The sequence below is a fragment of the Tetrahymena thermophila genome, assembly GCF_000189635.1.
Source record: "Tetrahymena thermophila SB210 genomic scaffold scf_8254788, whole genome shotgun sequence".
Lineage (NCBI taxonomy): Eukaryota > Ciliophora > Oligohymenophorea > Hymenostomatida > Tetrahymenidae > Tetrahymena > Tetrahymena thermophila.
Genome location: NW_002476544.1, coordinates 419,712 through 542,272, shown reverse-complemented (window position 1 = coordinate 542,272; position 122,561 = coordinate 419,712). Strand labels below are relative to the sequence as shown.

Genomic DNA, 122,561 nt, shown 5'->3' with positions numbered 1-122,561 from the left:
AAATTTTTTTGAAAAATATTTTTTAAATTACTCTGACAAATTTTCTATTAAAATATAGTAATTTTAAATATTATTAAATTATATTTTGATGCTATCAATAATTAATTTGTTTATTTGTCTATATTTTAAATCATTAAGAGATTAATTAGTAAATACACAAATTTATAAACAAGGTAAGGTTTATTTATGAAAATAAGTTGAAATTTTTCTTAAAAAATAAATAAATTAATAATCAAGTAGAATATATCTAATCCTATTTGTTAATAAAATTTGAGCAAATGAATAATTAAAAAAAATAAAATCAAAGGTTGTATTGATAAAGATTAATTAATTGTCTTTATTCAATAGTGAGTGATTAGTTTAATTAAACCCAAATGTTTGATTTTCGAAACTAAAACAAATTGTTTGCTTAATTAAGAAATTATTAGCAATACTTTGTTTTTCCATTAAAAAAATTAACTAAGAAGCATAGATTAAAAGCAAAATGGAAGAAAGTATTTATGAATCTCTTAGTTTTAGAGAAGAATAAGATAAAATTAAATAAAGAATTAGTTTTTAAATGTAAAATATTTAACAAAAGAATAGCGTTGATGATATGATATTGTCTAAAAGTTTAGACTACTCAATTTCAAGCTAATTTACTCATCTTTATTAAGATTAAAATATTGATAGCGTACAGAACCATTAAGAAGTTATTAATAAAAGCCTCACTGAATAATAGAAACCATAAGATTTTTAATTATTGAATAATGATGATATTTTATAAATGAGCCCGTTCTAGTTTTCATCAAATAGAAAAGAAGTTAATGCAATCAGCTTAATAGATGAAAAAAATGATTAAACCTTTTAAATTATAAAATAAAGTTAATAATCAAACCAATATGGAGATATTACAAAAAGCTAATAAAGTTAACAACCAAATCAATTTGGAGATTTTAGAAAAAGCTTATTTCTCACACCAAAATATAATCAAAAAAGTATTCTTTTTTAAAATAACCCCTTCTTTACAGAGGCTTGTAAACCTAAAACTTCTCAAATTTTATTTAACAAAATAGCCATTACAAATAATTAAAATACTCAGTTTAAAAAGTAGAATTATAAAAAATAAAAATAGGTATTTAATAAATTTGCTGATGTAATAAAATTTGTTAATAAATTAAAAGTAAGCTCAAAAAGTTTACTATTTAAATCAATTTCTCCATATTAATTTAATATAATAAATGATGTTTCTACTCATTTAGATTTTTATTTGAAAAGAAAATTCGTAAACTTAACAAAAGTAATTAATCCTACTTATTTTTTCTTTAATTTATTTCTTTATAAATTTTTTATTTAATGTAAAAGAATACAAAAAGGAATAGTAGCTCAGGATATTTAAATAGTATTTTTTTTATTAATAAGTTAAAATTATTTAAAAATATATTTATTTTTTCAGATAAGGTATTTGGAAAATAATATTAGCAATTTTTAGAAGGCAAGTATCTGTTTTCTTTAGTAAATATTTTCAAAAAAGAAGCTTTATCTTTATTTGTTAAATAAAAATAGGATACCTTACCTATGCAGATGTGGGATATTTTTTCTATTTTATTTACACTAGTGTTAATAATAACGATTCCTATAATGCATTTATTGTCTTTTTAAGAAATCTAATTTTGGAATATTTTCCATGATTAAGTGATTACATGGATCCTTTTGTTTGAAATTATTCTCAGCTTAAATACTGTATGTACTTACTTTTTAATATGTTTATTCCAAAAAAGATAGTTTATATTAAAAAACAAGGAAATATATGAGCATGGAGTTACTATTAGGGACAGGAGAAAAATTTTTAGATAAAATTTAAATAAACACATGTAAATAATTCAAAATATATATTTTATTTAGGACAACATCATTAATAAGACTATTTTTAGAATTTACTTCTCTCTTTTAAAGCTTTTTAATTTTGGTATTTAAAGATTATTAAAATGTTTTTGGGAAGCTTTTATTAGCAATCAAAATAATTTTAATTTTTTTTTTAACAGAATTCATTTTATATTTTTAAAAAGCTAAAGAAATGATATAACAATTTAATATTTTATTCAATCTACAACTAAATAAAAATTAAGACTTGTTTAATTTTTTTTAAGTTTTACCTAACTTTATTTTTGTTATTAAATTAGGTAAGATTTTTTTATCTTGATTATATACTGTTTTTCAATAAACTAGTATAAATCAAAACTTGAATTTCTTCAATATTTGGATTATGTCGTATTTTTAAAATATTTAAATATCCCTCTAAAGGTCTCTCAATTTGAAAGTAAGTTATAAATAAGTGATTCCATTAAAAACTGGATGAAACTTATCAAATTAGAAATACTCATCATCATTTTAGTGCATGTCGCTTGCTGTAATTTTTTAAAAATCGGACTTGTAAATGAATAAAGAGGATTAGCCAGCTGGATTATAAAAAATGGATTCAAAGCAAATTCTATGTGGGAACTTTACTTTATATCACTTTATTTCATTATTATAACTATTTGCACTATCGGTTATGGTGATATATATCCATATCAATTAAGTAAAATGTTTTAAGTGAAATTTCTTTTGATTTAAAATTATATTAAAATAGATGAAAAGTTGTTTATTGCTTTTCTTTCAATTTTAGCTACAAATATTACTGCTTATACATTTTCTCAAATTAGTGAGATCGTTAAATTTGAGTCAACTAAAAATTAGAAGTTTAATGATTTCATGACAAACATAAACCATCAAATGAAAACACTAGGTTTGGGGATGAGTTTATCAGTAAAAGTGAGGAAGCATTTTGAGTTTGCATATTACTAAGATGAATAAAAAAAATAAATATCAGATTCTATTGTAGATAAATTACCTAACAATCTTAAGAACGAAGTCTTACTTGATGTTTATCAAGAATAAATCAACTCTATTAAAATGTTTAAAGAGTTTTCATCTGATTGCTTGAAAAATATACTTCTTTCATTCAAATAAAAGTAACTATTTCCAGATGAAATACTTGTTAATTAAAATGAAAATAGTGAAAACCTTTATTTTTTAATTTCTGGAAGTTTAGAAATTAATTTCTTAATCAGAGAAACCAAATATGGTAAAGTTTATGAGAAAAGTAACTAAAAAATTTAGGTAAATTTATTTGAAATAATTTTAATAAAATAAAATTTTATTGATAAGTATTATTCAATAAATAACTTAGAAATCAGATGTTTTTGGCTATGAAGGATTTTTGATAAGTAAATGTAGTCCATATCAACTAAAATCAATAGGTCTTTCACTAGTTTCTTACATTGATAAAAACTCATTTTTGTAAATATTAAAACAATATCCTGAAGATTAAGTAAATAAATTAAGATTATATTTTTAATAATAAATATTATGCTAGTTAATAATAAGGGAATAAATTAGGGGGGTTTTGGAATTTAAATAAATTGGCGAATTATTTTAATAATTTTTATCAAACAAACTTGAAAATTAATTATTTCTTTTGTAAAAAAATAAAACTATATTTTTTCTACCTTCTAAAGATTATCAATTCCTAATATTTTAATTTCTTTTTAATGTCAAAATGACTTACTTATCTCACCTTAAAATTTTAATTTATATTTATACATAAACTTTAAAATAAAGCTTATTTTTAATTAAATTCATTTTTTTAGGAAAAATTTTTTTGTTTAAGAGACTCAGCTATTTTTGGACAGAAAAGTTTGTCATTAAAATTTTCAGAATGTATTTCATGTGGAAAATTCTCACACTTAATTTAAAATTGCCCATATTTAAGTCTTAGTCTAGCATACAAGCCTTGTAAATAAAATAATACAAGAAATCAGCAATTTTTAAGGAAAAGAGAAAGGTATAGAAATACTTTGAAAAATATGGTTTAACTTTAAGAATAGGCAATAGCAGTGCAAGTTAATAATGATGAATCTCTTATTGTTGATGCTTACAATATTTTTTTAGACATGCTCAAGATATCAGAAGAAAAACAAACAGATGACACCTAATCTGATTATTCTTAGTCATTTGTTAACAACTCAAAAACGAATTATAAAGTTTAAAGTTTTATATTTTAAAGCAATCAAGCAATACCATAACAAACAACTGAATAATAAGAAAATTAGAATGTTTCACTTCAATCTTTAAATTAAACAAAACCCATTTCATTTAATTCACAAAGCTTAGAATAAAGTTAGATTGCTAAGACTAAATCTTAAAAATTAGGTAAAAACAATAAATTAGATAATTCGGAATTTGAATTAAACTAAAATAGATTAGAACATAAATAAGTGAATGAAAGTAACTCTGATTATTATTAAAAATCAAAAGAAACAGATCAATAAAATGAAGATAGTGAAAATAAAAATACAAATAAAAGTATTATGATAACATAAGACGTATTAAAAGATTTTAATGATTTGAATTAGAATAGTGAAAAAAGTAAGAACTTTCATAAATTAGTAAGTATTGATGAAAATTTTTCTCCTCGCCATTCAAGCAACTTATCAAAAGTATTAAATATAAATACATTTGAAATATAATAATATCAAAATCATTTCTCGGAAGCAGATATTAATTTTATAAATGAAGCATTCTAAAGAAGAAAGTTGAAAATTCATTAACATACGAATGCATTTTAAAAACCTTTAACAGAAGAAGCTACACGAAAGAAAAGTAGTAATTTTGGTAAAAAAAAGTAAAGTGTAATCTTGTTAGATATTTTAATGAATTTGGGAGATAAAAAGTTAAAATTGATACAAGATAAAATAAATAATACTTAAAATAAAGAATATTTAAATAACCTAATATAATTGGTATTAAACATATCTAAAAGTCGCTCTGATAATCAATTATTAAGTACATATTTTCATGAAGGTTAACATATTATTTATGAGAATTCTAAGCAAGCAGATGGATAAAATTAATAAATTGAAAACTGTACTGAATTTTAAATTAGATAAAAAATAGGATTGTAAGATCTCGATATGCTAGTTGTTAGAAAATAATTTATGCTTCAGTAATAATAAAATAAAATATAAAACTTTATACAAGTACCAGATAATGAAATGGATATAGATATGCTTTAGAACTTTAAATATTATAATGTAAACTATAATTATAAATTTGTTTTAAATAGATATAACAATTATTAAGATAAAAAGATGGTTCTATAATTAAATAAGCTCAAATAGCTAATAAGTCCAAAAAAATTTAAAAAATAAAAAATTAAAGAATCAAATATAAATAACGAAAAAAATAATAGTTGAATTAACTATTCATTTATCATATTAAGCTCATTTAACATTTTTTTGTTTTTATATTTTATAATTATATAAAATATCCATCCTATATGATTGTTTATAATTTATTAATATTCTTCTAATTTTTTTTTGAAATTATTTACTCAAGCTATTTTTAATCTTAATACCTTATCTATCTATCTATTATTATAAAAATGTAATATTTATTAAAATTTTTTCTCCTTTAAAAAAATATTATTCATATTATGGGTAACTACTCTTTTTTTGTCACTACATTCTTAAAAATCTGAGTAATAATCACTAAAATCCTAAAATTATTTCAATTTAGTGAGGTGCTCAATATAGAGAGTGTTTAAATTATAGAGGTTATACTGTACTAGATATTTCATTTTATCTTTAAAATAATATGTTTAAAAAATTTTTTGTAACTCTTTTTTATAAAACATTCTTCTGGCAATGGCAAGGTTGAAAAGATAAAAATATATTTTTAAAAATACATATTTTAGCTACAAGCTATTCGGTTTTATAAGCCTTCAAATTCCCATAGTAAATTTACCCTTTTAATATTACACAAAAATGTTCATAAAAGTAATTAATATGAATCAATCTGAATTTATTTACTTTTTTTAGATATAAAGTTTTATATGCTCGCAATATAATATTATAATAAGCTTTTGTATCAAAAATGTTTTTTTAGTTGGTATTTTTGCTAAAAAATAAAATGCCAAACTAAATCAGATTAAAATGTAAAAATGAGTTGAATTTAATATTTTCAGGTTTCTAAAAATATCACTTTTTCTATACTTCTTCTAAATTTATGATCATAAAATACATTTAAAAAAATTTTATGACTAAATATTTAGGAACTTTAATTATTTAAACTTATGTTATTTTTTTTAAAGAGAGACTATATTAAACAGAACTGGTTACAAATTAATTATGCTTGTATATTATTATAAAATAAGTAACACTAATTAAAGAATTCATTAGTTTTAATTGAAAAGTGATTCTACACTTAATTATTTGATAATAATTTTAAATAAAAATACATAAACAAATAAACAATTAAAAATAGAAAAAATGGAAGATAGCATTTATGAATCTATAAGCTTTAGAAAAGAATAAGAAAAAGTTAAAGAGAGACTAAGCTTTTAAATGTAAAATATGTAAAAGAACTATAGTGTAGAAGACTCGATATTGATAAAAAATTTGGATTATTCAATAATAAGTTAAACATCTCGTCTATAATAAAATTAATGCGCAAACCATTAATAAAATCAATAATAAACAAGAATCAATAGCATCAATTTGCTATATTAACATGATTAAAATCCTAAAGATATTCAATTTTTAGATAACAATGATATCCTTCTCATGAGCCCTTTCTAGTTCTCATCAGTCATCAGCAAAGACATGACTCCATCTGATTAAATAGCTGGAAAAATTGATTAAAACTCATAGTAATCCAGATAAAGCTAATACAGTTTGTAACCAATACAATTTGATGATTCTACAAAAAAATAGTTCTTTACTCCAAACAACAAAAATAACATGAAACCAGATTAAAATAATAATTTCTTATCTGAAATCTATCAACCAAACGATTTTCAAAATATTTAATAAAATCAAGAAGGTGCTTCAAAAACATAGGTTGTTTCATTTAATTACTCTAAAAAATAGTAGCTAAAGACATAATTTGTTTTAAATAAATTTGCTGACGTGAAAAAATTTGTGAATAAACTAAAAGAAAAATCAAGAAGATTACTATTTAAATCAATTTCTGATTTTTAATTTGATATTATAAATGATGTTTCCTCTGATTTAGATTTTTATCTAAAAAGAAAGTGCATAAATTAAACAAAAGTATTGATATATTTATTTATTTATTTGACTATTAATATATACTTTTATTTTTATCAATTTAAGCGCACTATAGGGATCAGCTTTTTGACATGTTTAAATAGTAAAATTATTTAATAAATTATCTTGATTAACTTAATTATTATTAATATTAAAGATTAAATTTTTGGCAAATCATTCTAAGAATTTTTAGATGGAAAATATCTATTTTCTCTGGTAAACTTTTTAAAAAAAGAAAGAAGTGAAGTAACATCATTTTATATTATTAACAAACAGGACACTTTGCTAATGTAAATGTGGGATATATTTGCAATGCTATTTACAATAGCATTAATTATAATAATTCCTATGATGCATTTATTGGTTTTCTAAGAAATGAATTTTTTAATTATTTTTCATGACCATATTATCGCATGGGTTCTTATCATTGATACCATGCTTAGCTTAAATACTGTAAGTACTTTTTTTTTAATTTAGACTTTTATCATAAATATCAACTCAAAATTAAAAAAACTAGGAAATATATGAAAACGGTGTAAACATTAGAGATAGAAGATAGATCTTTAAATAGAATTTCAATAATCTTATGTAAAATATTTTAAAATATATTAAGGAGAAAGGATAATTAATTTTTATTTATTTTATCGAAAAAATTGCAATTAATTGTATCCAAATTTTTTACAGCAATCAAGATTCTTTGTAACCTAATAATATTAATTATAGAAAATTTTAATCAATAAGAAAACAAAAAGAAAAAATTAATTTCTATTTTTCTATTTAGAATTATTTGAAATGAGAAGTAGATATTATAAAATCTTTGGATAATCCAAAAATTTGCAAATTTTTAGAAACTTATTTATTTTACAATCATGATTTTTATGAATCATTTATTATTTAATTAGGTAAGATTTTTTAATCTTGATAATATACAACTTCTCTACAAGTTCATATAAATCAAAAATGCCATTTCTTCAAAATTTGGATTATGTTGTGTTTTTAAAGTATCTAAGTATTCCTTAAAAGGTCTCAGAGTTTGAAAATAAATTATAAATCAGTGATTCAGCTAAAAACTGGATGAAGTTAATCAAGTTAGAAATACTTGTCATCGCTTTAGCCCATATTGCTTGCTGCATTTTTTTAAAAATTGGACTTGAAAATATTTAAAAAGGAGAAATGAGTTGGGTTATAAAAGCAGGATTCAGTACAGAATCTTTGTGGGATCTTTACCTTTAATCTCTTTATTATATGATTATAACTATTTGCACTATTGGATATGGTGATATATCCCCATATTAATTAAGTAGTTTATTGTAAAATATTTAAATTTTGACTAATAATAAATTTTTTAAAATAGATGAAAAATTGTATATTGCTTTTCTATCAATTTTAGCCACAAATGTGACTGCTTACGCATTTTCTTAAATAAGCGAGATTGTTAAATTTGAGTCTTCTAAAAATTAGAAATTCAATGATTTCATGACAGACGTAAATAATCAAATGAAAAAAATAGGATTAGGAATGAGTCTATAAGTGAAAGTGAGGAAGCATTTTGAGTTTGTATATTACCAAGATGAATATAAGCAACAAATTTCAGAATCTATTGTTGATAAATTACCAAATAGCTTAAAGAATGAAGTCTTAATTGATATTTATCAAGAAAAAATAAATTCCATAAAAATGTTTAAAGAATTTTCATCTGATTGCTTGAAAAATATTCTTCTTTCCTTTAAACAAAAATAACTATTCCCAGATGAGATTCTTCTAAATTAATATGAAAATAGCTAAAGCCTTTATTTTTTAATTTCTGGAAATTTAGAAATTAACTTCTAAATTAGAGAAACAAAATCAGGTAAAACATATGAAAAAAGCAAGTAAAAAATTCAGGTAATTTAGAAAAGTTATAAAAATATTTCAATTTCTATTCATATATTGTTTTTAAATTACTTAGAAATCAGAAGCTTTTGGCTATGAAGGATTTTTGCTTGGAAAATGTAGTCAATATACACTAAAATCTATTGGCCCTTCACTTGTTTCTTATATAGACAGAAATCTTTTTCTATAAATTTTAAAATAATATCCTTAAGATTATGTAATTTAAAATCATTCAATATTTAATTAATTTTTGGTTTAAAATTGTTATTTGTCAAATACATATTTTAGTTTGTAAAATATAATTAGAATTTATATTCTACAATGTAAAAGTAAGGAGGAGTGGGATTAAAAAAGCTCTTTTTTGTCATGAAACATTTTTATTTTTTATATCAATATTAAAAATTTAACAGTCAAGAGACTTTTTTGATGTCTAAAGAACTCTTAAAGTAGACTTCCAATCTATTGCATTTTATTAAAGATATTAATTAGATTCTCCTTATTCTAATCATAAATAATTAAAAAAATTGGAATCTCCCTTTTGAAGCCATTGAAAATTAAAATGAGTGATATCCAACTATAATTCCCCCCTTTTAAATATAATATTTAAGAGATAATTTTATAACTTGACACTATTTTTAATAAAAATATCAGATATTTTTTTTAGAATTGAGTTTTATTAACAACTATTAAGCTGACTCTTCTAATAAACAAACAAATTTGAAAATTGCTTAACTATTAATTTAAAAAACTAATAAAATTATTTTTTAAGAAGATTTTAGAGTAAATTAATTTTATTTTTAACATTTAGGAAAAGTTCATATTCATGAGGGACTCTGCTATTTTTGGATAGAAAAATGAATTTTTTAAATTTTAAAAGTGTACCTCTTGTGGAAAATTTTCACACCAAATTTTTGACTGTCCATATTTAAGTCTTAACCTAACTTATAAACCTTCTAAAGAAAAAAATTCAAGACTTTAATAATTCTAAAGAAAAATGGAGAGAAAAAGAAATAGTTTAAATAATTTAATATATATTTAAGAAAAAGCTATGGCAGCTTAAGCTAATAATGATGAGTCCGCGATTATAGATGCTTACAATATTTGTTTAAAGCCAATATCAGTAAATGATGAAAAAGAAATTTAATCTGAATTTTCTTCATAATCCCTCAATAATTCAAAAAATAATGATAAAGCTTAAAGTTCTCCTTAAATAGCAGAAAAATAAACTATTCCATTTCAATCTCTAAGTTAAAAACTACCTTATTTAACTAACTTATAAAATAAAGAATAAGAATAACTTGTAAATGAAGTATCTATAAAAATAGATGAAAGTGGTTAATCTGATTAAACATAATTAAAAGCAAACGAAAATACCTTAGTGAATGACTAAGATAAAGAAAAGTTATCAGAATTTTATTAAAAATCAAAAGAAACAGATATTTTCAATGAAGAAAGCTGTGGTTACAGAAATTCAAATAGGAGTATTTTACTAACAGAAGAAGTTTATAAAGATAAACTAAGTAATTAGGATAAACTGAATTAAGAAAAAAGTAATGGGATTTTTAATTTAGGAAGTAGCACTATTGATAAGTAGTACTCGTCTCAGCAATCAGGAGGCTAATTTAAAATATAAAAAATTAATACTCTTTTGATTGAATCAAGCCAAAATTATTTTGAGGAGCCAGAGATTTATCTTTTAAAATAGGCATTCTAAAAGAGAAAAATGAGAAGCCTATAATAATTTAATAACTTTTAAAGATCCTTATCAGATAAAGTTTATGATACAAAAAAAAGTTTTAATTTTAATTAAAGTAAGTAAAATATATCATTGTTAGATATTTTAATGAGTTTGAGGGATAGTAAGTTAAGATCTTAATCAACATAATTAAAAAATATTCAAAATAAAGAATACTTAAATAGCTTAATTGAATAACTGGCACTCATTCATAAAAATCGATCTGAAAATGAAATAATAGATTCCCACTAGTATTAAAATTAATAAATATTTAAAGAGAGTACTAAGTAAGCAGAAGACTTTAATTAATAAATTGAAAATTTTACAGAATTTTCAATAAGGTAAAAAATAGGATTGCAAGATCTTGACATGCTGGTCGTTAGAAAGTAATTCATGCTTTAGTAATAATAAAATAAAATCCAAAATTTTATACAAGTTCCTGATAATGAAATAGATATAGATAGAATGTAGAACTTTAAATATTACTATGCAAATTATAATCATAAATTTGTCTTAAATAGGTATAAGAATTATTAAGATAAAAAGTAGGTTCTATCCCATATCAAGCTTAAAAAATTAAAGAAGTAAAAAATTAAATAATAACATAAAAATAGTTCAAAATCAGATATTTGATATCATAAATAAATACATGCAAAAATTAATTTTATTAAAAATATTTAGCTATTTTTAATTATTTTTATGTTTAAAAAATTGAAAAAGTTTATTTTATTCTTTTATTTTAAGTTTTTTAATAATAATATTTTACAAAAATTATTTTTCTTATTATTAAGTATATTTTGATAAAAGCATAAATAATGTAAAATCGTTTCTTTAGAAAAAAACTATCAACAAAGATATATAAAAATTATTATAGATAAACTGTTAAGATATATATATATATATACCAATAATTATTATCAATAAACTTGCACCAATAAGGATCTTTCTTCACCTTTATTAACTTTTATATTTATCTTAAAGTAAATATATAAAATGACTATAAATTAAATATATATCTTTGGATTTGATCTTTATTTTAAAGATTTTAATTAAAATTTTTCATTAAGATTATTACAGAATTAAAATTAAAAAAACTTTTATTCAAATCACTTAAAATTATAATTTAGTAAATATATATATTTTGGGGGTTTTTTGATTAAATAATAATTTTAAAAAAATTAATTTTATAAAGATAAAAATATTTTGAATTAATTTTATAAATGAGCTTAATGACTGTTTTATAAAATAATTAAATATTATAAAATCAAAAAAATACAATAGAAAAAATAATAAATATATTGATTTTTAAATAAAAAATATAATAGTTTTATAAATTATAAAATATTGTGCTTACTTAAATAGATCATTATGATGAAATTTATAAATTTAATAGGATTTTCTTTGGTATTTTTATTATAAATGCTAAAGTGAAAAACTTTATTATACTTGAAATTAGCAATTCAAAATATTTGAACGTACATAAATTCATTTATTTCATTCAATTTTTATAATTAAGCATTCAACATTTAACATAAAGGCATTTAAAAAAATAATTGGATTAAATTGATAATTAAAAATTAATAATTAGATTTTTTGTTTAGTTTTTTTTTTACCTCTGATTTTTTAGCAACTATGAATTAAGATACATAATTGATTTAATTAGATGAAACGTTAGACAAAGAAAACAAATTCATTTTATCTTCTTAAGTAGCTAATAACATTATTGGCAGGGAAGAATAGGATTTTAAATTAAGTATGAGCTAATCTAAGTTTCAAGATGCTCCTATGATTAATAATAGTACTAATCCACCTTTTTAGCTTTCATAAACTAATAATAATAGTACAATAAATTAAAATTAAAACATGTCTCAAAATTAAACTGGAAATAACTTAAGCTTAATGGGATAAATTCATTCTAATCAGCATTACTCTGACTTTTTAAGTCCAAAATACTATGAAATAGATAACGATTTGAATCAAAATTTTAGCAATTAGTTAGATTACTAGATAGGTTAATAAAATAACTTAGCTCCTTTTTCAAAATAATAGAATAATGGTATAGAATAAAGACATTAATATGACCCTCAAATAGTATCTTTGAACAATTTAATCAATCCAAACAACAATCAGCAGTTCGATTAAACTTACTAGAATTTTTTAAATACCTAATCCAAAGCCCTCCTAGGAAGTAAAAATTTCGAAAGTGAAAAAATAAATAGCCTAAATTGTAGATTTTCTGAAAAATTAGATAAACATAATAGAGTTTCTGTATCATCTATAAGCGCTCGAACTAATTCAATACAAATTATTAACGAAACAGACGAGTAAAACGCAAAAAAATAAAGCCACGATTTGGAATAAGAGGCAAAATCAGATATCTCAAAAAACTTATAAGTAAACACAACAAAAGGAACATTTTCTATAGTGAAAATGGCACTGGTAAAGAATTTTGCTAACAAATTAATTAAAAGAGTTAGAAATGTAATGTTTAGAAAATTGACTAGATAGTAATTTGGAATGATTGATGATTTCGCCTCTGATTTTAATTACTATATTTATTAATAAAGATTCATTTACTCTGAAGTAAAATTTATAAAAATTGAATTCAATTTGATCTTTAAAATTTTTTTCTAAAAAAGAAAACAACCTTCATTAAAAAGTGCATTTATCTTATGGAATGTAAACAATTTTAATTAAATTTTGATGTGAAAATTATAAATACTTCCTGTGTAAATAACTAAAAAGAAATTGTTACTTAAATTTATTTATTTACATAGCATATATAAACATTGAAAAGTGTTGCCTCTATATAACTAAAAAATACATTATTTAATAATAAATCTTTCAAATAAACAACTAGAATTAAAAATCACTGAATTTATAAATTAATTCCTAAGTGGAAATCTCATGTTAATGCCAGTAATTTATTGATTAATTTTTTATTTATTGCTAATTTTATTTAATTTGTCTTAATATATTTTTTTTAATTAAATAGGAATCTATTTTTAAACTCATTTGGTATGATTTATTTAATGAATGATTTGCTTTTCTTAAAAAAATATTTAATTTAAAAGGGATATTTTCATAATAATTGCTATTATCCTAATGATATTGATTATTCCTGTCTGCCATATTTATGACACACAAAACGTCCCTCTTCTAAGATTCTTTAATTCTGCTTTCATTTCAATAATTTTAGTTTTTGAATTAATCATAAATTTGAATTCAGTAATTTATTTATCTAATACTTCTTTACCATTAATTAAAAAATTGATATAATAAATTACAAGATTTATTTTGATTCATTACTCTTTTCTTAAAATATTTATAATTTTAATTTAGTTTACATTTTATTTTCTAAAATAGGGAATTTTCTATAATGGTATCACTATAAAAGATCGAAGATTAATCATAAAAAAGAACTTTTATTTCATCGCGTAATAATAAAGTTATATAATTTAACATGCCATTTTTAATATTTTTATTTTTATGTAACAGGAAGGATATTATTGTTATAAGTCTATATTTTGTATCTTAAACTGGTGAAAATAATTCTTGGATTAGCTTGCTTGATTATTGTATATTTTGGAAGATAGTAGATTTACCTAAAAAGATATCAGAAATAGAATAAAGATTATAAATTAGCGAATCTATTTTAAATTGGTTAAAATTATTAAAATTAGAGTGCTTGATACTAATTATCGCACACATAGCTAGTTGCATATTTATAAGGATAGCATTATCCGAACAGCTAGAAGGTAAAAGTAATTGGCTTCAACATTATTAATTTGATGATTATAGCTTTTCCGATCAGTATCTTGTTTCTATATACTTCATGATCATTACTATGACTACAACAGGATATGGTGATATAGCTCCTTTTACTTAATGTAAACCATAAAAAAATCTTTATTTTATTCGTTTGATTAACATTATTGATTAGAAATTAAAATATTTTTCTAATTTTATTATAGATGAGAGAGTGTTTATACTAATTATCGCTTTGGTTTCTTAAAATGTTGTTGGCTATTCAATTTCAACGATTAGCGATATTGTTAAAACTTAGAGTGCTAAGAAAAAAGAATTCAAATAATTTATGAAAGAAATAAACAAAGATATGAATAACAGAAATATAAATATTCAGCTTTAGCACAAGATTAGAAAATACGTTGAATATCTTTACATTCAAAATACTAAAAAATCATCATTTGACACAAACATCCTTGAGATTCTGCCTTATTAGCTTAAGGAAGAGGTTTTATTGGAAATAAATAAAGAGATGATAAGTAATATTAATTATTTGGGAATATCAAAGTTTTCCTAAGTATCTCAAAAGCAGATTACGCTCCTCATTAAGTAGAAAGTTTATTTTCCAGGAGAAATTATTTTCAAATTTGGTGAATTAAATGATAAAATATATTATATAAACTAAGGATAAGTCAGTCTATCAATTCCTGTCCTGACTAAGATTGATAAAATTACATCTCAACCAGAAATGAACTTCAAATTTTTGAAAGTATTTTTAAAGCTTGTTTTTAATTATTTTTGATTGAATATTTTATGTAATTAGAAGTAAGATGTTTTCGGTCAACAAGGCTTTATCACAAACTCGCAAAATTCTTATACAGCAAAGACAAGTTCAGTAACTGTTTTGTCTTATATCAGTAGAAATGATTTTTTGTAAATCATAAGAAATAATTCAGATGACTATGTAAATAAATTAACTTTAATTAAATATATTTTCAATAATGATTAAAAACTTTTCTAATAAATATATTTTGATTAAAAGGAAATATTCTCAGAAATAAAAGATAAAATAATATTTAGTCATGACTATTCATAGATGAAGTTGAAGTGCTACTCATGCGGTGAGTTTAATCATCAATTAGAGAGCTGTCCTTATGTGAATTTTAATATTCCTTATAACTAAAAAAAGTCTTCATAAGAAGAGAGAATTAAGCATTCTAGAAGAGCTTAAAAAAAACCTTTTCACTCAAACTATGAAGATTTAAGGAAAGATGTTATTGATTATTTAAATTAATCGATCAACAGTGATCTATATTCGATAATATAGCAATCTATTATTCATCCAGAGGAGCTTAAAACAAATTATGACATTTATAGAATAAACACTATAGAAAAATAATTGAAGGATACTAGTCCTGTGTCATATGCAAACAATTTTGATAGAAAACACAATTAAACAACAACAAATCAATCAACTTAGCATTAATAAGTTGATTTCGAAAATGCTGTTAATGCTTAAGTGAAAGAAAACGATGTAATTATAAATTTATAAAATGATTAACAAGTTCTCAAACACACATAATCAGCTGATGGTCTAAAAAATAATTATCTCAATAAATTGGATATAATTAAAGAAAATGATGATGAGAATTAAATAAGAAATTCAATGATTCCAAGAAAAAAAGAAAAATAAACTACTAGAGATTTACAGAATTCATAGGAAAACGAACTTTAACTTCCTATCTTGAACCAAGGTTTTTCTGATATCAATTACGGATAAACTTAGCATTACGAAAAAATAGAAAATATTTTAAGTTTATAAAACCAAATGCATAAATTAACTAGTTTAGATGAGGGTATTTAAACAGAAAAGCAAATTAAAAAGCATACAAATGATATTTTAACTAATAGCTTAGATGTTGGATCAGCAATATAGCAATTTACCAATTAGAAATCAAAAGATTCAATATAAAATTCTATTGATTTATAGATAATGCAGCAGCAATAATAGTTTTTAAGAAACGAAGAAAAAAAATTCCTTTAGAATGATTAAGGACATAACAACAGCTCATTTATCAACAACTCAAATTCTAATTCTTTAGAGAGAAATACTGCCTAAGGTAATTCAAAATCCCCATAGAAAGTTGATATACCTCTCTTTTAGGAAAATTAATTCTATATTGAACCTCTATCAGGCTCTCTAAAGAAAAAAGCTTCCTCTCAAGGATTGCTATTTCAAAGACAAGCAAAATCAAAGAAATAAACTGTAACTTAGCAAACTAACACATAATTACCGTTGATATAATTAAGAGACGAAAGTTGTAACATTAATTCTGAGTGGGATATGAGCAATCTTACTCCTTAAAATTTTAGCATTTAAGAATAACTCTAGTAAAGAAGAACAAACAGATCGATCTAGTCCTTGACAATCGTTGAATAAGAAATTCACAAAAGAATAGAAGAAAAAAAATAGAGCTGTAAAATGGTTTCAAAGATGAATGAAACATTTAGCTCTTCATTAAGAAATATTCCAAGAAATAGTTTAAAAGGTCTTACTCAGTAATTAATTGCTCCAGAATTTGAATAATAATAGAACGGCTAAATAGTGTTGAAGTAAAAGTAATTTGTAAATGGAAATTTAACTCCTACTGTATAATCTAGTATCCACAGAAAAGATAAGAGACACGCAACAATTAATTTATAGGAATAGTAATCTACTGCTAGCTCAAATAAGCATAGAGATTCTTATTATTATGGAAGAAACAATACAAATTACACTTATAAACTGGCTTTATAACATTTGTAACCATATCAAGTATAGAATAACGAATAAAAATAATAAGAAAAACAGCTTCCTCAATAAAATACTTTGAACTCTAACTCTTAAAATGCATAAAGCTTTATGCATTTATTAACTTAAGGTACTTAAAAACATAATCCAAACAGTATTTTAGGCGAGGGCACTAGAGAGAATAAATCAAAGTTTATCCAATTTGCTATTAAAGAAAACTCTTTAAAAAAATAATTATAATCTATGAAAATGATTCCTAACGTAGAGTCTTAGCATGAAATTCAGTAGGATTAGCAAAATGAAATTGCTTAAAATAATTAACTGCCTCCAGAGAAGTTCCATCAAGGCGAATAAATAGCAGAAGATATTAGCTAAAATGTAGAATTCTAAATAAGGTGTGTAAAGGGAGTATAAGATATTGATATCTTAGTTTTAAGAAAAATATATCTACTAGCATAACTTAAAAACTAAAGAATTGAAGAAATTGGAGAGGAGTGGTAAGAATATATTTTAGTAGAAGATAATGAAATAGAAATAGATGCCTTGCAAAACTATAAATTTTACTTTCCTTAAGGAAATTTCTATCAAATAAAAAGTAACATTAGAAGAAAAGAAACCAAAAAGATGATGAAAAATAGGAAGAGCAAAAAATCTTAATACTTTGGTGGAGCCACCAATACTTAATAAACTAAATATCGCACAAAAAACACTCAATTAGTTTGATAATAATCATTGAAATTATTAATTGACCAGTCTAAAAAAATATTTGTTTGAATAGTTCTTAAAAATATCTAAAAAACTTTCATATAAAAATTTCATAACTTCAATTTTGATAATTCTTCTTTTCTTTTTTAAAAGTTATGAAATTTTTTATATTTTTATAAAAATTAATATCCAAAACTTATTTCAAGTTGAAATAAAAGTAGAAATTTATTTCATTAAAAAATAATATTTTAAGTTTATTTTTAAAAATTAACTTTTTACTAATTTTTATGATATATTCTTACTTTAAGTGGATTTTGCATCATCTATATTAATGGGCCTTCTTTATTAAAATTATATATTTAAATTGTAAAGTATACTTCTAAATAGAAGAATAGAATGCATTATTTTTCTATTTAGAATAATAAAATTACTGTAAAAATAAATCTTACACTTTTAATCTATCATTATTTGTTTGTTTGATAGTTTTTATAAATATCCAATTTATGAACAGGCAAGTTTTTAAATGTTGATTTATGTTATTAATTAATTTATAGTAAAATTTAGTATAAAACAAAATTTTTAAAGTCAATTAGATATCTTGAGCAATCAAATCTAACCTGAAAAAGTTTAAATGGAATAAAATAATATTAATCCTAATAGGGGACTAAAAGCTGTAGTGTTAGGTTCAACAGGAGCTATTGGAAGAGTATGTGAAATATCTAAAGACGTTTTATAAATTGTATTATGTATTTATGTATTAGGTACTCGTAAGGGAGCTGTGTAGCAATAAAAAATGGGTAGAAGTATCAGTAATCGTTAGAAGAAAATTGAATGAATGGAACAATATACAAGGTAAAGAGAAATCTATAAAAATTTAGCGTTTATGTTTTTTATGAATAAAATTAGGTTTTGAAAAACTGAAAATAATCGAAGTAGGCAGTTTAGATGAGCTACAAGAAACAGAAAAATGGGTCTAATTTAGAAATTATGATTCATTCTTTTGCACATTGGGATCTAGAACGAAAGAAGGAAAGGTAAATTTTTTTATTAGCAAAGAAATTATAATTATATTCTATTTCAAAAAAGGATTAATTCTTTAAAGTTGATTATACATACTGCTTTTGGGGAGCATAAATAGCTGAGCACAATAGTAAATAAATGAATATATTATTTATATTTCAAGTAATTGATCTTTAAAAATTATAGAAATTCCTCACTTTTCTCTATTAAGTTCTGTAGGAGCTAATGCTAAATCTATGTTTTTATACACAAAAACAAAAGGATAGGTAAAATTAATTAGTCTGTCTAATAATTATCGCCATTTAACATATTATATTTTTTATTATAGATTGAACAAGCAATTAAAGATTTAAACTTTAGATATTATTCTATATTCTAACCAGGTAAATAATAAATATATTGTTTAAAGCATTATTATAAAAGCAAGTAAAATAATGAATAATAAATAAAAGGATTTTTGAGAAATAGAGACAATGATTCAAGATGCATAGAAAAGTTTTTCTAGTACTGCTGCTGTTGCTGTGGACCAAGCATAGAGAGCGTAGATTGTGCAAGAGCTATGATAATGGAAGCAGAAGAACGTTTTAGCAGTAGTAGCGAATAATTTGATAGAATTATCACATATACAAATGCATAAATGAATTCTATTGCTAAAAATTGATATTATTATTTATTTTACTTTTTTATATTTTGAGTTAATTAAAAATTCTTAAAATATTATTTTAGACCTCTAATAATAATTTCTCTAAAGATATCTTATATAAATAGCTTAAATTTCATGAATTATTCTCAAAATACGCTAAATCAGTAAATTAAAAATGTAATTTTATGAGTTAAGATTTTTTCAAACATTCAAAAATAATTTTTGAATAAATTAAATAAACAACTTAAAAATTAAATAATATTAAATATAATAATGAGATAATTATTTTTTTTATTAGTTTTTAAATTAATTTTTTGTTATCAAATATAAAAAAATAGAATCTTATGTATTTGCGTTAAAACTCAATACTAACAAGTTTTTAATCAAAACATACTTACTTGTATCAATCAATAAATATCTGCAATTATATTTAAATTATCTTTATAAATTGAATTTATCAGATTTTGTAATATATAAATTTTAAAGATATTTAGATTATAAGAAACAATAAATAAAATAGCAAGGATGCATTATTATAAAGGGTTACTAATTGCAGGGCTTTTTCCGGATGTAGTTAGCCTTTGCTCGTTTTGTTTATCTATTCACTTAATTTGTCAAAGATTCCTCATATATCCGATAATAATTTTAGTTTTTGTGATTCTACATAGGTTTATTGTTACCATTAACTTATCTAAAATGCCAAATACTCTAAATTAAACAAATAATAAATTGCTTTCAGTATTTTTCTTAAACTTCTTAAATCTGAATGATAAAAATCTATCTGAATTCGTATAGCAATTAGAGCCAATATATCTTTTAGTATATTATCCATTACTAATAATATTGATTGATTTAGCTAACAATAATGAAATTATTTCTAATAACAAGTACATATTCATATTCGCTCTATTATTTATGGCCTATTTTATTATTGCAGTTACCTATCTCTATAGCTATAAGAATAAATTTAATATATTTGCTGTAAACATATTAACAACCAATTTGGTTCATTTTAGCTATACCTAAACTGTATTACTTACCTTTTTAGTTGTAGTTAGATGTTCTTACCAAACTATTTTAGAATTTGGGATAACCATATTCTCTCTAACAATAATCCAAGCTATAGTTTTCAAAATATTTACAAGCTAGTATATAAAAATTTCTAAAATGCGAACAATATATTGGATGTATGCAACTATTTTAGATGAAGGGCACTTTCAGTTAAAATCTATTTCAAATAAAAATAAATTCAAGTATTATATAAGTTCCAAAGCTACATTAATAATTAAAGGTTGTTTAATAGCAAGCTTATTTTTAATTTCTACTTATTCAATAGACAAAAAGCCTTATCTATGGTTAATTTTATTGCAAACAGAATGGATTTGCCATCATTTAAGGTATTTTTTAGTTTCAGAAAAGGTAATCTACCAAAACAATTCAATCACTTAAAAATCCCAAATAATACCCTTTATTGAAAAGTATATAAAATTTAACTGTCAAATTTATATAGATTATAAAAAAAAATTAAAAGATGGCTATTAATAGCTTGAAGAAGATAAAGACTTGAGCTTAGAGGAGTAAATAAAACTGTTTAAATTACTTTTATAAATTAAGGAGTAATCTACAATTTATATTGTAAAATATGATTTACTAGCTTATTTTAATAACCTTATTGTTCATAAATTAGTAACCAAAGAAGCCATGTAATTAACTTTGTATGATTCAAAATATATCCCAGAAAATTTTCTTCCTAAAACATCTTATATGAATTTGGATTTCAAAAAAATATTAATAAATAGATCAATGTAACAATTAAATGATGATTACTAATATGAACATTTTATTGGATTTCATAAAATTAAAAAATAAATTTAATAAACTTAATTCTAGATTTTGTTGTTCCATAAAATATAAAGCAAAATATTTGGAATGAATCCTTCACAAATACTTTATGATTTATATGGTATGGACTTAGAATATGCAAAGTGAAATAAGAGTTAATTTATTTATATTATGATTGTATGGGTATTTAAAAATGTTAAAAAATATCTAATTTACTTGAATCCTTTTATCCAAAATTACTGATAAAGAAATGCTAATCGAGTAAATAAAGATGTCCTTAGAGGACATGTTGAACTGTATTATCTGAGTTTATGTATGTCTCTTAAATTCCATAAATTAGTTAGTTGATTGTTTTTGAAAATTTTATTTTTTTTCTAATAAGCAATATTTTTATGATTGAATAGTTAAATAAATACTTAGCATTTATCAAAATTTTTATTTTACTATATCTTCCATTTTATGAGTTAATTTTATTTTTGAATATATTAGTTATATGATGAATTTAAATGAGTGAAAAACATATGATAAATCCATACTTTTTAAAAAAATTTATTGTTTTAATTAATTATCGAAAATAATAATGATAGTAATAATAAATTGGGTAGTTGTTAAATAAAAAATATATATAATATATTCATAATTAAAATAAGAGGTAATTCAAATCACCATGAAATCTCGTTATATCTTTATTTTTTAACATTATTTTTCTCAATTTATTTATTTTCCTCATTAATATTGAAGAGTAATAAACATTTTTATTTAAAAAATTTGAGTTGAAGGTCTCAATACACTAAATATAAAATTTAATAAATTCAAAACAAATAAACTTTAAGATACTTAAATAAATATTTTAATTTAATCAACTTTATAAAGTTTTTAATTTCTGCTCACCAAATTATTTGATAATAAAATTCTTAATATTTTCTGGATTAATATCTATTTTTTAGTTTTTCATTAATCTAATTGTTGCAGGTAAATAAACTTTGCTTAATTTCAATCCTTTAAATTTAGGCAAATTTTGAAGAATGTGAATAAAATCTTTAATTATACTCTACGAGATTTCATTATTAACATAATTTAATTTGCTTACAAACTACTCACCTTCCTTTAATATTTTGTATTCAATAGTCTTAAGCTTAACCATCTTTATGACCTTAATTTATTCAGGACTGAGTCTAGGTCTCCCACAAATATAGAGCACTTCTCCTTCGCCCTTCTCTAAAAATGAATAGTTATTTACTTCAATATAGATTTACTTGTAAAGCTTATAAAAATCTCTGTAGTTATCACACTCAACAGTTTTTTAAATTTATCTGTATCTTAATTTAAATTTCTTAAAAATAGCCTCGGCTTCTTCTGGGCTAATGCATATATCTCCTGGTTAATTCTTGACTATAGAAAAGCTAATCAAAACAGGGTTTGAATCATACTTCACATAGTACTTACACATACCTCCACAAAGCTCTGAAAGTAAAGTTTTATCAGAGAAATATTAGCAAACTTCTTCTCTTAATTGATTGTCTAAACTATCAAGATATTCAAACCAAAGAAGACCCATAGTTATAATATACTTGTATCTTTTATCAGCTTTCAAAGCATCAGATTTTTATTTAAAAATAAGAGACTCATTTTTTGTGCAAACTACCCAAGCTTGAGCGTTTTTACAGAATGAGATTTATGAGCAAGCACCATCATCCTTAAAAGTTCTATAAATAAATATAGTAGAGTAATATTCAAAATTTACAGGATGATTTTTCAAAATTAATTTCTTGTCATTCTCTGTAATTTCCTTTTCTACATTTTCTGCAGTTTCCTTAAATTTCTTATTTATAAAATTCTAATCTACCAACTTAGACAACCATAATTTTATTTTTTCCTTGCCAAGATCATCAAATTTTCTATGGCCTCTCCTTTAAAATATCTTCGTATTATTTTCAGCATCCTCAATAACTGATAGGCCTCTTGTCATATTATCATGAAATTCCTCCGAGCTGAAGAACTTTTCATTTTCTACATCTTCTTCAGCATCTTGCATGTAGTAATCTTTGACCTTCATGTTATTAAATGAGTATTCATTTACTTATATGTCTTTATCTTAAACTGCAATTTTCTCAATTATTTAAACTGAATTTTCAGTTTTATAAACCTCGCTTTGTTCTTTTTATGTTATCTTTTCCATTTTTCAGCATTTATTTTGATTTAATATTTTATATTAAATTTTATAGGATTAATTTAATATTTTAAATGCTTGCTATTCCCTCAATCGAAATAGACAAATTTTATTCTACATTTTTATTTGATCTTTTAATACTCTTATTTTCTGTTTTTATTTTATAATTTTTTAGTAATAGTGTCTTGTTTCAAAATATAAAATATCTTTATTTGTCTATTAATTTAAAAGTGTCTAAATCCAATAAATTGTTTTTTTTAATTATATAAAAATGAGCATATTAGAACTCACTTTATTAGCGTTACTTTAATATAAAATGAATTCTTAAATAAAATAATTTAAAATTTATTTTTTTAAATTCTTTTTTAATTTTTTACTAAATTTATTTTTTAATATTTTATTTCCTTACCTATATTTTTTTTAAGTAGTAGTTAATAAACCAATATGAGTTTCTTTATCTCAAATATCTTTTATCAGCTTGATCTTTTATTTCGAGAAATAAAAAAGTTCTTTCATTTTTTAAAAAAAATAGATTTTATTGAATAACAATGAATTTTATAAGAAAAAATATAAATTTTTGATCTAAAAGAGCCTTAAAATATCAGAATCCGCATTTCAAATAATAACCAATATAAAATTAATTATTTCAGTATAAATTAATAAGCATATCAAAATAGAAAGTCTCTTAATTAAAATAGAATTTAGCTTGATAATATTTTTATCATGATTTCTTTACTTAACTCACAACTTATTAAAGTTTATTCTATAAAAGGTTAAGAAATAGGTTTATCAATATAGTAGTTTCTTCAAAAAATTATTTGCTTATAAAAAATGTTAATTTTAAGACAAAAAATATTAAAAATAATAGTCAATCGTTTTGTTTGTTAAGAAAAAGTAAATAAAAATATTAATAAGCAATTAGGCATAGAAAAATTAAGTATTAAATCATTAATTAGTTATTAGAATTGCTTCATTTATTCATAAATATATTCACATTGAAATTGATCAATTATATATTAAATAATCAAAATGTCACTGATAAAATAAGAAAAGAAAAAAGTTTTTGACATACAATTCTAAATAAATTATTGATTGATTGATCACTTTTTCATCCATAAAATTGTCAATTAATTTTCTATAAATAATAAATTTATAAGTTATTAATTAAAAGTTTGCAAATTTTTAAATAACCTAAATATAAAAATAGTAGATTATGGAGTTAAAGAGTTAAGAAATATCAAACATTAAATCTAACAATTTAAATATATAATGTCCAAACGAAGTTGAAATTAGAAAACATAGTTATTAAACTACAATAAAAAATTTCAGATAAAAAGTAGAACCAAAAGACACTTTTATAAATATTGAAAGAAATACACTCAACAGCAATGTAGAACATTAGAATCAAAAAAATTAAATTAAGAGTATATAAAACTAAGATATGATTAAAGACAATTTAGTAATATATCCGCTCTGCACACCAGTGTTTAACATAGAAAAAGATCTATTAAATATGTCTCAGAGTTAGTAGTAAATGAATAGAGATAGCTAATTTTAGTTGTTCGATAAGAGAGATTAGTAAAAAAAAGATATAAAAAATGATAATTTGAGCAAGAATGTCTAAGATACAAAACCGAACTTGTTTGTTAGTAAATTGTAAACTGAAAGTAAATACTAAAGCGAGAAATTAGAATTCAGTGAATATGGAATTTTAGATAGCTCTAGCATACAATAAGCTAAGAGATAATCTATTAAAAAAGGAATTGAATTTTTAGTTATAAAAAACATTAAAAAGTTTATATCAAATATAAAAAAGAAATCAAGAAGACTACTTTTCAAGGCATTGTCTAAGCCATAATTTTTATTGATTAATGATGTCTCTTCAAATTATGATTATTACTTCGAAAAAGGATACTTCAATCTAAGTGTATATATTTATTTGGCATTATGATTTATTTATTATTCTTATCCATTAGATGATTAATTAGTATTTTTATTAATTAATTAATTAATTAGGATAAAACTTTTACATAAAAATTGCTTTATAGAATTGGAGGTAGAAATTAATTAAACAATTCGAAATAGAAATTATATCAAAAAATATTTTTTTAATTTATTTTTAATAAAAAATGTAAATATTTAAGCAAATTAATATAATTAAATAAAAGTTGATAAATTTATTGATAGACTTTCTCAAATCGAATTACTCTGCTACATTATTTAACCAGTAACTACTTTATTTGGTTTATTTATGTTAATCATTAAATTAATCAAACAAAATTTAATTTTTTATATTATTAATATTTTGTTTTTCTTTAAAAATAAATAAAATCAAGGAATCTTTTTTTAAATTAGCATGGGACTTTTTTATGGTTGTATTTAACATTATATTTATAGCTTATGTTCCTCTTTATCATGTATTTTTAGACCTCTTTCCTGAAAATTTTAGTTAATAGGCTTTTTGCATTTAAATGTGTTTGATCATTCTTCTACTAGATATATTTGTTAACCTCAATTCTGTAAATTATTTTTTAGAAAAATTAATCTTTGTATTAGCATATTATTAAAAAATTAATATGTTTATTTAAAAGGGAATTTTTAAAAATGGGTTAGTCATCAAGGATAGAGCTTAAATCCTCAAAAAATAGTATAAGAATTTATTGTAAAATATAACATTAAAAAATATAAATAAAAAAATCTTTATTTTTTTTTAGAAAAGACATATTAGTATTAGTTTTTTTGATGCTATCTATAAATAATGAAAATGATAACCCTCTTACATACTTTAATTATGTTGTTTTCTTAAAAATCATTGATGTTAGTAGTAAGTTAGAAGAATTAGAGTCTAAATTTAGATTAAATGATACGATGTCAAACTTGTTGAAACTATTCAAGCTTCAATTTTTTATTTTTTTCATAGCTCACATTATTTGCTGTATTTTTCTGAAAATTGGATTAGAGTAAATACACTCGGGATAAAGTTGGATCATATATTATAATCTGCAACAAGCTAATTTCAAAGAATAGTATTTAAATAGTCTATATTACTGTCTTATAACAATGACTACAATAGGATACGGAGATATTACACCTAAAACTCTAAGTATTTTGTATTAAAAATGCTAAAAATTTTAATTCTATTTTTTAAAAAAAGCTGAAAAATCTTTTATCCTTGTTGTTAGTGTAATAGCATGTGCAATATTTGGCTATACTTTTTCATAAATAAGTGAAATTGTTAAAAACTTAGAAAAAAAGAAGAAAGATTTCAACAGAAATATGCAAATAATAAATAGAGAAATGAATAATAAAGGAATCAGCATTACTCTCTAACACAAAGTGAGAAAATATTTTGAATATCAAAAAAAAGTTGAAGAGAAAAAGTCTTTTATGTAAACAGACATGATAGAAACTTTGCCTTAAATTCTTAAAGAAGAGGTTTTATTAGACATAAATAAATAAATTTTGTAAAAGCATTACATATTTTCCAAATTAAGCTCAGAATGTATGAAAGAAATATCTTTAATTTTTCATCAAAAAAAATATTTTCCTGGTGAAATTATTTTTAATGAAGGTGATAGAGAAGAAAGTTTATATTTTATATGGAGTGGAGAAGTAAATATAACAAAACACTATTAAAGTAAAAACTCAACTAGTTAAGAAACAACCTTAAGAATCTTAAAAGTAACTATATTATATATAGATAGCATTTTTTCTTACATTTAAATCCATATTAAAATAATTATTTCTATTTAATTTATTAAAAATTAAGAAAAAATATATTGAAAATAAAAATTTTTTTAATTAGAAAAAAGATTTCTTTGGATAAGTTGGGTTTTTTATTGATAATCCAAATCCTTATTCAGCAAAATCTAAGACATTTTTGAATTTATCATATATAAAAAGAAGCGAGTTCTTTAAATGCCTTCATAAATATCCAAAAGATTATGTAAAAATAAAATTTATTTGAATATTTATAAAAATTAGATTAAACATACTAATAGGAAAACATTTGCTACATAAGAGATAATATTTCTCTCTATTAATAAATATCGTTTTTGGAAACAAAGTGTTTTTCTTGTGGAGATTATAACCATTATCTCTAGTAATGTCCCTCCGTTCATTTGGTTACTTCTATTAATTAAAGAGAGTATAAATATAATGCTAATCCTGATGAAAATTTTCCTATTTTAAGAAAATAAAAAAAATATAATGTTTTATACCAATTACATAAATTTTATTTGGAGGTTATTGATTTTTGGAACTAAAAGGTTAATGATGTAGGGGGAGGAGGAGTAGAGGAATCAATATTGGAAGAATTAAATGAGCTCATAGAAAACTAAAAGAATAAAAGCTTTGAAATATATACAGTGAATTAGATATCAGAAAACAGTGATGAAAATTCAGATGAAAAATTACAGCTTGACAACTCAAACAAACAGAAGAAACATACAATAAATACCTTTAACTCGAATGAGAGGAATAAATAAGGTAGCTAGAATAATACTAATAGTAGTATTTAAGGAAGCAATAAAAATATAAATAATTAAATCAATTTTACAAATTAACTTAATGTTAAGGAAGAAAACATAGATATTACATCAGAATAGTCTATATAAAAAATAAAAGAACTCCAGTTAAAATAAAACGAAAATTTAAAATTTGAAAATTATATAGAATCTCCAACTGATATTTATAATAGTAAATTAATTAAAGGTGGTGCCTTCAAGACAATTAACACTAAAAAATTATGTCAGAGTGATTAATCAGTGTTACCTGAAGCAGAAGATAATAATATTTATACTAATTAGAATTAGCAGCATGATATATTTGATTCAAATAGTAAGAAATTAGAAAAATCAGTGGTTTTACTTTCACAAACTTATAATTAAAATAATGATAATAATATTACAAATTAAAGCAAAGGTGATGAAATAAATATTTCTAAATAAGATTAAAATAAGCAAATAGTAAAAAATAAAAATAACTCTTTACAATTAGGGTCAATAAATTATTTATAAAATAATAAATTTGCAAACTAGCATGATAATTTGTAAGAAGAAGACACTGTTTAAAGATAAATTATTAGCCTTAACAATATTTTAGAAGATTTGAAAGTCTAAAAATCTTAACAAACAGATCAAAAGTAAGATGACTTTCCATTTAAAATATCTCCTTTAAATGAAGATTGTTTTTCTAACCATTAAATAAATTCTCCTATGAGAAGACACATATTAAAAAAAAACTAAGTTAAAAAATAGACAAGTATAGAGCTAGAAATCTTCTCACCAGAACTTAAAAATAAAGGTAGTTAATAACATTTAAAGAAGCTTAAAACTAATCTTAATAAATAAAGTGTTATGGTTGATAATAATTAAATTATTCAATAAAGCATCAATTAAAGTTCTCCAATTGAAGAAATGTATAGTTTAAAGAAAATAACCATGGGTAGAGGATCTGGAGTTAAATTAAAAGATACATAGAAAGGATTAAGTTAATTCGATGTTTATAATGAATAAATAATTTATTAGAATACTCAATATTTGATAAATTATATCAAATTAATGCAAGACTGCAAGCTAATAAATCCTATTATTTAAAATAGAACAAATAGTTTGGCTGAGATAAACAAAAAGAAGAAGATTTTTATTAATTAAAATGGTACAATCCCATAACATAGCGATAATGAAATTAAATCTCTAAATATTAAAGATGAAAAAGAGTAATCTAGTAGAAGTATTTCATAAAATAAAAAAAAGTTATCTATCACTGGTAGCTTAATTAAAAAATCTGATAGATAAATATTTATTAATGGTAAAACAACAACATCTACTGAAAAAAATTATTTTTTCCCAATAAATGAGAATATATTTGTAAGAAATACTTGTAACTTAGATATTAATTTACTTATATATAGAAAGTAACTCTTATGGAACTCTAATTTATAAAAATAAATTTAAGGTATTTTCGAATTTTATGAGTATGAAGATGACATTGATGCTCTTAAAAGCTATAAAATTTATTTTCCATAAGGTAATCTTGAAAATATTCTAAGAAAATGCTAAAATAAATAAATAAAATAAACAAATAAATAAACCTAATAAAAATAAAACAAATAAAGGCATGGCTCAAATAGATTTAAAGATCATCGTTTCAGTAAGATGTTAAATTAGCAACCCTCATTTATTGCAATATAGAGTATCTAAAAAAAATTTTGAGAGGAAATTAAAAGATAATTAATTAGTTTTATTTTTTACTTTAGAGTTTGTAAGAAATACTCAATATATATATTTAGTCTCTTTTAATTTCTTCACATTAATATATTTTATATTATTTTATTTTTAATAATTCAAATAGGAGTTTATTTCATAATTTTACAATTATATTTATCTTGAATATTATTATTGGAAGTATTAATTAATTTTTATTTTAAAATGCTTTAAAAATCCAAAATTTATTTTTCATCATAAACTAAAATGCTTATTAAATAAAATATTTAATTTATGAATTTTAAGATTGATTTTTGTTTAATAAAACTTTATGTATAAAAAAATCAATTTATAAATAAAGGATAATTTCTTTATTTAATGTATTAATTATTAAGATTATTCTATAAGAGGGTTTGGAATATGATTATCAATATAAATTGGTTCCTTCTAAATGTAATTTATCTATCAATACGTAAGAAATGTTAACTTTTGACAAATCACTAAAAAAATTAGAATAATTTATTATTTTAAGCTGTTAAATCACAAAATAAAACTAATCAATAATTAGGCTAAGGAAGTACTCTTATTCAAAAATTTATTAATAATTAGCCTTTTATTTCAAATTTGTTAATAAATTTAAATTGTAGTTAAACAAATATAAAATCTATAATCAAAATTGTACTAACTAATTGAATAAGAAAATAAAAGTTGTTGATAATGTTTCAGACTGATTGATATTTTTTTAGGCAATTTGTCAATTTGATTTCTTTGAACAATAAATTGATCTACAAACAATATTTTAATAAATTATTAATTAAAATTTTATAAGTTTTTAAATAACCCTAAAGCAATTAGCAAATTATGGAGATATAGAATTAAGAAATATCCAAATAATTTAACAATTTAAGTTTCTAAAATATAAATAATGCAGAAAGTAGAAAAGAATGTTATTAAACAAGAGTAAATGACACCCTATAAGGATAAGATACAGCAAACATTTTTATGAATGTTAAAGGAGATGCAATTAACAGAAAAGTAGAACTATAGAACTAATATAATTAAAATAAAAGATTATAAAACCAAAACTTGACTAAGGATCATTTAGTATAAGCTCATTTGTGCCATTCAGCAATGCCTAATATAGAAAGAGATTTGTCAAATATATCTCATAGTTAGTAAGCAAATAGAGATAGTTTAATTTGGTTATCTGATAAGAGAGATTAGTAAAAAAAAAATAATGATAATGATGATTTAAATGATGATAATTAGATCAAGAATGTGTAAGATTCAAAACCAAATTTATTTGTTGGTAAATAGCAAACGGATAGTAAATACTAAATCGAAAAATTTGAATTTAGTGAATATGGAATTTTAGACAGCTTAAGTATACAATAGACTAAGAGATTTACTATTAAAAGAGGAATTGAGTTTTTTGTTATAAAAAACATTAAAAAGTTTATATCAAATATTAAAAAAAAATCAAGAAGACTACTTTTTAAGGCGTTGTCAAAACCTTAATTTTTATTGATTAATGATGTCTCTTCAAGCTACGACTACTATCTCGAAAATGGATACTTCAACTTAAGCGTATTTATTTTAACATAATTTATTAATATTTTTATCTATTAATAATTATTCTTAATAATTAATTAGGAAAGAACTTTTATAGAAAAACAGTTATATAGAATTGGAAGTAAAATTTAAATAACTTGTTATATAAATTATTTTATAAATAAATATTTCTTTTAAATTGTTTTAATTAAAAATTTAAGTAAATTACTTTAATTAAACTAAGTTAGCAAGATAGTTGACAGGATTTCTCAAATAGAATTATTTTGCTATATCATTTAACCAGTATCAATTTTATTTGACTCATATCAATTAATTCTTAGATTACTCTGAATTTTATTTTATAAATTATCAATAATTAATTAATTTTCTTAATATAAATAAAAATTAAGGAATCTATTTTTAAATTAGCTTGGGATGCTTTCATAGTTTTATTTAACATTACGTTTATAGCTTACATCCCTCTTTATCACATATTTTTAGATCTCTTTCCTGAAAATTTTAGTTAATAGGTCTTTTTCATTTAAATCTGTTTGGTGATCCTTATACTAGATATATTTGTTAACCTTAATTCTGTAAATTAATTTTTAAGAAAAAGGAAGTTTAATTTAAAAATAATACATTAATTTAAAAGGGAATTTTTAAAAATGGATTAGTCATTAAAGATAGAACTCAGATTCTCAAAAAATAATACAAAAACTTAATGTAAAATTTTCAATTTATAAAAAAATACAAAACTATTTTTTTTAGAAAAGACTTATTGATCTTCATTTTTATGGCGTTTTCTATAAATGACAAAAAGGATAGCCCACTTTCATACTTTAATTATATCGTTTTTTTAAAGATCAGAGATGTGAATAGCAAATTAGAAGATTTAGAATCTAAATTTAGATTAAATGACACAATGCTAAATTTACTGAAGCTGTTTAAGCTTTAATTTTTTATTTTTTTTATCGCTCATATTATTTGCTGTATTTTCCTTAAAATTGGATTGGAGTAAGTAAGTTCAGGATAAAGCTGGATTGTATATTATAATCTATAATAAGCTAATTTCCAAGAATAATATTTAAATAGCCTATACTTCTGTCTTATTACTATGACTACAATTGGATACGGAGACATAAGTCCTAAAACTTTGAGTATTTTTAATATAAAAATTAAAAAAATAATTAAAAATTTTTTAAAAATAGCCGAAAAGTCTTTTATCCTTGTTGTTAGTGCAATTGCATGTGCTATATTTGGTTACACTTTTTCATAAATAAGTGAAATTGTTAAAAACTTAGAAAAAAAGAAGAAGGATTTCAACAGAGATATGCAAATAGTAAATAGAGAAATGAATGATAAAGGAATTAGTGTTGCCCTCTAACATAAAGTGAGAAAATATTTTGAATATCAAAAAAAAGTTGAAGAGAAAAAGTCTTTTATGTAAACAGACATGATAGAAAACTTACCATAAATTCTTAAAGAGGAGGTTTCATTAGATATAAATAAATAAATTCTATAAAAGCATTATATTTTTTCCAAACTAAGCCCTGAATGTATGAAAGAAATATCTTTAATTTTTCATCAAAAAAAGTATTTTCCTGGTGAAATTATTTTTAATGAAGGTGATCGAGAAGAAAATTTATATTTTATTTGGAGTGGAGAAGTAAATATAACAAAGTAATATTCCAGTAATAACTCTACTAGCTAAGAAACAACTTTAAGAACATTAAAAGTAAAAATTATTGCTACTTCTTTATTATATTTAAATTTACAAATTTACATTCAAATAATTAATTTAAAATTTTTTTGTTTAATTTAATAAAAAATTAATTTGAAAATGAATTATTTTTTAATTTAGAAAAAAGAATTCTTTGGATAAATTGGATTTTTCATTGATAATCCAAATCCTTATTCAGCAAATGCTAAGACATTTTTGAATTTATCATATATAAAAAGAAGTGAGTTCTTCAAATGCATTCAGAAATATCCAATAGATTATGTATAAACTAAATTTATTTGGATTGTACAATAAATATTAATTAAATTATAATAATAGGAAAAGATTTGTTACATTAGGGATAATATTTCTCTCTATTAATAAATATCATTTTTGGAAACCAAGTGTTTTTCTTGTGGAGATTATAATCATTATCTTTAATAATGCCCCGCTGTTCACTTGGTTAGTTCTATTAATTAAAGAAAGTATTAGTATGATGCATATCCTAATGAAAATTTTTCAATTTCAAGAAAATAAAAAAAATATAATGTTTTATACCAATTGCAAAAAATTCATATGGAGGTTATTGATTTTTGGAATAAAAAGGTTAATGATTTAGGAGGAGGAGGAGTTGAAGAAGCAATATTGTAAGAAATCTTTGACCTCTTAGAAAACTAAAAGAATAATAGCTTTGAAATAGTTACAATTAATTAGATATAAGAGAGTAGTAAAGAAAATTCAGATGAAAAAATAGAGTTTGACAAATAAAATAAATAGAAGAAGCCCACAGTAAATACTTTTAGCTCGAAAGAGAGGTGTAAAGAAAATAGCTTAAAAAATATGAATAGTATTATATAAGAGAGTAACAAAAATATAGTTAATCAAAGCAATTTTACAAATTAGCTTAATATTAAGGAGGAAAACATAGATATTACATCAGAATAGTCTATATAAAAAATAAAAGAACTCCAGTTAAAATAGAGTGAAAATTTAAAATTAGAAAACAATATTGAAACTCCAATAGACATTTATTACAATAAAAATAAAACAATTGACACAGATAGGATTAAAGGCACTTGCAATAGTATTAAAGGCAAAAGATTATGTCAGAGTGACTTATCACTTTTATCTGAAGCAGAAGAAAATTACTCTAATTAGCAGTATGATAGATTTGATTCAAATAACAATAAAAACAAATTAGAAAAATTGATCACTTCTTTTTTACATAGTTAGAATAAAATCTATTAATACAGAGGCGATGAAATAAGCATTTCAAAATTAGATTAAAATGAGTAAATTGCAAGAAATAAAAAAAATTAATTAAAATTAGGATAAAATAATTATTTGTCAAATGACAAACTTACTAATTAGATAGATAATTTGTAAGAGGAAGAGACAATTCAAAAGTAAACTATTGGTATGGGTAGCATTTTAGGAGATTTGAAAATCTAAAAAGCTCAGGGAATAGATAAAAATTAAGAAGAAATACCATATAAAATATCTCCTTTAAAAGAATAATGTTTATCTAACCAGTAAATAAATTCTCCTATGAGAAAGCACATATTAAAAAAAAACTAAATTAAAAAATAGCCAAGTATAGAGCTAGAACTTTTTTCACCGGAACTTAAGAATAAAGATGGCTAAAGAAAGTTAAAGAAACATAAAAGTTTTATGAGTAAGCAAATAACTATTATTGATAATACTTAAATTACGAACTAAAGTAATAATTAAAGTTCTTATATGGAGGAAAAGTAAAGTGTAAGAAAAATAGCCATGGATAAAGGATCTGAACTAAAATTAAAAGATATACAGAGATAAAGCTCATTAGATGTTTAGAAGGAATTAGTAATTTAGTAAAATACTCAAAATTTAATAAACTACATAAAATTAATGCAAGAAAGCAAGCTAATAAATCCTATTATTGAAAATAGAAACAATAATATGGCTGATATTAATAAGAAGAAAAAGACTTTCATAAATCAAAATGGTACAGTCTTTAACAACAGTGATATTGAAATTAAATCTCTAAACGTAAAAGATGAAAAAGCGTATTAGGGTAATAATTTTCCTTAAGGTAGAAAGCAGAAATCTATAACTAGCTTAATTAAAAAATCTGATAGATAAATATTTATTAAAGGTAAGACTACAATTCCTAGTGAAAAAAGTTACTTTTTCCCAATTAGGGAGAATATATTTGTGAGGAATACTAATGATTTAGACATTAATTTACTCATATATAGAAAGTAACTTTTATGGAGCTCTGATATACTAAAACAAGTTTAAGGTACTTTTGAATTTGGAGAAGAAGAAGATGACATTGATGTTCTTAAAAGTTATAAAATTTATTTTCCATAGGGTAACCTTGAAAATGTCTTAATAAAATTCTATAATAAATAAATAGTATAAATAAATTAGTAAACTACCTAAAGATAAAATAAATAAAGTCGTAACTCATATAGACTTAAAGAATATCGTCTCAGTAAGATATTTATTTAGCAACCTTCTGCTATTGCAAAATAAAGCTTTTAAAAAAAGCATTGAACAAGATTTAAAAGAAATTAAATAATTGACTATTATTAATTTTATTTTGTACTTTAAATTTTATAAAAAATCCACAATTAGCATTTTATTCTGGCATTTATAATGTAAATCCTCATTAATTTTCATGATTTTTTATGATTTTCTTGAATTAATAATTCTAGCATTAAAGCGTGGTCAAAAGGATTAGCCTTAAATTTATTTAATAGTATAATTTTTACAAATAAAACCTATATATATATATATATAAACATAAGTCAAAGTTTTATTTTTTATATGCTAAAAGATAATATTTTATTTATGTATTTGAAAATACTTGTTAATTTAACTAATTTTTTCATTAAATATCAAAGTTTTTGTAAGTTTTAATTCAATTAATTATTTGATAAAATTAAATTCATTAATTTAATAATCTTTACTAGACCATTATTTATAAAAGGAAAGTAATATTAATATTAATTAATATAATTTTTTTAAATAAAAAAAATATATTTATAAAAAATGAGCTATTCTTTTTTGTTGAAATAAAATAAGTTTTTTTATTAATTTATGATATAAATATAAATTTAATTTTTATATTTATTGCTATTAAATAATTGAAGCTGATTTTGCAAATTTTAGCATTAAAAATAAAATCAACAAAATTTATTTATTAAATTAATAATTGAAATAATCCTACTAAAATGTTAAATGATAATATAGAAGAATTACTTAGTTTAAAAAGCTTTAAAAATATTCAATTTCAATTAATTTACTATAAAACTCTTAATTAGTAATATATTGAGTCTGATCTATTACTTTTAAAATTTATATTAATTATTTATTTTTTAAAAAGCTGTGAGGTTCCAGTAAAATGAGTGAATCATGTAGTGAAGAAAGATCGAGTATAAAATATAGCAATTAAGATATTTAAAAACAAAAGGACTTGCCAATCAAAAACAATAACTTGTAGGATGAAAAAAATACTTTCAGAAAAGAAGAAGCCAAAAACATTTTTATAAATAATTAACAAAATGTGATTAATAATGATTAGGCCTACAAATCTTAAATTAAAAGCTAAGAAAATTAAGACAGGACTAGAGATCAAATATTAATGTCTCCTCATAGTCCTGTTATGTTTTCTATTGATAAAGATATATTAAATCTGTCATATAGCTAGTAAATTAACAAAGATAGTTAGTTTTAGCTATTCGATAAGAGAGATTAGAAAAAAGGGGATAATGATCGCATAAAAAATGACACATTAAACAAAAACAATATTTAAAGTTTAAAGCATAATCTTTAACTAAGTAAATTATAAAGTAATAATAAAACATAAAGTGAGAAATTTGAAATAAGTTAATATGGAATGTATGATAGTTCTAACTTATAACAACAATAAGCAAAGAAATTTATCATTAAAAAAGGAATTGAGTTTTTAGTTATAAAAAATGTTAAGAAGTTTATGTCTAATATTAAAAAAAAATCAAGAAGTCTTTTATTTAAAGCCTTATCCAAGCCTTAGTTTTCGCTGATAAATGATGCATCTTCAAGCTATGACTACTATTTCGAAAGTGGATATTTCAATTTAAATGTAATTTTAGAATTTATTTGGCTATCATTTTTTAAGTTATTAAAAAGTATATTTAAAAAATAGGACAGAACTATAACCCAAAAATTGTTTTACAGAATTGGAGGTATAATTAATTTTTTTTATTATATTTGATTATTTTTTATTTTGAGAATTACAAGAAATTAATTCAAAGGTATACATACATACAAAATGCTAATTATCCTTTTAAGCTGTTAAATCTATCTATACATATTTTTCATTTATTTTCTGCATAATAGATTGTGAAGATTAAAGTTTAGTTTTTTAATATTCAACAATTTTATTTCTTTTTTTGTAGAAATGAATTTAAGATCAATAAACTTTTTAGATAAATTTCTTATTTTGAATAAATTAAATGGCATAATTTTTTACAGAGAATAATACTTTTTTGAATTAAATACTATAATTCATTTAATTTCAATCTTATTTATTCTATTTTGAAAACTTTATTTATACATATAAAATCTGAAAATTTATTAATAAATAGTTGATAAATTCATTGATAGAATATCTCATATTAAGTTGCTTTCTTACATAATATAGCCAGTAATGATTATAAAATTATTAAATTTCATTATTTTTAGTAACATTTTAATTAAATAAAATTAAAGGAATCTTTTTTTAAATTAGCATGGGACATATTCATGGTTTTTTTTAACATAGCTTTTATAGCTTATGTTCCTCTTTATCACGTTTTTTTAGAGCTCTTTCCTGAACATTTTAATTAATATGCTCTTTGCATAAAAATTTGTTTAGTGATTCTTCTACTTGAAATATTTGTTAATCTTAATTCTGTAAATTATTTTTTTTAAAGAAAGTTAATTAAACATATAAATAATATTCATAGGGAATTTTTAAAAATGGATTAGTCATTAAAGACAGGGCTTAAATACTCAAAAAGTAGTATAAAAATTTGATGTAAGTTTTATTTTTATAAATTTAATTACAAAAACTGTTATTTTATTAGCAAAGATATATTGATATTTGTATTTTTGATGCTTTCTATAAATGACGATTAAGATAATCCTCTTATTTATTTTAATTACGTGGTTTTTTTAAAAATCAGTGATATCGGTAGTAAATTAGAAGAGTTGGAGTCAAAATTTAGATTAAATGACACCATGTCTAATTTATTCAAGTTATTTAAGCTTTAATTTTTTATTTTTTTTATAGCTCACATTATTTGCTGTATTTTCTTGAAAATTGGATTAACGTAGTCAGGTCAGAGCTGGATCATATATTACAATCTGCAGTACGCTAATTTCTAAGAATAGTATTTAAATAGTCTCTATTTTTGTTTAATAACCATGACAACAATAGGGTATGGAGATATAACACCAAAGACAATAAGTAATTTAATTGACAAAAATACTTAATATTTAACAATTGATTGTAAAAAGCTGAAAAATCTTTTATTCTTGTTGTCAGTGTGATAGCATGTGCGATATTTGGCTACACTTTCTCATAAATAAGTGAAATTGTTAAAGATTTAGAGAAAAAGAAGAAAGACTTTAACAGAAATATGTAAATAATTAATAGAGAAATGAATAATAAAGGGATTAGCATTACACTCTAACACAAAGTGAGAAAATATTTTGAATATCAAAAAAAAGTGGAAGAGAGAAAATCCTTTATGCAAGCAGATATGATTGAGAATTTGCCATAAATTCTTAAAGAGGAGGTTTTACTTGATGTAAACAAATAGATTCTGGGAAAGCATTACATTTTTTCTAAATTAAGCCTAGAATGTATGCAAGAAATATCTTTAATTTTTCATCAAAAAAAGTATTTTCCTGGAGAAGTTATTTTTAATGAAGGTGATAGAGAAGATAATTTGTATTTCATATGGAGTGGAGAAGTAAATATAACAAAGCAATATTAAAGTGATAGTTCTACTAGCTAAGAAACAACTTTAAGAATCTTAAAAGTAAAAAATTTATGAGAATTATAAATGGTATTATTTATTATTAAATTTTATTATAGAAAAAAGATTTCTTTGGATAAGTTGGTTTTTTTATTGATAACCCAAATCCTTACACAGCAAAAGCTAAAACTTTTTTGAATTTGTCATATATCAAAAGAATTGATTTCTTCAACTGCCTTTAAAAGTATCCAAAGGACTATGTAAATATGAAATTATTTAAAATATATATTAAATTGTAATAAAAAATTAAAAGGAGAAGATTTGCTACATTAGAGATAGTATTTCTCTTTATAAGCAAATATCATTTTTGGAGACTAAATGCTTTTCTTGTGGTGACTATAATCATTACTTACAATAATGTCCTTCTGTTCATTTGGTGGCTTCTGTTAATTAGAGAGAGTTCAAATAGTTTGTTGGTTCTTAAGATAGTTTTCCTACTTCAAGAAAATTAAAAAAATATAATGCTTTATAATAACTTGAGAGATTTTACATGGAGATAATAGAATTTTGGAATTAGAAAGTAAACGAAGGAGGAGAAAGTGAGTCAATTTTGGATGAAATTAATGAAATCTTGGAGAATTAAAAGAATAAAGGCTTTGAAATAAATACAATAAATTAAATATCAGAATATAGTGATGAGAATTCTTCTGATAAACTGGAACAAAGTAAATCAGCAAAATAGAAATATACAATAAATACCTTTAGCTCCAAAGATAAACGAAAATAAAATAGTTAGAATAATTACAATAGCAGTAGCCATTTTGGTAGTCATAGAAACATTAATAATTAAAATAATTTTTCAAATTAGTTAAATGTAAAAGAGGAAAACATAGATATCACATCAGAGCAATCAATTTAAAATATACAAGAACTCTAGTTAAAGAAGTATGAAAAATTAGACTCAGAAAATAACAATGAATCTCAAATTGAAGTTTTTTAGAGCAATTAAAACATAGGACTTTCTAAAACAAGTAGCATTAATGTGAAAAAACCTTGTAAAAGCGATCTTTCAGTTTTACCTGAGGCTGATGATAATAATTGCTCAATATAACAAATAAATAATTAAGATTCAGTATAATAAAAGGATGATTAGTTTCTTCCCTCTGTTTCGTTTACTTAGAATATTATTTTAGAAATTCAAAACTAAAATAAATTATTAAACAAAGATGAGGATTCGAATAATTCAAAATTAGAATATTAAGATCAAAACACTTATAATAAAAAAAGCCCTTTGAAAATGTCATAAAATAACGATCAAAACTATTCTAACAGATAAATTTCTAATTAATTTGAGTATCTTAAAGAAGAAGATATAGATAATTCATAGACTTTTCCTTCTTAATCAATAATTCATAGAAAAAATATGGCTGTTAATAATTATTTAGCAGAAATAAGAGCTCATAAAGCTTAATTTATGTAAGATGATTCTCCTTATAGAATATCTCCTTTGTATGAAGAATCTTTTTCAAGCAACTAAATAAATTCGCCTTTAAGAAGGCATGGACACTTATTTAAAAAAAACTAAGTGAAAAAATAACCAAGTATTGAGCTAGATATTTTCTCGCCAGAAGCTAAAATCAGAGATGGACAAAGGAAATTAACAAAACGTAAAAGTTTGTTAAGTAAGCAAGTATTAATAATAGATAATAACTAAAATGTGTATTAAAACAACAATTTAAATTATTATCAAACTCAAGCAGAAGAAATGTAAAGTTAAAGAAAAATAACAATCAACAAAGGATCTTCAGTAGCAAAGTTAAAAGAATCTTTAGTAAGGCAGAGCTATGAAATGCAAATGCAAAATGAATAAATAATTTAATTAAATACTCAAAATTTGATAAGCTACATTAAATTTATGTAAGACAACAAGCTTATAAATCCTATTTTAGAAAATAAAACTAGTAGCATAGTAGAATTAAGTAAGAAAAAAAAGACTACTTATATTCCTTACCTTGCAGCTAATAGCGATTATGAAATCAACTCTGCTAATTAAAAAGAAGAAAAGATGTAATCAAGCAGAAATATATAAAACAATAGAAAAAAGCTGTCCATCACAAGTAGTTTAAAATAGAAAGCTGAAAAAGTTAACTTTGAAAAAGGTAAAACAGGATTCTATGGAGATAAAAATCAGTTTTTCCCTGTAAACGAAGAAATAGTTAAAAGGAATACTTGTGAAATGGACATTAATTTACTTATTTATAGAAAATAGCTAGTTTGGAACTCTGAAATATAAAGGCAGATGAATGGTATAATAGAATTAGATGAAGAAGACGACATAGATGCTCTAAAGAGCTATGAAATATATTTTCCATAAGGCAATATAGAAAATGTCCTAGTAAAGTACAATAATAAATAAACATAGTTACTTAAGAAATAGATTCCTTAAAAAAGCAACAAACTAAGGCATGATTCAAAAGCTAGCATTTATAAAATTAGAGAAACTCGTTTAAGTAAAATTATATTGCAGTAGCCTTCTTTTGCAGGAAGACAAAGCATTTCAAAAAAATTTTGAATTGTAAAAAATAAAAATAGTAAGTATATTTATACAATTTTACTTGATTACATAATTTATTTAAATTATTTAATTAATTAATTTATCAATTCATTAAATTTTAAATAAAGTAATTATGTACTAAAAAATTATCAATTATTAACTAGTCTCTTCGATTTTTTTAACCCTAAAATTTTCTCAAGAGGAAATAATTTTTTATTTTTTTCTCAATTAAATCCTTTTAAAAAAATAAATTTTATATTAATTGTTTATTATATTTTAGGAAATGTTAAATTTTTCTTAAAATTAACTTAAATTATTTATTGTTTTTTAATTAGAATATTTAAATTTTTCTACTACCTATCCTAATCAAATATTTCTGATCTTAAATCAATTTGTTAAAAAAGAAGTGAAAGATATTTTAAATTATAAATATCAAAGTAAATAAGTACAACATGAAAGTGATATCTATTTTAAATTTATTTATCTTGTTTGGTTTTTAATCAAATTTTAATGCTGCTTTCTTGTTATTGATAAAAATTATTTGCAAAAAAAATTTCTGCTAAAATTTAGATTATAATAAAAAGATAAATAAGTAATATAAGTAGAGGTAAAAATAAATACTTTGTAAATAAAATGCAATAGATTGGAAATAGTTTATCGGATTCAAATGATGATTATGATATTGTTTAAACAGAAGAAGAGTAAACAGACGAATATTTAAAAGAGCAGCAAATAAAGCAGCAGTAATAGTAATTACTGAATCAGTAACAAAAGTCATAGAAGATTAAAATTTAATAGCAATCAGAATAAGATGATAAAAAAAATGATGAAAAGCATTTAAAAGCTTTGAAATTATAAGTTAACTAGTTAATGATAGAAAGAGAAGTTGATGTAGCTGATGGAGATATTCAAAGAGATTTGTAAATAAATAATAAAATAATTTTTTAAGTTTTTACAAACTTAATCATTATAAATAGCTATATATTAGAAAGTCATACTTATTTAGTAACAAGCAAGAGCAAAGACGAAAAAACAATAGTTAGTCGTAGATTTAGTGATTTTGAATGGCTTCACGAGGAATTGCTTTACAATTTTCCTGGGTATTTTTTACCTGCGCTTCCATAAAAAGGAATTTTTTCAAAAATAGATCCAAAAATTGAGTTTTTAAATCAAATAAAGAGCGAATTAATGTAAGAAAGAAGATAATTGCTCACTCTATATTTAAAATAGCTGCTAAATCACAAAGAGCTGAGATTTTCAAAGTAACTATACATATTTTTAATGAACAACGAGGAGGTAAATCTCAATTTTTAGTCATAAAATAAGAAATGAATTATATTTTAATTAATATATTGTTTTATTAAGACTTTTGAATAGGAAAAGAATCTTTCTATGGGAATAAGATAGCAAAAGGAAAAGAAAAAAGAAGGCTTTATTTCTAATATCGTAAACTTAGGATTTAGCTTATTTAATAAAGCAATAGGATCCCAAAAAATAGAAGCCAAAATTCCTGATGAATTTTATCAAGAGTTTCAAAATTACCTCACCTATTACTAAAACAATTACAACAAGCTAAAAGAAATTTCAGACAGCATAAATTAAATTATAGAAAACAAAAAAAGATAAGCAGAAAACATGGCATCTCTATCCTCAATATTTTCAGAGCTAAGTAATCTATTATTTATAATGAAATTTCATTTTTAAAAAAGCAATTTATAAATCTAAATAAATAAAATTTAATTTAGAAGTTTTTAGTAAAAAATTGTTTTTACTGATTTTTGAGTCAAAATAATTTTACTTTCTTAAAATTCTGTAATGTAATCAAGTAGCAGAGTATGCATTTAAATAGAAGAAATTTAAAATTTATTATCAATCATAGTAGCTTAAAATGAAAATTTTCATTAGATAAAAATTATAAAGATTAAAATAATTTATAAAGCAATAAATAATATATTTGAATATAATAAAATTTAGAAAAGTTAGATGAAATTCCTGAGAATTTAGATAAAAAAGTACATTTATAGGGAATTAGAGAATCTCAGCATGCCAGAGAGTTTTCCTAAAAATTCTACTTTCCTCTTCAAGTAAGCTTTAGTTTTTCATTAAGATGAATATTCATTCTTTAATAGTAATTAGTCGGACAGCTGCAATTATGTGTTTAAATTATTCAGTCAAGAGATGAAATTTTAAAAAAAATATATGAACTTAAAAAAGAATTAGGCTAACACTAAAATTCTCTCAACTAAGTAATGATAAAAAAACAAATTTTATTCTAGTAAATTGATTAAATTATTTAAATAAAGAGTGAAATAGAGGAGTGCAAAGAATAAATTAAATTAGAAGAAAAGAGACTTAAGTTCTTTTATGCTAATTTCAACCATAATCAGAATTATTTTTATAAGAATTTCAATGAGAAATTAGAATAACTAACTATTATCTTAAAGAGTGATCTATAAGAATAAAATAAAGAGGTAACCTTTAAATCATAGCTAATTTATATAAACTTAATTTTTTTAAAAAAAGATCCTAACTTTGTGGAGCCTCAGTACCTCAAATATTTTTAAATAAAATGACAAACCTTAAGAAAAATAAGAATGATTAAAATTACAAATAATATTGTTCAAATACAATTAAAATAATTTCAAATAATATTTAATTTTCTCTGATGTTAATAAAACTAAAATCAAGAATATAAGAAAAAAAATAAATCCAATCATAAATGGAATTTTTCTAAATTTATAATTAAAATTTGTTTAAATTTATTTCTATTTATTTATATATATCTCATAAATATTTTAATACTAATTCAAATTAAAATAAACAAATAAATATTTGTACTTCTTTATAAACTTTTAAAGAAACAAGAATAAATTGAATAATAACAAAATTTAAATGAAATTATATTATTTATTTATTTATATTTCTATTTATTTTATAATTTTCAAATTTATATAAATATTTACATTTGCTAATAAAATATTAGAAAAACTAAAAGAAGAAAGTAAAAAGAAGAGCATTTAATCAGAAATGGCATTTATTAAATTTTATATTTCTATTTATTTTATAATTTTCAAATTTATATAAATATTTACATTTGCTAATAAAATATTAGAAAAACTAAAAGAAGAAAGTAAAAAAGAAAAGCATTTAATCAGAAATGGCATTTATTCCAGATTTATAATTATAAGCTGCTAATATTTATTTATATATTAGTGATACGTGTCTTATTATTTACTAAATCAAAATAAATATTCACATTTTTTTATCAAATTTTTAATATTTATTAAATTTTTCATTTCAATTAATTCTTTCATTTCATTTCTTTTGCTAATTTTTTAAATAGTGAAGAAGTAATTAAACTCCAAAACCTGTCATACCTGTTGTCCATTATCCTTTTTAATATTTTTATAATTAAAATAACTTAGGAAATCATATTTTTATTTACCTTTATCTGATTTTGATTCTGCAGGACCAGCAATATCAATATGAGCCCATTTAACATCCTTTTCTACAAATCTTTCAAGGAAAGCAGCTGCTTAAGAGGCACCTCCATATCTAGTTTTGCCAGAATTATTTAAGTCACTGTATGTACCTTTCATAGCTTCTCTGTGGGCATCAGTAATTGGGAGTCTCCATAGACTATCACCACTAACTTTACTAGCTTCTTGTAGTTCCTTACTTAATGCTTCATCATTTGTAAACAAACCAGCTTATTCTTCTCCAAGAGCAACAACACAAGCTCCAGTCAAAGTTGATAACTCAATCATTGTCTATTTTAAAAAGTTTTATTTTAGTAAAATAAAATTTATTATTTAAATTACTTTTGGCTTATGTTTTTATTAAGTCCAGCTCATGCAATCAGCAAGGACTAATCTTCCTTCTGCATCAGTATTGCCAATTTCTACAGTCAAACCTTTATGACTCTTAATGATGTCTGAAGGTCTATAGCTTGTGCTAGAGAGGAAATTTTCAACCAAACCAATAGTAACAGTTAAATTGACCTTCAAACCAAGTTCTACAGCAGCTCTAAATGAAGTCAAAGTTGCAACAGCACCTAAATAATATTAAAATATATTAAAATAAATTGGCATACAATAAAATATTTCTAAAAATAATATTTTATTTACCTCCTTTATCCATATACATAGTTTCCATAAAACCAGTTGGTTTAATGTTGAGACCACCTGCATCAAAACAGACACCTTTACCAATGAAAGCAATATCTACTTCATTAGGACGAGATTAATCACCGAAGTAAGTTAAATTTGCTACAATTGGAGGATTCTTTGAACCTTTACCTACAGCATGAGCTAGGTTAAGACCTTGCTCAACTAACTCTTCACCCTTTAAATATTCCAAAATAACTTTTCCAGGATTAGCAGCAACAATGTTTTTGCATTCCTTTAAAAAGAATTCTGTGTTAGCAATATCAGCACGCAAATTTCCAAGTTATCTTGCATATAAAGTGTAATAAGCAGCTTTTTAAACAAACTAGAAGTCTTCATCAGTAAGCTAAATTTGATTATTGTCAGTTTTAACATTTATTTTAGAAATTGGCTTAAAAAGAGCTTTCTTTTCTTCTTCAGTCAACTTATCCTCTTCAATTCCATTCATTTTGAATTTGTAATTTGCAAGTAAAAATCCTTTGAGATAATGTTAAATTTCTTCAGCAGTGAGATCAGCATCAAAGACGATATCGCTTTCGGTTATTTTACGAGCATGAAGAGATCTTGCAATTTTAGAGCCTTGGGCAACTAAAGATTCTAATTATTTTTGCTTTAATGCATTCAAAGTATCTTAATCCTTTTAAGCAGTATTTTCTCCTTCCTTTTCTTCTTTACCAACATAGTTGATAAGAGTTTACAATTCATTAGAGTTATAAACCCACTCAGCTTTATTTTTTTTGAGTTGATCTAATTAGAAGCTGTTGGAAACAGTTTATTCATTAACCTTCTTTGTTACAAATACTCTATTTTGGCTACTTGTCTAGTTAGTTTGAATAATTTCTGGGAATATGATTTTAGCATAAACCTCTGGGAATCTATTCTACCAACAGAACTGATAATTCTATTTTGCATTAAGTTTGCATAATCCTTAAAAGATTGATTTAGTTTTTAAAGAGAATTTGTTCATCATTTCCTATTTATTTATTTGTTAATTTATTTAATTGCTACTTTACTTTTAAATATTGTTTCTGATTGAATATTAAAGATTTATTATTGTTATTAAAATTAACAGATCATACATATCTCATTAGAAATCTTTTACAGACAAAAAGAAAAAGTTTCTAGAAAGATTTTTTAAAAGCTTTTAAAATTAATGCATTTTTAATATAAAATATTTATTTCAAAAAGAAAAAATATGATTTTAAAATTATTTCTTTAAAATGAACTTATTAAAAATTTTTTTTTTTCAATTAAATAAATTAATTTTTTTATTTAAAATACAATTTATAAAATTTGCATTTTGATATTATTTTCATAAATTTTCTGCAATAAATGGTGACTCTTTGTTTATATATAATTATGAATCAACTAAAAAAGAAAATGTAAAATTTGAAATAACAAAAAATAAGGTATTTTTAAAATATTTTTTCTTACTTTTGAGCTATTAAACTTTAAAAATTTTTAATTATTTTGCTTTTTGATTTCTTTTAGTATAAAATAAGTTTATTTTTATATAATTTTAATACTTAAGCAAAGATGTCTAAGAATAGTTTGCATTAATTTAATAATTTTGAAAATTATTGAGATAATAAAATGTTGTGAATATTAAAATTATTGATATTTTTTGTTATTATTTTTACATTATTTTTTCTTTTTTAATTTAAAAATAACTATCTAATACATAATATAAATTTGCTCTAATTTAACAATAAGTAGATATCTATTTTTAGATGGCTAAATATTATCAAAGCTAAGATTGGAGTTAAAACTCCTTATTTTACGAATATAATTATTCTATCTTTATGGTTTTAGTATAGAAGTTTAAAGTTTAAGCCAAACACCTTTCTATTATAGCCTTTTTGCTTGAAGTAAAGATCTTCTTTATCATAAAAGCTTATAAATCATTAAAAAAAAAAAATTAATTAATCAGTATTAAGCGCTGAATAAAAAAAAACAATTCTATTAAAAATGTTATTTAAATTTTCAATAGTAGCAATGCTAACTTTTAGCCTATTATATGCTTAAAGTTGTCCAGCTGGTACTTATGGAACTACTGGTTCTTGTACAAATTGTCCTGCAAATACTTCTAGCACTAGTGGATCAAATACAACTTAATAATCTTGTACTCCATGCTTAGCAAATCATGTCTCTATATCTGGAGGCCTTTGCGTTCCTTGTGCTGATAACTATCAGTCTACTTAGGGAAATAATTGTGTTGCATGCCCTGCAAATTAATCATCAACAGGTGGTTAAAGTTGTGTTCCATGTCCAAACGGAGTGACATCAGTTCCTGGCTATGGTTGTGGCGTTATTCCTCCCAAATTAAATGCAAATATTTTATCTTCTTTAGCAATACTCATAAGTTTCTTAATATACATTGTATGATTAATAAAATTATAGATAAATATATCGATTATTTGTTCTGTTTTTTTAGCTCAATCATTAATCAATAAATAAATTTAACATTAAAACAATAGAAATAATTTATATAAAAATGGTTAATATTGCTTTTAAAGATTTTAAAACAAACCCATAATTAAAAATACCTTGCTAAAAATTAATTATCATTTGATTCTTACTAAATAAGATACTCGATAAAACTTTGTTAAAAAATTTAAATAAAATATGCATTTTTGAATGCTTTGTATAAACAATATTTTATTTTTCTATTATTGGATGAACATTATTTATTTTAATATGAAAAAGGGGGTTTCTATTAAACAAGTTTTTTTATAATTTGATTATTTTTTCATCATTAAAAGAGGAAAATGGTTTAAAATTAACTTTTATAAAAAATTTTTAAACCCAGGTATTTTGTTGGACAAATGTTTATCATATAAATTATGGTTTATGATAAAAAAAGAAATAATAATAATTAATAATTTACTTCAATAAATTTTTTGTTTTATTAGACATTTCTTTAGAAAAATAAGACTAATATTTTGTTATTACTTATAAATTTTATATTCATTCAAAGTTTTAAACCGAATTTCATTTGATTAAATTATTTGAAAAAAGTTAATTTAATTTATATATTTACTAATTAGCTAGCAGTTAAATTATGTTAAAGGCTTTTCTTATAGTTGCTATAGTATTTCTATCAATATTAGTGTAATAGGTGGCAGCTTAAGTAACACCTTGTCCTCCAGGCTAATATGGACCAAGTAGTGGAAGTTGCACTAATTGTCCAGCAAATTAAACCAGTATTAGTGGATAAAACACTAGTGCTTAATCTTGCACTAATTGTCCTGCAAATTAATCTTCCCTTTCTGGAACAGATTGTTAGAATTGCCCAAGTAATTATACATCTTCATCTGGTTAAAAATGTGTTCCTTGTGCAGCTAACCAATAATCAATTTCTGGTGCTAGTTGCACAAGCTGTGCTTCAGGCTATTAATCTGCAAGTGGAAGTTCCTGCACTTTAATTTATTCAAAAATAATTTCTTTTTCTTTAGGATTAGCTAGTTTTATATATTTATTGCTCTGAAAATAGAATATTTTGGCAAGAAACTCTTCTTTTTGATGAAAATAAAATCATTCTTTATTTTAATAATGCATTTGTAAAATTTATCTTTTGTTTTACTTGTTTTGCTATTCTTTTATTGGAATTTTTTGTAAATCCTCATTAAATTAAGGCATTTCTAAATATGGTAGAATTAATAATAAGAGCCTATTTTATTTTAAGATGTTAAATTAAATTTAAAAGTTGATAGTTCAAGTAAAACTTGGATGATCTTTCTATTTTAACTAAATTTTAATACTATGTATGTATGACAATTATAGTTAATAGATATATATTACAAGTATCATTTTATACAAATACCGCAAAATAAAAAAGTTAATATTAGATTGTGGATGAATGAAGCTTAATTGTGAATTAATAAAATCAAACACTTATAAAGGAACTAATAAAATTGATCCCTAAATAAAAAATATAAAATATCACAAATATCAACTATTTACTTTTATTATTGAATCCATAAAAATAAGAAGTAGAAAGGAAGGATTATATTTATTTTTAAATAAAAATATTATTCCTAATCAATATTAAATAAAATGCTGATTGTAAAAATAAAATGATTAAATAAATAAATAAATAGTTTATTTCAAAAATTATTAACAAGTTTCTTGTAAGGACTGTAAATCATTAATAACTAAACCTTACTTAATTATTAAAGTTAAATTATTAATTTAAAGAATAATTCAAAGATAAAAAAAATATATTACGATATTATTTCTATTTAATTTTGAATATAAGAAGAGTTTTGATTATCAATACAAAAGATAGTTATTTTTATTGGTTACTTTTAAATGCATTAATCTTAATTTAATAAAAGATAAAATATCCCTCTGAACATTTTAAATTAATATAAATCCTGAATTTTTAATAATATAATTTATTGCATAAAAAAATTCTAAAAAAATATTTTCATCTTGATAATTTAATACATCTTTTATTTGCAATTTTACTATCAATCAGTAATTTATTAAGATATTAAGAAATTGATTTCTATTTTTATTTTTATAAACAATAAATTCACTGTCTTATTCAAAATTTTTTTAGTTTTTCTTACATTTTTATAGAGCAGTTTACTAATTTATTGTTCTGCTTATTTTATAAATTAATAACATCATTTTTTAAAATAATATATAAAAAAATTCATAAAAATATAGTTTAATATCTACTAATTATTTCAATAAAAAAACAAAAAAAAATTTTATTTTGGCTGGCAGACATGAAAATTCTATTTAGTCTTTTATTAGTTTAATTTTTAAGAGCAGCTATTGCTGATTTTTGCCCTAGTGGATAATATGGTCATAACAGAAAATTGTGCATTCACTGTCAAGATAACTATTCAAGAACTAAAGGTTCAAATGTAAGCTCTTCTTCATGTTTTCCATGTCCTGAAAATTAAACCTCTGTATCAGGAAATACATGCTCACCATGCCCAAACAACTTTTACTCTTATAGTGGTCAATACTGTATTGCTTGCCCTGATAATTAATAATCAATCAGTGGTTAATCTTGTACTATATGTCCTCCAGGTCAGTCATCTATTTCAGGAACAAGCTGTGAAATTGCAACTACATTTTCTAAAAATTTATAATAATTTTTTATAAAATCTGTTTTGATAAGTATGTTTTTAATATCATGAATTAAAATTATTTTTTCAATTATTTAAGAATTGAAATTTAATTTATAAAAAATATATTTATATGTTGTTGAATATACTTTTACAGTTAAAACATAGATAAATTAAATGGCCGCCTTTAAAATTGACCAAATTGTACAAAGAGGTGAGTAAATTTAAAAGAAAATGATGGTAACAACTCCTCTCCCTATTTAAATTCATCACCTCTATATTTAAAAATATTTTTAAATCTGAAATTTATCAGTTTTATTGTTCTTATTTAAAAAAAAATATTTTTAGATTAATAAAATTTTCAATATAGAACTATTATAATTTCTATTTTTTAATTAAATTCATATTTATTTTTGAGGAAAAAAAATTATTTAAGAAGAAAATATAAAACAATATTACTCAAAATAAAATAAGAAAGGATCATTTTTAATTTAAACGTTAAATATTTATTTTAAAAATAAGATTTATGACTATTTATTTACAAAATTAATGGATAAATAAATTGTAAAAATAAAAATATTTTGAAGCCAGTTATTACTTAATTGTTGAATTTTTAACTATTTTAGTTAGAGAGGTATTTAAAATACAATTTTAATTTTTAAAAGATAATTTAATTCTGCTTATTTTGCCTGTTGAATACTCCAAATTTGAAAAATATTTGATACTTGATTAACTTTCTTGAATATTTGAAAGATTTTTTTTATAATTACAATTAAATTAATATAATTTATGCAATATTATCATTCAAAATGAATACAATAATGATTAAGTTTTTATTTTTATTGAGCTTAGTCTTTTAAATATATAGCTAAGATAATTACTGCGAGAATGGATAATATGGGTTGAAAAAAACTGATGGCTCTACTCCTATTTGCTATCCGTGCCCATAAAATACATCTAGCAAAAAACAATCTAATCAATTATTATCATCATGCTTTCCTTGCCCATAAAACTAATCATCTTCTTTTGGTAGTATTTGCACAAATTGCCATAATAATTTTTATTCAGTTTAAGGTGGTAGTTGTTAACCATGCCCTTCAAATCAATAATCAATAGGAGGATAAAGTTGCACATAATGCCCTGCTGGTTAATCATCAACGAGTGGAAATGGATGCTCTTCATAATTTTCAAAGATAATTACTAATTAATTAACTTAGATATTATTAATTCTTACTATTTTGTTCTACCATGTTTGAAATCAAAATAAATTTCTCTTAAGCATGAAAGACAACAGAATAAATCTGAGGTGAAAATACCTCATAAATAAATAAGCTTAATCCAAGAAATATAGATATGAATAATTGAATAAATTTAATACTAATTTTATAAAAATTACAACATTAATAACTTGAATGATAGATAAACTTTAGCTTAGCTTTAAATAAAATGATAAAATCTATTTTATTGGCTAAAAAAAGATTTACTACTTCCTAATATGATTAAAATCTTTTACTTTTTATGCAATAATTTATGTTATTTTAAAATCAAAATAATTAATAATGAAAATAAATGCTAATATTTTTTCTAAAAGTCACATAAATTTATATACATATTTGTTTGTAAATTATTACAAAATTAATTAAATCCTTTTAAAAGAAAATGAAGTGTTTAATCAATCAATTGTAAATTTATTATAAAAGAAATGCAGAATATATCAACTACTAAATAAATAAAATAATCAATGTTTACATATTAACATAAATTAGTTTTTATTTATTTTTTAAAATTTAATCAAAATGAGATGTAATCAGCAGCTTTGAAAAAAAGGTAAAAGAGATAATGGATAAATTATTTTAAATCATTAAACTATAACTAATTATTTTATTGATTAATTAGTTTTTAAAAGCTAAATTGATAAATTTTTAAAAGATTATATTTAAATAATATTACTATTAATCTTCATAGCAAAGTAAGTAAAGCAATTAATATGATAAGCTCTATACTTGGAAATAAAATCGTTTGTTGCTATAACTACATAAATTCCATTAAATTTGCTAACAATTCAGCTTCAAATTAATGTTTTTCTAACATGATTAAACTTTTTTTGATCTTTTTTGTTAATAGAATTAAAAAATATACTGATTTAAATTTAGGATATTTATTTTCATACAATTTTTGAGTTTTCAATTTTTTTAAATTGCTTCTAAATTTATCAACTTTATGGTAATTATAAAAATAAAATATTTAAAATGCAATATTTTTAATAGTTAAAAAAATAAAAAAATAATTCATGAGATTTCTATCTTAGTTTTTCTTATGAAATAAATGGGCTTAAGTTTTTAAAAATAAATAAGAGAAATCAAATCAAAAAATTAACAAACTATTAATTAGAAAATGATAGTTAATGAATAAAATGTATGCTTATGCTTTTGATGCGTGAAATACACTGATAAATATCCCTTCAGGTAAAAACAGAGTCAAAGACTAATTTCCTTAATAATTATTAATATATTTATAAAATACTCATATCTGATATTTTAAAGACTTGGAAAAAAATATTCAAATTTTAATAAAAAAACAAAGAACACACAATCACACACATTCATTTTTACCTAAAATTATATAAGCAAATGAATTTAAAAATATATTTTGGAAGTTTATTCTTACTTATATTGGTTAAAGCTTAATGCCCTGCTGGAACATATGGAACTACTGGCTCATGCACTAATTGCTAAGCTAATTATTCAAGCCCAGCTGGTTCTACTACATCTTCAGCATGTACTGCATGTCCTGCTAATTATTATTCTAACCCTGGATCAGCTTGTATGCCTTGCGATAATAACTAATATTCAGTTAGTGGACAGGGCTGTCAAGCCTGCCCCCTTAATTAAACTTCTGTTTCAGGCTAGTCTTGCTAGAATTGTCCCAATAATTATTATTCTTCAAATGGTGAACCATGTATTTTATGCGGTGATAATTTTCAATCTATCGGAGGATAGCCTTGCACTCCTTGCTAATCAGGATATTCATCTGTAAGTGGATAAAGCTGTTCATCTACAACATATTCTAGTATTAATAAGGCTCTTATGATTTATTCTATTTTGATTTTATACATGATTGTCTGATTGTTTGAACTAAAAAAAGCTGCTTGTTATTCTTCTTATTATAAATTAATCTTTATTATTTATTTGTAACATAATCAACTTAAATGTAGTATTTTTCAAAAGTATGCTTAAATTTTTCTTATTATCTTTTTCCTAAAATATTTTACAAATAAATCCATTACTTGATCCAGGAAAAGTGATGGATTTTTATTCCATTACTCATTCTTAATAATATAATAAAAATAATAATGATTTTTAAAATTTATTTCGGGATTACTAAAAAATTTAATTAACTTAGAAATTGAGCAAAAACTAAGAAGAATTCCTAAGTCAATAAATTATTTTTATTAAAACTAAAATTGTTTATTTTCTAAAATACTAAAATGCAGTTTTTTCAAAATGAAATTGAAGAAGCTCTTGTGATAGGTTTTTCAAAAAAATATGAACATTTTTAAATAAAATTGAACTAAAATATATAAAAAAGTAATATAATTTATTTATTAATAATTAGCTAGTAATTATTTGTAATAATACCTAAATATTATTAATTTGCTGAAAGGGTAAATCAACTTTTACAAACGCATTATAATGGCTGCAACTTTGGCAAAAACTGGTTAAAATTTAAGCAAATTTTTAAGAACATATTAAAATAACCTCAATTAAAATCGTTAAAAAGAAATAAAAATTCTGGTTTTAAATTGAAATCTATAATCTATTTTTTACCTGAGTTAGTTTATTGTTATATAATTCATGATTAAAAAAAGCAAAATGCATAAGTCAAAAAAAATGAATAAAATAGGATAATATTTTTTCATTTTTGCCTATTTTTTTAGAATTTAGTAAATGGTATTGAGTAGGGTTAAAAAGTAACTCCTAATAAATGTAGGCTTAAGCAGATTAATCTCATTATAATAAAAATAAAGGATATTAATGTCCAAAAATAAAAATAATAACCACTTTGTTTTTAATAATAAAGAAAGAATTTTTGAAGAAAAAAAAATGATATTTTGATAGAATCATTTTAAAATAGAAGGAAAATACCCAAACCAACGTAGTGTAAACCATACACATTAGCTTTATCTAAAAATTATTTAAAGAGATAAAAGTTAAATGTGAATTTAACAGAGTTTAGGAAAATTTTATTCTATGCAATATATTGATTGCAATCTATCATAACAAATTTATAAATAAATATAAAAAAATAATTTTTCAGCAAATAGGAATTAGAAGCGGATGAAATTAAAGTATTTAGTTGTAATTATTACAAATTAGCATATTTGCTTGAATTTTATTTTTTATAATATTAAGTCTTATCAAACCATATTACTGTAATTAAGTTTTATATTATACATGAGCAAAGTCTATCAAGAAAACTAATTTAGTAAAAAAGTTATTTAAATCAATTTTTCATTTAGAAGAAAAAAAATAATTAAGCTTTATAGCTAATCTATGTTGGACATAAAGAATAATTGTAACAAATATTTCATGGTATTCAATTATTTGTTAAAAATTTGACTAATTAGAAAAGAAAAAATTATAAACTATAGACTTATTATTTAACTTGCATTCATTCTTTTTCAATTATTTAAGCTTTAGTTAGATTAATCTTTACATTTTAAACATAATTAATTTTTTCATTAAACTCACTAACCCAGAAAATAAGCAAATAGCATTTACAATTTTAATTATTTATCCTAAAAATAAGTGAAAAAAACAAATTTAATGAAATCTATATTTTTATGCTTTCAAGCTTCAATAATATCATTAGTATACTCCTAATGCCCAGCAGGTTAATATGGTACTACGTCTTGTACTAATTGTCCAAGCAACTATTCAAGTAATTAAGGTGCAAAATAATTAAGTGATTGCACTGTTTGTCCTAATAATTACTACTCTACATCAGGAGGGCTTTGCCAACCATGCTAAAATAATTATTCATCAACTGGAGGGTAAAATTGCCAGCCTTGCTAAAAAAATTACTTCTCAATAAGTGGGGGACCTTGTTAAGTCTGTCCAAATAACTACTATTCAAATAGTGGCTCGTCTTGTGTACCTTGTGATGACAATTAATTTTCTTAAAATGGTGCAGATTGTGATGCATGTCCCAATAATCAAACCTCAGTAGCTGGATCTCCCTGTATCAATTGTCCATAAAATCATTATTCACTAAGCGGAGAACCTTGCTTATTATGTGGAGATAATTTTTAATCAATATCTGGGAGTGACTGTACTGTCTGCTAAGATGGCTACTCCTCAATAAGAGGATAGAATTGTGTTTAAACTACTCATCTATTTGTGATAATTTCATATGCTTCGCTCTGTTTTATATCTTTATTATTATGATCCATCTGATTGTAAACTTATGTAATTAATATTAATTAATATGTAATTAAATAAATCAAATTAATAGATTTAGCTCAGTAACACTTACAATATTTTAAATAATAAAAGTTATATAAGATTTTAAATACTCAAAAAAGTTGTGTGATTAAAATACATGTCTTTATAATATGTTTATTAGATTATTCAATTACTTATTAATCCTTTTTAATATGCTCTTCTATTTAATCTTAAAATTTACTTTTTTCAAAGAATGATCCCAAATTAAATGTTAAAAAAAAATTAATTAGATTTTTAAAAGCATCAGTAGTTAATTTAATGTTTTTTTGTTGTAAACTTATGTAAGAAAATCATAAATAAAATTTGATTAATTTAAAAAATATGAATCAATAAATCGATATACAAATCGAATAAAATTAACCAAGCAATAAAAAAAATTATTTTGTGTCAAAAATATCTTTTAATAAATTTATTCATCAAATTAATAAAAAGGGTATCTTCAAGCTAAATTTGCATAAAATAGATAAGCAATTAAAAACAAATTTATTTTTTTCTCAAATTTTGATAATTTTGAATTAAAAATTATAATCATTTCTTCTTAGTATTTAAGTAATAATAAAATTTTAAATAAACTTAGCTATTGGTATTTAAAGAGAATCAAACTCAAATAAATTATTTCGTTTGAATTTAAAATAATAATTTTAAAATTAAACAACAAAAATATCTTTTAATAGAAAATAAAAATAAAAATCTCAGTTAAAAAGATTTTATTTAGACAATTTAAACTTTATAAAATAATAAAATAAATTTACTATTTGTATAATAATTTAGCTTGATTTTAATAAATTTTTTTTTGGAATTCATTCGTCTATTAATCTGCAAAAAAAATTTTAATAGAAAAATATTTTTTAGATTAATTTGGAATTTGGTATCTTAATGAAGAAATATATTTCATATCGAAAATTATAATCAGATTTTATCAATATTGAATTAAATATAGAAAAATACAAATCAGATTTTAATAAAAATATATCGATATATAATCAAGTAGGAATAAAAGTTATTTGTTCTTAAAATGTTTTTAGAATAAAAAAAAGAGATAAAATCATGACTACAAGTAAAAACAACAGCGAATGCTTTAAGGTAGCTGTAAGATGCAGACCCCTAAATAATGATGAAATATAAAATGAAAGAAGTTCAGTTGTTTCTGTAAACCCTCAAAGAGGAGAAATATAAATCAAACAAAAGCATGATTAAGCTGAACAACATAGGATTTTTGCATTTGACTAAGTTTTCGAACCTGATATTTAATAAGAGGTTGTGTATAAATGTATTGCCTACCCTATTGTTGAGAGCGTTTTAGAAGGCTACAATGGAACAATTTTCGCTTATGGCTAAACTGGTACTGGAAAAACGCATACTATTTAAGGGAGAAATGAGCCAATTAATGAAAGAGGTATCATTCCTAGGGCTTTTGAACATATTTTCCACTCTATTAAAGGCTCGCCAAACACTTAATTTTTAGTACATGTTAGTTTTCTTGAATTATATAATGAAGAGATTTAAGACTTGCTTTCCACCAAGAATAAAAAATTAGAATTAAGAGAAAAAGCAGAGACTGGCGTCTTTGTGAAAGATTTAACTAGTTTTTTAGTTTAAAATGAATAGGAATTAAATGATAAATTTTAGCAAGGTATTTTGAATCGTAAAGTTGGTTAAACTAAAATGAGTTCATGTTCATCTCGTTCTCACTCTATCCTTTCTGTAACTATTGAGAGGTGCGATGTTGTGAATGGGGAAAACCATATTAAAGTAGGTAAGTTAAATTTAGTTGACCTCGCTGGATCTGAACGTTAAAGTAAAACTCAAGCAACAGGCTCTCGTTTTAAAGAAGGAGTATATATTAACTTAAGTTTAACTACTTTAGGTAATGTTATTTCCTCTCTCATCGATCCTAAAGCTTCTCATATTCCATATAGAGATTCTAAATTGACTAGAATTCTTTAAGACTCTCTAGGTGGCAACACCAAAACTGTGATGATCGCTAATATTGGTAACAAGCGATTTAAAATAAAACATAACAAATTAAAATTTATTATTAAAATTCTTAATATAATCTTTAATTTTACAAAAATAATTTCTTTCTGAAATAGCGAAAGTTTAATCAAACCATTTATTTTATAAATTTTCCTTTAAAAGAATTTTTATTAACTTTTTAATATTTTTTATAAATTGTGTGTACTTTTTTTTTTAACAGGTCCTGCTGATTATAACTAAGATGAAACAATATCTACTTTAAGATATGCTCACAGAGCGAAATCAATATAAAATCATGCTTAAATTAACGAGGATCCCAAATAAGCAATGATAAGAAAATTTTAAGAGGAAATATCTAGCTTAAAATAGTAGTTATCAGGTTTACTTGAAACTGGAGGAGATTTTAATATGAATGCTGAAGTTAAAAAGGTAATTCAGATATTTTTTTATTAAAAAGAAAATAGTTTTAAGATTTAATAAACTTAATATTTATTAGATAGAAAAAATTGTTTTTAAATATGATGACGAAGAAATTATAAAATTGAAACAAAAACTTGAATAACAAAAATCTGATATTGAAAATAACTATGAAAATGAAGTAAAGAAAATAGAAGAAGATAAGTAGTTACAGGAAAAAGAAAAGTAGCAGCTTATTTATTAGCTTCAGGAAAAAGAACAAAAGTAGCAATAATAAAAATAGCAATAATAAAAACTACTTGGTAAACTTTAGAAAATGTAACATAAAGTAATACAAGGAGAAGAAACTATGTAGAGAGTTCTTGAAAACGAAAGATAACTGAATAAAGAATTGCAATAAGCAAATGAAAGAGATCGCTAAGCAGCTTTACAAATCTAATAAAATGAAGATTTTATATTAGAGATAAACATGAAATTTAAGAACCAAGTTGAAGAAAAATAAGAAAAATAGAAAAGAATAAATCTTTTATTTGATAGATTGTGCTAAATTTAATAATAAAATAAAGATATTGATGAATTTTATGTTTCTGAAATAGACTAGCTATAAGAAAGTTACAGAGACTTACAGAAAGAATTAAAATTAAAAAGATTTATCTTAGATTATTTCATTCCTTAAAAAGAATTAAAAAGATTATCAGTAAATATTTTTTTTTAATATTAGTCTTATTTTCATCATTAAATAAAATTAGGAGAAAGCTATGTATAGTGAAGAATAACAAAATTGGGTATATCCTATTCAAAATTTGACTGGTAAATATATGAGAAGATCTGATGAAAGTTAAGTTTCCCTTAAAGAAATTTAATCTGAAGATCTAGAACAAGATTCAAAAGTTTATTTTGTATACACAGAGCAAGGACCTATTAGAGAATAGTTTTTTTACACAACTGAAATAAAAAAGCAAGAATATGCTTAACGAAAAAATGATCCTCTTAAACAAAATTTTGAATAATCAAATACTTAATTTGTAAAAACTAAAAAGAGATCTAAAAGTTAAATAAATTAAATCTGACTAAAAATAATTTTTTTAAATATCTAGTTATAATTTATTTTAAAAAAACTATTTATTAAGTTTAATAAAAAAATCACTTATTTGATATTGACAAAAAATATATTTATCAAGTCTAAATTATATTTTTTTAATATTATTTATCATTTTAAATAATTGCAAATGTAAAAAATAAGTAAAATTATGTGTTTAAAAAGAAGATTAAGAGTTAAAATATCATTTTTGATAGCTATTAATTAAATTTGATAATTACATTTTGAGCAAAAGCGCCAAAAAGTGCTATAAAAATTTATAATTTATTATTGAAAATTTTTTAAAAAGAAAGAATGAAAAAATATTATGTAAATTAGTTTAACATAAAATATATAGATTTAATAAAAATATTTAATCTTTGATTTTTATAATTTTACTTTTAATATAAATACTATAATTCCTCATAAAATAAGTACAACTCCATCTGTAAACTAAGATTTGATAGGATTTTTTTTTATCCATAAAATAAACAGATTATTATTAAGATCACTACATTCACATAAAAGACTTTAGGTATTATTTTTTTTTAAATTTTTTTGATATAAAGTAGGTTTAATAATATCAAAACATTTGTTTCTCGAATTTGAGAAGAATTTTACTGTGTAAAATAGCTCACAATATTAGAAATTATTAATTTAATAAAAACAATTTTAAATATTAGTTACAAAAAATTTATTACCTTTTTTTAAATTTCTGAATTAATTTTAAACAATTAATACCTAGTTTTTTTAAATTTACATTACTTCTTAATAATCGAATTTATTTATTAATACTGTAGTAATGTTTATTATAATTAAAAGATACTGAATAAATTTTTTCGAATTTGATTAATAACTAAGTTAGGATCAGTTATAAAGTAACATGATTTTTATAAGGAGTTAACATTTTTATAATTCATTTGTCTATATCAATAAAATTAAAATTTTCTTTTTGATTTATAAAAGTTATTGAAATTTAAGGTTAAAAATATTTATTAATGTAATTTTAAAACAAGGTTTTAGTTAAAACTAGAAAAATATCTATATTTATTTTTTAAAAGATTTTAAATCAGAAGGACAACTAATTTAAATTACAAATATTTTTATGTTTTAAAATTTTTTTATTCTATTCAATGATTGACAAAATGAAAGTAGAGATTTTAAATAACTAAATTTTTTAAATTTCTAAGCTAATTGGCTCCAATTAAAAAATGTTATTTTTATATGATAAATAAAGTTATGTCAATAAATCAACCAAATCATTAACTTTTATTAAAATAAGTAAATGGAAAATACAATTAAATGAGTTTATAAGATTATAAATCTAGATACAATAAATTTTTTTATTTAAAAATGAAGTTCTTGTTACTGTTTTATATATTTAACGCATTTTAGGTTGAATAATCTAAAAAAAATAATAAACCCATTCTTTTTTAATAATAATTGTAATAGTTGAATAACAAAAGAAACAAAAATTTTGATTAATCATAATCATTCATAATATTAAAGAATTCCTTTTAATTATTTTAACAATTATCATAGAATTGTAAGATGAAAATATCTATTCTTTTTAATGTTTTATTTTTAGCCCTACTGAAGTTAGTAGTTTCAGATACGTGCATTTCTGATTCTGCGTGCACGTCAGATTGTCTTAACGTAGGTTATATTACTGATTCTAGTTCTGGAGCATGTAGAGATCCAAATGAGAGCGAGTGCTTATAGGATAACTCCGCAAATTGCACTGGTGATAAAACAAGATGCTTGGCATACGGATATACAACAATTTCAAGCAGTGGAGATTGTCATAAACCGACAGATGATGAATGTGCTAATAATTCAGTAGGTGATGGAAATTTATGTGCTTCTACTAACTATGTTTGCTAAATTAGAGGTTTTGCTAAATCTGATTCTTCAAACTAATGTATATCAGTAGATGACTGTTCAACCACAGGAAACTGCTAATTACCTTTGACAAAGTGTAAGAAATAAAATGATTGTTTGATTACTCTATAAAAACATAGTTTTTTTAGAGATAAAAATGAATATATTTTTTAAAAGGATACTGAAATTTAAACTTCTACTTTAAAAACTTTTATTATAATATTTTTTAAAATAAATAATCTAAAAGGTCTATATTTAGGTTACGTTCCTGACTCTAATGGAGACTGCACAACACCAACATTAGATTATTGTAATAAAAATTCTAATTCTTATGCCTGCTATTCTGCAACAGGCTTTTGTGTTACTAATGGTTGGCTGTAAGGAGTATAAAATAATGATTACAGTTGTTATGCCCCTTCTTAGAGCTATTGCACTACAACTTCAGGATCATGTTCTTAAAACTCTGATGCTTGTGCATATGCATATGGGTATATTTAAGATACTGATTCTTAGATGTGTAAAAAGCCAGGTCCATTAGACTGCAAAAATAGTTTATTTCCCTATACTTGTGCAAATTCAAGTTCTTTTTGTAGTATTTAAGGCTGGGTGAAAAATAGTACAGATAGTTCTTGTATTATAGATACTGATTGCTTGAATAAGGATAAATGTTAGTAAACTTAAACTGCATGTCTATTTAATGGTAATTATAATTATTAAATAGATTTACATTGATTAAAGCAAAGAATCTCTTTTCTAATTATAATACTAACGCGTGAAGTATATCAAAATAATTTAATAACTTTTTAACGTTAGGCTCTGAATCCTTCTATAACATGATAAATTAAAAAATATCATTTTTTTTTTATAAAGGGAATTATTTATTCATAAAAAAATGAAATAAATTCAATTTTAAGTATTCCTTACTGTGAGATCTCTTATTTACTTTATTATTATACTCATTTTATTCTTCATAATTTTAATTGAATCAAAAAAATTGTTTTTTATATTAGGGTATGTGTTAAATTCAGATGGTAACGCATGTGTAACTCCAACCTAATCTGATTGCAACAACAAGTAGAATAAATATGTATGTGCTTTACCTACAAATACTTGTGTAAATTCATTTGGATGGGTTATAGAAACAAATTCATTCACTTGCAATCCACCAACATAATAATCTTGTTAAGGAAGTTAAAATTGTGTTAATAATGAACATGCTTGTGTTTATTATTATGGATTCATAAATAATTCAAATAATATTTGCGATTAACCTTAACGTAATTAACTTAAAATTAGTATAAGTTGTAATATATTTTTTATTTAAAAGCTTCTGATTGTTTGAACTAAAATAATATATATGCATGCAGCAATTTAAGTACATTTTGCATGTAATAGAATTTTAAATAAAATGGTTCAAGTAATACTTGTACTCTTCCTTCTACATGCTTAACTGGTTCGAATATGTGTGCTACTGGCTATATTTCTTGCCTTTACTAAGGTTAAAATAATTTTTTGAAGTATTTTCTAATTTAGATAAAATTAAAATTAGGCTATGTAAAAAGTGCAACAACAGATGACTGCGTTACTCCTCTTTCTTCAGATTGTGAAAAATAATCTAATACATATGCATGTGCTCAATCAACAAGTATTTGTGTTCAATAATATGGATGGATAAAAGATTAAAGTGCTGCATTTTGTACCCCTCCTACCTCAGTTTAATGCAAAGGTACTAATAACTGCAGTTAAAGTGAATCTGCTTGTGTTTGGTTATATGGATATATAAATAATTCAAGTGGTGTTTGTGATATTCCCTAACGTAATTAACTATTCAAAATTAAAAGAAAAAAAATTATCTCTTTATATTTCAAAAGCTTCCGATTGTGTGGTTAATAGTAATTTATATGCTTGTAGAGATTCAAGTTTTTTTTGCAGATAATAAAACTTTTAACCGGATAACTCGAATAGTTCTTGTACTCTTCCTACTACTTGCTTAACTGATTAGAATATGTGTGCTTCCGGTTATACTTCTTGTCTATATATAGGTAAAAAATCCTAACTTATACTTCTTCGATATTTACTTATTTAAAATTAGGTTATGTAAAAAGTACAACAAATGATAATTGCGTCACTCCTCTTTCTTCAGATTGTGAAAAGCAGACGAATATATATGCATGTGCTCTAGCAACAAACATTTGTGTTCAATAATATGGATGGCTAAATTAAAATTCTTCATATTGTACTCCTCCAACATCTGCTTAATGCTAGGGAACTAATAATTGCAGCTAAAGTGAATCAGCTTGTGTTTGGCTTTATGGATATGTTAATAACTCAAGTGGTGTTTGTGATATTCCTTAACGTAATTTTTAAAAAATTATATTTAAATAATATCTACATTATTTTAAACTTAAAAAGCTTCTGATTGTGCAAACAATAGTAATTTATATGCTTGCAAAGATTCAAATTTTTTTTGCAGATAATAAAATTTCTAACCAAATGACTCAAATAGTGCTTGTGCTCTTCCTACTACATGCTTATCTGGTTAGAATATGTGCGCTTCAGGTTATAGCTCATGTCTATACATTGGTAAGATAATTTTGTTAATTATTTTTCATTTTTACTAATTTTGATTTAGGTTATATTAAAAGCGCAACAGATGATAATTGCGTGATTCCTACCTCTTCAGACTGTGAAAAGCAGGTAAATATGTATGCTTGTGCTCGACCAACAAACATTTGTGTTCAATAATATGGATGGATAAGTTAAAATGCTTCATATTGTACTCCTCCAACTTCAGATTAATGTTAGGGAACTAACAACTGCAGTTAAAGTGAATCTGCTTGTGTTTGGTTATATGGATATATTAATAATTCTAGTGGAGTATGTGATGTTCCTTAACGTAATTAATTAACCATTATAAATTATAAATAAAATTATCTTTGTATTACAAAAGCTTCCGATTGTGCCAACAGCAGTAATTTATATGCTTGCAGAAACTCAAATTTTTATTGCCGATAATAAAACTTTTAACCAAATACCTAGAATAGTGCTTGTAGTCTACCTACTACGTGCTTAACTAGTTAGAATATGTGTGCTTCGGGTTATACATCTTGTCTTTATATTGGTAAAAAAGTTTGGATAATACATTTCTGATTGGTATTTAAATATTTTCAATTAGGTTATGTAAAAAGTGCAACAACTGATGACTGCGTTACTCCTCTTTCTTCAGATTGTGAAAAATAATCTAATACATATGCATGTGCTCAATCAACAAATATTTGTGTTCAATAATATGGATGGATAAAAGATTAAAGTGCTACATTTTGTACCCCTCCTACCTCAGATTAATGCAAAGGCACTAATAACTGCAGTTAAAGTGAATCTGCCTGTGTTTGGTTATATGGATATATAAATAATTCTAGTGGTGTTTGTGATATTCCTTAACGTATTTTATTTTTAAAAATTATAATAGAAAATTAAATTTTATTAAATTTTAAAGCTTCTGATTGTGCAAACAGCAGTAATTTATATGCTTGCAGAGATTCAAGCTTTTTTTGTAGATAATAAAACTTTTAAGTGAATAGCTCAAATAGTTCTTGTACTCTTCCTACTACGTGCTTAACTGATTAGAATATGTGTGCTTCTGGTTATACTTCATGTCTTTATATAGGTAAAAAAGTCTAATTAAAAATTCTTTGATATTTATTAATTAAAAATTAGGTTATGTAAAAAGTACAACAAGCGATAATTGTGTTACTCCTCTTTCTTAAGATTGTGAAAAACAAACTAATATATATGCATGTGCTCTTACAACAAATATCTGTGTTCAATAATATGGATGGCTAAATTAAAATTCTTCATATTGTACTCCTCCAACATCTGCATAATGTTAGGGAACTAACAACTGCAGCTAAAGTGAATCTGCTTGTGTTTGGCTTTATGGATATGTAAATAACTCTAGTGGTGTTTGCGATATTCCTTAACGTAATTTATTTATAAATTTTAGGAAAAAAAAACTTATTTTTATAAAATTTAAAAAGCTTCCGATTGCTAGAATAGCAGTAATTTATATGCTTGCAGAAATTCAAACTTTTTTTGCAGATAATAAAATTTTTAACCAAATAACTCTGACAGCTCTTGTACTCCTCCTTCTACATGCTTAACAGATTAGAATATGTGTGCTTCGGGTTTAACTTCTTGTCTTGAATTAGGTAATAAAATTTTTTATAAATTAATTTGATTTTAATATATTTAAAATTAGGTTATGTAAAAAGTTCAACGAGTGATAATTGTGTAACTCCACTTTCTTCAGATTGTGCAAATTAATCCAATCTTTATGCATGTGCTCAAGCAACAAACATTTGTGTTCAATAATATGGATGGATCAAAGATTAGACTGCTTCTTTTTGTACCCCTCCTACTTCAGCTTAATGCTAGGGTACTAATAGCTGTAGCTAAAGTGAGTCTGCTTGTGCTTGGTTGTATGGATACATTAATAATGCTAGTGGTGTTTGTGATATTCCTTAACGTAATTTTTAAAGATTTATATTAAAAAAATAATTAAATTTTATTAAATTTCAAAAGCTTCTGATTGTGCTAATAGTAGTAATTTATATACTTGCAGAGATTCAAGTTTTTTTTGTAGATAATAAAACTTTTAAGTGAATAACTCTAATAGTTCTTGTGCTCTTCCTACTACATGCTTAACTGATTAGAATATGTGTGCTTCTGGTTATACTTCTTGTCTCTATATAGGTAAGAAACATAAGTTAAATTTCTTTAACTTTTGATTTGAATAAAAATAGGATACATTAAAAGCTCAACAAATGATAATTGTGTGACTCCTCTTTCTTCAGATTGTGAAAATTAATCTAACTTATATGCATGTGCTTTAACAACAAATATCTGTGTTCAAAAATATGGATGGATACAAGATTAAAGTGCTTCATTTTGTACTCCTCCTTCTTCAGCTTAATGTTAAGGTACTAACAATTGCAGTTAAAGCGAATCTGCTTGTGTTTGGCTTTACGGTTATATAAATAACTCTAGTGGTGTTTGTGATATTCCTAAACGTATTTTTTTTAATTTATTTATAAAATAATTAATATTTATTAAATTTATAAAGCTTCTGATTGTGCTGAGAGTAGTAATATATATGCATGCAGAGATTCACATTTTTTTTGCAGAAAATAAAATTTTTAACAAAATAACTCAAACAGCTCTTGTGCTTTTCCTACAACATGCTTAACTGATTAGAATATGTGTGCTTCGGATTATACTTCTTGTCTTTATATAGGTAAGATATCTTTGGTAAATTTCTTTTATTTTAAAATATTGAAAATTAGGTTATGTAAAAAGTTCAACAAGTGATAATTGTGTAACTCCTCTTTCTTCAGATTGTGCAAAACAATCAAACCTTTATGCATGCGCTCTAACAACAAATATTTGTGTTCAATAATATGGATGGCTAAATTAAAATTCTTCATATTGTACTCCTCCAACATCTGCTTAATGTTAAGGAACTAACAATTGCAGCTAAAGTGAATCCGCTTGTGTTTGGCTTTTTGGATATGTTAATAACTCTAGTGCAGTTTGTGATATTCCTTCACGTAATTTTTTTTTAATTTAGAATAAAAACTTATTTTTATTAAATTTCAAAAGCTTCTGACTGTGTTAATAGTAGTAATTTATATACTTGTAGAGATTCAATTTTTTTTTGTAGATAATAAAACTTTTAAGTGAATAATTCGAATAGTTCTTGTGCTCTCCCTACTACATGCTTAACTGATTAGAATATGTGTGCTTCTGGTTATACTTCTTGTATTTATTAAGGTAAGATAGTAATATTTGATAAATTTATCTAATTTTAACTAATTGATAACTAGGTTATGTAAAAAGTACAGCAAATGATAATTGTGTAGCTCCTCTTTCTTCAGATTGTGAAAAATAGTCCAATATTTATGCCTGTGCTTTATCTACAAATATTTGTGTTCAATAATATGGATGGCTAAATTAAAATTCTTCATTTTGTACACCTCCTACTTCAGCTTAATGTTAGGGCACTAATAACTGTAGCTAAAGTGAATCTGCTTGTGTTTGGTTATATGGATATATTAATAATTCTAATAGTGTTTGCGATATTCCTTCACGTAATATTTTTAAAATTATTAGAATATAAATAACTAACCTTTATTGAATTTTTAAAGCTTCTGACTGTGTAAATAGCAGTAATTTGTATGCTTGCAGAAACTCAAACTTTTTTTGCAGATAATAAAACTTTTAATCAAATAACTCAAACAGCACTTGTGATCTTCCTACAACTTGTTTAACTGATTAGAATATGTGTGCTTCGGGTTATACTTCTTGTCTTTACTTAGGTAAGACATTTTTAATAAAATAAATATATGATTTTACATTTATAAAATTAGGCTATGTCAAAAATGCAACAAGCGATAATTGTGTAGCTCCTCTTTCTTCAGATTGTGAAAAACAGTCTAATCTTTATGCATGTGCTCGTTCAACAAATATTTGTGTTCAATAATATGGATGGATTAATTAAAATTCTTCATATTGTACTCCTCCTACTTCAGCTTAGTGTTAAGGTACGAACAATTGCAGTTAGAGTGAATCAGCTTGTGTTTGGCTTTATGGATATATAAATAATTCTAGTAGCGTTTGTGATACACCTGCTCGTAATTAATATTAATTATAATAAAATAATTTTAACATTTTAAATTATAAAAGCTTCTGATTGCATAAATAGCAACAATTTATATGTTTGTAGAGCATCAAATTTTTTTTGTCGCTTGTAAAATTTTGAACAAAATAGCCCTAATTACACATGTAAATTACCCACTACTTGCCTTTCAGCTTCAGATAAATGTACTCCTGGTTATACTTCATGCACATATTAAGGTATAACTATATTTTTTTTTTGAAAATTATGAAACCAAATAAAATATAGGATTTGTTAAAAGTACTACAAGCAATTAATGTATTGAACCTCTATCTTCAGACTGTTCAGATCAAACAAATATATATGCTTGTGCTATGTCATCTAATACTTGTGTAAATAAATATGGATGGATTAAAGATTCAACATTTTCATATTGCGTAGCCCCAACTTCGAGTTCTTGTTTTGATACTTCAAATTGCAATTATAATGAATCAGCATGTGTATGGTTATATGGATATATTAATAACACTAATGGTAAATGCGACATTCCTTAGCGTAAATAAATTAATAACCTCTTTTAATTTTAAGTATTTTTTATTTCTAAAGCTTCTGATTGTGTTAATACTTCAAACATCTATACTTGTAGATTAGATGGCTTTTTTTGTAGATAATAAAACTTTTTGTTAAGCTCAGGTGGATCATGTACCCTACCTACAACTTGTTTAACAGATCCTGGATTGTGTACTCCAGGATATAATTCTTGCACTTATTAAGGTATAATTTCTATTTCAAGCTTTAAATATTAAATATTTATTAAATTTTGAAGGATATGTCAAAGACACTTCAAGTAATAATTGCGTTAATCCATTATCTTCAGATTGTAGCAAATAATCTAACGCTTATGCTTGTGCATTGTCAACAAATATGTGTGTAGCCTAATATGGTTGGGTCAAAGACACTACATAATAGTTCTGTAATCCTCCAAGTATAGCTTCATGTACAGGAAGCTCACATTGTACATCAAATGAATCAGCTTGTGTTTGGTATTATGGATTTGTTATAAAATCATCTAATATTTGTAGTTAACCATACCGTAATTTAAAATTTTTGAAATTATTTTTATATCTATATTATATTTTATTATTAGCTGCTGATTGCTTAAATACTTAAAATATTTACGCTTGTAGAGATTAAACAACTCTTTGTGGATAATAAAACTTCTTGAAGAATTAATCAAATGAAACTTGCACACTTCCAACAACTTGCCTTACAGATTTAAATATGTGTGCTGCGGCTTACACTTCTTGCACTTATTAAGGTTTTTTTATTAATTAAAAAATGTATTTTTTCAATATTTAAAAAAAATAAATAAATTAGGATATGTTAAAACCTCTTCAAATGATAACTGTTAACAACCAACTTCTTATGATTGCTAATAATAAACTAATTTATATGCATGTGCTCTTTTAACTAATTATTGTGTTTAACAATTTGGATGGGTTAAAAATAGTAATTCAAATAATTATTATTGTGATCCACCCACATTAAGTGCTTGTTAAGGTTCTTCATAATGTTTAAATGATGGAAATGCATGTTCCTTTTTGTATGGATTAGTAAATTCTAATAATATTTGCTCTATTCCAAATAGTAATAAATTCTCTAAAATAATGTTTTAAACATTTTTTTATAATTAGGTTATTAATGCTAGCATTTGGCTGGTATATATGGGTGCAGATTGGCAACCCATTACTGTAGATAAATAAATTTTTAACAAGATACACCAAATGACTCTTGTAAAGTGCCATCAAATTGTGGACAAGTAGGAGCAGGTCTATGTTCGCCTTCATACCAATCTTGTACAGTTTAGGGTATAAATTATTATTTTTCTTAATCTGATATTTTAATTATTTGTATATTAGGTTTTGTTAAAAGTCAAAATTCTAATGATTGTATTGTACCATCTTAATCAGATTGTTTAAATCAAGCTAATACATTAGCATGTGCTTAGTCTACAAACTAATGTATTCTATATGGATGGTAAAAAGATGCTAATAATTTTTACTGTGTTCCTCCATCATCAAGCACTTGCTAGTAATCTCCTTCTTGCAGTTCAAATGAAACAGCTTGTGTGTATTAATATGGATTTAACTATGATCAAAATGGAAACTGTCTGGCACCATCTAGTAAAATTTATAGTTTTTTAATAATAGTTAATAATATTTTATCTAACTAATAAAGCTACTGATTGTCTTGATTCAACTAAAATTTACAGCTGTAATTCAGCAACATCTTATTGCAGGTAGTTATATTTCAAGAAGAGTAATTCAAATGGTAGTTGTGTATTACCTACAGATTGTTCAACTAATAGTAGTGCCTGCTCATCTCAATATACAGCTTGCTTATATTAAGGTAAATTTTTTAATTTTTTTTATTTTAAAAAGAAGTTAATGTATTTTTCTTTTTATGGCATTTAAAAAAAATAAATTTTTCAATCAAAAACTTCATTTAAAAATTATTTTTTTATAAATTTTATAAAAATTATTTATCATTTAATTTAAATAAATTAGGATATGTTAAGAACAGTTCAAATAATAGCTGTAAAATTCCAACAACTTAAGATTGTAGCAACACTTCAAATATTTACGCTTGTGCTTAAACTACAAATTTCTGTAATGTTTATGGATGGATTGTTGCTAGCACTTCAAATTTGTATTGCATACCTATTCTCTAAGCTTAGTGTACTAATACGGGATTAAATTATTGTTAATACTAGCAATCTTCATGTTAATATTTATATGGATATGTCAAGAGCTAGTCTTCGAATGACTGTGTTATTCCAACTCGTAAAATATAATTTGAAAAAATTAATTTGTTAATACACTTTTACTTTTAAAATAGCATTTGATTGTGTGAATACAAATAATATTTATGCATGTTAGAATTCTAATTCTTTTTGTTAGAAGTAAGGTTGGCCTAAAAATATTAATGCTAATAAATATACGTGTTCTATTCCAAGTAATTGCTTGAATTCTTCTTATTGTAATTCAGGATAGACTGCGTGCCCATATTTAGGTAAATTAAAAATTTTTTTTCTTATTTATCATTATTTATTGAAATATTTATTTAGGGTTCGTTTCTAGCACAACTAACCCAGGGACTTGCATAACTCCAACTGATTCAGATTGTCTTTTATAAAGTAACTAGTATGCATGCGCTTAATCAAGTAATACATGCATGCTTATGGGTTATATTTAAACAACAGCAACTAATTAATATTATTGTACTGCACCAACATTAACTAATTGCTAATCCAATAATAGTTGTTAATAGGGACTGACAGCTTGTTAATATGTTTATGGATTAGTCAATGATTTTACCACTAATTAATGCATTTAACCAACAGGTATTTTAGTTTAAGATATTATATATATAAAAGAAAAATTATTTTAAATAGATTCTGATTGCTCTAACTAAACTAATATATTTGCATGTAGACTAAGTACATTTGCTTGTAGGTAGTAAAATTGGCTAGCAGTAAGTTCAACAAATTTTTCTTGTGTAGTACCTTCCAATTGCTTATCAGGAAACTAATGCTAATCAGGATATACAGCTTGCTAATATTATGGTAAATTATTATTCTCTCAAAAATAGTTTAAAATCTGTTTTTCAAATTTGAAAATAGGCTATATAAAATCTTCTTCAGGAAATAACTGCGTTGTGCCTTCGGATTCTGATTGCTTTAATACCTCAAATACGTATCTATGCCGCTCTGATATTACATTTTGTACTAGCAGAGGATGGATTATATAAACTTCAGTTTAAAATTCTTTTTACTGTGTTGCTCCATCTTATTGTTTAAATTAGCCATATTGTGGAAATGGATTAACAGCATGTAAATAAATTATTAAATATATTTTTAATTAACCAACTTACCAACTAAATAATATTTATTTTAAATTATTTATTTACTTAAAATATTTCTTACATTATTGAAATAGTAATTAGAATTATATTGACACAAAATAATTTATAAATTTAAACTCATTTTAAATATATTTCATATAATCATTTCTAATAAAATATTTTATTTATTTTCAATTTTGTTTTATTTTTATTCTTTTCATTCTAAAAAAAATAAAATATAAAAGGCTAATATATTGGATATCTTTCAAGCACTAATAATATATGTGTTGTTCCTGGTGATTACGATTGTGCTGATACAGTAAATAATCCTTTTTTATGCAGGGCTGATATAACTTTTTGTACTAGTAAAGGATATATTAAATCATCAACAAATAATAGTTGTAATCTACCTACTTCTTGCACAGGGGTAAATGACTGTGCCCCTGGTAAATCAGCTTGCTAATTTACTTTTGGTTTAATAAAAAATTCCTCTAGCAATACTTGTGTGGCTCCTGATATTAATACCTGCAATGATAATACCTAATTATATGCATGCAAAGTAGGTAATACATATTGTACAAATCTAGGTTTTTTCAAAAGCTAAGTAAACGACACATGTGTTTTACCCACTGATTGTACCATAAATAATTAATGTGCTTCTGGACTAGTAGTTTGTCTTTACTATTTTGGATATATACAAAGCACTACTTCGAATTAATGTGTTTAACCGACAGTTGTTGATTGCCTCAATTCAGCAAACTTATATGTATGCCGTACAGGTAATCCTTTCTGCACTTAGTTAGGTTATGTTTTGAATAGTTCTACAGCTGGTTAATGCCAAGTACCAAGTAATTGCTTATCTGGGCAGTAATGTGGCAGCAATTAGGCTTCCTAAGCTTGTCTTTATAATGGATATATACCAACTTCATCAACTAATTTTTAATGTATGATCCCATAATATGATGATTGTAAAAATCCATAAAATACATAACTGTGCAGAACAGGTATCTACTAATAAAATTGTCTCAACATTGGTTTTGTAAAATCATCTTCAGGTAATAACTGCGTTTTTCCTGCTAGTTGCACTACAGGTTTTTAATGTGGTACTACAAAGATAGTTTGCTACAAGCTGGGGTATGTTAAGAGCATTAGTAATAATAAATGCGTAACACCAAGCAATTATGATTGTAGTAATACAACATTAAATAAATATTAATGCTCTTCTGATTCTCTAATTTCTCTCTGTTAAAGCTTTGGTTGGGTAAAAGATACTGTTAATGACTACTGTGTACCACCAAGCACATGTGCTGTTGGTTCAGACTGTGGTCCATCTATGTCCGTATGCTAATTTGTTTATGGTTATGCTCCAGATTCAACAACAAATAAATGCATAATTCCATCAGACTCTGACTGCATGAATTCTAATAACTTATATTTGTGCAAATCTGGAAATTAATACTGCGTATCAATAGGATATCAAAAGAGCTCCTCAAATGATACTTGTACTTCACCTTCAAATTGCTTAGTGGGACCTAATTGCTCTTATGGATTAACAGCATGCTAATACACACAAGGATTGATAAAAAATTATTCTGATAACACTTGTATTGTTCCTACAGAAGCAGATTGTGATGACCAAAATAAAAATTTATTTGCATGCCGTTTGCCTTCTTTTGTTTGCTCTTAAAAGGGATGGTAATTAACTACTCAACCAAATTAATACTCTTGTGCATATAATAATTAACAAGACTGCATTAACTTATCAAACCAGTGTTCTTCTACTATTACTGCTTGTTAATATAAATTTGGATACGTATAAGGAACTTCTAATCAATGCATAGTTCCAGAAGATTCGGATTGCATGAATACTTCTAATATTTTTGCATGCGTGCCTAACTCGTTTTGCATTTTAAAAGGTTGGATTGCCACTGGACCTAATAATTTTACCTGTTAGTCTCCTAATTGTCTTAAAGGTGAATGGTGCTCCGTATAATTTACAGCTTGCACTTCTTAAGTAAGTTTTTATAAGAAGATTAATAATCTAAATGTTTTTTAAAAATGTTTATTTTTAATTTTAATGAGATCAAATTTTTATTAGATAATTACTATTTATTAAACTTTTTAATTTATATATCTTTTATTAAAATAGGGTTTTGTAAAAAGTCAAGTTGATGATTCTTGCTAATATCCATAAGACTATGATTGTGCAGCATCTTCATCAACAGGTTTATAGCTTTGCTCTGCTACCTCAACTTTTTGTACTGGAAGAGGCTGGGTTAAAAATCCAAATAATAATACCTGCTTACCTCCAGCGAATTGTCTTACAGGTTACTAATGTGCTCCTAATTTAACAGCTTGCAAGTATTAAGGTTATGTAACATCTGCTACTGATTATTCTTGTACTACACCTACTGATGCTGATTGTTTAGACAACACACAATCTCTTTGCAGGCCAGGTCTTCCTGTAAATATTTGTGGATAAAAAGGGTATGTACAAGTAAAAAATAAGATTACAGACTATTTCTGCGTTTTACCAAACTGCTTAGACTAATAGAATCCATAATGTGGAGCAAATCTTACTGCATGTATATTTAATTTTCTAATTATTTTATTTTTTACATTCATATATTTTTAATAAGGTCTGTATGGTGGATACTTAAAGAGTCCAACTGACGATACTTGCATAAGTCCAACAGATGATCAATGCATTGTAATCAAGGAAAATAAAAAATGTTTTTTTTTAATTTAAAATTTGTTTATTATATTAGAACCAGAATAATTTGTATCTTTGTAGAAAAGGAAATATTCCTTGCCCTTCTAGAGGTTGGATAAGAGATATCAGTGTTCCTACTAATAATTTATGCACTGTACCTAATAATTGCTTATCATAAAGAGGTATGTGTGCAAGCAACATTACAGCATGCATATTGCTTGTAAATAAATAATTGAAGTTAAAAAATATTATTCATTTTTAATAAATATATATCAAAAATAGGGTTATATAAAGAGTGATAGCAGCGACTCATGTATTGCTCCTACAGATGAACAGTGTTTAGATTAAACAAAATAACTTTGTTCTTACCAAGAAAGTCCTTGTAGTTAAAAAGGGTATGTTCAAGTGTAAAATTAAAAGACTTGCTAATATCCTACAAACTGTTTAGGATAAAAAATGTGTGCACCTTATATAACTGCCTGCACACTTTAAGGTATTTAAAAATAAGTAAAAATAAATTTAAATTATATTTATTTTTATGATCTTATTTATAGGATTTATAAGTGATTAGTCTAATCCAACTACATGTAAAATTCCTACTGCAATTGATTGTTATGATCCTACATAAAATAACTGTGACCCTGCAATAACAACCAAATATTGCATAAATATGGGTTTTGTTAAATCAAATTAAGGATTATTTTGCGAATTTCCTACTAATTGTTTGACTGGTAAATAATGTGCAAAAGAATTTGTAGCCTGCTAACTATAAGGATATATACAAGACCCTACAAAAAATGATGGTGTTTGTGTTTAAACAACAATTGATTCTTGCTTAAATAGCTCTAATAGTGGAATGTGTGTGGCTACTTCTTTATGTGTGACCTAATTTGGATTAATACCTAAATCTTCTTTAGATCTATCATGTACTACTCCTACTTATTAAAACTGTTATAATGAAAATATTTGTTATGGAAAAGATTCTTATTGTATTTCAAATTATGGATTTATTTAGGATTCAAATTAATCCTCTTCTTGTAAAGTACCCAAATGCTAAGAAATATAAAGCTAATGTCCTACTTTATGTATTTAGTTAGGGTTTGTTACTAATAGTAATTAAATATGCTCATATCCTACTTAATGTGATTCTGTGGGAAAAGGTTACTGTGCAGCTAATATGATAGCATGCACTTAATAGGGATTTTCGAAGAGTAGTATCTCCGATGACTGTGTTTGCTTTTTAACAATTGATTCAACAGGTAAATGTATACAAGATAAATAAAATGCATCAACAAACAACACAACAAATAAATAAAAGTTAAGTCTTAATATATTAATTATGGTAATTATTTTAATATTTTTTATGTGAATCTTAAAAGAAATAAGTATTATTTTATGTTACTTTTTTTTATATAACCAATCACTTAAAAATATTGTTTAAATAAAATTAATTTAATAACATCTTCATATCATCCCATCCCTATTATTAAACGAATAATTTATTAAAATAAAATTTTTTAAATTTAAATTTTTACAATTAGTTAATTTGAGGAATTTTTAATTGGTAATAAAATAAATTTAAAAAATGGAAAATAAATTAAAATTAAATATTAAATTTTTTTAATATAAATTAAATTAAGCTTTATCTTTTAGAGGTTGATCATTTATAATATTCAAGAGATTTATAGTTGAAAAAGATTAAATATTTACATCAATTTCTATAATTTTCAAATAAATCAATTAAAAAAATATACACATTTTGTTTTAAAACAAAGTTTAAGTAAAATAAGCTTAGTTGATAAATTTAAATTTGAAGTTTTATATTAATAAATTTAAATTTTTTAAATTATTGATAAATATGTAAAGATTACTAAAGGATATTATAAAGTTGATTTTTAAATTGAAGTATTTTCAAAATTACAAATAACTTATGATTGATTTGAAAATTGAGTAGATGAGCTATTTATTTTCTTATGCTTTTTAAACAAAAAATAAAAAGAGTATGAAATAAATGTCATCAAGTTGTAGAGGAGTTAGTATTGAACTAAATAGAAATTTCAATCAATATGGTGGAGAGGTGATGGGAGGAGAGAAAGATTTTTATTAAGAAATAACAAAGTAATTGATATGATTTTAAAAAGAGATACTTAAGGAAAATAAGAAATAAAAAGCAAATACCTCAAATTAAAATATATATATAATAAATTAAAAGATAAAAAATATCAAGAAATAAGTATATAAATTAATTAATTAATAAACAAATTTAGTTATTAAAATGGAAAAAATAGTTTAATTACTTGAGAAAAATAAGAAATTAGTTGGTTTGACCGCTGCTGCTGCCGCTGCTGTAGGTCTCATCTATTACTTAACTTAAAAGGGAGAAAAAGTTGAATAAACAACCTAAAGATAAGACGATGAAGCAGGATCTACTAATGAATCATAATATTTATAAAAGGCAAGATAAATCGCAAAGAAGATTACAGTAAAAACTCTTGGAGATACTAAGAATTACGACATGAATACTATCTCCCAAGTTATGGAATATTCTCTCGAACTTGCTGATTAAGAATATGTTGACCTCACCTTAAAAAATAGATTTGAAAGAAGAGAAAAGATGGATACTGATATCAACGAATACGAAAAATTAGTTTTATAATACAACGAAGATGTTGAAAACACTATTAAGAAAGCTTAAACTGCTATTTTGGAGATATTGGAAATCTCTTATGATGATTTTGAAGAGTCTGTCATCTCCTTCATGGAAAAGGGTCACTATTAAGAAATTTACATGTTTTAGGCTGCTATCCGTCAAAAAATCAAGGAAAAGATTAAACCTACCAAAAATTTAGGAATTGATGACCTTAAAAATATCATAACTTTCTAACTCAACCTTCTTTAACAACAACCTGAACTTCTTAAATCAATTGTCAAAAAGCTCTCCTAATAAAACGAAACTGTTTAATTGATCCCTGTCATCTTGGGTACTCTTATTAACGATTACATTTACAAGGAGTACTAAGTTGAAGAAGAAGACTAAATGCAAATCATGGCATAACCTAGTGTACTTGAAAACACTGATATTATCATCCTCATCTAATAAGTTGAACAAGCCATGTTTAACGCTATGGGAAGCATGGGTTCTAATATGGAAGGATTTTTCTAATGAGCTCAAAAGCAAAAATAAGCTTGCATTTTTTGAGTTTCTGCTCAAAAGTTTAAGAATTTGCATATATTAATTTTCTACAATTCTAATACATACAGTTAAAGAATTTGGTACTGAGAAGATAACAAAAATTATTGAATTATTTAGATCTTGCATAAAGTGATATTTATAAATTTTTTGTATATCTTTTCGAAATTTCTGAAAGTTTTAACACCAAAATCATATCTCCCTTTATTTATTGCTATTATTATTTTTTTTAAATCTTAACTCATTTATTTTCAATATATTTTATTCAAAAGAATTAAAAAACCTAAGCATCCATTTTTAATTTCAATAATACTTAATTTTTCAAAATAAACTACCTCAAAGCAATAATACCAAAAACTACTTCAAATTATTTCATTTCTTTATATTTTTCTAAGAATTTTTTTATCTTTTCAGATATTGTCTTTCATTTAGAAAATATCTTTTAAGAAGCTACCATTTTTATTATTAATAATATTAGGAATATTAATATTAAATAATATACTAGAAAAATATGATTTAATAAAATTTGAAATCGCTTCGAATATTTTATGGCTCCCTAGTATTTTATAAGGCAATATGATTTAATCAATTAATTATAAAAAGTTAAACTAATTAGTCCTATAAAATAATGTAGCGCTTAGGCATTTAACATATTTTTCATAATTTTTTAACTTAAAAATAAAATAAAATTTCTACATAAATAAAACATTACATTTTAGTACAAAAAATTTATTTCATAGTTTTTAACACTTAACATCTTATAAATTTTTTAATAAGGATGAAAATAATTTAAAAATAAATTTCATTAACTTCAATAACATCAATTTTCATATAATCAATAAAGATATTAACTGGAATAAAAAATATGTCAAATTAAGAATTACTATTTTATTAAATTTAAATTTTTTAAATTATTTTATGAATAAAATCTATCTAAATTGTCAAAAATCATAAAATATTTTGTAAGTTTTTATCTTTTTTTAATTTATTTAATATTTAATAAAATATAGATTAGTCATAAATAAAACATGTCTAATTATTAACAAATTAGATGAATATTCTTCTCTTTTTTTTATATCATTCATAAAATTATGAAATTAAAATGAAATTAAATTAAAAATATTAGGAGATTAGATTATAATATAATACCATAAAAGTCAAATATTCAAATAAAAGAGGATATATAGATTAGAATAATAAGAGGTTTTTAGTGAGAAATAATAATAAATATTTTAAAATGATTATTTGATCAAACATCTTTTCCAATTACTTTAAGGGTGTCTTGAAGTGTTTTAACTAATTTGGATAGATTATCTATGATTTAATCTTAATGATTGAAACGATTGTCAATTTCTACTTGTATGTTGTTAACAACATGATGAAATTCGTCAATAGTTTTAGCATGAAAGTCTTCATTGAATTTTTATTAAGCCTTTAATTCAAAATCAGTGTGATTTCTTAATTCCTTAATTTTTAATATTCTTTCAGTTTTTTCCTTATCAAGCATTTCTTTAAGTGCAAAAGCTTCATCATCGAGCTTTTATAAAATTTCTTTTTCTCTTTCTATTCTTTCTCTTTTTTCAGTATCAAATAATGAAAACAAAGCTATTTAATACATTAAATATATGTTAATTATGTGATCATTTTAAGGCTTGCTCTAAAAACTTATTAATCATGTTTAATTATTTTAAAATAAAAATTTACTCTCTAATTGCTTTCTTATTTCTCTTAGATTTTCATCTGACTATCTTAAACGTTCTTCACGTTCATCATCTATTTTTTTATCTAATCTTTTTGTTTCATCTTCTACTTTTTCAAATCTCTGCTAAACTTAAACAGTATATTCGTCGTGTTACTTTTGGAAATATGTTTTTATATTCTTCATTTCAGTTTCAAATTTTGATTAAAAAGCCAAAAGAGTGTCATTAATTCTCTTTCCTTCGGCTGCAATAAACTCTTTAGTATTTTATATCTTTCTTTTGTTTTTATAAGGCAAAATTAAATTAACTCATAATATTTGATTTAATTTTATCATTTATATTAAGATTATTAATGACAATATAATTATTTTACCTATGGACATCTTAAAATTTTGCTTCTAATTACTTCTTAGCTTCTTCTCTAGAGCGCTTCATATCTTCGAAGTCATCTCTCATTTAATCTACTTAATTTGCAAATAAATTTAGCTTTTCATTTTCATTCTTCAAAGGAGCAAAATTCTTTTTAGTTAAAACGCTTGTAGTTTGCATATTTATTATAATACTATCGATAAATTATGGCTAATAATATCTTATATTTAAAGTTATGTTTTTCTTTAAAAAATTCACAATCAATTTTAATTATTTTTTATATTTTTTAACAAATTTTATGAAATCAGATAATTCTTAATGACTATTCTTTTCAACTGTTTTATATTAATTAAAAATGTGTTTTTGTAATTTATAAATTTATTAAATAATTTTCAGAAAAAGGTAGAATCAGCTTAAATATGAAATATTAAAATTGAAAACTAAAATAAAACATTTTACTTTCTTTATAAATTTAACTCAATTAATAATTATTTGAACTCATAATTTATAAAATATAAGAATACCTCAATCCTTTCAATATAAACTATGTTTAAAATTAATTTACACAATATGTCAATTTTTATAATTAATAATTATAAATTAAAATATATTAAAATAAATAGGCTAATTAATCACAAAAATACAGTAATTTATAATAAATACTTATGATTTTTGAGAGAACTTAATCATTCAAAAATGCTCAATAACCATTGGCATTAAGTAGTTTTTTAGATGTTCTCTGCTATTATAGATATATTAAAGCATTTTTTCTTCTGTGTTGAAAAAACTAATTATTTATTTACCATCAATTGATACATTCTCTAAATCACTGCTCTCATCAAACGATAAAGTATCATTAAGAACTAAAATTAACAATTCAGAACTTATGCTAATTAGAAGCTGAATCAATTCCTTCATTAGATTTTATTTAGTGATTTAGAAATATTAATCTGTAATATAAATCAAGTAAGTTTATTAATTTTATTACGGTTAATATTTTCTATTGCTTTAGCGTTTATGGCGATTTTAAGTTAGATGAATATTTAATTTTTCATCAGAATTTAATATAAACTATTTTAAACATGTATGTAGTCCTAAATGAAATATATATTCACTGGATTTACGTTATTATTTTTTTATTTCATGTTTTTTTCTATCTTAGCTTGTTTTCTAGTCAATAAGTTAAAATTCTTAAGATTTTAGCTAAGGCGATTTGTTTTAATCATCTTATAGGTATTCAAATTAATTGAATAAATTGTTTTATTTAGATGAAAGACTGCTTTTAAACCTAGATAAATCTATTTGAAATGTGTTAACAGAAAGAGGTTGCTAATTCTGAATTGAAGTATTCAATAGCTAAATTTATTTTGGTAAAAAACTTATTTAACTTTACATATTTAATTTTTTTTGAGCCAAATCATTTGATTCATATATATTTTTATAATGGGAGGATTTAAAAGAAGTGCCATATTAACTTTAAGAATTTTTTTTGTTTTTTAGATAATCTAAGCTTGTTATTTATTATTCTTCGTTCTCTAAATTTATTAAGTTTTAAGTATTTTCAGTATCTGATTAAAGGATATTCTAAAAAAAGTTTCTTAAATTATTTTAAGTATTTTAACCATTTTTATTAGATTAATTATTTATGAGGATAGAATCTTCTTTAAATTCATTTTCCATAGAAGGATAAATTTGTTGCATATTATCTTCTATGAATGATATATTTGAATTAATACTTTAAAATTATGAGGATTATTTTTTAGAGTCACTCTTTGCTATTTAAGCTGTCTTTAAATTACCAATTGTTTAGAAATATTTTTAATTTTAGATTTTTATAAGATTATATTATTTAATATTTTCTTTAGTTTTGTCCAATTAAATATCATTAGGAAAAGTGTAAGATTCTAAAGATTATTATGATAAATCTTAGCTTAATTCTATTTATTCTAAAAATTCATCCCTAGCAGAATTCAGCTTCTGATTCATATATAAACTAATAGGTTCTCTAACATTAAGTAATTGTTAGTCAGGTTTTTAATTTTATACAATTTAATTAGAGTGATAATTTTTTGATTAAGAGATTGAACCATTTTTTAGTTTTATATTTGAATTTTAAGAGGATTGCTACTTTATATCTTAAAAAATACTAAAATAGTTTGATAATAATAAATTACTAATAGATTAAGGATAAACAAGAGTATTTTTTTGTTAAAGCTAAATTTTATCCTTTATTAATTTTTATGCACAACATGCTTACTTTTTTGGCAGCAAAGAAAGTAAAATTTATTCAAAAAATAATGGAGCTTTCTATATAAGTTTTACCTAAGTTGAGGCAATTAATTGCATGAATATTTATTCTTCGAAGCTGTATTAAATCAATCCAAAATTATCATTTTCTTTAAAGAGAATTTCATTTACTAAATCATTACAGATTGCATATAATTTTAATTGGTTGAATTACTTTTAGCACGCTGACATAAGGTAAATATTGAAATTAGATGATGACATTTAAGAATATTTTTTATTCGCTATTTTAAAATCTATGCTATTTATATTTTATTTTTAGATTATATTGAAAAGCATATCCATTTGTATTTTTCTTAAATGAGGTAAATAATATTAACACATCTCGAAAGAACTAGTTAGCATTAAAGCTGCATTATAAAAATTTTATTATTTAATTAAATATGAAGCATGCTCAATTGAGCAATATTAAAAGAAGATATCTGAACTATATTCATATTTTATAACTTTATAGTTATTTTTATGCTTTCTCACTGGATAGAAAATAAATTTATTATTTTCGAATGTATTAGCTTTAATTTTTTCCTAATTTTTTATGATATTTTATTTGTTTGATTTTTAATTTGGTGATTAAGAAGCTTCTTGCTGTGATAAAATATTATCGAATTTCTCTTAACTTTATGAATCCTTTAACTAATTATTTTGAGGTTATTAAGAGATTTGATAGGTAATTTTATCATAATTATTTTCTTTTTCCTCCTGTAAACAGAAAAATAGATTTAAATTTGTTTTACTTTTTGGTGCTGAAATATTTTTACTACAAAAATTATACCCTAATTAAAATTTATTATTTGAATCTTTTATATTTGTAAGAGGTTTCTTTTCATTGTGATAGATTTCTTTGCTTTTTTTAAAAGAAAAAAATGAATTTCTTAACTTTAATTAACTTAGCTTCTAATTATATTAGTCTGGTTCTTTTTCTTAACTAAGATTTTTGTTAATTTTTTAAAAATTTATTTAAAATTTATTTAGAAAATTACTTTTTTGTGAAGTAAATAAATTTTAAATTTTATCTTTTATTTTATTTTAAATACTTATTTTTTTTATTCTTGATTTGGTATTTTAAATTGGAGAATGTAAGATAAAAGAGTTATTTGTTTCATTATTTTAGCTCATTAAATTGTTGGACTAATTAATGTTTCTGATTTACATATTTTTGCTTTAATTTCTAAAATCATTTGGATAAAACTCTCTTCTTTACTAACTGTTAAAACTTTAGGTATAGATTATATCAGTTTATTTTTAATTTTCTTGAGAATATTTTTCATATTTGCTTTCTTATATTTTTGCATAAAAATAACTAAGTCTATTTAATACTTTAATAGCTTCATTATCCATATTTTATTTTTGTAACACATTAGATAAAGTGTAGTAACTAATAATTTCCCTTTTATTTGAAGGAGGTAAATATACTTAGCTGATTATTATATTTTCATATGCATAATCTTCAATTATATCCCATAGTTTATTGTTACTATTTTAAATAAACATATACATAGCTTTGATTAAATTTGTTTTTCTATTAAATAAACTCCAGTATAGCTCTAATTGATGACTCTTCTATTAATTATCCTAATTTTTTTCTCTTTATTTTTTTTGATAGATAGAAATGTTAAGGTTTCTTACATTATCTTCAGTATATTCTAGAGTTGTATTATTTTATATAGAACTTCTTAAATCAGATACCAGTCTTTTAAGATTTTGAGTAAACTTAACTGTTTCTCCTTGGTGATCATGAGAGTAGCTATTTAATTCGTAATTTGCATAAATAACAGCTTACTGAAAATTTTCTGAAGCTTCCTGAAATCTACCACAATTATAGTGAATTACTCCCATATTGTTATAACAAACTCCTAATGCCCTATGATTACCAAATCGCTAGAAATGCTGAATTTATGATATTAGATTCAAAAGCTGTAAACTGGAATCTTCTTTGTAAAAATTTTAAGTAGTAAACCTTAGTACCTTAAACATGTCTTGAAAGCTATTCAAAAGATCTTGTGTATCTCTAGAATGACATAAACCTTCAAAATTTGCATCAAATTACTCATCTATGAGGATTTAATTGGCCTAATCTGTTCTGATGTCGTTGAAAACAATTTAGCTGCTGTTTACATAATTTTTTTGTAATTTTTCAGTTATTTTTTCTTTTTAACCAAAATTTGTAGCTGAATTTAAATTTTGTATTCTTATCTTTCTCAGTATGTATGTCAGATGAATTATAGGATTTAATATTAATTTCCCCAAAATAATTGTGTAGTAAATTTATATTATTAAAATTATACAAATTAATCCGTAACTTGTGTAAGCAAAAATTTTATTATAAAAATAAATAGTATTTTATAGATTTGTTGCATAAATTTGTAAATTTTCTTTTGTAAGTACATCTAAAAACAGGAAAACCTTCTTCAATTAAAATTTAGGAGCTGGATTACTAGATCTATTTATTTCTACTTTTGGTACTTTATCAACAATTGAGATTACATTTAGTATAACAAGACAATCAGTACCATTTCTGTTATATTCAAATGTTTGTTGGCTATTATCAAACAAATACGTTAGTTGATAAGAGCTAGTATTTAATATGACATAGTTTGAGTTCTAAGTTAAATTTTTTATAAATATATTTGCTTGAGATTAATCTTAAAGGTAGTTTGTTTCAGTCTGCATCACAGTAACTTATTATTAAAGTTATGCTTATGAATTATAAAGTACTTTCAAGCTTTATGGATCAACTAGCATCTAATATAGGGAACTATTGCCAAAATTTTAAAAGTATGTAGGTATAATTCCCAGGTTAATCGTTATACAAAGAACTGAGAAAATGTCATTTTATTTTTATGAACCCAAGTTAATTCTCCTCTAGCAAAAGGTACTTCCATAATAAGCACCACCTGGACCAACATTAATATTAGGAGGATATAGAACAGTAGATATGTTTCCTACAGTTGGCTGATAATAATATCTGCATCTTGAATCAAAATTATAAGTACCTTTATAAGGGCAATCATCTGGTGGCTAATAATTAGAATATGTTTTATTTGTACCTAGCATATAAGAAAGTCCATCATAAGCAAGGTTATTAAATATATTATCTATCTTAATCCATCTTGTAACTTCATTTAAGTTATCATATTCGAAAGATTTTTAGAAAAAATCAACCTTTGTTAGTAACTAAAATTAAGAAAGTTCAATTTAATTTAACTAATATAAATACGTTTTGTTAATCTAATGCCTATTATTAATTAAATAAAGTTTTTTATCATATAGTTAAATATAGTGCAATAAATATTGAAAAAAATTAGTAATTAATTAAACAATTAATAAGAAAATAACAAAGTAGAATTTTCCTTTTTAAATATTAGACTTTATATTCTCTTCTCTTGTCTTTGTATTTTTTTCAATGTAGAATTTTTATAATTTATGAAAAGATGTAAGAATAAACCAAATGCTTTCAAATAGATTAATTTATAAGAATTTTTTCAACAATATTTACCAAGCGCTAGTAAGAATTGGGTTTTTTTTAAACATGTTTATGACTGAAGTATTCTCTTAGTTTAAATAAGTTCTATCAACATTATTTAAAGCAGGTATATATTTATTGCTATTTTTGATTTAACCTAGTAATTAGTAACCCACAAATTCATTTATTAAATTCAACTACCATGGAATCTTTTAAATTTATTAATTGATTTAAAAAAGGACTGCTCTGTTATTTTATTTGGAGTTATTTATTTAATCTTAGTATAGCTAATCAGAAAATTGATATATTATTAGCATACTCTATTTCTGCAAATACCATAGACTAATGAAAGTAGATATTATTAAAATGAAAGAAGGTAATAATCCTAAAAAAACTAATATCAACTGAGTATAATTTCTTTTTAAAAATCCATATTATCTATTAGGAGCCTTATTATTTTAATCAATTATATGTTATATTTGGTCTTAATTCATTTACTCTTAAATTATTTAATTTTAATATCAAAATTTAATAATTGATTAACGAATTAATTTTTTATATATTCATGAAAATTTTTCACTCATACATACTCAAAGGCGGTCAAGATTATTCTTTAATAGGATTCTAATTTTAAATTATAAGTATTTTTTATAATTACTAAATAAATAAGTAATATTAATATATATTTTTCTTGAAAAAATTATTTCATTTTTGATTATCTCAAAACAACTTAAATAAATAAAATAATTAATTTTAATATTACTCAATTAAAAGGATTATTTTATAAATAGCTTTTGTCATATTTAATTAAATTATCAGCTAGTAATAGCTTTAAAAAGAATTAATTTATTTATATTAATAATATTGATGTGTTAACCAGAAACTGAAAATTAGTTAAGGACTTTAATTCACAGAAAAAAATTCTAAAATACGATTCAAGTATGATTAAATATTATCAAATTTAAAAAATTTTATTTTGTAAGTATACAATAATAGCTTTCTTTAATTTAACTAAATATTTATTAATTATTTATCTTTCTATTTTGGCAAAATTTACTTAGATATTAAAATAAATGAATTTATATTTTTATTTTTTTTTAATTATTGTTATTTTTAGTTTTTCAATAATTCTTTATTTATTTAAGCAAAATTTTATCAAAGTTAAAGATAGATAGTGTAATTTATCTAGATTAGAAATAAAATATTATTTTCTTAATTAAAATCCTGTTTAAAGTAATTGAATATTAAATTAAAATGTCTTTAAAAAAATAAATTGGTTAATTAAACACAAAAATACAGTAATTTATAATAAAAACTTAGGTTCTTTGAGAATATTTAATCATTCAAAAATGCTCAATAACCATTGGCATCAAGTAGTTCTTTAGATGTTCTCTGCTATTATAAATATATTATAGCATTTTTTATTCTGAGTTGAAAAAGCTTATAATTTATTTGCCATCTATAGATACATTCTCTAAATCACTGCTCTCATCAAACTATAAAGTATCATTAAGAACTAAAATTAACAATTCAGTACCTATGCTAATTAGCAGATGAGTTAATTCTTGCATTAGATTTGATTTAGTGATTTAAAAATATTAGTCTGTAATATAAATCAAGTAAGTTTATTAATTTTATTAAGGTTCATATTTTTTATTGCTTTAGAGTTGTTTATGGTTATTTTAAGTTAGATGAATACTTAGTTTTTCATCAGAATTTAATATAAACTATTTTAAGCATGCATGTATTCCTAAATGAAATACATATTCACTGGATTTAAATTATTATATTTTCGTTTCATGTTATTTTCTATCTTAGCTTACTTTTTAGTCAACAAATTAATTTTAGTATGATTTTGGTTAATATGATTTATTTTAATCATCATGTAAGTGTTAAAATTAATTTAATGGACTAATTTATTTAGAGGTAGGACTACTTTTAAGCATAAATAAATCTATTTCAAATGCGTTATCCGAAGGAGGTTGCTAATTCTAATTTGAAGTATTGAAAATCTAGATTTAGTTTGGTAAAAAGCTTTTTTATTAATGCATACTTACCTTTTTTTGATCCTAATCAACTGATTATTATCTATTTTTATAATAGGAGGATTTAGGAGAAGTGCTAAATTAACATTAAATAGCTTGTTAATTTTTTAGTTAATCGAAACTTGTAATTTTTTATTCTTATATCTCTAAATTCACCAAATTTTAAGTGTTTTCAGAGTCTGATTTTTAAAGTTAAATGTTGTAGCAACTAGAATTATTTGAATTATTTTAAGTATTTTAGCCATTTTTTTTCAGTAAATTCTTAATATCAACAGAATCTTCTTTAAATTCATCATCCATAAAAGTGTATATTTATTGCAAATTATCTTCTTTGAATGGTATATTTGAATTATTTATACTTTAAGGTTATTGGAATTATTTCTGAGAATTACTCTTTATTTTTAAAGTTGAGTTCAAATTACTAATCGTTTAGAAATATTTTTAAGTTAACAATTTTGTAATATTATGTTATTTAATATTTTTTTTAGTTTGATAAAATTAAATTTAATTAGGTATTATGTTAGATTCTAAAGATGTTTATGAGGTATCCTAGCCTAATTCTATTTATTCTAAAAATTCATTTTTAGCAAAATTCAGCTTCTAATTCGGATAACATGAGCTGATAAGGTCATTGGCATTAAATGATTCTAAGTCAGATTTTTAATTTTATGCCTTTTTATTAGAATGGTAATTATCTGATCTAAAGATAGAACCAGTTTTTAAATTCAAATTTGAATTTTAAAACGATTATAAATTGATATCTTAAAGAACATTAATTTAGTTTAATGATGGTAAATTACTTGTAGATTAAGGAAAAACAAGATTATTTTTTTCTTAAAGCTAAATTTTATCGTTTTTAAATTTTTATGTATGATTTGCTTATTTTTTTGGCAGCAATTAAAGTAAAATCTACTCAAAAAATAATGGAGCTTGTTATATAAGTTTTACCTAAGTTGAGGCAATTAACTACATGAATATTTGTTCTTCGAAGCTGTATTAAATCAATCCAAAGCTATCATTATCTTTAAAAAGAATTTCATTTACTAAATCATTACAAAGTGCATATAATTTGAATTTGACACTTTACATTTAGCATGCTGAAATAAGATAAATATTGAAATTAGATGATGTCATTTAAGAATATCTTTTATTTGCTATTTCAAAATCTTTGCTCTTTATGTTTTATTATTAGAATATATTGAAAAGCATATCCATTTGTATTTTTCTTAAATGAGGTAAATAATATTAACACATCTCGAAAGAACTAGTTAGCATTACGGCTGCATTATAAAAATTTTATTATTTAATTAAATATGAGGCATGCTCAATTGAGCAATATTGAAAGTAAATATCTGAACTATATTCATATTTTATTACTTTATCATTATCTTTATGTTTTCTCACTGGGTAGAAAATAAATTTATTATTTTCCAACACAGTAGCTTTATAAGCTCTATCCTTCTTTTTTAGGATAAACTTTGTATATTTTTTTGATTTTTAATTTGATGATTTTGAAACTTCTTGTTGTGATAAAATATTTTTTAAGATTGAAAATCTTTATTTCTAAAGAATATTATGGAATTCATTTTAACTTTATGAATCAGCTAGAAATTTATTTTGAGGTTATTAAAAGATCTGATTGGTGATTTTATCTTAATTTTTCTCTTTTCCCTCCTAAAAAAATAAAAATGGATATAAATTTGTTTTACTATTTGCTATTGAAATATTATGGCTACAAAAATCATTTTCTAATAAAAATTTATTATTTGAATCTTTTACATTTATTATAGATTTCTTTTAATTGTTGTAGATTCCTTTGTTTTTTTTAGAAGCATAAATAGAATTTTTTAACTTCGATTAATTTACTTTCTAATTATTTTAATCTGGTTCATTTTCTTAACTAAGATTTTTGTTAATTTTTTGAAAATTTATTTATAATTTATTAAGAAAATTGTTGTTTTGCGGGTTAAATAAATTTTAAACTTTATCTTTTATTTTTTCTTGAATATTTATTTTTTTGCTCATTGATTTCGTTTTTTTGATTGGAGAATATAAGATAAAAGAGTTGTTTGTATCATTATTGTAGCTCATATTATTGCTGGGTTAATTAATATTACTGATTTAAATATTTTTGCTTTAGTTTATGAATATATCTGAATACAACTCTCTTTTTTGTTAACTGTTAATACTTTAGGCAGTGTTTACATCAATTTATTTTTAATTTTCTTGAGATTATTTTCCATATTTGCTTTCTTATATTTTTACATAAAAATAGTTTAGTCTATTTAATACTTAAATAGCTTCATTATCCGAATTTTATTTTTGCAACATATTAGATAAAATGTAATAATTAATCATTTCCCTTTTATTTGAAGGAGGTAAATATATTTAGCTGATTATTATATTTTCATATGCATAATCTTCGATTATATCCCATAGTTTATTGTTACTATTTATAATAAACATAGACATTGCTTTGATTAAATTTGTTTTTCTATTAAATAAACTCCAGTATAGCTCTACTTGATAACTTTGTAATTGATTATACTAATTTTTCTATTTTTATTTTTCTTGACAGATAGAAATATTAAGGTTGCTTACATCTTCAGTAAATTCTAGACTTAAATTATTTTATATCGAACTTCTTAAATGAGCTGTCAATCGTTTAAGGCTTTGGCTAAACTCAACTGTTTCTCCTTGGTGATGATGAGAGTAGGCATTTAATTCATAACTTGCATAAATAATAGCTTGCTGAAAATTTTCTGAAGCTTCCTGAAATCTACCACAATTATAGTGAATCACTCCCATATTATTATAACAAACTCCTAGTGCTCTATGATTACCAAATCGTTAGAAGTGTTGAATTTATTTTATTAGATTCAAAAGCTACAAGCTGGCATCTTCTTTGTAAAAATTTTAAGTTGTAAACCTGAGTACCTTAAACATATCTTGAAAGCTATTCAAAAGATCTTGTGTATCTCTAGAATGACACAAACCTTCAAAATCAGCATCAATTTACTCATCTATGAGAATTTGATTAACTTAATCGGTTTACATTTGATTAAAAACAATTTAGCTGCTGTTTACATAACTAGTTTATAATTTTTCAGTTATTTTTTATTTTAATTCAAAATTTGTTGTTTGATTTAAATTTTATATTCTTATCTTACTCAGTATTTATGTCAGATGGATTATAGGATTTAATATGTATTTCCCCAAAATAATCGAGTAGTAAAATTGTATTATTAAAATTATACAAATTAATCCATAACTAGTGTAAGCAAAAATTTAATTATAAAAATAAATAGTATTTTATAGATTTGTGGCATAAATTTGTAAATTTTCTTTTGTCAGTACATCTAGAAATAAGTAAACATTCTTTAATTAAAACTTAGGAGCTGGGTTATTAAGTCTATTTCTTTCAATTTTTGGTACTTTATCTACCATTGATATTACATTTAGTATTACAAGGCAATCAGTACCGTTTCTGTTATATTCAAATGTCTGTTAGCTGTTATCTAACGAATACTATTGTTGATAAGAACTAGTATTTAATATGACATAGTTTGAGTTTTAAATTAAATTTTGTATAAATATATTTGCTTGAGATTAATCTTAAAGGTAGCCTGTTTCAGTTTGATTCACAGTAACTTATTATTAAAGTTACGTTTATGAATTATAAACTACTGTCAAGCTTTAGGGATCAACTAGCATCTAATATTTAGAATTATTACCAAAGTTTTACAAGTAAGTAGGTAAGACTTGTAGATTTAATGTTATACAAAGAATTGAGAAAATATCATTTTAGTTTTATGAACCTAAGTTAACTCTCCTCTAGCAAAATTAACTTGCATAATAAAGACCAGTTGCTCCGAGGTTCATAGTAGGAGGAAAGACAACAGTAGATATGTTTCCTACAGTTGGCTAATAGAAATATCTGCATCTAGGATCAAAATTATAAGTACCTTTATAAGGGCAATCAGATGGTGGTTAGTAAGTAGAATATGTTTTATTTGTGCCTAGCATGTAAACAATACCATTTCCATTTTAAGCAAGGTTAATAATTGTATTATCTATCTTCATCCATCTTGTAACTTCATGCAAATTATCATATTTAATAGATTTTTATAAAAAGTCAACCTTTGTTAGCAACTATAATTATGAAAGCTCAATTTAATTCAGCTATTATAAATATGCTTTGTTAACCTAATGCCTATTATTAATTATAGAATTTTTTTACCATATGGTTAAAATAATGAATAATTTTATTAAATAAATAATTTAAAACTAGCAAAGTAGAGTTTTCCTATTTTAGTAATTGGACTTTAAATTTTCCCTCCTAACTTTGTTACAAAGTAGAATTTTTATTATTTATGAAGAGAGGTAAAAGAAATTGGAATTTAAAACAAACTCTATCATATAGTTGAAAACAGAATTTTTGATAATTTCATTTAAGAAAATAATTTTAAATAATATTTACCAAACGCTAGTAAGAATTGGGTTTTTCTTAAACATTTTTATGACTGTAGTATTTTCTTTGTTTAAATAAGTTCTATCAACATTATGTAAAGCAGGTACATATTTTTTGCTATTCTTTACTTTACCCAGCAATTAGTACCCTACAAATTCATTTATTATACTCAATTACCACGGAATCTTTTAAACTTACTAATTAATCTAAAAAATAACTGCACGGTTATGTTATTTAGAGCTATTTATTTAATCTTAGTATAGTTAATCAGAAAATTGCTATATTATTAACATACTCTATTGCTGCAAATACCACAGACTAATGAAAGTAGATATTATTAATATGAAAGAAGGTAATAACCCTAAAAAGACTAATATTAATTAGGATTAATTTCTTTTTATAAGTCCATATTTTTTGTTAGAAGGCTTATTGTTTTCAGCATCTACATATTTAGCTTGACTTTTATTCATTTACTCTTAAATTATTCAATTTTAATATCAAAATATAAAAATATAGATAATAATTTTTAATCAAAAGTGTTCGTTCATCATAATTTTGCTTAGATCAAATAAAATACACTCAAAAGGTGGACTTGGTTTTTCTTTTGTTAAAAAGTCATTTTAAATTATATTCATTTCATATTATTTTCAATATTTTACTATTGAAAAATAAATAAATAATAATTTATACTTTAGTAAGAGACCAGAAAAATGATTTAATCTTTTGATTATATTTAAATAAGTTTAATAAATTACTAATTCAATTTGCTTTAGTAAAGTTGTTCTGTAATTTAATACTTATCAAATGATTTTAATATACTCCATTAAAACACTAAACTGTATATTTAATAAACAATTTTTGTTGTATTTAATTAAATTATCAGCTAGTAAAAACTTTAAAAATGAATTAATATTTATTGTTTTAAGCCAAAAATATGTTAATGAATCTGAAATTTAGCTATCTATTACTATAATTTTCCATAAAAAAACTTTAAAATACGATTAAATATAGTCAAAATTAGAAACTTTATATTTGGGAAGTTGGCAATAAGATTTTTCTTTGAGATAACTAAATAATTGAAAGTTATCTTTCTAATTTGAGAAATTTATTTAACATTTCCAAAAGTATATCCTTTAATTTGTATGATAATTTATTTTTATTATTGTTATCTTTATCCTATCAGTAACATCTTTAATATTTAAGCGATTTCTCCTCAATTAATAGGTAATTAGTGTAATTTAAATAAATTAAGTACCTAAGTTAAAAAAAATATGATTAATTTAGTTAAATTGCTGTAGTTTGTTAAAACGAATTCCATTACAAACAAATTTATTTTTCCATTATAATTTGAATAAAAGCAAAACTTGTGATTTTTATTTCTTTAATTTTTACTAGTTTATTAAAGCTTATCAAAATCAGGGTAAGTAATATCAATCTCAAAAAAAAAAAATTAAAGATAATACCAATGTATGATAAAATACAAAATTTTTAGTTATTTTGATTAAAATTGATGAATATTTCTAAATAATAACACTAATTTTTTTTTTTTGTAAAAAAAGTTAATATATACTTTAAAATTCAAATGTCTTAAAATAAATAAAATGCTTTAATTAAACAAAAAAGTATTTTAATTTAAATAAATAAATAATTAGATTATTTTAGAAAATTTAGCCATTCAAAAATGTTCAATAACCATTGGCATCAGGTTGTTTTTTAGATACTCTCTTTTATTATAAATATATTAAAGCATTTTTTCTTCTGTGTAGAAAAAGCTTATAACTTATTTGATCAATTGATAAATTCTCTAAAAAACTGCTCTCATCAAACTATTAAACATCATTAATAAATTTTAATGTCAAAAGTTAAAACTTAAGCTATTTAATAATATATTTATTGTACTTAATTTCTTTCATATAAAATAAAATATTGAGAATAAAATTTTTAATTAATTTATATATCATAATGTCAGTCATATCAAATAAAATATATTCAAAAGTGGTGTTGGTTTTTATTTGATGGAAAGGAATTTTAAATTATTTTTATTTCTTAATTTTTTCTATATTATAATTTATACATGAGTAAATAAATGAGCAAGAAACTAAAAAAATGATTTCATTTTTTTATTTTATTTAAACAAATTTAATTATTTATTTATTAACTCAATTTGCTTTTGTAAAGTTGATGCTTATTTAGTTAAATTATTTCAATATTACAACATTAAACTGTATATTTTAATGTATAAAATTAAATAATCAGCTAATAAAAGCATTAAAAATGAATTTACATATATTGTTTTTAAATGCTATCAATACAAAGTTTGCAATAAGATTTTTCTTTAAACTAAATAATTAAATAATTGCTAATTAACTTTCTAATTTGAGAAATATATTTTACAATTCTAAAAATAAATAATTGAATTTGTATTAAAATTAATTTTTAATTACTTTCATCTTAGCCTATCAATAATTTATTACTAAGAAAATTATCCTCAAATAAAAGGAATTAGTGTAATTTAGATAATTTAACTATCTAAATTAAAAACTAAATATTATTAGCCTAATTTAAATACTGTAATTTTTTATAATGAATGAATTCCATCATAAACTATTTTTTTTAGTTTTCCATTTTATATTTATAAATTAAAATGTCTTAAAAAAATAAAAGGGTTAATTAAACAAAAAAAATACAGTAATTTCTAATAAATAAATAACTATGTTTTTTGAGATAATTTAATCATTCAAAAATGCTCAATAACCATTGGCTTTAAGTAATTGTTTAGATGTTCTCTGCTATTATAAATATATTATAGTATTTTTTCTTCTGTGTTGAAAAAGCTAATTATTTATTTACCATCAATTGATACATTCTCTAAATCACTGCTCTCATCAAACGATAAAGTATCATTAAGAACTAAAATTAACAATTCACAACCTATGCTAATCAGTAGCTGAGTCAATTCTTTCATTAGATTTTATTTAGTGATTTAGAAATATTAGTCTGTAATATAAATCAAGTAAGTTTATTAATTTTATTACAGTTCATATTTTTTATTGCTTTAATGTTTATATTTATTTTAAGTTAGATGAATACTTAGTTTTTCATCAGAATTTAATATAAACTATTTTAAGCATGCATGTAGTCCTTAATGAAATATATATTCGCTGGATTTACATTATTATTTTTTTATTTCATGTTTTTTTCTATCTTAGCTTGTTTTCTAGTCAATAAGTTAATAATCGTAAGAATTTAGCTAAACTGATTTGTTTTAATCATCTTGCAGATATTCTAATTAATTGGTTTATTTTGATGTAAGACTTCTTTTAAACCTAGATAAATCTATTTAAAATGTATTATCAGAAAGAGGTTGCTAATGTTGATTTGCAGTATTCAAAAGCTAAATTTAGTTTGGTAAAAAGCTTATTTAATTTTACATATTTAACTTTTTTTGAGCCAAATCATTTGATTCAAAAATATTTTTATAATGGGAGGATTTAAGAGAAGTACCATATTAACTTTAAGAATTTTTTTTGTTTTTTAGATAATCTAAGCTTGTTATTTATTAATCTTCGTTCTCTAAATTCATCAAATTTTAAGTATTTTCAGAATTTGTTTTTTAAAGTTAAATGCTATTCGAAAAAAAGTAGTTTGAATTATTTTAAGTATTTAAGCCATTTTTATTAGAAAAATTATTTAAAGAGGTAGAATCTTCTTTAAATTCATTATGATAGATTTAATACATATTATCTTCTTTGAAAGATATATTTGAGTTAATACTTTAAAATTACGAGGAATATTTTTTAGAGTTACTCTTTACTATTTAAGCTGTATTCAAATTACTAAAGGTTTAGAAAAATTTTTAATTTAAGATTTTTTTAAGGTTATGTTATTTTATATTTTCTTTAGTTTGGTCCAATTCAATTTAATTTGGTATAGTGTAAGATTCTAAAGATGTTTATGATGAATCTTAGCTTAATTCTATTTATTCTAAAAATGTATTCCTATCAGAATTCAATTTCTGTTTCAGATGATATGAACTGATACGTTCTCTGAAATTAAGTAATTCTTAGTCAGGTTTTTAATTTAATTGATAGTTTTTTGATTTTAAGATAGAACCAGTCTTTAATTATATATTTAAATTTTAATAGGATTGCTAATTTATATCTTAAAAAATATTTATATAATTTGATATTAATAAATTACTTATGGATTTAGGATAATCAAGAGTATTTTTTTGTTAAAGCTAAATTTTATCGTTTATTAATTTTTATGCACAACATGCTTACTTTTTTGGCAGCAAAGAAAGTAAAATCTACTCAAAAAATAATGGAGCTTTCTATATAAGTTTTACCTAAATTGTAGCAATTAATTGGATGAATATTTGTTCATCGAAGCTGTATTAAATCAATCCAAAACTATCATTATCTTTAAAGAGAATTTCATTTACTAAATCATTACAGATTGCATATAATTTTAATTGGTTGAATTACTTTTAGCACGCTGACATAAGGTAAATATTGAAATTAGATGATGACATTTAAGAATATCTTTTATTCGCTACTTCAAAATCTATGCTATTTATATTTTATTTTTAGAATATATTGAAAAGCATATCCATTTGTATTTTTCTTAAATGAGGTAAATAATATTAACACATCTCGAAAGAACTAGTTAGCATTACAGCTGCATTATAAAAATTTTATTATTTAATTAAATATGAAGCATGCTAAATTGAGCAATATTGAAAGTAGATATCTGAACAATATTCATATTTTATTACTTTATAGTCATTTTTATGATTTCTCACTGGATAGAAAATAAATTTATTATTTTCGAATGTATTAGCTTTAATTTTTTCCTAATTTTTTATGATATTTTATTTGTTTGATTTTTAATTTGGTGATTAAGAAACTTCTTACAGTGATAAAATATTTTTTAAGTTTAAAAATTTTTTTTTCTAAAAAATACTATCAAATTTTTCTTAACTCTATGAATCAGCTAGCTATTTATTTTGAAGTTATTAAGATATTTGATAGGTAATTTTATCATAATTATTATCTTTTTCCTCGTAAAAAGATAAAAATAGATTTAAATTTGTTTTACTATTTGCTACTGAATTATTTTGACTGCAAAAATCATATCCAAATTAAAATTTGTTATTTAAATCTTTTATATTTGCAAGAGGTTTCTTTTAATTATTATAGATTTCTTTATTTTTTTTAGGAGAAAAAAATGAATTTGTTAACTTTAATTAACTTAATTTCTAATTTTATTAGTCTGGTTCTTTTTCTTAACTAAGATTTTTGTTATTATTTTGAAAATTTAGTTATAAATAATTTTAAAAATTATTATTTTGTTTATTAAATAAATTTTAAATTTTATCTTTTATTTTATTTTAAATATTTAGTTTTTTGATTCTTGATTTCATATTTTAAATTGGAGAATGTAAGATAAAAGACTTATTTGTTTCATTATTGTAGCTCATGAAATTGTTGGACTAATTAATATTTCTGATTTACATATTTTTACTTTAATTCATAAAATCATCTGGAAAAAATTATCTTTTTTACTTACTGTTAAAACTTTAGGTACAGTCTACATCAGTTTATTTTTAATTTTCTTGAGATTATTTTCCATATTTGCCTTCTTATATTTTTGCAAAAAAATAACTAAGTCTATTTAATACTTAAACAGCTTCATTATCCAGATTTTATTTTTGTAACACATTAGATAAAGTGTAATAATTAATAATTTCCCTTTTATTTGAAGGAGGTAAATATACTTAGCTGATTATTATATTTTCATATGCATAATCTTCTATTATATCCCATAGTTTATTGTTACTATTTTAAATAAACATATACATTGCTTTGATTAAATTTGTTTTTCTATTAAATAAACTCCAGTATAGCTCTACTTGATGACTCTTCTATTAATTATCCTAATTTTCCGATTTTTAATTTTTTTGATAGATAGAAATATTAAGGTTTCTTACATTATCTTCAGTATAATCTAGAGTTGTATTATTTTATATAGAGCTTCTTAAATCAGATACCAGTCTTTTAAGATTTTGAGTAATCTTAACTGTTTCACCTTGGTGATGATGAGAGTAGCTATTTAATTCGTAATTTGCATAAATAACAGCTTACTGAAAATTTTCTGAAGCTTCCTAAAATCTACCGCAATTATAGTGAATTACTCCCATATTGTTATAACAAACTCCTAATGCCCTATGGTTACCAAATCGCTAGAAATGCTGAATTTATGATATTAGATTCAAAAGCTGCAAGCTGGCATCTTCTTTGTAAAAATTTTAAGTAGTAAACCTGAGTACCTTAAACATGTCTTGAAAGCTATTCAAAAGATCTTGTGTATCTCTTGAATGACACAATCCTTCAAAATCTGCATCAAATTACTCGTCAATTAGGATTTAATTTGTCTAATCAGTTCTTATGTCATTGAAAACAATTTAGCTGCTGTTTACATAATTTTTTTGTAATATTTCTGCTATTTTTTCTTTTTAACCAAAATTTGTAGTTGAATTTAAATTTTGTATTCTTATCTTGCTCAATATGTATGTCAGATGAATTATAGGATTTAATATGTATTTTCCCAAAACAATCGAGTAGTAAATTTGAATTATTAAGATTATACATATTAATCCGTAACTAGTGTAAGCAAAAATTTAATTATAAAAATAAATAGTATTTTATAGATTTGTGGCATAAATTTGTAAATTTTCTTTTGTCAGTACATCTAAAAACAGGAAAACCTTCTTCAATTAGAATTTAGGAGCTGGATTATTAGGCCTATTTCTATCTACTTTTGGTACTTTATCAACAATTGAGATTATATTTAGTATAACAAGACAATCAGTACCATTTCTGTTATATTAAAATGTTTCTTGGCTGTTATCAAGAAAATACGTTAATTTATAAGAGCTAGTATTTAATATGACAAAGTTTGAGTTTTAAGTTAAATTTTGTATAAATATATTTGCTTGAGATTAATCTTAAAGGTAGTCTGTTTCAGTCTGCATCACAGTAACTTATTATTAAAGTTATACTTATGAATTATAAAGTACTGTCAAGCTTTACGGATCAACTAGCATCTAATATTTGGAATTATGGCCAAAGTTTTAAAAGTAAGAAGGTATAATTCCCAGATTAAGTCCTATACAAAGAACTGAGAAAATGTCATTTTATTTTTATGAACCCAAGTTAATTCTCCTCTAGCAAAACATACTTCCATAATAAGTACCACCTGGGCCGATATTCATAGTAGGAGGATATACAACAATAGATACGTTTCCTAGAGTTGGCTGATAATAATATCTACATCTTGGATCAAAATTATAAGTACCTTTATAAGGGCAATCATCTGGTGGTTAATAAATAGAATATGTTTTATTTGTACCTGGCATGTAAGCAATCCCATCATAAGCTAGGTTATTAAGTGTATTATCTGTCTTCATCCACCTTGTAACTTCATTCAAGTTATCATATTTGAAAGATTTTTAGAAAAAGTCAACCTTTGTTAGTAACTGTATTTAAGAAAGCTCAATTTAATTTAACTAATATAAATATGTTTTGTTAATCTAATGCCTATTATTATTTAAATAAAGTTTTTTATCATATGATTAAATAAAGTGAATTAAATATTGTAAAAATTTAGTAATTTCATTAAACAATTAATTGCGAAATAACAAAGTAGAATTTTTCTTTTTAAATATTGATTGTACTATAAATTTTCTTCTCTTAACTTTTTATTTTTTTAAATGTAGAATTTTTATAATTTATGAATAGATGTAAGAATAATTGAATTATAACCAAATCCTCTAAAATATATCAATTTATAAGAATGGCTTTCAATAATATTTACCAAGAGCTAGTAAGAATTGGGTTTTTTTTAAACATATTTATGACTGTAGTATTCTCTTAGTTTAAATAAGTTCTTTCAATATTATGTAATGCAGGTACATATTTATTGCTATTTTTGATTTAACCTAGCAATTAGTAACCCACAAATTCATTTATTAAATTCAACTCCCATGGAATCTTTTAAACTTATTAATTGATTTAAAAAAGGACTGCTCTGTTATTCAACTTAGAGCTATTTATTTAATCTTAATATAGCTAATCAGAAAATTGATATATTATTAACATAATCTATTTCTGCAGATACCATAGACTAATGAAAGTAGATATTATTAAAATGAAAGAAGGTAATAACCCTAAAAAAACTAATATCAACTGAGTATAATTTCTTTTTAAAAATTCATGTTTTCTATTAGAAGATTTATTATTTTAATCATTTTTATGTTATATTTGATCTTAATTCATTTACTCTTAAATTATTAAATTTTAATATCAAAATATAAATAATTGATTTACGAATTTTATATATATTCAAGAATTGTTAACTCTTACATACACTCTAAGGTTATTAAGATTATTTATTCTTTTATGGGAAGCTAATTTTAGATAATTAGTATTTTTAATAATTAATTACTAAATAAATAAATAGTAATTTATATTTTTGCTTAGAGACTAGTAAAATTATTTCATTTTTGATTATCTCTAAACAACTTAAATAAATAGTCAATTTATTTTTATATTACTAATTAAAAGGTATATTTTATATACAGCTTTTGTCATATTTAATTAAATTATCAGCTTAGTAATAACTTAAAAAAGAATTAATTTATTTATATTAATAATATCAATGTCTGAAACTGAAAATTAGTTAAGTACTATAGTTTTCTTGAAAAACTCTAAAATACTATTCAATTATTATTTAATATTATCAAATATAATCAAATTTAAAAATATTTATTTTAAAGTGTAAAATAAAATTTTTCTTTAATTTAACTAAATATTTGCAAATTATTTTTATGTTTTGGTAAAATTATTTAAGATGTTAAAATAATTGAATTTTTATTTTTTTATATTATTGTTATTTTTAGTTTATCAATAAATTATTTATTTAAGCAAATTCTCTTCAAATAAAAGGTAGATAGTGTAATTTATCTAAATTAGAAAAAAAATATTATTTTCTTAATTAAAATCCTGTAAATTTTTAATAATTTTAAATTAAAATGTCTTTAAAAAAATGAAAGGGTTTATTAAACACAAAAATACAGTAATTTATAATAAATACTTAGGTTTTTTGAGAAAATTCATCATTCAAAAATGCTCAATAACCATTGGCATTAAGTAGTTCTTTAGATGTTCTCTGGTATTATAAATATATTATAGCATTTTTTATTCTGAGTTGAAAAAGCTTATAATTTATTTGCCATCAATAGACACATTCTCTAAACCACTGCTCTCATCAAGCTATTAAACATCATTAAGAACTAAAATTAACAATTCAGTACCTATGCTAATTAGTAGCTGAGTCAACTCTTGCATTAGATTTGATTTAGTGATTTAGAAATATTAGTCTGTAATATAAATCAAGTAAGCTTACTAATTTTTTTAAGGTTCATATTTTTTATTGCTTTAGTGTTTATATTTATTTTAAGTTAGATGAATACTTAGTTTTTCATCAGAATTTAATATAAACTATTTTAAGCATGCATGTACTCCTAAATGAAATAAGTATTCACTGGATTTGCATTATTATTTTTTCATTTCATGATATTTTCTATTTTAGCTTACTTTTTAGTCAACAAATTAATTTTCATAAGATTTTAGTTAATATGATTTATTTTAATCATCATGTAAGTGTTAAAATTAATTTAATGGACTAGTTTATTTAGAGGTAGGACTACTATTAAACATAAATAAATCCATTTAAAATGTGTTATCTGAAATTGGTTGCTATTTCTGATTTGAAGCATTGAAAATCTAAATTTAGTTTGGTAAAAAGCTTTTTTAATATTGCATATTTACTTTTTTTTGAGCCTAATCAATTGATTATTATCTATTTTTATACTAGGAGGATTTAGGAGAAGTGTTAAATTAACATTAAATAGCTTGTTAGTTTTTTAGTTAATCTAAACCTGTAATTTATTATTCTTATTTCTCTAAATTCATTAAATTTTAAGTCTTTTCAGAGTCTGATTTCTAAAGTTAAATGTTGTAGTAATTAGAATTGTTTGAATTATTTTAAGTATTTTAGCCATTTTTTTTCGATAAATTCTTAATATTGATAGAATCTTCTTTAAATTTATCATCCATAAAAGTATATATTTATTACATATAATCTTCTTTGAATGGTATATTTGAATTATTTATACTTTAAGGTTATGGCAATTATTTCTGAGAATTATTCTTTATTGTTAAAGTTGTGTTCAAACTACTAATGGTTTAGAAATATTTTTAAGTTAACATTTTTGTAAGATTATGTTATTTAATATTTTCTTTAGTTTAAAAGAATTGAATTTAATTAGGTATTGTGTAAGATTCTATAGATGTTTATGAGGTATTTAAATCTATTTATTCTAAAAATTCATTCCTAGCAAAATTCAGCTTCTATTTCAGATGAAATGAGCTGATATCTTCTCTGGCATCAAATGATTCTTAGTCAGATTTTTAATTTTATGCCTTTTTATTAAAGTGGTAATTATCTGATTTAAGGATAGAACCAGTTTTTAGATTCAAATTTGAATTTTAAAAGGATTATTAATTTATATCTTGAAAAACACTAATTTAGTTTAATGATGGTAAATTACTAGTAGATTACGGATAACCAAGAGTTTTTTTTTGTTAAAGCTAAATTTTATCATTTTTTAATTTTTATGTATGATTTGCTTATTTTTTTGGCAGCAATGAAAGTAAAATCTATTCAAAAAATAATGGAGCTTGTTATATAAGTTTTACCTAAGTTGAAGCAATTAACTACGTGAATATTTGTTCTTCGTAGCTGTATTAAATCAATCCAAAATAATCATTTTCTTTAAAAAGGATTTCATTTACTAAATCATTACAGATTGCATATAATTTTAATTGAACACTTTACTTTTAACATGCTGAAATAAGGTAAATATTGAAATTAGATGATGTCATTTAAGAATATCTTTTATTCGCTATTTCAAAATCTTTGCTCTTTATGTTTTATTATTAGAATATATTGAAAAGCATATCCATTTGTATTTTTCTTAAATGAGGTAGATAATATTAACATGTCTCGAAAGAGCTAGTAAGCATTACAGCTGCATTATAAAAATGTTACTATTTAATTAAATAGGAAGCATGCTCAATTGAGCAATATTGAAAGTAAATATCTGAACTATATTCATATTGTATTACTTTATCGTTATTTTTATGTTTTCTCACTGGATAGAAAATAAACTTATTATTTTCCAAAGCAGTAGCTTTAACTTTTTCCTTCTTTTTTAGGATAAACTTTATTTACTTGTTGGATTTTTAATTAGATGATTTTGTAACTTCTTGTTGTGATAAAATACTTTTTAACATAGAAAATCTTTATTTCTAAAGAATATTATGGAATTCATTTTAACTTTATGAATCAGCTAGATATTTATTTTGAGGTTATTAGGATATTTAATTGGTGATTTTATCATAACTTTTCTCTTTTCCCTCCTAAAAAAATAAAAATGGATATAAATTTGTTTTACTATTTGCTACTGAAATATTATGATGGCAAAAATCATTTCCTAATAAAAATTTGTTATTTGAATCTTTTACATTTTTCTTTTAATTGTTGTAGATTCCTTTGTTTTTTTTAGAATCATAAATAGAATTTTTTAATTTCGATTAATTTACTTTCTAATCTGGCTCTTTTTCTTAAATAAGATTTTTGTCGATTTTTTGAAAATTTATTTATAATTTATTGAGAAAATTGTTATTTTGTGTTTTAAATAAATTTTAAACTTTATCTTTTATTTTATCTTGAATATTTATTTTTTTGCTCATTGATTTCGTTTTTTTTATTGGAGAATATAAAATAAAAGAGTTATTTGTATCATCATTGTAGCTCATGATATTGTTGGGTTGATTAATATTACTGATTTACATATTTTTGCTTTAGTTTATGAAATTATCTGAATATAATTCTCTTTTCCATTAACTGTTAATAATTTAGACAGAGTTTACATCAGTTTATTTTTAATTTTCTTGAGATTATTTTCCATATTTGCTTTCTTATATTTTTACATAAAAATTACTAAGTCTATTTAATACTTAAATAGCTTCATTATCCAAACTTTGTTTTTGTAACACTTTAGATAAAATGTAATAATTAATCATTTCCCTTTTATTTGAAGGAGGTAAATATATTTAGCTGATTATTATATTTTCAAATGCATAATCTTCGATGATATCCCATAGTTTATTGTTACTATTTTAAATAAACATATACATGGCTTTGATTAAATTTGTTTTTCTATTAAATAGACTCCAGTAAAGCTCTACTTGATAACTCTAAAATTGACTATACTATTTTGTCTATCTTTATTTTTCTTGTTGGATAGAAATATTAAGGTTGCTTACATCTTCAGTAAATTCTAGACTTAAATTATTTTATATTGAACTTCTTAAATGAGCTGTTATTCTCTTAAGGTTTTGACTAAGTTCAACTGCTTCTCCTTGGTGATGATGAGAGTAGGTATTTAATTCGTAATTTGCATAAATAATAGCTTACTAAAAATTTTCTGAAGCTTCCTGAAATCTACCACAATTATAGTGAATTACGCCCATATTGTTATAACAAACTCCTAGTGCTCTATGATTACCAAATCGTTAGAAGTGTTGAATTTATTTTATTAGATTCAAAAGCTACAAGCTGGCATCTTCTTTGTAAAAATTTTAAGTAGTAAACCTGAGTACCTTAAACATATCTTGAAAGTTATTCAAAAGATCTTGTGTATCTCTTGAATGACACAATCCTTCAAAATCTGCATCAATTTATTCATCTATGAAGATTTGATTGACTGAATCGGTTTTCATTTCATTGAAAACAATTTAGCTGCTGTTTACATAACTTGTTTATAATTTTTCTGTTATTTTTTCTTTTTAGTCGAAATTTATAGTTTGATTTAAATTTTGTATTTTTATCTTACTCAGTATGTATGACAGATGGATTATAGGATTTAATATGTATTTCCCCAAAATAATCGAGTAATAAATTTATATTTATAAAATTATACAAATTAATCCGTAACTTGTGTAAACAAAAATTTTATTATAAAAATAAATAGTATTTTATAGATTTGTGGCATAAATTTGTAAATTTTCTTTTGTCAGCACATCCAAAAATAGGTATACTTTCTTCAATTAGAATTTAGGAGCTGGATCATTAAGTCTATTTCTTTCTACTTTTGGTACTTTATCAACAATCGAGATTACATTTAGTATAACAAGACAATCAGTACCATTTCTGTTATATTAAAATGTTTGTTGGCTGTTATCAAGCAAATACGCTAGTTGATAAGAGCTAGTATTTAATATGACATTGTTTGAGTTTTAAGTTAAATTTTGTATAAATATATTTGCTTGAGATTAATCTTAAAGGTAGTCTGTTTCAGTCTGCATCACAGTAACTTATTATTAAATTTATGCTTATGAATTATAAAGTACTGTCAAGCTTGAGGGATCAATTAGCATCTAATATATAGAGTTATTACCAAAGTTTTAAAAGTAAGCGGGTAAGACTTGTAGATTTAGTGTTATACAAAGAACTGAGAAAATTTCATTTTATTTTTATGAACCTAAATTAACTCTCCTCTAGCAAAATTAACTTGCATAATAAGTACCAGTTGTTCCGAGGTTCATAGTAGGAGGAAAGATAACAGTTGATATATTTCCTACAGTTGGCTGATAATAATATCTGCATCTTGGATCAAAATTATAAGAACCTTTATAAGGGCAATCATCTGGTGGTTAATAAGTAGAATAGGTTTTATTTGTACCTGGCATGTAAACAATCCCATCATAATCAAGACTATTAAATGTATTATCTATCTTCATCCATCTTGTAACTTAATTCAAATTATCATATTTAAAAGATTTTTATAAAAAGTCAGCCTTTGTTAGCAACTTTAGTTATGAAAGCTCGATTTAATTTAGCTATTATAAATATGCTTTGTTAACCTAATGCCTGTTATTAATTACAAAAAATTCTTTACCAGATGGTTAAAATAGTGCATTAAACGTCTTAAAAATATAGTAATTTTATTAAATAATTAATTTCAAAGTAGCAAAGTAGAGTTTTCCCATTTTAGTCATTTGACTTTAAATTTTTCCTTCCAACTTTGTTTCAAGTAGAATTTTTATTACTCATGAAGAGAGATAAATGAAATTAGAATATTAACCAAACTCTCTTAAATAATTCAAAAATGATTTATGATAATTTAATTTAAGAAAATAATTTTAAATAATATTTACCAAACACTAGTAAGAATTGGGTTTTTCTTAAACATTTTTATGACTGTAGTATTTTCTTTGTTTAAATAAGTTCTATCAACATTATGTAAAGGAGGTACATATTTTTTGCTATACTTTACTTAACCCAGCAATTAGGACCCTAAAAATTCATTTATTATACTCAACTACCACGGAATCTTTTAAACTTACTAACTAATCTAAAAAATGACTGCACGGTTATGTTATTTAGAGCTATTTATTTAATCTTAGTATAGTTAATCAGAAAATTGCTATATTATTAACATACTCTATTACTGCAAATACCACAGACTAATGAAAGTAGATATTATTAAAATGAAAGAAGGTAATAACCCTAAAAAAACTAATATTAATTGAGATTAATTTCTTTTTATAAGTCCCTATTTTTTTGGAGAAGGTTTATTGTTTTCAGCATCTATATTTTAAGCTTGATCTTAACTCATTTACTCCAAAATTATTAAATTTTAATATCAAAAATATTTAATAATTTTTTAATTCTATATGTTAATCGTAATTTCTCTCAGATCAAATAAAATACACTCAAAGGTGGTCTTGGTTTTTCTTTTGTTAAATATCATTTTAAATTATATTTATTTCATAATATTTTCTATATTTTAATAATGAAAAATGAATAAATAGTAATTTATACTCTAGTAAGAGACCAGAAAAATGATTTTATCTATTGATTATGTCTAAATAAGTTTAATAAATTATTAATTCAATTTGCTTTTGTAAAGTTGTTTGGCAAATTAATACTTATCTAATTATTTTAATATTACTCCATTATACTGTATATTTAATAAATAACTTTTGCTGTATTTAATTAAATTATCAGCTAGTAAAAGCTTTAAAAATGAATTAACATTTATTGTTTTTAAATTCTATAAATATGTTAACATGAATCTGAAATTTAGTTCATTACTACTATAAAAAAACTTTAAAATAAGATAAAATATAATCAAAATTAAAAAATTTATTTGGAAAGTTGGCAACAAGATTTTTCTTTTATATAACTAAATAATTTAAAATTAACATTCTAATTTTAGAAATTTATTTAATATTCCCAAAATTAGATCATTTAATTTGTGTGATAAATTATTTTTAGTTGTTTTTATCTTTAGCATATCAGTAACATCTTTAATATTTAAGCAATTTCTCCTCAAGTAAAAGGTAATTAGTGTAATTTAGATAAATTAAATACCTAAATTTAAAAAAAAATATTATTAATTTTATTTAATTGCCGTAGTTTATTAAAATGAATTCCATCGCAAACAAATTTATTTTTCCATTATAATTTGAACAAAACCTTGCTGATTTTTATTTCTTAAATTTTTATTAGTTTACTAAAGCTTATCAAAATCAGGGTAAGTATTACCAATCTCAAAAAAAAAAAAATAAATTAAAGATAATAAATACCATTGTAGGATAAAATACAAAAATTTAAGTTGTTTTGATTAAAATTTATCAATATTTCTAAATAACAACACTAATTTTTTTTTTTGTAAAAAAAGTTAATACTTTAAAATTAAATTGTTTTAAAATAAATCAAATGCTTAAATTAAACACAAAAATACTGCAATTTAACATAAATAATTTGATTATTTGAGAAAATTTAATCATTCAAAAATGTTCAATAACCATTGGCATCAGGTAGTTTTTTAGATGCTCTCTGTTATTATAAATGTATTACAGCATTTTTTCTTCTGTGTTGAAAAAGCTTATAACTTATTTGCCATCAATAGATACATTGTCTAAATCACTACTCTCATCAAACTATTAAACATCATTAAGAACTAATATTAACAATTCAGAGCCTATGCTATTTAGTAGCTAAATCAATTCTTGCATTATATTTGATTGCGTAATTTGGAAATATTAGTCTGTAATATAAATCATGTAAGTTTATTTATTTTATTATGGTTCATATTTTTTATTGTTTTAGTGTTTATGGCGATTTTAAGTTAGATGAATACTTAGCTTTTCATCAGAATTTAATATAAACTATTTTAAACATGCGTGCAGTCCTAAATGAAATATTAATTCACTGGATTTACATTGTTATTTTTTCCTTTCATTTATTCTTCTGTCTTAGCTTGCTTTCTAGTCAACAAATTAATTGTCGTAAGATTTTAGCTAATCTGATTTATTTTAATCTGTTTTTTTAGAAAAATTCTTTATTTTGATAGAATCTTCTTTATAACGATCTTCCATTTTATTATATATTTATTGCATTTTATCTACTTTTAATGATATATTTGAATTAATACTTTAAAATTATGGGGATTATTTCTTAGAATTACTCTTTATTGTTAAAGCATTGTTCAAATTACTAAAGATTTAGAAACATTATTAATTTAACATTTTTGTAAGATTGTGTTTTTAAATATTTTCTTTAGTTTGGTAGATTTCAATTTAATTAGGAATAGTGTCTAAAGATGTTTATGAGGAAACTTAGCTTAATTCTATTTATTCAAAAAATTCATTCGTAGCATAATTTAGATTCTATTTCTGATGGTATGAGCTGATACATTCTCTGGTATTAAATGATTCTTAGTCAAGTTTTTAATTTTATGCCTTTTTATTAGAGTGGCAATTATTTGATTTAAATATAGAACCTGTTTTTAGGTTCATATTTAAATTTTAAATGGGTTGCAAATTTATATCTTAAAAAATACTAATTTAGTTTGGTGATGGTAAATTACTAGTAGATTAAGGATTAACAAGAGTATTTTTTTGTTAAAGCTAAATTTTATCGTTTTTTAAATTTTATGTGCAATCGACTTATTTTTTTGGCAGCAAAGAAAGTAAAATCTACTCAAAAAATGATGGAGTTTATTATATAAGTTTTGTATAAGTTGAGGCAATTAATTGCATGAATATTTGTTCTTCGAAACTGTATTAAATCAATCCAAAACTATCATTTTCTTTAAAGAGGATTTCATTTACTAAATCATTACAAATTGCATATAATTTTACTTTGTTGCATTACTTATAGCATGCTGAAATAACGTAGATGTTGAAAATAAATGATGTCATTTTAGCATATTTTTTATTTGCTATTTCAAAACTTTTGCTGTTTATGTTTTATTTTTAGAATATATTGAAAAGCATATCCATTTGTAATTTTCTTAAATTCGGTAAATAATATTAACACGTCTCAAAAGAGCTAGTTAGAATTATAGCTGCATTATAAAATTTTTTTTGTTTAATTAAATAGGAAGCATGCTCAATTGAGCAAAATTGAAAGTAGATATCTGAACTATATTCATATTTTATTACTTTATCGTTATTTTTATGTTTTCTCACTGGGTAGAAAATAAATTTATTACTTTCCAACATATTAGCTTTATTTGCTTTTTCCTTCTTTTTTTGGGTAAACTTTGTTTATTTGTCTGATTTTTAATTTGGTGATTTTGATACTTCTTGATGTGGTAAAGTACTTTTAAAGATTGAAAATCTTTATTTCTAATGAATATTATGGAATCCATTTTAAATTTATTAATCAGCTAGATATTTATTTTGAGGTTATTATGAGATGTGATTGGTGATTTTATCATAATTTTTCTCATTTTCCTCCTAAAAAAATAAAATTCTATTAAAATTCGTTTTATTATTTGCTTCTGAAATATTATGACTAAAAGAATCATATCCTTATAAAAATATGTTATTTGAATCAGATTTCATCTAATTGTTGTAGATTCCTTTGCTTTTTTTAGAAGCAAAAATAGAATTTCTTAATTATAATTAATGTATTTTCTAATTATATTAGTTTAATTCTTATTCTTGACTATGATTTTTGTCAATTTTTTGAAAATTTGTTTATAATTTATTTAGAAAATTGTTATTTTGAGTGTTAAATAAATTCTAAACTTTATCTTTTATTTTATCTTGAATATTTATTTTTTTTCTCCTTGATTTCTTTATATTGATTGGAGAATATAAGATAAAAGAGTTATTTGTATCATTATTGAAACTCATAATATCGTTGGGTTGATTGATATTACTGATTTACATATTTTTGCTTTAATCTATGAAATTATCTGAATACAATTCTCTTTTTTATTAACTGTTAATAATTTAGGAAAAATTTAAATCAACTTATTTTTAGTTTTCTTGAAACTATTTTACCTATTTGCTTTCTTATATTTTTACATAAAAATAATTAAGTCTATTTAACACTTAAATAGCTTCATTATCCAAATTTTATTTTTGTAACACATTAGATAAAAAGTAATAATTAATCATTTCTCTTTTATTTGAAGGAGGTAAATATATTTAGCTGATTATTGTATTCTCATATGCATAATCTTCGATTATATCCCATAATTTATTGCTATTATTTTAAATAAACATATACATAGCTTTGATTAAATTTGTTTTTCTATTAAATAGACTCCAGTAAAGCTCAACTTGATGACTCTACAATTGACTATACTATTTTGTCTATCTTTATTTTTCTTGATGAATAGAAATATTAAGGTTGCTTATATCTTCAGTAAATTCTAGATTTAAATTATTTTATATTGAACTTCTTAAATGAGCTGTCAATCTCTTCAGGTTTTGACTAAGTTCAACTGTTTCTCCTTGGTGGTGATGAGAATAGGTATTTAATTCGTAACTAGCATAAATAATAGCTTACTGAAAATTTTCTGAAGCTTCCTGAAATCTACCACAATTATAGTGAATTACTCCCATATTGTTATAACAAACTCCAAGTGCTCTATGATTACCAAATTGTTAGAAGTGTTGAATTTATTTTATTAGATTCAAAAGCTATAAGCTGGCATCTTCTTTGTAAAAATTTTAAGTTGTAAACCTTAGTACCTTAAACATATCTTGAAAGCTATTCAAAAGATCTTGTGTATCTCTAGAATGACACAATCCTTCAAAATCTGCATCAATTTACTCATCTATGAGGATTTGATTGACTTAATCGGTTTTAATTTCATTGAAAGTAGTTTTGTTGCAGCTTACATACCTAGTTTATAATTTTTCTGCCATTTTTTCTTTTTAGTCGAAATTTGTAGTTTGAGTTTGATTTAAATTTTGTATTCTTATCTTGCTCAGTATTTATGTCAGATGGATTATGGGATTTAATATGTATTTCCCCAAAACTATCGTTTAGTAAATTTGAATTATTAAAATTATAGAAATTAATCCGTAACTTGTGTAAGCAAAAATTTTATTATAAAAATAAATAGTATTTTATAGATTTGTGGCATAAATTTGTAAATTTTCTTTTGTCAGTACATCCAAAAATAGGTAAACTTTCTTCAATTAGAACTTAGGAGCTGGATTATTAAGTCTATTTCTTTCTATTTTTGGTACTTTATCAATCATTGAGATTACATTAAGTATTACAAGACAATCAGTACCATTTCTGTTATATTCAAATGTTTGTTGGCTGTTATCTAATGAATACGTTTGTTGATAAGAGCTAGTATTTAATATGATATAGTTTGAGTTTTAAGTTAAATTTTATATAAATATATTTGCTTGAGATTAATCTTAAAGGTAGTCAGTTTCAGTTTGCATCACAGTAACTTATTATTAAAGTTATGCTTATGAATTGTAAACTACTGTCAAGCTTGAGGGATCAACTAGCATCTAATATATAGAGTTATTACCAAAGTTTTAAAAGTAAGCAGGTAAGGCTTGTAGATTTAGTGTTATACATAGAACTGAGAAAATGTCATTTTATTTTTATGAACCTAAATTAACTCTTCTCTAGCAAAACATACTTGCATAATAAGTACCAGTTGTTCCGAGGTTCATATTAGGAGGAAAGACAACAGTTGATATATTTCCTACAGTTGGCTGATAATAATATCTGCATCTTGGATCAAAATTATAAGTACCTTTATAAGGGCAATCATCTGGTGGTTAATAATTAGAATATGTTTTATTTGTACCTGGCATGTAAATAATTCCATCATAAGCAAGGTTATTAAATGTATTATCTGTCTTCATCCATCTTGTAACTTCATGCAAATTATCATATTTAAAAGATTTTTATAAAAAGTCAGCCTTTGTTAGCAACTTTAATTATTAAAGCTCAATTTAATTTAACTGTTATAAATATGTTTTATTAACCTAATGCCTATTATTAATTAGAAAAAATTATTTGCCAGATTGTTAAAAACAGTGAATTAAATGCTTTGAAAATTAATAATTTATTAAATAGTTAATTGCAAAATAACAAGGTAGAGTTTTCGTTTTTTAATTATTGGAATTTAAATATTCCTCTCCTAACTTTGTTTCTAGTATAATTTTTATTGTTTATGAAGCGAGTTAAGAGAAATTGGAATTTAAACCAAACTCTCTCAAATAGTTGAAAAACGATTTATGATAATTTCTTTTAAGAAAATTGTTTTATATAATATTTACCAAACGCTAGTAAGAATTGGGTTTTTCTTAAACATTTTTATGACTGTAGTATTTTCTTTGTTTAAATAAGTTCTATCAATGTTATGCAAAGCAGGTACATATTTTTTACTATTTTTTACTTAACCCAACAATTCATACCCTATAAATTCATTTATCATATTCAATTACCATGGAATATTTTAAACCTACTAATTAATTTAAAAAATGACTGCATGGTTATGCTGTTTAGAGCTATTTATTTAATCTTGGTATAACTAATCAGAAAATTGCTATATTATTAGTATACTCTATTACTCCAAATACTGCAAACTAATGAAAGTAGATATTATTAAAATGAAAGAAGGTAATAACCCTAAAAAAATTAATGTTAATTGAGATTAATTTCTTTTTATAAGTCCAGATTTTCTGCTAGAAGGTTTACTGATTTCAACATTTATATGTTATGCTTGATCTTAACTCATTTGCTCTTAAATTATTAAATTTTAATGTCAAAATATAGATAATAAGCTTTTTAATTTTATATATATTTTTCATAATTTCATTCATATAAAATAAAATATTGAGAATAAAATTTTTAATTATTAGTATATCATAATCAAATAAAATACCCTCAAAAGTGAAAGTGGTCTTGGTTTTTATTTGGTGGATGGATAATCAATTTTAAATTATATTTATTTCTTAATTTTTTCTATATTTTTCATTAAAAATGAATATATAGTAATTTATACTATAGTAAGTAACCAGAAAAATGATTTCATTTGTTGATATCATCTAAACAAATTTAATTAATTACTAATACTATTTGCTTTTGTAAAGTTGATGCTTATTTAGTTAAATTATTTCAATATTACTCCATTAAACTGTATATTTAATAATCAACTTTTGATGTATAAAATTAAATTATCAGCTAGTAAAAGCTTTAAAAATGAATATAAATAAACTGTTTTTAAATACTATCAATGCGTAAACATGAATCTGAAATTTAGTTTATTACTATGATTTTCCTGAAAAAGCTTTAAATATGATAAAAGAATTATTTAATTTTATTAAATATAATCAAACTAAAAAATTTTATTTTGAAAGTTGGCAATAAGATTTTTCTTTAATTTAACTAAATAATTGTTAATTAACTTTTTAATTTGAGAAATAAATTTTACTATTCCAAAAATGCGTAATTGAATTTGTATTATTATTAATTTTTAATTATTTTTATCTTTTAGCCTATCAATAATTTATTACTTAGCAAATTTTCCTCAAATAAAGGGGATTTAGTGTAATTTAGATTACCCAACTATCTAAATTAAAAACTAAATATTATTAACCTAATTGAAATACTGTAATTTATTTATAATGAATAGAGAATTTACAATCGGAGCATTTTTAGATCAGTAGGCATTTCAAAATTTAAAATAATATACATAAAAAAAAGATTTATCACAACAAAAGAAATATTTTTGCAGTAAATATTTATAATTTATTTATTTATAACATTAAATAATCAATTACTAATAATATTTACAAACATTATTTAAATATTCAAATTTATTTATTAATAATAGCAATCACTGAAATAATTTATTATTCTGATAAGTTAATTATTTACTTATTATTTTTATTAATTCGCTGCTTCAGCTGTAAAAATCCTTACATCATCAAAGCGTAATTAATGATAAAAAAATAATCACTCTATTAGTTTTAATTTACTCTGGCACGAAATAAAAATTGAATATTTTTATCTATATTTTCTAGGATATTAACTCATTTTATAGAAAAAATATGTAAACAAAGTAACAAGTTTTAAAATAGCATTTATTTTTAACAAGCAATTTTTTTTTTTTTTCCATTTTAATTCAACTTAACAATAGTATATTAAATATACGCTAGAAGAAATTAATAAATAAATTAAAAAATCATTTCTAAGTAATATTTTTCTCTTTTGCTCATACCTCTCTAATTTAAGTATTATTAAAATAACAAAATTAAAAAATATTATTTCTTACTGTTTGTTTAATAATTTATATAATACTCATGATGATGATGAAGTTCTTTTTATTTTAAAAAAATAAATAAAATTATGAATAGTTTATATTCATCAATAATACTATTTTACCTTAAGATTTGTTTTATTAATTTTATTTAAAAACTGTAAACTAAAATAGTAAAAAGACAGAGTAAATCTTATTAGATCAAATTAATTAAATTTATAATACAAAAAATATATTTTTAACTCTTCTTTTTGTTGTCATTTAAATTGTTTTTACATTAGTATCTCATAATCAAAAAATGCATATTAATATCTTTAAATAATTTTAGCATAGCATGGCTAAAGAATTTTCTCTTGTTATAGAGAATAAATGAAAAAATTTATATAAAGTAAATACTTGAATTAATTATAAAAATAGTGTTAACTTTTCCGAATAATGTCTTGATATCCTAAATTTTTTACATTAAATACTAAAATTTAGAAAGAAACTACCTTAATTCCTCTATAAGATTGTACGAATCGCGTACGAGGAATAAATATTTTTAGGCAAATTTTTTTTTTTAATGAATTCCTCACTAGAGTATGTACGATTTAATACGAATCGAGGAATTACTGTAATTAATTTATATTTTATTTAAATCGCCATTAGTAAAGATATATAAATTTTATTTTTTAGAAATAAATGAGTTGGAATTTTATTTTATAAATCTTACTACATTTTTAAAGAATAAATTAGATTATTTATAAACTTACTTTTATTTTTATATAATTATTTTATTAAAATACTTTAAATTATAGTTAGTAAGTAAGAGCTTTAGAAAACATTTTTATAATGAGAGTTAATCATTATTTAATATTTAATGATTAAATTAAGAAAGCATATTCATTTAAACTTAGTTTTTTTTAAAAATCAAGTAGCATGTTTAAAAAATAAATTAGATAATATATAAACAGTTTTTTAAAATCAAAAGAAAATTTAATAAATTTTATTATATTTTTTTAATTATTTTATTAACTAATTTTAAATTATAAAAAGCAAGTAATCAGTGTTAGCAAAAAATGTTTATAATGAAGATTAATCGCTATTTAATATTTTATAAGAATTAAATGATAATATTTTTAACATAGAATATTCAAATAAATATCAAAAGTCAAATATTTTATTCAATAGAACTAAAATACTTAATATAATAAATAATAATAAAAAAGGAATTAAGAAATGTTTATTAAATATAATTGATTGTTGAATTTTTGATCAATTGAAAATAGTTAAGTAGATTTGCCTTTATTTGCTGGTTTATAAAATTTAAAATCAAAATAATCTCAAATAATTAGTTTTCGCAATTTTATTATTTAATTGATTGATAGATAGATAGATAGATATTAAAAAAAATTTAAAACTTTGAAAAGAGATATTTTGTTTATTAATTTATTTATTTGATTACTTTGAAACCTATAAAAAATTGTTTGTTTAATTATTAATTATGTCAGATATTTATTAGTATAGTCAGAGCTAAAAGGGCTAGTAGCACGATAATTATAACGAAGATTTATTAAGCGAAAGAGAAATATAAAATAATTTAGATGAATAAAATTACTTTCAGCATGAGAATGATAACGAATTCACTTCATAACAAGAATATTATGAAAATATTTAAAATTATAATAATATGCACAGTGAATCAGATAACAATTAGAAAGTAAGAGACTATCTTGATTCTAATTGCTAATAGAATAAGAATGGTTTAAATTAAAATAACAGAAGCAAATAAAATAGCTTTTCAAGTAACTTAGAAAAGACTGTAAATTTAAATGCAAATTACTAAATGAGAACTCCATTAACAACAACAAATAGTTTAAGGGTTAGCTAAAAGGCAGCAAAAAACTAAGATGAAGTTCTTACTCAAGGTAAAAGCAGCAAGTCTTTATAAGAGTAATTTATATAGCAAGAATAACACCAAAATATGCCTTTTAGAATATCTGAAAAGAACCAAAAAAGTTAGATTTAAAAATTGGAGTCTTAAGAAAGTGAAAATTATCTTGTTTTTGACAATAATAATCTCTTCTTTGTAATTGGAGAGATTTATAAAAAAATATAAAATGATGGCTTGTTTCAGACTCTCAAGAGTGATGAGACTTCTAGAGAATATTTGCATTATAGAGTATAGGAAATACTTTAAGATTCTTATGTGAAATCTTTGATTTAGACTCTCAAAGAAATGCAAAGGTAGCTCAATTATCAAGTTGGTGAAAACATCAGATTACAAGAAATAATTGTAAACTAAGAAGAAAAATAGTAATATCACAATGATTAATTGCAAAGTTATTAATAAAAATGTAGTTAACTTGAAGATATGTTAGCAGATGTAAAACATATAATTACTTATTTTAAATTAATATAGTCATATATTTATTTGATTTATATTTTCAGATATAGTAGAAAGATGAAGAGAGAAGTAAGGAAATTAGGTAGTTATATTTAGAGAGAAATAACTCAGAAAAATCTTTGCTTGAGAAATATGAGGCTCTTTAGGAGTAAAATAATAAACTAGATAAGAAGAATCATGAGTTATAGGTTTAATTATAATAATTAACAGAAAAATAGTAAGAAACTGGAGAAGTTAAGAGTAAATATCAAGAATAAGTAGTTTAGAGTTAAATGATGAAGAACGAAATGGAAAAATTGCAGCTCGATATTATGTAAAGAGAACAAGAAATATTAAGGATTTAAACTAAATTGTAAGATGCCAATGAAAAATATGAAAAGGATATTGAAGAAATTAATTAGTTTTACGAAAAAGAACTGAAATTAATGAAAACATAAAGAAAAAAAGAAAAAGAAATGTATGAAAAAATATTGGAGGAAAGAAATAACTTAAATATTGTACAGAATACGAGCTAGAGTAGCTAATTTGAGTAATTAAATAACTAAATCTAGGAATTTTCATCTAAGTTATCAGAATTAGAAGATGAAAACCAACTTATGAGACAAGAGTATTAGAATCTTTAGTCAAGAATGTAAGATATGCAGGAAGTGCACAAAACAAATATTGAATAACTAAAACTTTTACATAAATCAGAAATTAATGATATGAAGAAAATATAAGAAAAAATAGAATAACTTAACTCAGACTTGTAAAAAGATTACTCGCTTCTAAAGTAATCTAAACAAATGAGCGAAGCAAGTATGAATGAAAAGCATTAACTAGAAAAACATCTATTGAATGACTAAATTTCTAAAATTTAGCTTGAACTTTAAACACTAAAACTACAAAAAGAGTCTTTTGGAAAAGAAATAATTGAAATTACTCAAATATTAGAAAAAGAAAAGAGCGAAAATTCAAAATTGCTATATAGGTAAATTATTGTTTGAAATATATTCCTAAATTCTTTCATAATAAGATTATTTTTTTGTTAAATATTTAATTTAATGATATTATTTAGTTAGTTAAAAGTGTTTCAAATAAGATTTCTAAGATGTTATTTCATTTAGAATAAAAATAAATACATATCAATATTTAATAATTTTTGTAGAAATCTTACCTATTTTTAGATATTTTCTAATTGAAGTAAGAATATTGCTGATGTAAAAAAAGCTATAAAATTTTTTGAAATTATTGAAAGCATTTAATCAAATTAGAAGACATAATATTTATAAAAAAAGGAAAGATTCAAGAATTTTAAAATTGTTTTTATTAAAATTTTTTACAAGGTTTAAATTGAAAGTTTTTAACTGATTATTTAAATAGTAAAAGCAAAATTTTCATCCAAATTCTAAATATTTATGTCGATTTTGATATATATTTTTAAATTATAAGAGAGTATTTTTAACAAACATGTGAATTTTATCCTTGACATATTTATAAGATATTATTTTGTAAGCTATCTTTTTAATTATAGGATTTAAATTTTGTAAGAGAGAGATTCGTAAGATACTAATTAGTTAAGGAGAAAGATAGAGGAGCTTGAAATTTTACAAAGAAAGAGTTAAAAAGAAATAGATTAATTTGAAATCGAAAGGGAGAAAAATAAAATGGAGCTTAGAGAGAAAGATGAATTAATAAAATAAAAAAATAGCGAATTCTAAGAGATTATTAAGAGGTTATCTAAAGCTTAACAAAAATTTGAAGAAATTGAAAAGAGATCAGCTGAAGTTTAAGAAGAAAAGAATAATTTATATAGATTGCTAGATTCGAAAAGTAAAGAAATGAAGAGGTTAGAAGATGAAACTCAAAAACTTCAAAAATCTCTCTCAGGCTAGGAGAAATCTTAATTTACTTACGAGGCGACTATTGCATAGCTCAATTAACAAATTAAATTGCTAATTGAGTAAAAGGATAATAAAGCAAGTGAATTGAAAAATGTAAGTAAAGAAGTTAGGAGTGTTTAAAAAGAAATGGAGATATGCAGAGAGATGAATATCTAGAACTAGCAGAAACTACTTTAGCATGAAGAAGAAGAGAGGAGACTAAGAGATATAGAAATTTAATAGAAAGATGTTATAATGCAGCTATCTAGTAGAGTAGAGTAATTAGAATTTGAATTACTTCATGTTAGAGAAGAGTATGATCATAAGGAGAATATATTTAAACAATTTTATGAAAATTAAATTGAGAAGATGAATTAATAAATAAGTGAAGGAATTGCCAAACACTTGCAGGTATATGCTAATTAATCAAATAGTTAGTTAATACAGTTGCTCAAAGACAACCAAGTAGAAATATAAGAACAAGAATCCTTGGTAAACAAACAATTCGCAGAAATTACCTACTTAAAAGAAATGAATTAGCAGCTAAATAATAAACTACTTTAACTAATATAAGCTAGAAAAAACAATTATTCACCTTCTTAATATGAGGCTATTGTAAGAGAGAACTAACACCTTAAAGAAATTAACAAAGGCATTAAATTGAATTAAGAAGAGTCAACAAGTAAGCGCACATTTGATGAAAATTAACCAGTGCATTTGTCATATAATTCAATTCTATCTCCAAGAATTAGTGAAGTAGATCCCTCAAAAAAATCAAGTGAGTAAACATCTCCTAGAGTTGATATACTTGGCGTTGCAAAAAATTCAGAAGTAAACAAGAAAGCCTAAGCAGAAAGCAAAATTAAAGAAGATTTATTGTAAGCAGTGTTTTAGAGACTTGATAGTATCTAATAGCATTTCATATAAGAAATACACACCTTAAATTAAGATCATCACTTGCAGTCAGATGAAATAAAACAGTAGTATTCAAGGATGAAAAATAGCTAGGCTTAAGACAAAAAAACACATAGCATGCTGAAATAGTAATTTACATAAAAATTAGTTGATGTAAGGCAGGTGTTATATGGTGATATAAAAGACACTTTGATTAATTACAGAAAAGAATTGAGTTCCATAAAAGAATATGCAAGCAATAATAACGTATTAAATAAAGATGTGATCAGCAACATCAATAAATAAATAAACTACATAGAATAAATAGATAAGAAGACAGATTCTTCAAGCAATTAGAGTCCTAACCAAGATACAAGCAATGGTGAAAACTCATAAACACCTATAAATAATGTTTCTCAGTTTAGTAAATCAAACAGTAATCCAAAACTATCTCCTTAAAATTAGTCATACAACCATTTCAAAAATAACTCAATCAAATAAGAAAAATATTTAAAACAATTCTCAATAGAAGAGGAAAATTCTTCTTTATCTGAAAGCAATTACTAAAACTAAGACATATTTAATGAAGCTAAGCAGCCATAACCATCTAATTAACAATCCTTCAAAAAAAAAATATAATTTTGATCAATAAAATAAACTTTTATTGTAATTAAATCAATTAATTTATTAATGTATTAAATATAACTTGAAAAATCCATATTTATTTCATCTATCACCTCAATTCTAAAAATTAAAAAATTTTTTTAGTTCATCATTTGATTTAAGAATCAAATTTTGTTTTGTAAAATTAGTTATGTGTGAAAGTTACTTAATATTAAAGAAATTTTCTAGAAAATTGTAAATTTAAATAATTAATTAAGGCTTTGATTGAGAGATTTACTTATTATGTTTACTTCCTAATTAAACTTTTTAAAAAAAAAATTAGCTAATTAGCATGAAAATTATACTTGACATCAAGTAGAAGCTGATTACGTTTAATGTAAACAAAAATTAATTTGACTATTTGATTATCTTAGGTTGATGTAATAAATAGATAGAGTGATAGTACTTTCCTTTATTATCTTAAAAGTAAATTCATAAGAATACATACACTCTTAAAATTAAAAAGCAACTAAGAAAAAAAATGGAAAGAGTAGATAATTTAAATAAATAAATCAAGGAAGATAAAGTTATTATTAAGAAATGCAAGCATCCGTCAACAGTATCAGTTTTGCTTAACAATCCAAAGCGCTTGAATTCTCTTGATGTACACATGTTTAAAAAGCTTAACGATGTAGTTTCAGACTTTAATCATAAGATCATAATTATCAGAGGTGTTGGTGATAAGGCTTTTAGCTGTGGAGGAGATGTTAAAAGTCTGCACAAATATATAACTTAAAAGGATGACGAATCCTTGATGTAATATTTTGATTCTGAATTCAAAATGGATTACGCTTACTTTTTACAAAATCAAATACCTAATTGCGCTCTGATTACTATTTACAATGGAATCGCAATTGGAGGAAGTATAACGATGAGCATCTATTCTAAAATTAGAATTTGCTCTGAAAATACCCTAATTTCATTACCAGGTAAAGAGTTACTTCTTTAAAGCAGTTTAATGTTTTATTTAGATTATATTTTTTGTAGTATGAAATGCAATAGATTTTAATTGGCATAATTTGATTCAATAATTACTTCAATTGTGCTAACTTTATTAATTTTTAATTAAAAGAATGTAAGAACGGACTATTAGTGCCTAGTATTTAGTATTTTTCTAATTTAAGGGATAATCTTGGAGTCTATTTAATGATGACTGGAGATTTCATCAAGGGAGAAGATTGTGTGAAATATGGATTAGCAGATTACTTTGTAGAACATTCTAAATTAGTAGATCTCTAAAATGAGCTTGAAATGTAAGAAAACTTAGAAAGCTGTCATAAAATTTGCAAAAAATATGCTTAAAATATTGATGTAAATCAAATAAGAAATAAAGAATATATAAAAGATCTGTTTTAATTGACTGATTTCAATACATTTTGGTAAAATATAAACTAAAAAGCA

General features: G+C 22.7%; 28 protein-coding genes across 28 annotated transcripts in view; 19 read left to right on the top strand and 9 right to left on the bottom strand. All coding sequences in view use genetic code 6, as the record gives it.

Moving 5' to 3' along the window:
• Positions 1–2,334: 2,334 nt before the first annotated feature.
• On the top strand, positions 2,335–5,276 carry TTHERM_00263470 (cyclic nucleotide-binding domain protein, putative; the record flags this gene model as incomplete). Its single annotated transcript, XM_001009096.2, has 4 exons — positions 2,335–2,560; positions 2,612–3,141; positions 3,212–3,352; positions 3,672–5,276. 4 exons carry the CDS (start codon positions 2,335–2,337, stop codon positions 5,274–5,276), a joined length of 2,502 nt encoding a protein of 833 aa, XP_001009096.2.
• Positions 5,277–6,350: 1,074 nt separating this feature from the next.
• Positions 6,351–11,370, top strand: TTHERM_00263460 (cyclic nucleotide-binding domain protein; the record flags this gene model as incomplete). The annotated part of the gene is made up of 9 exons (XM_001009095.2): positions 6,351–7,133; positions 7,197–7,233; positions 7,288–7,346; positions 7,407–7,583; positions 7,648–7,718; positions 8,033–8,430; positions 8,485–9,014; positions 9,079–9,219; positions 9,811–11,370. The coding sequence occupies 9 exons, from the start codon at positions 6,351–6,353 to the stop codon at positions 11,368–11,370; spliced, it is 3,756 nt and encodes a 1,251-aa protein (XP_001009095.2).
• A 999-nt stretch (positions 11,371–12,369) lies between these two features.
• Positions 12,370–17,998, top strand: TTHERM_00263450 (cyclic nucleotide-binding domain protein; the record flags this gene model as incomplete). Its single annotated transcript, XM_001009094.2, has 10 exons — positions 12,370–13,320; positions 13,377–13,416; positions 13,598–13,656; positions 13,733–13,755; positions 13,812–13,965; positions 14,104–14,174; positions 14,236–14,627; positions 14,712–15,253; positions 15,308–15,448; positions 15,527–17,998. 10 exons carry the CDS (start codon positions 12,370–12,372, stop codon positions 17,996–17,998), a joined length of 4,845 nt encoding a protein of 1,614 aa, XP_001009094.2.
• Positions 17,999–18,409: 411 nt separating this feature from the next.
• Positions 18,410–19,754, top strand: TTHERM_00263440 (Tat-interacting protein TIP30, putative). The gene is made up of 7 exons (XM_001009093.3): positions 18,410–18,686; positions 18,742–18,832; positions 18,887–19,014; positions 19,067–19,130; positions 19,187–19,266; positions 19,329–19,383; positions 19,453–19,754. The coding sequence occupies exons 1-7, from the start codon at positions 18,504–18,506 to the stop codon at positions 19,659–19,661; spliced, it is 810 nt and encodes a 269-aa protein (XP_001009093.3). The 5' UTR covers positions 18,410–18,503; the 3' UTR covers positions 19,662–19,754.
• A 1,074-nt stretch (positions 19,755–20,828) lies between these two features.
• TTHERM_00263430 (hypothetical protein) lies at positions 20,829–21,632 on the top strand (the record flags this gene model as incomplete). The annotated part of the gene is made up of 5 exons (XM_001009092.2): positions 20,829–20,896; positions 21,063–21,121; positions 21,175–21,220; positions 21,331–21,346; positions 21,534–21,632. The coding sequence occupies 5 exons, from the start codon at positions 20,829–20,831 to the stop codon at positions 21,630–21,632; spliced, it is 288 nt and encodes a 95-aa protein (XP_001009092.2).
• Positions 21,633–22,344: 712 nt separating this feature from the next.
• Positions 22,345–23,664, bottom strand: TTHERM_00263420 (hypothetical protein; the record flags this gene model as incomplete). Its single annotated transcript, XM_001009091.1, has 1 exon — positions 22,345–23,664. The coding sequence occupies one exon, from the start codon at positions 23,662–23,664 to the stop codon at positions 22,345–22,347; it is 1,320 nt and encodes a 439-aa protein (XP_001009091.1).
• Positions 23,665–24,868: 1,204 nt separating this feature from the next.
• TTHERM_00263410 (cyclic nucleotide-binding domain protein, putative) lies at positions 24,869–25,606 on the top strand (the record flags this gene model as incomplete). Its single annotated transcript, XM_001009090.1, has 1 exon — positions 24,869–25,606. One exon carries the CDS (start codon positions 24,869–24,871, stop codon positions 25,604–25,606), a length of 738 nt encoding a protein of 245 aa, XP_001009090.1.
• A 487-nt stretch (positions 25,607–26,093) lies between these two features.
• TTHERM_00263409 (cyclic nucleotide-binding domain protein) lies at positions 26,094–29,870 on the top strand (the record flags this gene model as incomplete). Its single annotated transcript, XM_001471102.2, has 6 exons — positions 26,094–26,174; positions 26,247–26,317; positions 26,370–26,758; positions 26,810–27,336; positions 27,461–27,601; positions 27,657–29,870. The coding sequence occupies exons 1-6, from the start codon at positions 26,127–26,129 to the stop codon at positions 29,868–29,870; spliced, it is 3,390 nt and encodes a 1,129-aa protein (XP_001471152.2). The 5' UTR covers positions 26,094–26,126.
• Positions 29,871–30,863: 993 nt separating this feature from the next.
• TTHERM_00263400 (ion channel protein) lies at positions 30,864–32,696 on the top strand (the record flags this gene model as incomplete). The annotated part of the gene is made up of 4 exons (XM_001009089.3): positions 30,864–31,715; positions 31,823–32,005; positions 32,065–32,569; positions 32,629–32,696. The coding sequence occupies 4 exons, from the start codon at positions 30,864–30,866 to the stop codon at positions 32,694–32,696; spliced, it is 1,608 nt and encodes a 535-aa protein (XP_001009089.3).
• A 1,953-nt stretch (positions 32,697–34,649) lies between these two features.
• TTHERM_000263399 (cyclic nucleotide-binding domain protein) lies at positions 34,650–35,498 on the top strand (the record flags this gene model as incomplete). The annotated part of the gene is made up of 3 exons (XM_012795901.1): positions 34,650–34,664; positions 34,723–35,416; positions 35,488–35,498. The coding sequence occupies 3 exons, from the start codon at positions 34,650–34,652 to the stop codon at positions 35,496–35,498; spliced, it is 720 nt and encodes a 239-aa protein (XP_012651355.1).
• Positions 35,499–36,523: 1,025 nt separating this feature from the next.
• On the top strand, positions 36,524–41,697 carry TTHERM_00263390 (cyclic nucleotide-binding domain protein; the record flags this gene model as incomplete). The annotated part of the gene is made up of 9 exons (XM_001009088.3): positions 36,524–37,243; positions 37,307–37,346; positions 37,749–37,807; positions 37,873–38,055; positions 38,109–38,179; positions 38,229–38,611; positions 38,662–39,188; positions 39,245–39,385; positions 39,439–41,697. 9 exons carry the CDS (start codon positions 36,524–36,526, stop codon positions 41,695–41,697), a joined length of 4,383 nt encoding a protein of 1,460 aa, XP_001009088.3.
• Positions 41,698–42,312: 615 nt separating this feature from the next.
• On the top strand, positions 42,313–44,277 carry TTHERM_000263389 (cyclic nucleotide-binding domain protein; the record flags this gene model as incomplete). Its single annotated transcript, XM_012795900.1, has 7 exons — positions 42,313–42,599; positions 42,657–42,975; positions 43,045–43,348; positions 43,654–43,763; positions 43,809–43,925; positions 43,983–44,150; positions 44,203–44,277. 7 exons carry the CDS (start codon positions 42,313–42,315, stop codon positions 44,275–44,277), a joined length of 1,380 nt encoding a protein of 459 aa, XP_012651354.1.
• A 717-nt stretch (positions 44,278–44,994) lies between these two features.
• Positions 44,995–46,815, bottom strand: TTHERM_00263380 (cytosol aminopeptidase; the record flags this gene model as incomplete). Its single annotated transcript, XM_001009087.3, has 4 exons — positions 44,995–45,071; positions 45,125–45,449; positions 45,501–45,733; positions 45,807–46,815. 4 exons carry the CDS (start codon positions 46,813–46,815, stop codon positions 44,995–44,997), a joined length of 1,644 nt encoding a protein of 547 aa, XP_001009087.1.
• A 774-nt stretch (positions 46,816–47,589) lies between these two features.
• TTHERM_000263379 (transmembrane protein, putative) lies at positions 47,590–48,129 on the bottom strand (the record flags this gene model as incomplete). Its single annotated transcript, XM_012795899.1, has 1 exon — positions 47,590–48,129. One exon carries the CDS (start codon positions 48,127–48,129, stop codon positions 47,590–47,592), a length of 540 nt encoding a protein of 179 aa, XP_012651353.1.
• Positions 48,130–48,906: 777 nt separating this feature from the next.
• Positions 48,907–49,332, top strand: TTHERM_00263370 (Serine/Threonine kinase, putative; the record flags this gene model as incomplete). Its single annotated transcript, XM_001009086.2, has 1 exon — positions 48,907–49,332. The coding sequence occupies one exon, from the start codon at positions 48,907–48,909 to the stop codon at positions 49,330–49,332; it is 426 nt and encodes a 141-aa protein (XP_001009086.2).
• A 1,249-nt stretch (positions 49,333–50,581) lies between these two features.
• On the top strand, positions 50,582–51,001 carry TTHERM_00263360 (immobilization antigen LA, putative; the record flags this gene model as incomplete). Its single annotated transcript, XM_001009085.2, has 1 exon — positions 50,582–51,001. One exon carries the CDS (start codon positions 50,582–50,584, stop codon positions 50,999–51,001), a length of 420 nt encoding a protein of 139 aa, XP_001009085.2.
• Positions 51,002–51,733: 732 nt separating this feature from the next.
• Positions 51,734–52,272, bottom strand: TTHERM_000263359 (hypothetical protein; the record flags this gene model as incomplete). Its single annotated transcript, XM_012795898.1, has 2 exons — positions 52,164–52,272; positions 51,734–52,105 (listed from the first exon to the last, which is right to left on the bottom strand). The coding sequence occupies exon 2, from the start codon at positions 52,082–52,084 to the stop codon at positions 51,734–51,736; it is 351 nt and encodes a 116-aa protein (XP_012651352.1). The 5' UTR covers positions 52,085–52,105; positions 52,164–52,272.
• A 1,134-nt stretch (positions 52,273–53,406) lies between these two features.
• On the bottom strand, positions 53,407–54,256 carry TTHERM_000263358 (hypothetical protein; the record flags this gene model as incomplete). Its single annotated transcript, XM_012795897.1, has 2 exons — positions 53,407–53,421; positions 53,597–54,256. 2 exons carry the CDS (start codon positions 54,254–54,256, stop codon positions 53,407–53,409), a joined length of 675 nt encoding a protein of 224 aa, XP_012651351.1.
• Positions 54,257–55,755: 1,499 nt separating this feature from the next.
• Positions 55,756–56,376, top strand: TTHERM_00263340 (Serine/Threonine kinase, putative; the record flags this gene model as incomplete). Its single annotated transcript, XM_001009083.2, has 1 exon — positions 55,756–56,376. The coding sequence occupies one exon, from the start codon at positions 55,756–55,758 to the stop codon at positions 56,374–56,376; it is 621 nt and encodes a 206-aa protein (XP_001009083.2).
• Positions 56,377–57,456: 1,080 nt separating this feature from the next.
• On the top strand, positions 57,457–59,897 carry TTHERM_00263330 (kinesin motor catalytic domain protein; the record flags this gene model as incomplete). Its single annotated transcript, XM_001009082.3, has 4 exons — positions 57,457–58,426; positions 58,631–58,839; positions 58,907–59,524; positions 59,577–59,897. The coding sequence occupies exons 1-4, from the start codon at positions 57,481–57,483 to the stop codon at positions 59,895–59,897; spliced, it is 2,094 nt and encodes a 697-aa protein (XP_001009082.1). The 5' UTR covers positions 57,457–57,480.
• Positions 59,898–61,456: 1,559 nt separating this feature from the next.
• Positions 61,457–76,444, top strand: TTHERM_00263320 (chitin recognition protein; the record flags this gene model as incomplete). The annotated part of the gene is made up of 44 exons (XM_001009081.2): positions 61,457–61,883; positions 62,046–62,486; positions 62,797–63,063; positions 63,114–63,284; positions 63,336–63,602; positions 63,658–63,828; positions 63,879–64,142; positions 64,199–64,369; positions 64,419–64,682; positions 64,737–64,907; positions 64,962–65,228; positions 65,283–65,453; positions 65,504–65,767; positions 65,824–65,994; positions 66,045–66,311; positions 66,368–66,538; positions 66,589–66,855; positions 66,909–67,079; positions 67,129–67,392; positions 67,445–67,465; positions 67,523–67,615; positions 67,669–67,932; positions 67,990–68,160; positions 68,212–68,475; positions 68,528–68,698; positions 68,748–69,014; positions 69,066–69,233; positions 69,286–69,552; positions 69,607–69,777; positions 69,837–70,106; positions 70,154–70,327; positions 70,379–70,642; positions 70,698–70,868; positions 71,027–71,302; positions 71,358–71,531; positions 71,587–71,862; positions 71,914–72,084; positions 72,142–72,351; positions 72,608–74,376; positions 74,512–74,947; positions 75,002–75,072; positions 75,131–75,295; positions 75,358–75,568; positions 75,630–76,444. The coding sequence occupies 44 exons, from the start codon at positions 61,457–61,459 to the stop codon at positions 76,442–76,444; spliced, it is 11,937 nt and encodes a 3,978-aa protein (XP_001009081.2).
• A 771-nt stretch (positions 76,445–77,215) lies between these two features.
• Positions 77,216–78,241, top strand: TTHERM_00263310 (transmembrane protein, putative; the record flags this gene model as incomplete). The annotated part of the gene is made up of 1 exon (XM_001009080.4): positions 77,216–78,241. The coding sequence occupies exon 1, from the start codon at positions 77,351–77,353 to the stop codon at positions 78,239–78,241; it is 891 nt and encodes a 296-aa protein (XP_001009080.3). The 5' UTR covers positions 77,216–77,350.
• Positions 78,242–79,514: 1,273 nt separating this feature from the next.
• Positions 79,515–93,087, bottom strand: TTHERM_00263290 (SF-assemblin/beta giardin family protein; the record flags this gene model as incomplete). The annotated part of the gene is made up of 13 exons (XM_001009078.2): positions 79,515–79,870; positions 79,970–80,241; positions 80,339–80,554; positions 81,728–82,480; positions 83,789–85,873; positions 86,135–86,388; positions 86,417–86,443; positions 87,463–89,055; positions 89,095–89,820; positions 89,926–91,237; positions 91,317–91,417; positions 91,504–92,359; positions 92,627–93,087. 13 exons carry the CDS (start codon positions 93,085–93,087, stop codon positions 79,515–79,517), a joined length of 9,012 nt encoding a protein of 3,003 aa, XP_001009078.2.
• A 2,267-nt stretch (positions 93,088–95,354) lies between these two features.
• Positions 95,355–100,530, bottom strand: TTHERM_000263289 (YLP motif protein; the record flags this gene model as incomplete). Its single annotated transcript, XM_012795896.1, has 6 exons — positions 95,355–95,614; positions 95,708–96,778; positions 96,818–96,926; positions 96,966–97,188; positions 98,185–100,218; positions 100,496–100,530. 6 exons carry the CDS (start codon positions 100,528–100,530, stop codon positions 95,355–95,357), a joined length of 3,732 nt encoding a protein of 1,243 aa, XP_012651350.1.
• A 1,269-nt stretch (positions 100,531–101,799) lies between these two features.
• TTHERM_000263288 (YLP motif protein) lies at positions 101,800–106,806 on the bottom strand (the record flags this gene model as incomplete). The annotated part of the gene is made up of 1 exon (XM_012795895.1): positions 101,800–106,806. One exon carries the CDS (start codon positions 106,804–106,806, stop codon positions 101,800–101,802), a length of 5,007 nt encoding a protein of 1,668 aa, XP_012651349.1.
• Positions 106,807–108,603: 1,797 nt separating this feature from the next.
• Positions 108,604–112,953, bottom strand: TTHERM_00263250 (YLP motif protein; the record flags this gene model as incomplete). Its single annotated transcript, XM_001009074.1, has 1 exon — positions 108,604–112,953. The coding sequence occupies one exon, from the start codon at positions 112,951–112,953 to the stop codon at positions 108,604–108,606; it is 4,350 nt and encodes a 1,449-aa protein (XP_001009074.1).
• A 3,819-nt stretch (positions 112,954–116,772) lies between these two features.
• TTHERM_00263240 (hypothetical protein) lies at positions 116,773–121,142 on the top strand (the record flags this gene model as incomplete). The annotated part of the gene is made up of 3 exons (XM_001009073.2): positions 116,773–117,720; positions 117,786–118,711; positions 119,255–121,142. Exons 1-3 carry the CDS (start codon positions 116,839–116,841, stop codon positions 121,140–121,142), a joined length of 3,696 nt encoding a protein of 1,231 aa, XP_001009073.1. The 5' UTR covers positions 116,773–116,838.
• A 499-nt stretch (positions 121,143–121,641) lies between these two features.
• TTHERM_00263230 (enoyl-CoA hydratase/isomerase) overlaps positions 121,642–122,561 on the top strand; it is a gene marked incomplete at both ends in the record, with an annotated part of 1,337 nt that continues 417 nt past the window's right edge. The window contains 2 exons of the mRNA XM_001009072.3: positions 121,642–122,089; positions 122,233–122,561. The exon at positions 122,233–122,561 is cut by the window's right edge and continues 417 nt beyond it. Of these exons, the coding sequence (XP_001009072.1) occupies positions 121,642–122,089; positions 122,233–122,561 (777 nt within the window). The remainder of the gene's footprint in view (positions 122,090–122,232) is intronic.